The sequence below is a fragment of the Schistocerca americana genome, chromosome 8 (assembly GCF_021461395.2).
Source record: "Schistocerca americana isolate TAMUIC-IGC-003095 chromosome 8, iqSchAmer2.1, whole genome shotgun sequence".
Lineage (NCBI taxonomy): Eukaryota > Metazoa > Arthropoda > Insecta > Orthoptera > Acrididae > Schistocerca > Schistocerca americana.
In genome coordinates, this window is record NC_060126.1 from 373,377,418 (window position 1) to 373,521,596 (window position 144,179).

The following is a 144,179-nucleotide window of genomic DNA, read 5'->3' on the forward strand; positions in this document are numbered from 1 at the left end:
GAGTATTGTTCGTCTGTGTGGGACCCTTACCAGTTGGGTCTGATTCAAGAGATTGAGAAGGTCCAAAGAAGAGCGGCAACATTCGTGACTGGTACATTTAGCCATCGCGAGAGCGTTACAAAACTCGTAGAAAGTTTGAAGTGGGACACTCTTGCAGATAGACGGCGCGCTAAGCGGAAGGGGCTCCTCACGAAATTCCGAAATCCGATCTTCGCCAAGGATGTAGAGCATATATTAATACCACTAACTTTAAAATCGCGCAATGATCACGATTCAAAGATAAGGGAAATAGGAGCTCGTACTGAGGCCTTCAGACGTTTTTCTCTCGCGTGATTCGCGAGTGGAACAGAGGGCGGGAAATATGACTTTGGCGCGAATTGTGCCCTCCGCCACAAACCGCTCGGTGGCTAGCGGAGTATATATATAGATGTAGATGTCGATTGATGTTGCACTAGATCTGTCTACATGTACTCACTGCATTCGTTTACAAGTCTTAATTTTGGGATCAAGTGACTGTGTCATCTGTATCATTATGTCTAATAAATTTCATTTCCATCGGTGCTCCCCTCTTGGTGCGCTAGTTTCAATGTTCTTGAATGTATACAGGAGACGATGACATCTAATATTCGTAATCGAAAACAGAAAAAAAGTATTAGGCATGCAATGAATGTAACACACACTGTCTTAAAGATCTCCCTTTAGTGCGGTTTGTCGTCATAAAGCGTCGAAAAATAAGACTTCGGCATCTAATCATGCTACTTTTATATTTTAGCTTGGAATTAGCTTTTGGTATTATTTAATGGCTAGTTATGGAAAGGAAAGGATTTACAATGTGTAAACTTTTTAGAGGACCTCGGCACCATACCTATTGTCGATAAATGACAGCCTTCGAAAGTTTACAAACCACGAACCACACCTGTTGACTGTATGTGATGTATCTGGGCTGAAACTGATGATAGGATTAAAATAAAAGAATGTTTATGTATAAAATCACCCTGTTATTACTTAACATCACAATACATTAATTAGTTTTAAATTATTAATTTGTGTACAACTTAAAATGATGAACTATGACGACACAGAATTTTACCGATACGATGTACTTGATTATATGAGAAGGTAATTAAGTATTTTGTTGCATTTCAACAGATAAGCACCAATTTTATGTATGTCTACAATGCTTTCCTTGCCCTCCTCAGAGGAAGCACAGCAGGAATAGTTCACACTTAGCCGAGTGATGCCAACACCATATACCTTACTACAGGAGAATTAGGACTGTTACGTAACTGACAGTTCAACAAATCGGGCAGAGGTGAATAAAGCCTATCGCTCACGGAGTCAGATTCTCTGGAGGGTTACTCGCTGTCTTGCGCGAGAGCTACTAAGCAGGGTCAATCGACAGCTACGCTGCTTCCTTGCAGGAAGTTTCACCCGTGATTGCTCCGGTGCTATTTCTCTTGCAGGGTTGTCTGAATGCTACCTGCAACGGCCGAACAGGAGTCCTGTGGGCGCCTGACGACACAGCCTGGAAGGCGCTGCCTCACCGCAAGAGTGTGACCACGTTAGGGAGAAGCTCGACGGGAACATTACCTGAAAGTGCCTTTTAGTTACCGCAGGTACCTCCACTGTGGAGCAAAGAAAGAATTAGTCCTTTAATTGATGTATCGAGTTCTCTTGTGGGAACTTCCACGGACGGTTTTCTTGGCTTGGTAAGCTTTCGTTTTCAATGTTAGAATCACTCTATCCAACGTGCTTCATGTGAATATTCCTAGAAGAGTTACTTTGTTCTTAGGCAGCTGTTTAGTGGAACTTGATGTCGAATAGAGTGACGAAAAAGTACTGATAAAAACATGACAAGTCATGTTGTATCGTGGTGCTTCCGTTATTAGCCAAACGATAAGTCCTCAAACTTGAAGTGCTGTATATCACAGATCATTTTACTGAGCTACAGTTTGAGTCTAGTTTACCCATTTGGGAGGTTAACGTGGTGTTGCATGAACCACCTAGCAAACTTGGGCGGATCATACAACGTGTCAGACGGATTTAACGATTGATGTCACCACTGTTTCCTATCTGCAAATGTCCACAGCGTTGCCTTTTAGCGACATAGGGTAAATTACAGATTTTGTGCAATGTGGGCGCTTTGGTGACGCTTCTTTCACCGCCTATATAGCTGTCAGTCACAGTATCATAGCAACAGCAGTCACTCTCCAAAAAAATTCAAAACCGATACAATGTAAAAACACATACAGCTTTGTGATTGTTGAGGTTTTCCAGGCGTGATGCACATTCCTTACGATTTCGGGCTTGCAGCCGGATGACTTCGACAACTTGCCACTATATTTCGGCTCACAAACGTTCTGCCATCTTCAGGTGAATTTTGCACTGGAGACTGCTGGTGCGCGTCGCTGAATTTATGCTAAAGAGTGGTATACGAGCGTAGGTTTTCTCTGCTTAACAGCCTTTTGCCGAATTTAGCGCCCTCTCTCGAATATTGCTCCATATGGAGAGCGGAAACACCTGCGGAATGGTGGTCAATGTCACTCCCTCTGTCGAATTTCTGGTCTCCAGAGTTGAAATTCAGTTGCCAAAATAATAAAATTAACTCTCGCTTGACGTGTCATTAGGCGTGAAATTTTGTCTTTCTGATCGGAGGAATCACCGGGTCCCAAGTCTTACCACGTTAAAGCAGCCATCACGATTGATAAGGTCTTCCAGCAAACGTATTTCTACAGATTCCTTGATAACTGAATCTCTGAACGATCTCGTGGACAAGATTTATAGTACGTTCTATAAATTATTCTGTTACAAAAGTCTTGGCCACGACGAAATACTTCTGGGTTTAAGTTATTAAGGAGTCGGTATGGAAATACGGTTGGTGGAAGATCTTAATAATATTGCTGGCGAATTTCAACTTGCTAAGGCTTCGGATATTTTCAGAAAGACAAAGATTCACTCTGACGCGTCGAGCGACTGTTAGTTTTAGAATTTTGATAACTGAACCTTAACTCTACATGCCAGCAGTTCGTGCGTGCGGTATTGCGTCGATTTTCGTCATAGAGTCAGCGACATGCACCATCAGTCTCTACTGTAAAATTCACTTGAAGATGGCTGAATGGTTGTCAACCGAAATATCGTGGCAAGTTGACGTCACCAGGCTGCAAGCGCGAAGCCCCATGGAATAAATAGACCTGTGTTCGTGACGTATTTCAGACGAGTATGAGGGCAGAGCACAGTGTCCAGGTACAGAGGGGGCGTATCGAACGCGTTCTAGGTCGGTTCGTCGCAGCAGCGGCCGTCGCTGAGGAAGCGGAATCCCGGCGAGCAGGCGGCGTCCAGCTGCTCCCTGTAGCAGGATCCGCGGGTCTCCTGGTTGGGCACGAACCAGCAGGTGGCTGTGCGCCCGCTGGGGCCCGTCACTGAGAACTCGTACCGTTCCGGAGGCAGCTCTTCTCTGGAATCGCAGCCCACGTACGGAAAGGACACATCGGGAGGGCTCCAGCCGGACGGGTCCTGTGGACACAGAAAGGTTCCAGCTCTAACATCGCCCTCAATCAGCTCACACACAGGATCTCTCAGACCTTTTGGTCCAATAGAAACAGATGATAATGGGTCCACCACCGAATGCACTGAGATGAAAAAACTCAGGGGACATCAATGTCCACATACACAGATGGTAGAAAATGGCACTGCATTGACGAAACTGTCGTTTATACTCAGTGTTTCGTGTGAGAAGGTTTCCGACGTGGATAAGGCTGCACGATGGGAATTAACACACTTTGAACGCGGAATGGTTGTTGGAACTAGACGCATCGGACATTCCGTTTCGGAAATCCTTAGGGAATTCAGTATTCCTAGATCTACAGTGTCAAGTGTGTGTCGAGAATACCAAATTTCAGACATCGCCTATCTCCTCGGACAACGCAGTGACAAACTACAAAACTGGCTATTAAAATTGCTACACCAAGAAGAAATGCAGATGATAAACGGGTATTCATTGGACAAATATATTATACTAGAACTTACATGTGATTACATTTTCACGCAATTTGGGTGCATAGATCCTGAGAAATCAGTACCCAGAACAACCACCTCTGGCCATAATAACGGCCTTGATACGCCTGGGCATTGAGTCGGACAGAGCTTGGATGGCGTGTACAGGTACAGCTGCCCATGCAGCTTCATCACGATACCACAGTTCATCAAGAGTAGTTACTGGCGTATTGTGACGAGCCAGTTGCTCGGCCACCATTGACCAGACGTTTTCAATTGGTGAGAGATCTGGAGAATGTGCTGGCGATGGCGGCAGTCGAACATTTTCTGTATCCAGAAAGGCCCGTACAGGACCTGCAACATGCGGTCGTGCATTATCCTGCTCAAATGTAGGGTTTCGCAGGGATCGAATGAAGGGTAGAGCCACGGGTCGTAACACATCTGAAATGTAACGTCCACTGTTCAAAGTGCCGTCAATGCGAGCAAGAGGTGACCGAGACGTGTAACCAATGGCACCCCATACCATCACGCCGGGTGATACGCCAGTATGGCGATAGCAAATATACGCTTCCAATGTGCGTTCACCGCAATGTCGTCAAACACGGATGCGACCATCATGGTGCTGTGAACAGAACCTGGATTCATCCGAAAAAATGACGTTTTGCCATCCGTGCACCCAAGTTCGTCGTTGAGTACACCATCGCAGGGGCTCGTGTCTGTGATGCAGCGTCAAGGGTAACCGCAGCCATTGTCTCCGAGCTGATAGTCCATGCTGCTTCAAACGTCGTCGAGCTGTTCGTGCAGGTGTTTGTTGTCTTGCAAACGTCCCCATCTGTTGACTCAGGGATCGAGACGTGGCTGCACGATCCGTTACAGCTATGAGGATAAGATGCCTATCATATCGACTGCTAGTAATACGAGGACGTTGCGATCCAGCACGGCGTTCCGTATTACCTTCCTGAACCCATCGATTCCATATTCTGCTAACAGTCATTGTATCTCGACCAACGCGAGCAGCAATGTCGCGATACGATAAACCACAATCGCGATTGGCTACAATCCGACCTTTATCAAAGTCGGAAACGTGATAGTACACATTTCTCCTCCTTACACGAGGCATCACCACAACGTTTCAACGGGCAACGCCGGTCAACTGCTGTTTGTGTATGAGAAATCGGTTGGAAACTTTCCTCATGTCAGCACGTTGTAGGTGTCGGCACCGGCGCCAACCTTGTGTGAATGCTCTGAAAAGCTAATCATTTGCATATCACAGCATCTTCTTCCTGTCGGTTAAATTTCGCATCTGTAGCACGTCATCTTCGTAGAGTAGCAATTTTAACGGCGAGTAGTGTATCTTCACCCTACGACCGAGAACAGCGGCATTTGCGTAGAGATTTAAATACTAACAGACAAGCAACACTTCGTGAAAGAATCACAAAAATCAGTGCTGCAGTGTCGTGATACGATAAACCCCAATCGTGATGGGCTACAGTCCTACCTTTATCAAAGTCGGAAACGTGATGGTACGCATTTCTCCTCCTTACACGAGGCATCACAACAACGTTTCAACAGGCAACGCCGGTCAGCTGCTGTTTGTGTATGAGAAATCGGTTGGAAACTTTCCTCATGTCAGCACGTTGTAGGTGTCGGAACCGGCGCCAACATTGTGTGAATGCTCTGAAAAGCTAATCATTTGCACATCACAGCAACTTCTTCCTGTCGGTTAAATTTCGCATCTGTAGCACGTCATCTTCGTAGAGTAGCAATTTTAATGGCCAGTAGTGTATCTTCACCCTACGACCGAGAACAGCGGCATTTGCGTAGAGATTTAAATGCTAACAGAGAAGCAACACTTCGTGAAAGAATCACAAAAATCAGTGTGGAGTGTACGACGAACGTATCTGTCAGAAGAGTGCGGCGATATTTAACGTCAGTTGGCTATAGCAGCAGACTACCGACAAGAGTGTTTTTGCAAAGAGCACGATATCGCCTGCTGGTGACCATATCGGCTGGACGCTAGACGACTGGAAAACAGTGGCCTATCAGACGAATCCCGATTCCGGTTGGTAATAGCTGATGATAGGATTCGTGTGTAGTGCAGACCCCACGAATCCATGGACCCAAGTTGTCACAAGGCACAGTAAGCCGGTGGTGCCTCCACAATTATGTGGTCTGTGTTTACGTGGAATGGAGTGTGTCCTCTGGTCCAGCTGAATACATCATTGACTGGAAATGGCTACGTTCGGCTACTTGCAGACCATCTGCAGCCGTTCATGGAGTGTACGTTTCCAAACAAGGACGGAACTTTAATGGATGACAATTAACCATGTCACCGGATCTCTGTTGTTCCCAAGTGGTTTGAGGAATATCCTGGACAATTCGAGCAAATGATTTGGCCACACAGATCTCCCGGCATGAATCCATTCGAGTACTTATGGAACGTAACCGATAGGAAAGTTCGTGCACAAAATCCTGCATTGGTAACACTTCCGAAATTATGAACGGCTATAGAGGCGGCGTAGCTCAATATTTCTGGAGGGCGCTTCCAACGAGTTGTTGAATCCATGTCACGTTGAGTTCCCGCACTACCTCGGCCATAACAGGTCCGACACGATATTAGGACGTATCCCATGATGTGTCACTTCAGTCTATAATGAGATAGGTAACCAATAGTCCGAAATGCATATTTACTGTGTTATGGACATACAGAGCACACATAGCATAACAACAACGAAGCTCATAGGAACTGTTCAAAGCGTCGTTCGCCAGTCTCAGTTCATGCATGGCAACGGCGCATGAAGTTCTGCTGCATTCTCTCGAAGATCCCTGGCGTCTGTCGTATCAGGAGGCAGGAAACTTGGGCCCAGCAAGCAGGTCTTCATCCGTTTCCATCGTCTTGACCTAACCCCAGAGGAAAAGGTCTATAGATGTGAGATCCACCGGTGGCGCTGGCTGTGGGACAGGAGCTCCTCTTCCAGTTCAACGATGATGGTACTTGTTGTTCAGGTGCCTGCGGACATTAACATCAAAGTGGGCTGGTGCACCGTCGTGCTGAAACCACATCCTTTCGCGGAAAACGAGGGGTACAGTCGGCGATAACTGTGGGAACACATCTCATGGACAATTCGAACGGGGAGGCAGCACATAAGGTCCTATTTACACAGAGAATCGTTGCTGGTGGTCACCGATGTGGGTGGTGGGGATTGTCCTCACTCTAGACATGGCTGTTGGGCTGTTGAAAAAACCATCACGGGTGAGTGAGGTCTCGTCCGTGAACAACACAAACTCTACGAAGTTGGGCACTGCAGTACGGCGGTAGGTAATCCATTGACAGAAGTGAATGCGGGGCTCAGAATCCTTTGGTCCCAGAGCTTGCACACGTTCTTTATGATGGGGGTGTAGTACCTGTTCCACCAGTACTCTACGCGGTATCCTTCGAAGTGAGCGTTTCACCGATAAGTTCAAGGGTACTTATTGTTGGGTGGTCGATCACACTATCCAACATCATCCCCTTAAAGTCTAATGTTCGGACATGTCTTTGGCGGAACCTTTGGCCTGCTCTCTATGACGTGAACGATCCCGTCTCTCCTAAGTTGGTATCCAGGGGAGGTAAACTTCTTCCTGTTAGGATGACGCCTGTTGGGAAAGCGTTCTCTATACATTCGAGCTGCTTTAACAGCACTACCCCTGCCACACCGCACATTAAATGCATGTCTGCAAACTGTCGCCACAAGTAACGTTCCATCTTTGACTACGTGCATTGTACACAGTAAAACACCTCTTCAAGGACATATCACAAGCTGGCACCAGGAATGTGTGCTACCGGTGCGATGCGTTCGGTCGTCACGTGATACGCCGGCATTAGCTGAGTTGTATATGGTACGTCTGTGTGGTGGTCGGGTGTGTGCGCTGTTTGTCACCCGCTGCCTGCTTCAGAACACGGCAGACAGCCGGGACCTTTGCGAGAATGCAGAAGAACTGCGTGCGCAGTTGCAATACATGCGCTGGGACTGGCGGTGCTCACTTTGAACAATTATATGAACTGCGTTGTCAAAAATGTTCAAATGTGTGTGAATTCCTAAGGGACCAAACTGCTGAGGTCATCGGTTCCTAGACATATACACTATTTAAACTAACTTATGCTAGGAGCAACACAAACACCCATTCCCAAGGGAGGACTCCAAACTCCGGCGGGAGCGGCCGCGAAATCCGTGACATGGCGCCTCAAACCGGGCGGCCACTCCTCGCGGCAGCTGCGTTGCCGTTGTACTGTGTACGCTGTGTATGTTCGTAACACAATGAATATGTAGTTCGACCCTTTTTTCCGTATCTTAATATAATCGGTTGTGGACCCACTATCACCTGTTTCAGTTTGACCCAAAAGGTTTGAGACACCCTGTATGGAGGGTGCACCTTGACTACTCCAAATGCGTATCATTTCTAGTTTTCCTTCATTGGTATACTTTGTACTCACACAAAAACTCAATTGAAGGTGTCTGACTGAACAATCTGTGTGAATTTTCCTTGTATTCCCATTTGTTTATCGAAAACTGCGGAAAGTGGACGAGTTATGCTAGTTCGCATATCTGCACTGTCTTCTACTACCGGACATTCAATGTCAGTTTTCTGTTACATATTTAATTACGTCGTGTTTTGTTGAAAAGTGCAGGGAGTGGACCAAAACACCTTCCAGCAGTCTCCGAGCAGATAAATACAAGTCCTGTATGGTTTTCAAGGGAATCTTATACTATTCGTCGTACAAAATAGTGTCAAGTCAGGTAATGATAATGGAGGCGGATAGCGATCACCGAGGTGGCTCTCCAAAGAAGACCACAAAAGCTCAACAATATTTAACTCCAGTAATTGGGGTGACTAAGGAAGATGCGATACTTCACCCCGTTGCTCAAAAAACCAGTCCACGACGAAATGAACTCTGTAAACAGGGTCCCGTGCGTCTTGGAACACAGTATCAAAATATGAAAAAAAGAAATTGTAACATGAGAAGGGCCTGATCCACCAAAATCGTCACATAATCCCTGGCAATAATGTGACCTTGCAGAATACCACTGGGGAACGTGGAATACCACGATATGACTGCCCAAATCTTCACCGAACCCCCGCCATGTTTCAGTCAGTTTGCATTGTGTGTCTGAGATGGTATACGCCAGACGTAAACTCGGCCACAAGTTCAAAACAGTTTGAAACAAGACGCATCCGCCCAGATGAATTTCTCTCACTGCTCGGAAGATCTCTGTGACTTCAGCACCAGGTTTTAATGTTAAAGGTATTTGAATCACTGATGAGCTGTCGCAGAATTCTTGCTGTCCCTGCAATTCCATATTAACGGTGCTGAGAGTGTTTGCGAGTGCGACATTCAGCTGTCGTTCTCATATTTCTCCACACAATCCCCTTCAATGACTGTCCGTCACGATCACCCAGCGGAAGATGTTTTTTCGTTTCACTGCGGGTGGTATAAATTTAGATACGGTGCTTCTTGAAACACCAAACCCTTCTGCTACATTGCTAACGGAAGCACGTAACAGTGGGCGCTACCAATTTGCCCACTTTGGAATGCACGTAGCTCCGACATAATACAATATCTTCGTAATGAAGAAAGTTACAAAAAAGGCAACCTTGCTGGTTACTGACCCCTTGGTAGCTGCAATACATTTGCTTGCCACATGTTTTGTTTTGCTTCTGGATGAAAAGTTATATGAGGTGGTCCCGATGAATGTTGTTGTTGTTGTCTTCAGTCCTGAGACTGGTTTGATGCAGCTCTCCATGCTACTCTATCCTGTGCAAGCTTCTTCATCTTCCAGTACTTACTGCAACCTACATCCTTCTGAATCTGCTTAGTGTATTCATCTCTTGGTCTCACTCTACGATTTTTACCCTCCACGCTGCCCTCCAATGCTAAATTTGTGATCCCTTGATGCCTCATAACATGTCCTACCAACCGCTCGCTTCTTCTTGTCAAGTTGTGCCACAAACTCCTCTTCTCCCCAATTCTACTCAATACCTCCTTATTAGTTATGTGATCAACCCATCTAATCTTCAGCATTCTTCTGTAGCACCACATTTCGAAAGCTTCTATTCTCTTCTTGTCCAAACTATTTATCGTCCATGTTTCACTTCCATACATTGCTACACTCCATACAAATACTTTCAGAAACGACTTCCTGACACTTAAATCTATACTCGATGTTTACAAATATCTCTTCTTCAGATACGCTTTCCTTGCCATTGCCAGTCTACATTTTATATCCTCTCTACTTCGACCATCATCAGTTATTTTGCTCCCCAAATAGCAAAACTCATTTACTACTTTAAGTGTCTCATTTCCTAATCTAATTCCCTCAGCACCACCCGACTTAATTCGACTACATTCATTATCCTCGTTTTGCTTTTCTTGATGTTCATCTTATATCCTCCTTTCAAGACGCTGTCCATTCCGTTCAACTGCTCTTCCAAGTCCTTTGCTGTCTGTGACAGAATTACAATGTCATTGGCAAAACTCAACGTTTTTATTTCTTCTCCATGGACTTTAATACCTACTCCGAATTTTTCTTTTGTTTACTTTACTGTTTGCTCAATATACAGATTGAATGACATCGGGGACAGGCTACAACCCTGTCTCACTCCCTTCCCAACCGCTGCTTCCCTTTCATGCGCCTCGACTCTTATAACTGCCATCTGGTTTCTGTACAAATTGTAAATAGCCTTTCGCTCCCTGTATTTTACCCCTGCCACCTTTAGAATTTGAAAGAGAGTATTCCAGTCAACATTGTCAAAATCTTTCTCTGAGTCTACGAATGCTAGAAATGTAGGTTTGCCTTTCCTTAATCTATTTTCTAAGATAAGTCGTAGGGTCAGTACTGCCTCACGTGTTCCAACATTTCTGCGGAATCCAAACTGATCTTCGCCGAGGTCGGCTTCTACCAGTTTATTCGTCTGTAAAGGATTCGCGTTAGTATTTTGCAGCTGTGACTTATTAAACTGATAGTTCGGTAATTTTCACATCTGTCAACACCTGCTTTCTTTGGGATTGGAATTATTATATTCTTCTTGAAGTCTGAGGGAATTTCGGCTGTCTCATACATCTTGCTCACCAGATGGTAGAGTTTTGTTAGGCCTGGCTCTCCCAAGGCTGTCAGTTGTTCTAATGGAATGTTGTCTACTCCCAGGGCCTCATTTCGACTTAGGTCTTTCAGTGCTCTGTCAAACTCTTCACGCAGTATCGTATCTCCCATTTCATCTTCATCTACATCCTCTTCCATTTCCATAATATTGTCCTCAAGTACATCGCCCTTGTATAGACCCTCTATATACTCCTTCCACCTTTCTGCTTTCCCTTCTTTGCTTAGAGCTGGGTTTCCATCTGAGTTCTTAATATTCATACAAGTGGCTCTCTTTTCTCCAAATGTCTCTTTAATTTTCCTGTAGGCAGTATTTATGTTACCCCTAGTCCGATAAGCCTCTACATCCTTACATTTGTCCTCTAGCCATCCCTGCTTAGCCATTTTGCACTTCCTGTCGATCTCATTTTTGGACGTTTGTATCCCTTTTTGCCTGCTTCATTTAATGCATTTTTGTATTTTCTCCTTTTATCAATTAAATTCAATATTTCTTCTGTTACCCAAGGATTTCTACTAGCCCTCGTCTTTTTACCTACTTGATCCTCTGCTGCCTTCACTACTTCATCCCTCAGAGCTACCCATTCTTCTTCTACTGTATCTCTTTCCCCCATTCCTGTCATTGTTCCCTTATGCTCTCCCTGAAACTCTGTACAATCTCTAGTTCTTTCAGTTTATCCAGGTCCCATCTCCTTAGATTCCCACCTTTTGCAATTTCTTCAGTTTTAATCTACAGTTCATAACCAATAGATTGTGGTCAGAGTCCACATCTGCCCCTGGAAATGTCTTACAATTTAAAACCAGGTTCCTAAATCTCTGTGTTACCATTATATAATCTATCTGATACCTTCTAGTATCTCCAGGATTCTTCCATGTATACGACCTTCTTTTATGATTCTTGAACCAAGTGTTAGCTATACGACACACTAAAATATTTCTACTAAAATCTAGTCACGCATACACACACACACACACACACACACACACACACACACACACACACACACATACATACATACATACACGCACACACACAAAACATCTACATCTACATCTACATGGTTACTCTGCAATTCACACGTAAGTGCCTGGCTGAGGGTTCATAGTACCATTTGCATACTACTTCGCTACCATTCCACTCTCGAATGGCGCGTGGGAAAAAGGAACACCTAAATCTTTTCGTTCGAGTTCTGATTTCTCGTATTTTATTATGATGATCATTTCTCCCTACGTAGGTGGGTGTCAACAAAATATTTTCGCATTCGGAAGAGAAAGTTGGTGATTGAAATTTCGTAAATAGATCTCACCGCAAAGAAAACCGCCTTTGTTTCAGTGACTGCTACCAGAACTCGCGTATCATATCAGTGACACTCTCGCCCCTATTCCGCGATAACACGAAACGAGCTGCCCTTCTCTGCACTTTTTCGATATCCTCCGTCAATCATACCTGGTCCCACACCGCGCAGCAGTATTCCAGCAGAGGACGGACAAGTGTGATGTGCATCTACATCTACATCTACATTTATACTCCGCAAGCCACCCAACGGTGTGTGGCGGAGGGCACTTTACGTGCCACTGTCATTACCTCCCTTTCCTGTTCCAGTCGCGTATGGTTCGCGGGAAGAACGACTGTCTGAAAGCCTCCGTGCGCGCTCTAATCTCTCTAATTTTACATTCGTGATCTCCTCGGGAGGTATAAGTAGGGGGAAGCAATATATTCGATACCTCATCCAGAAACGCACCCTCTCGAAACCTGGACAGCAAGCTACACCGCGATGCAGAGCGCCTCTCTTGCAGAGTCTGCCACTTGAGTTTGAGCTGTCTCTGTAGTGGGTTTGTCGCATCTCCTAAGTGTTCTGCCAACAAAGCGCAATCTTTGTTTCGCCTTCCCCACAATATTATCTATGTGGTCTTTCCAATTAAGTTGCTCGTAATTGTAATTCCAAGGTATTTAGTCGAATTGACAGCCCTTAGATTTGTGCGATTTATCGTATACACAAAATTTATCGGATTTCTTTTAGTACACATGTGGATGACCTCGCACTTCTCTTTGTTTAGCGTCAATTACCACTTTTCGCACCATACAGAAATTCTCTCTAGATCATTTTGTAATTGGAATTAATCGTCTGATATTTTACTAGACGGTAAATTACCGCGTCATCTGCAAACAATCTAAGGGGGCTGCTCAGATTATCACCTAAATCATTTATGTAAATCAGGAGCAGCAGAAGGCCTATGACACTACCTTGCGTAACGACAGATATCACTTATGTTCTACTCCTACTCCTTGATTTACCGTCTATCACTACGAACTGTGACCTCTCTGAGAGGAAATCACGAATCCAGTCACACAACTGACACGATACTCCATATGCACGCAATTTGATTAATAGTCGCTTGTGAGGATCGGTATCAAAAGCCTTCTGGAATTCCAGGAATATGGAATCGATCTGAGATCCCTTGTCGATAGCACTCGTCTGCGCGCTACTTAATGCGTTCAGAAACGTCGCCTGCGGAATATACAGATAATGGGCAAACTAATATATGCCGTAATTTTTTTATTTGGCCAACAGATAAATTAATCTAAATTTTTTTGTATGAACAATATAATACACACTCTACGATAAAAGTATGCACCCTCACGTAATGCAGAACTGAGTGTCAATGTAAAAGAAGACGTGGAGTATTGCGTTGGTAGTAAAGAAACAGTAACAGCAGAGTGAAAATGTCAGGAGAGATCAGTAACTTCGAACGTGGACTACTCACTGGATATCACATGAGTAACGAATTTATCAGGGACATTTTAACCCTTCTAAAGCTGCCCTGCCCCAATCCACTGTTGATGATGTGATTGGAAGTGGAAACAAAAAGCTACCACAGCTAAATCAAGACCAGGGAGACATTATGTACTGATGGATAACGACGATCCAGCATTGCGGATGTTTTTTGGAAAAAATTGCATTAAATTAATAAAAGGAATCACTTGTCAGTTCCAGAATGCCAAAAACCATATAGGTTGGTTAGGCTGTTGTCCGTTATTGCGTTTTTTTTTTTTTTTTTTTCATCAGCTTCTGATTGGTTTGAAGCGGCCCGCCACGAATTCGTCTCCCTTTCCAACCTCTTCATCCTAGGGTAATACATGCAACCTAAGTCCTCAATTATTTCCTGGATGTATTCCAATCTCGGCCTTCCTCTACAGTTTTGGCCCTCTACGGCTCCCTCTACTACCATGGAAGTCATTCACTGGTATTTTAACAGGTATCCTATCATCCTGCCCCTTCTCCTTGTCAGTGTTTCCCACATATTCATTTCCTCTCCGATTCTGCCCTGAACCTCCTCATTTTTTATCTTATCAGTTCACCTAATTTTCAACATTCGTCTATTGCAACACATCTCAAATGCTCCGATTCTCTTCCGTTCCGGTTTTCCCACAGTCCATGTTTCACTCCCGTACAATGCTGTGCACCAAGCGTATATTCTCAGGAATTTCTTCCTTAAATTAAGGCCTATGTTTAATACTAGTACACTTCTATTAGCCAGGAATGCCCTTTCTGCCAGTGCTAGTCTGCTTTTGATGTGCTCCGTCCGTCACTGGTTATTTCGCTGCCTAGGTGGTAGAATTCCTTGACTTCATCTACTTCGTGATCAGCAATCCTGATGTTAAGTTTCTCGCTGTTCTCATTTCTGCTGCTTTTCATTACTTTCGTCTTTCTTCGATTTACTCATTACATATTCTGTACTCATTACATTGTTAATTCTATTCAACTGATCACGTAATTCTTCTTCACTTTCACGCAGGATAGTAATGTCATCAGCGAATCGTATCATTAATATCCTTTGGCCTTGAATTTTAATCCTACTCCTGAACGTTTCTTTTATTTCCATCATTGCTTCTTCGATGTACAGATTGAACTGTGGGGCCAAAAGACACTACTACCCGTCTTTCCCTGTACCTTACCCTATTTATCTCAGAATCTCGAACATCTTGCACAATTTTACATTGTCGAACGCTTTTCCCAGGTCGGCAAATCCTATGAACGTGTCTTGATTTTTCTTTAGTCTTGGTCCCATTATTAACCGCAACATCAGAATTGCCTCTCTGGTGTCTTTACCTTTCCAACAGCCAAACTGATCGTCATCTAGCGCATCCTCAATTTTCTTTTCCATTCTTCTGTATATAATTCTTGTAAGCAACTTGGATGCATGAGCTGTTAAGCTGATTGTGTGGTAATTCTCGCACTTGTCAGTTCTTGTCGTCTTCGGAATTGTGTGGATGATGCTTTTCCGAAAGTCCGATGGTATGTCGCCAGACCCAAACATTCTACACACCAACGGGAATAGTCGTTTTGTTGCCACTTCTCCCAACGATTTCAGAAATTCTGATTAGATGTTATTTATCGCTTCTGTCTTATTTGATCTTAAGGCCTCCAAAGCTCTCGTAAATTCTGATCCTAATACTGGATCCCCTATCTCTTCAAAATGGACTCCTGCTTCTTCTTCTATCACATTAGACAAATCTTCCCTCCTCAAAGAGACTTTCAATGTACTCTTTCCACCTATCCGCTGTCTCCTCTGCATTTAACTGTGGAATTCCCGTTGCACTCTTGATGCTATTTTCACTTTCCTACATGCTGAGTCAGTCCTTCGACAATAATTTCATTTTCGATTTCATCGCACTTTTTCTGCCGCCATTCCGTCTTAGCTTTGCTGCATTTTCTGTTGATTTCATTCATCAGTGACTTGTATTTAAGTACTCCTGAATTTTCTGGAACATTTTTGTGCTTCCCTTGCTGCGCTTAAGAAAACGCTAAATGCGGATGGTTATTTGAACACCTCTTACGGCATTGTGTAAATTGTGTAGAAGAGGAACAATTCGGAGACGGTAATTGTATCAACATGAAAATACTCCCTGTTGTAAAGCAGCATCTGTGACGCAATAGCCTGTGGGCAATAACGTTCCTGAAGTGGGCTGGCGTGCCCAGAGTGCTGACCTGAGCCCGATGGAACGCCTTTGGGGTGATTTAGAACGTCGGCTTCATTACAAACCGCAGCGTCCAGTGTCCCGATACGTTCTCTAGTTTCTAATATTGAGAAAGAACTGGTTGCTATTTCTCCACAGACATTCCGACACCTCATTGCAAGTGTTCTCAAAAGAGTTCAAGACGTCGTAAGGGTTAGGGTGGGCACGTCTCACATTAATGTGCACTAAGAGGTGTCGGGACACTTTTGATCAGACAGTATACACCTGGATGGGAAACTTAATGGCCCGTGTTGACAATAAGCATTGGATACATATCAGGAAAAGTGTGCCACATTCGGTCGACGACATTCGGGAAGCAGATCTTTTGGTGAAGTCTAGAGGAAGTACGATGTTTCCAAAGCTACAACCTTGTTCCTCTTAGTTCACAAGTGGAATCATTCCATTTCACATTCATTATCACGATGGAAATGCGTGCTTGTTTAGATTGAGTTGATCCGTGAAATCTTTATAATGTGGTCAATTTTGTGCCAGTTAGTTTTATTTTCTACTGATTTGTGCTTCTAAAAATACTTCCATTAGCTTATGTTCCCTACAACTGATCATGAGTGAGTGAATATGAGTGTGTCTGGAATTCCAGTGTTCCGATGGGCAACCACAGTTAGTGTGTGTGTAGTGTGCAGTTACTGGCAATCTAACCCGGTTGGGTAGTTTAGCACTGAGCGAAAATTGAGAGTAGAGCCAAGGTCAAACTTTAGGTTCAAACTTTGTCGTGTGGTAATGGGTCAGACTACGGATCTCACTCCCCCTCCACTAGGTTTGAAAGCCATCCGTTTTTCAGTTAGGCGCCATTCTCGCCACTCGGACGACACCTGCGTAAGTGAATGGTGACGCTCTTCTGCGCTCGCTCTTTCAACTGTGGATACAGGTATTTCAGTGCGTTAATTTGACTTGTAGGAGTTTTTAATCTGTTCTGTTTAATAATGAGTTATATTAGGCTGCAGTGTCTACGTTCAGTATTATAGTACTCTTATTTCATTTCGTGCATGAGATAACTTGATGGTCATCGCTTTGATCGGACTTCAGCTATCACACCGCGTAGCCAGAGTCCGGTGCTTTAAGCACTGTGGGCTCTATCTTTTATTAAATGTGTTTGCTTAGTAATCTATGTATCGTGTGGAGGATTTTGTGTGGAGTAAAACTATTTTTAATTGGTCACTCTTTGTGTTTAACATCGATTCGGTTGTCCATCAGGACTCCACGTGTTCGCGATTTCCCAGATTATGAAGAACACTACTATGCACTTTTTAGTGTGTGAGATTCTGTCCCGAACGAACTCCTATATCCAGGGAGAAAAACTGTACGTTATTCGTTAGCGACTTTTCTGATGTTTAGTAAAATGCTTGACCTTATGTGTATTTGAGATAATGGCAGGTACTGATCTCTCTATTCGCTCTCTGGTTGCCTTAGTAGTGGTAGTAGGGGTAGAATAAATCGTTGCCTGCCTTTCCATTGTAAGAATTTAATTGAAAGGACGTGTTTTTTGTTTTTTTTTTTTGCATCCTAGTTTGGGACGTTGGTATTTCTGATGCGAATCTGAATCCAGCCTCAATGACCCTTGAAGCCATACCCCCCCCCCCCCCCCCCAATGTAATTTCGTATTAAATGACTCCTATGTAATCATCATTTACTTTTATCTGCTCTTATGTGTACCGTGAATTTTCTTTAGTTAATGTACTTCAGTATTGGTGACAATTCCGTATATTTACCTAAACGAATCCTCACCGCTCCTGACGAAAGGATCGCCCTGACTCCGTAAAGAATTTGCCACCACCGATTCCGCTGTCCAATTTCACACATGTACTTACTTCTGAATGATCAATATGCAGGTTATATTAGAACAGATCAAAAGACAGAAATCAGCGGAATGAGAACCCCCTTATTCAGCAACTAGGTTCGTGTGTTTATTAATAATAGAGGACGTACTAAAATAGATGTCATACCTGTCACGTGCCGACCCTGGTCGGGAACTGTCGTGAACAGTGGTCGCTAATATTCACAATTGCTTGCTCCGCTATTTCAAGGTTACTTCTCAACCACGATATTATTGCACTTGGCTCCTCTCGGGAACACGTGGTGACATTGCAGTGAACAAGTACGCCTCAAACTGTCAAAGCTTTCAGATTAGTTGTGCATATACTATCAATCCCGATTACACGCTGACTCATTGTAAGCCGACCGAAACGCCCTTACTCCCCTATGCAATAATATTGTGGTGCACTAATGCTGTTCTCACAACTCATACGAATATCGGTGCGTGCAAACAAGCCTAACGAGGATAAGTGTAACTACTTCTCTGGCCACAAGGAGGGTTGGTTTCGTCTTGCGTTTAGCGCCGATGGCAGTAGTGGTGTTGATCGGCAGTATCGTTGGGGTGCCGTCGTAATTAGCGATTGTACGGATCGGTTGCAAGGATTTGACCTTGAGATGATTCGGCTGTGGATGAAAACGAAGTTGGTTGAGCGAAATGGCAAATGGTTCAGTTTCACAAGCTGTAAACACGACATTGTGTTACGTGTTAATGCTAGAATTGAAAAAAAATGTAATTATTGGTAACTTATGTAATCAGTATTACAGTAATTATGTGATATTCATAACAGTAATGATATTTTAAAAATGATCAAAACACAATCGAACCCTACTGTTTTTACTCCTCAGAAAATTTAATTTTACCTCCCAGGTGTGATTATCCCAGGCTGGAAACACCTACAATAAAGATAAGGTGAACGGCCGAATTTACTGTGGCGGGCCTCGGCCCCTGGAACCTTTCTGTATTGTTTGGTCGTTTACCGATCGGTTCGGTAGTTGAGCGCACCGAGTGGTAGAGTTAACGCAACCCAGCCTCCGTACACTTCCATAAGCCATTCAGTGTACTCATGCGGTGTTGTCTCCCCTAGCAAATCAAAGACACGTGAACACAACTACGGGGGTGCTTGCCCCAAGACTGCACTCCTGGCATGGCGCACCACAGCGCATGCAGTGCCCCAAACGCGAAGCCGCCAGCCTACACAACTATCAGGCACGTAATCCCGTTATTGCTTCCGAAAAATGTTTTCACAGTTGAAGTGGTGGAAGAAAATGAGAAGGTTGGTACCTTCACTTCCCAGTATCACCTAAATGGCTGTTGTTGTTTATGTGTGCTACGTCTGCCTGCTTATGCCAGCACAGTAGCTCAGTGTGTTCGGTCAGAGGGTTATCTGCCCTCTGTACTAAAGAAACTGAGTCAACGGCTCACCACTGAACTTGAACGGCTGTCATGGGACATCCGCACCGAACAAATGCAGCGAACAAAAAGAAAAAAAGAAAAAGAAAAGCTGAGTGGTTACGTGCTTGCTTCCCATGCAGTGGGGCCAGTTTCGATTCCTGGCTGGGTTGGAGATTTTCTCCGCTCGTGGAGTGGGTGCTGTGTTGTCCTCATTATCATTTCATACTCATCAACGGCACGCAAGTCGCCCCACCCAATGTTGCATCGACTGAAATAAGACTTGCACTCGGCGGCCGATCTTCCCCGGACGGGGACTCCCGAGTAAACATGCTATACGCTCATTTCTCAATTCCATGTGTGTTATATTTGAAATGAAGCCGGGATGCAGTATGATACTTTACTACTGACAGAATTCGACTAGTGTGTCTGGCCTTCCTTGGAATAACTACGCAAAATTTGATGCCCGATAAGGATTGTTCGACTGAGTTAGTCATTTCAGGACTTGCTAAACAAATGTACCTTCAGGTGAAAAGGTTTGGCTGTAGCTCTTTGATGGACTCTCACGCCGCAGTTCCACAACCACATTGGTGGATTCTCACGTACGACCGCAGTTCCACAACCAAATTAAGGGCTACCTTCCTGATTACGCAGTACCTCGCCACAAAGTTGCTCTTGCGCATTTCAAAAGAGTTCGCCTCGTCCTGCAGATTATTTTGACAAGTCGCATGGTCCTTAACAGTACCATGCACACCGTTCCATTTCCATGATTCTCGGCTGAAATGCATTCATAATAACATTTACGAACTCACTTTCCACTTGGGTACCTCTCGGTAATTCATCAATAAAACATAATCATTACATCCAAAACTAAAAGTCGCTCATTATTTCTATTACTACAAATTGCCTTCATACTCAAGGCACACTGAAACGACCGAATGATCTTACCGACACCTCATCACCTTTTGTCACAGTAGACGAAAAATCAGCAAGCAGACGAATTAGTAACAGACCGCAGTAGCACACAGAATTGCAACTTCGGCTACTGAACCCAGAATGACGTCACTACCGAGGCTAACCTACGGAATTGAACGGTGTGGACGATACAGAGTAGGGCTACAGCTACTGGAGTGGCCGATCGGGTGTATTCTCCGACTGATACATTAGAAGTACATTAGAAACTAAATACGAGGGGACTTCAAAAAGTAAGTTACAAATTATTACGGCAGGGCAGGTGACTTTTACTGACTGCTGCAATACGCTTCACAGTGACACAAATACATGATATTTTCTTTCCAGCATAGTCACCAAGTTTCTGTCATCAGTAGTCAGAACAATTTACCAACCGTTCAATTCCTCCTCGGTCCCGGAGCCATTCGAGAACTGCTGTGTGAACGTCCTCATCACTGGAAAATCTTTCTCCTCGGACGTTGTTTCAGCTTCCCGACAAGCTGGGAATCGTACATTGGAAGATCTGGACGCTATGGAGGATCAGCATCACCATCGTCTTTGGGGCCTTGGTGAAACTGTTGGCACCATTTCATGACAGATGGACGCGACATTGCTTTTGGTCCATATATCGCCAGTATTTCACGGTAAATCCGTGTGCAGTTTAGAAGTTTTGCCCACAATAACCGCACTGATACGCGTGAAATACGTCTCAATTTCCAGCATAATTGCAGTCCTTCACTGTGAGGCATGTGTTATGGATTCAGGAGTAGAAGTGTCTCGTCAGGGAACCTGGAACATGTACACATGTACTCTCTTTTGACAATACGCCACTCTCGTTGTACAGCGGTCTTAGCTAGGACCAACATGAGCAACTTAGTCTGAAGCCCCTGCATACCTCGTTATTGACTGCCAATTTTCTTTTTTGTTTAAGCTGTATAAAGTTATGATTGTTTTGTCAGTTGCGCTCGACTCCTTCCACGAAGTCGAGAGTTGTCTTTGGACCTTGTTGTTTAACATACCGCTCTCACGTTAACATGGATCAGTGAGATGAATATCACAAATTTTACTTTGCGACGATTCTGTCTTACATACCGAGGACTGGGGCCGTGGCGCATCCTGCAGAAACTGGTAGTTCTCAGGGTTGCAACCAGTCTGTGTCCACGGGTGGCGAGTTTTCTGTGTGAGTGATAACTAATCGACCTTAGGCCGCAGTTCGTTACTGGAGACCGGCAGCTGGTTACAGACAATGCGCGTTCCTTTCGTCAGTAACTTTCTAGTTACGCCCGTGAAAGCGTTATCTTGTTGAATATGGGCCAATATAATACCCAAAACGGATCCCGACTGCCGAACTATTGGCTTGGGGCCCCTTTGTTCAATAGAATCGAGACACTGAAGCACATTCGCTTTCTCGCGAACGTCTATGAAACTGCGTACATGCGCGCCATGCTTGACATGTCACCTCAAAGACTATCCGACTCTGGACGACTGTCTGTTGGAGCGGTGCATCTTTGCCAAGGAGTTGGCTAGTATCTCTTAGTGGTACGCGTAACCCTTAACTGCTACCAGTCAGAGCAGTGGCCGCGTATATTTCGGTTGGGAAGCTTCATGGAGCTACACAGAATGCACTCTTGTTGCTGGCAGTACATCGAGCGGACTTGATGTAGACACATTTCATGTCTTGCAGAGATAAGCGCATTCAACAGACAACTTTCACCAGTATGGTGAAATTGCAGGAAGAGACAAGTACTCCAGCTGCATACACGTGGTAGAAATTCTACACGTGCTTTAATACTGTTCGGAATTGTGTTGCTTTCCGTATTGCATTTTTCATTCTAACTTTCTATGGGGAGCGTAGTGCCTTAGTTCTGTCTTTTAATACCATCAGACCACTTGGTGTTCAGTTCCCATTTCTACTATAACAATCCATGCATTCAAGTGTCATAAAAACAGATTCTGTCACTCGAAAGAATATATTCAAAAAAACTTGGAAACTTATGTTGAATTTTCTTTGTGGTATGGCGGCTGGTGGGGATGTTAAATGTTTTGATCTGATACTTGTATTTGTCCATTACGAATAAATTTGTAGATGTTGCTTTTTTGAAAGATTTATTGTATATCTGATATGTTTGATCTTTCTGAATTTATTATCTTGGGCCTCTTCTTTTGTTGAAAAGTTTTACTAGGTGTCCCAAACCTCTAGATGCGGACACTTAAAATTTGGCTCAGGAAAACGTGTCCCATTGACTTTCCGTGGATAAAAGGCGGCAAAAATACACAGCGCTTGACGTCCGTGGAAGTATTACAGCACTACAAGTAAGACTACCTAATGCAGTACTTCGAGACACTCGGCAGCAGAGACAGCGCCATCAGGATTTGTTTCTTGCAACACACCACTTCGTAGATTTACACGTTCTTCGACATCATAGGTCACAAATGACAAAGATGTTTGTCCTGCAGACACTGAACTTAATACACGTGAAGCACTCTATTACCATATTTACAGCCGATGTTTTAATTTAAATTTTGTCTGCGTTACTTCCGAGTATCCTACCCCTTTCGTTGCACTTTGCGAACTTTTGTCAGCTTCGGAACTTCATCACAACAGTCAAATCGTGTTATTAATGGGTGATGTTCAGTATTTGGAAATATATACAGGGCGTTCCTTTTAACTGGTGACATTGAAATATCTCGAAAACTACACTTCGTATCAATAAAAGGTTATACTGTAATTTCTTTGTCTGCGAGGGGACATCCGTTGGTAGCACACTAAACCCTCCACCCCACCCCGTGCTTGGGTGGTGGGGGTCAACTTTGAAATCTTCAATGGGAACCCCCATTTTTTACTGCAGATTACGATTCCAAAGCAAAATCAACATACATTTTGCCTGAAGCATTTTCTTCATTTCGCCACAGATGGCTCTGTAATCGGAGGAATAGAAATCGGTAGACAATCGTAATTTGCGACATGCTACTGAATGGTCTTTGAATATACAACGGCACTTGGGACCCCAGTTCCATTCTGCGAGGATAAGACAGGGCAGCATTTCATCACTTCTAATTATGGAACCCATTTGCAATGTTGCATTCCTCCGACATAGCGAACAGGGGTCTACTCGACTTGCCACCGGTGGCCATGTAGCGAACTACGATGTATCATGACAGGCGCTACACTGTGGCCAGAGCTCATGTATCGTGCAGACGTAGAACAGATAGCGGCTCTAAATATTACAGTATTTGCGCAGTGGTTACTGCTTGCACACCTACCTGCCATTTGGAGAACAGATGATAAATGTTGGAAACACAGGAGAAAAACTGAAATGATCCTGATTTACGGAGAATATAGGAGAAATGTGGAGGCTGCTGTTGCCTTATATGCCGAGCGTTTTCCACAAAAAGGTCACTCTCGTTTGTTCTTTTGCTAGGCTGTGAACGCCTCTATGCCTCATGGCAGATTGTAGACCGGCGAAAGGAAACGAAGCAAACCCCTTACAGAAGAAACTAATGAAATATCTGTACTAGCGGCAGTGCGCCACAAGAAGGCTCAAATGGCTCTGAGCACTATGGGACTTCACTTCTGAGGTCATCAGTCCCCTAGAACTTAGAACTACTTAAGCCTAACAAACCTAAGGACATCACACACATCCATGCCCGAGGCAGGATTCGAACCTGCGACCGTATCGGTTGTGCGGTTCCAGACTGTAGCGCCTAGAACCGCTCGGTCACCCCGGCTGGTGCAGTGCGCCACAACCCACAGATAAGCGCCCGACAGTTATACCGCAGTTCCGGTATGTCCGTAGGTGGTATTACCACAGTACGGCATAGTCATAAGTATCATCCATACCACGTGTCACTGTACCACAAACTTCATGACACCCATTTCCATAACCGGGTAGTACTTTGTGAACGGGCACGTAAGACAGCGCAAACGACCCCCGCGTTCTTTGGCGAGGTTCTAATTTCCGATGAGTCTGCATTCACGAACCATGGTAACGTTAAGTGGCATAACATGCATTAATGGGGAGTAGACAATTCCCACTGGTTACGGAAAGTTGAACATCAAGATCCTTGGTCGGTAAATGTATGGCTTGGCGTTATGGGGAAAAACTCGGTGATCCGTATTTTATCGACAGCACGTTGAAGTGATGCAAATATCTAACGTTTTTGGACCAGAAAATGCCGGTACTACTGCAGGATGTTGACCTGGATGTTCGACAACGAATGTGGTTTTAGCATGACGGTTGCTCAGCTTGAAGCACGGGAGGCATTAGATTGTGTTTTCAGTGGTCGGTGTATTTGCAAAGGTAGCCCTATTAATTGGCCTGCTAGGTCCAAGGATTTGACGTCATCGCATTTGTATCTGTGGGGATATTTAAAAAATAAGGTGTACCAGCAAGTGCCAATAGGACGTGAATACATGGTCGACGGCATCACAAACGCCTGTGCTGAAATTCCCGCAGATATGCTTCTTCCTTTATACAGTCATTTGAGAAGCGGACCACTAAGTGTATTAAAGTTGGCGGTACTACGTTTGAATACTTATTTTAACTGTAAAAGCAGAACAGCGTTCGCCTCGAGCCGTGGCCACAGTGGTGCGACGAGTAGTCCACTGTTCGATCTGTCGGAGGAATACAACGTTGCGAATGGGGTTTCCAGTTACAAGTTATGAACTACAGGCCTGTCCTACTCTCGCAGCATGGAGGTGGAATCCCACGAGCCATTGGATACTCAACGGCCACTGAGTAGCATATCGTAAATTACGATTGTTTACCCAGTTCTATTCCTCCGAATACGCCGCCATCTGTGGCGAAACGAAGAAAATTCTTCAGACAAAAGGTATGTAGATTTTGTCGTAGAATCGTAATATGCAAGAAGAAACTGAGGTTCTCGCTGAAGATTTCAAAGTTGACCCCCGCCACCCACGCGCGGGGTGGGGTGGCGGGTTTAGTGTGGCATCCTTGGATGTCCCCTTTCGAGACAAACAAATTGAATTACAACTTTGTTTGATACGATGTGTAGTTTTCGAGATATTTCAACGTCTCCAGTTAAAATGTACACCCTGTATTTAAGGGCGGAAACCAGGTTCAAAATCTGACATGAAGTTACAGGTTCACTTTTAAAAGGAGTGGCAGGCTTAAGTCATTAACATACCAAAATTGTAGTGTTACAAGACGATGGGTCGAATTGTGACAGGAGCAGGTTACATTAATTTTTGAAGTGCAGTAGAGGTGAAGGAAGAAGAAAGTGATGGTGATTACAGAAAGCTTCATACTGTAAGTGTCATCGAGTTTAGATGATATGCTCCGAGGGTGAGTCAAATGAAAACCCTAAATACTTTTTAAATATTATTTATTGTGCAGAAGTGGTACAAAGCTGTATCACTTTTCAACATAATCTCCCCCAGCACTTACAAAGTGCATCAATTTTCTTCAGAAATTGGTTGCAGGCCGCAGATGGTTTTTAAGGAGATCTGTTTATGATGCACTGGTGACAGTGGTCCCTGTAGGTATGTAATGCTCCAAAATGACGTCTTTTCCGTCTCAAGAGAGAGTCAGCATAACCTTCCCTGCTGATGGTTCTGTTAGAAACTCCCTTGATTTTGGTGATGAGGAACGGCGCCATTCCTTGCTCGCTCTCTTCGTTTCCGGTTGGTGGAAGTGAACCCAGGTTTCGTCCCCAGTAACGATTCCTGCAAGGAAGCCATCACTTTCTCGTTCAAGGCGCCGAAGAAGTTCTTCACAAGCAACAACACGTCGTTCTCTCATTTCAGGAGTCAGCTGCCGTGGCACCCATCTTGCAGACACTTCGTGAAACTGGAGCACATGATGCACAATGTGGTGTGCTGACCCGTGACTAATCTGTAAACGTACTGCAGTGTCATTCAGTGTCACTCGGCGGTTTTCCTTCAGTATGGCTTCAACTGCTGCAATGTTCTGTGGAGTCACAACTCGTTGTGCCTGACCTGGACGAGGAGCATCTTCCACTGAAGTCACACCATTCGCGAAATTCCTACTCCATTCGTAGACTTGCTGCTGTGACAATCATGCATCACCGTACTGAATCTTCGATCGTCGATGAATTTCAACAGGTTTCACACCTTCACTACGCAAAAATGGAATAACAGAACGCTGTTCTTCCCTGGTGCAAGTCGCAAGTGGGGCGGCCATCTTTATACTGATACTGCGACGGTATGTGCGCATCTGCACTAAGCTGCCTCCTACAGGCCATTCTGCACGCTGTTTGTAGCACGCTTACCAACTTACAGGATAACGGCGCGAAATTTCGATTTGTTATTAGAAATTTAAGGTTTTCATTTGACTCACCCTCGTACTTAGGGACAAGCACGAATAATTTTGCCCTCTGAGCGCGTAGATTAGGGGTGGGCACGCATTCGCTAGCGACGACTTACGTAGTCGCTGACGGTGACGTCGACGTGGCGGGCGAGTGCGTCGAGCAGGGCGTGCGTGGAGACGCCGCGCAGCCACGCGTCCCAGTCGAGGCGGAACTGGCAGACGAGCGGCACGTCTGCGAGGCGGTGGGCGCGGAACGCGGGCTCGAAGAAGTCGGCGTCGCCCTGCTGGGGGGCCGGCTCCTCCAGGGGGCGGCACACCGCGTCCGGCAGGCCGCGCAGCCCCACCACCAGCGCCCCCGTGTGCGGGGGGCGGCCGGGCGAGGGGGGCGGCGGGGGCGACGCCGGCGCCGGCGCCTCGCCAGAGTCCTCCTCCCTCTCCCCCTCCTCCTGAGGTATTCGAGGACACTGACTTCAGTCAAACGATTCTAAAATACACCGCTCGTTAAAAAAATTTGAAACGTGCAGGTCGACACGAATTCTAAATTATTAACAGAATGATTTTATTTTATTTTTATATTTATTTATTTTGCTAAAATATTGTCTACATAGCTTAATATACTACGTTTGCTATGTCATCCCCACGACGTTATTGTGAAAATTTACGAAACTAGCGCGGCGATATAAAAAACAATCGTTGTTGTTGTTGTTGATGTGGTCTTCAGTCCAGAGACTGGTTTGATGCAGCTGTCCACACTACTCTATCCTGTGCAAACTTCTTCATCTCCCAGTACCTACTGCAACCTACATCCCTCTGAATCTGTTTAGTGTATTCATCTCTTGGTCTCCCTCTACGATTTTTACTCTCCACGCTGCCCTCCAATTCTAAACTGGTGATCACTTGATGCCTCAGAATATGCCCTACCAAGCGATCCATAAATTCCTCTTCATTAGTTATGTGATCTATCCATCTAATCTTCAGCATTCTTCTGTAGCACCACATTTCGAAAGCTTGCATTCTCTTCTTGTCTAAACTATTTATCGTCCACGTGTCACTCTCATACATGGCTATACTCCATACAAATACTTTCAGAAACGACTTCCTGACACACAAATCTATACTCGATGTTAACAAATTTCTCTTCTTCAGAAACGCTTGCCTTGTCATTGCCAGTCTACATTTTATATCCTCTCTACTTCGACCATCATCACTTATTTTGCTCCCCAAATAGCAAAACTCCTTTACTACTTAAAGCGTCTCATTTCCTAATCTAATTCCCTCAGCATCATCCGATTTAATTCGACTACATTCCATTATTCTCGTTTTGCATTTGTTGATGATCATCTTATAGCCTCCTTTCAAGACACTGTCCATTCCTTTCAGCTGCTCTTTCAGGTCCTTTGCTATCTCTGACAGAATTACAATGTCATCGGCGAACCTCAAAGTTTTTATTTCTCCTCCATGGATTTTAATTCCAACTCCGAATTTTTTTGTTTCCTTTACTGCTTGCTCAATATACAGATTGAATAACAACGCGGATAGGCTACAACCCTGTCTCACTCCCTTCACAACCACTGCTTCCCTTTCATGCCCATCGACTATAACTGCCATCTGGTTCCTGTACAAATTGTAAATAGCCTTTCGCTCCCTGTATTTTACCCCTGCCACCTTCAGAATTTGAAAGAGAGTATTCCAGTCAATATTGTCAAAAGCTTTCTCTAAGTCTACAAATGCTAGAAACGTAGGTTGGACTTTCGTTAATCTATTTTCTAATATAAGTCGTAGGGTCAGTATTGTCTGACGTGTTCCATCATTTCTACAGAATCCAAACTTATCTTCCGGAAAGTCTTTATACTTACTTCAGCAAAAGCAATTATTGTATGACATTACTATTTTCTGATGATCATGTCGTAATTGGCGATAACAAAAACGCATTTCAAAGTGCTGCTCACATTTCTTCCACAACAGCTAAATTATATAATCTATTAGTATTTTCAAAGAAAACAAAAGTTACGGTTTCAGTTGGCAGGACCCAATTCGCAGCAAAATACGAGGGTTGCCCAGAAAATAATGCACGGCATTTTTTTCCTCAGCTAATACACAATGCTACGAATGTGAAACGTCACGTATGTCTTATCTGAAGTCTCCTGAGTGAGCGCGCAAAGTTTCCGCCACTTCCAATAGATTGCGTAGCTGCAGGACACTCTCAAAATGGCGTCTGTAGGTGATGCACATTACAAGCAATGTGCCGTCATTGAATTTCTCAAAAAAATGTGCAAATGTGTGTGAAATCTTATGGGACTTAACTGCTAAGGTCATCAGTCCCTAAGCTTACACACTACTTAACCTAAATTAACGCAGAACAGGGAATCAGCGATCATAAAGCGGTTACGGCATCGATGATTTCAGCCGTAAATAGAAATATTAAAAAAGGTAGGAAGATTTTTCTGTTTAGCCAAAAGTGACAAAAAGCAGATTACAGAGTACCTGACGGCTCAACATAAAAGTTTTAAGTACAGATAGTGTTGAGGATCAGTGGAAAATTTCAAAACCATCGTACAATATGCGTTAGATGAGTGTATGCCAAGCAAGATCGTAAGAGATGGAAAAGAGCCACCGTGGTACAACAACCGAGTTAGAAAGCTGCTGCGGAAGCAGAGGGAACTTCACAGCAGACATAAACATAGCCAAAGCCTTGCAGTCAAACAAAAATTACGCGAAGCGAAATGTAGTGTGAGGAGGGCTATGCGAGAGGCGTTCAATGAATTCGAAAGTAAAGTTCTATGTAAGAAATTTTGGTCTTATGTCAAAGCGGTAGGTGGATCAAAACAAAATGTCCAGACACTCTGTGACCAAAATGGTACTGAAACAGAGAATGACAGACTAAAGGCCGAAATACTAAATGTCTTTTTCCAAAGCTGTTTCACAGAGGAAGACTGCACTGTAGTTCCTTCTCTAGATTGTCGCACAGATGACAAAATGGTAGATATCGAAATAGACGACAGAGGGATAGAAAAACAAAATCGCTCAAAAGAGGAAAGGCCGCTGGACCTTATGGGATACCAGTTCGATTTTACACAGAGTACATGAAGGAACTTGCCCCCCTCCTTGCAGCGGTGTACCGTAGGTCTCTAGAAGAGCGTAGCGTTCCAAAGGATTGGAAAAGGGCACAGGTCATCCCCGTTTTCAAGAAGGGACGTCGAACAGATGTGGAGAACTATAGACCTATATCTTTAACGTCGATCAGTTGTAGAATTTTGGAACACGTATTATGTTCGAGTATAATGACTTTTCTGGAGACTAGAAATCTACTCTGTAGGAATCAGCATGGGTTTCGAAAAAGACGGTCGTGTGAAACCCAGCTCGCGCCATTCGTCCACGAGACTCAGAGGGCCATAGACACGGGTTCACAGGTAGATGCCGTGTTTCTTGACTTCCGCAAGGCATTCGATACAGTTTCCCACAGTCGTTTAATGAACAAAGTAAGAGCATATGGACTATGAGACCCTATTGTGTGATTGGATTGAGGAGTTCCTAGATAACAGAACGCAGCATGTCATTCTCAACGGAGAGAAGTCTTCCGGAGTAAGAGTGATTTCAGGTGTGCTGCAGGGGAGTGTCATAGGACCGTTGCTATTCACAATATACATAAATGACCTGGTGGATGACATCGGAAGTTCACTGAGGCTTTTTGCAGATGATGCTGTGGTGTATCGAGAGGTTGTAACAATGGAAAATTGTACTGAAATTCAGGAGGATCTGCAGCGAATTGACGCATGGTCCAGGGAATGGAAATTGACTCTCAATGTAGACAAGTGTAATGTGCTGCGAGTACATAGAACGATAGATCCCTTATCATTTAGCTACAAAATAGCAGGTCAGCAACTGGAAGCAGTTAATTCCATAAATTATCTGGGAGTACGCATTAGGAGTGATTTAAAATGGAATGATCATATAAAGTTGATCGTCGGTAAAGCAGATGCCAGACTGAGGTTCATTGGAAGAATCCTAAGGAAATGCGATCCGAAAACAAAGGAAGTAGGTTACAGTACGCTTGTTCGCCCACTGCTTGAATACTGCTCAGCAGTGTGGGATCCGTACCAGATAGGGTTGATAGAAGAGATAGAGAAGATCCATCGGAGAGCAGCGAGCTTCGTTACAGGATCATTTGGTAATCGCGAAAGCGTTACGGAGATGATGGATAAACTCCAGTGGAAGACTCTGCAGGAGAGACGCTCAGTAGCTCGGTACGGGCTTTTGTTAAAGTTTCGAGAACATACCTTCTCCGAAGAGTCAAGCAGTATATTGCTCCCTCCTACGTATATCTCGCGAAGAGACAATGAGGATAAAATCAGAGAGATTAGAGCCCACACAGAGGCATACCGACAACCCTCCTTTCCGCGAACAAGACGATACTGGAATAGTCTCCGCACTCTTGGATATTCAAATGTGTGTGGAAGATGGGTCCCACGGTGTCTAACGGTGGATCACAAATAGCACAGTAAAAAACATTTGTCTTGATTTGTTCCAACGTTTTGAAACTGGAGGCTTTCTTGTCCTGGATTGTGGCAGGTGATGAAACCTGGGTTCACCATTTTGAGCCCGAAACAAAACGACAGTCGATGGAAAGGCGCCATTCCAACTCCTAAGAGAAAAAAAAAATTCAAAGCAACTGTTCCAGCCTGTAATGTCATGATCACCGTGTCCTGGGACTGTGAAGGTGTGAGTCTCATTGATCTGATGCCAAGAGGCGGTACCATTAATTCAGAAGCATAGGTCAACACATTAACAAACTAAAGACTCATTTCCGGCGAATTCGGCGCCACAGCAGCCCAGGAGACGTTTTGCTGCAACACTATAAAGCTCGGTTCAAGACAAGTCTGTGGACTACTGAACACATTGCAAAGGAGGGTTGGACTGGGTCACCCCATTCATCCTGACCTAGTGCCCTCAGACTTCCACTTGTTTGGGCCATTAAAGGATGCCATTCGTGGAATACATTTTGAGGACGATGAGGAGGTGATTCACACAGTGAAGCACTGGCTCCGCCATCAGGGCAAGCGTTGGTACCGACAGGGCAAACACGCCCTTGTTTCGCGCTGGAGGAAGGCCATAGAACTGGATGGAGATTACGTGGAAATGTAGGGTGTGTAGATAAAACACAGTTCTTTCGTGTGTATAATTGTCATTATGTACAATACAGAATTGTTGAAGAAAAATAAAATGAGATGCAATACTTTATAGCAACCCACGTCGTAATAAATAACAAGAAGACGGAAAGAGTAAACAAGATCATGTTCTTGGCAAATACTACACGGTGTGCCCACGTGCCGATAATCCTTGAAGTTCCACAATCAACTGTGTAGAAACTCAGTGCTGTAACAGGCACCGTCGGCCATGGTGGCCGAGCGGTTCTAGGCGCTTCAGTCTGGAACCGCGTGACCGCTACGATCGTAGGTTCGAATCCTGCCTCGGGCATGGATGTGTATGATGTCCTTAGGTTAGTTAGGTTTAAGTAGTTGTAAGTTCTAGGTGACTGATGACCTCAGATATCAAGTCCCACAGTGATCAGAGCCATTTAAACCATTTGTAACAGGCACCCTTGCCGCTATGTAAACATTCGTCCGAAAATGGCACTGGAGCAATAAGACAATATCAAGTTTTTTGAGACTTCCAGCGTTTTTAGGCATGAGTTACTAGAATTCGAGTCGAATACTGAGAGGGAGGTACCTGGTTGCTTCTCCATGATGACACCGCAGCCTAGAAGGCGAAGATTTTGCACGTGTTTTTGGCCGGCAGATGGATCACAGTCCTGAATCACCCACAATTTCCGAAAGATTTGGCCCCAGCCGATTTCTGGTTGTTCGACAAATCGAAATTGGCAATGAAAGGACATAGTCACCATGCAATGAAGACCATCCAAAGAAAATTTTACTGCAGCACTGTACGCAGCTTCAAAAAAAGTGTACAATGACTGTTTCAAAACACTTTTAAAACGAGTTTAGCTGTATTTTGATTAGGGGAGACTATTTTAAATAAACACAGTGAATTTGTGAACATAATCCATCAATTATTTTTCATAGTCACAGTACTAACGGAACTGGGACACACTGTGTATTTCATTTATGTCAGGTATGGACATGCAAAAGAAAATAGATGTTCAAATGTGTGTGAGGTTCTAAGGGACCAAACTGCTAAGGTCATAGGTCCCTAGACTTACACACTACTTAAACTAACGTAAACTAACTTATGCTAAAGACTGCACACACACCCATGCTCGACGGAGGACTCGAACCTCCGGCGGGAGGGGCCGCACAATTAATGGCGCCTCTAACCGCGCGGGAACCGCGCGTGGCTAAGAAAATAGAAAGGTTTACTTACATTAATAGAGCAATCTACAGAACCATCAGAACAAAAGTAAGAAAGTAAACTCCACTTAAGTTATACACAACCATCTCGGTACCAACCGTGCCATATGGAAACGAGTCGTCGACCCTCACAAAAAGAAATAAACGAAGAATACTGGCATCGCAGATGCAATCCCCAAGAAGAGTACCTGGGTACACACTATTCCACAGGAAAAGGTTTGCTGACATCGGAGAAGACTGGGAGTAATTAAATTAAATGAGATGATTAACGTATATAGGGACCATCTCACAAGAATTGAAGATGACAGAATACTAAAATTAATGAGAACTAATACCCAGTGGGCAGAAGATCTTTACGAAGATCGAGCAAAAGGTGGAAAGACCAAAAGACCAATAATTTCAATCAAAACGACGTAACAGGTAAATGCGGCTATACTCTGCAAACCACAGTGATGTACATGGCAGAAGGTACGTCCCATTGTACTAGTTATTATGGTTTGTACCCAATTCTGTTCACGTGGAAAGAATGGTTGTTTAAACGTCTCCGTGTGTGTTGTAATTAATCTAATCTTGTCCTCAAGATACCTACTGGAGCGATACGCTGACTGTTGTAGTAGATTCCTAGAGTCATCATTTAAATCCAGTTCTTCGAACTATCTTACTAGACTTTCTTAGGATGCTTTCCGCCTATCTTCTAGAATCCGCCAGTTCAACTCTTCCAACATCTCTGCGACACTTTCCCGTGGATTAAACAAACTTCTGACCATTAAATGTCCTCTGTTTGTGCTGTTTACTGGAGGTCCCATCCTCTTAAGTAGTACTAGAATGGGCCCCCCAAGTGATCTGCTTCTTAGTCTGCCATCTGCTGTACCCACGTCTGAGACGATGTGACGGTTCCATTTCATATCCTTATATATCTACAAATGCTACGCTCAGATATTTGTATGAATTGTTTCCAATTGTAACTCGTTGATATTATAGTCGTAGTATGCTACGTTCTTACGTTATGTGAAGTGCACAATATTACATATCTGAATGTTTAATGCAAGTTGCTAATCCTTGCACCCCTTTGAAATCTTATCAAGATCTAATTGAATATTTGTGCAGCTTCTCTCAGACATTTCCTTCAGGTGTTCGACATAGTCACTCCCCATTTGAGCAACCCACGGAACCTTCACAAAATCTTATGAAACCTTCAGAAAAGTATCTCTTTCGGACGTTGTTCAACTCGCCCTCACATTGGCGTCAATGACAGTTATGTTGCCACAGCGTTGAACCTTCAAGAGAGTTCCTGCCGTTTGTCGGTTTGTGGTAGGTCCGTATTAATAACACCAAGTCTCGTTACCTCTGGTGACGGTTTCCAGAAAACTATTGTCCACATGTCGAATTTTACTCAAGTCCGGACGCATCGTTGATTTTTTTCGGGACCAAGGTGTGCACCAAGAACTTTGGACACGTTTTCCCTTTTTCGAAAGATTCTAGGGAACGTCTTGAACATGTGATTTGGAGACGTTACTCCACTGCGAATTGTAATACAACAATGTTGACACATTATGGCCGCACGTCCACTATGTAACACTGCCTGCTTACAGCTGACTAGTAGAACAATGTTCACGCTGTCACAGTAGTTACTTCGCTGGCGTTGCTAATACACCAGAAATAAAATATGCCTCGGAACTTTTTGTGTATGTCTTTATCTATAACATCGTTTCGGCTACTGCCATCATAAGATGTATAATTAAGATTAAATGAGCTTGAAGATCAAGAAGCGTTTGTTATATATTACCAAGCTACAAAAGATGATAAATTGAAAAGTTAAATTTTTAAGTTCACTTAACAATACTTGTTAAATACCTCTAAAACAAGGTATGTGCCAGTATCAATAAAACCTATGCTAAACAGGCAAACAACTGCCAACTTGCCTCAAAAATTGTACAGAGATGTAACTTTCAGCTGACGGATGATGCTAGTTGTGTGTGTGTGTGGGGGGGGGGGGGGGGGAGGGGGCGGGGGAGAAGGCGAAGGCATTGCCTTCAGTTTCTTTCCTTTCATACTTATGAAGCTACAGACTGTCTTTAAATTACAAATATTTAAAGCCAAATTGTAAAATATTCGTGCTAATCGCGTTTTATAACATGACTTCGAATGTTTGTAATTTGAAGACTGCTTGTCACTTGATAAGTATAAACGAAAAATAAAGTCAACACCCCTAGTACTACATGTAGGCTGGAATTTACATCTTCGTGAAATGTTTTGGCAGTTGATGCTCCAATAGGCGTAGGTTTTATTGTTGATTTGATTTTAACAGGAGAGCTAAAACAGCTTAGGTCTAACCCGCCACTGCCCGCACTGAAACAAGGTTTAGTGTGCGGTATAGCTCCCTGTATATCTAGTAAAGCCAACCAGTGCCCTTGAACAGTGCAAGGAGTCCCTCTACCAGTTTTTTGTTCGACACAATTTCTTCAGGTCTAGTTGTCCCGAAGATTCTGTATCTTTTACTCTCCAATGCCATGCATTCAAAGACTAGGTGTGATGCAGTTTCTTCACTCTCATCACAGATCCTACATTTAGGGTTCTCTTCCATTATACCCATTGTGTGTAGGTGTTTTGAAGTTCCCATGGCCAGTCATCAGTCCAGTCATGAGTTTTATCTCTTTCCTCTTCAATCCCAGGATTACAGAGCTTCTTTTAAAACATGGCTTGGGCATCATTACCTTACCATGTTTTTTTTTATGGACCTTGGTCCAATATCCTACGTGCTGTTTCCTAAGCCAGTTCCGTAGTTCTAATTTGATCATAGCCTTGGTGATTGTCAAGACAGGTTCCGGTCCAATAAATGGAGTTGTTGCCCCCATCCTAGCCAATCTATCGGCTTGTTCATTGCCTCAGATCCCTGAGTGGCTAGGGACCCACACTAGGTACTCCCTATTGCTTCCCCCTAGCTCCACCAGAGCCATGTGGCAATTTGCAACAATCTTACATCTTGTTGCAGGAGCTGCCAATGATTTCAGGGCTGCCTGTCTGTCTGAAGAGATGTAGATGCCATGGTTATTATAGCACCTACTCATATTCTCCTCCACACATGCCCTGACTGCAGTAATTTCGGCTTGGAATACAGAGGCCAGTTCCCTAGAGAGATGCTGCTCTCCAGTCTTGGCTGAACCCCGTGCAACATTGTCCCAACGCCTTGATCTGTTTTCGACCCATCGGGGAACCAAACGATGTCCCCTGTACGGTGTCGAACTGTTTTCTCCCACTGCTCCCTACTTCCAATTATTATGTTGTAAGGCTTTTCGAAGCACGAGTTATTATATAGTCAGCGGGCATTTCCCCAGCCATAACTATATTTACCTCACTCACTATGTTGGTGTGTGATTCTGGATATCCAAATGAGACCCAGTTTTGGCCAGTTTTAAGTCTGTATGCCCCAGCTGCTGCCTCCATCTTAACCCAAAGGTGAAGTGGAGGCATGTCCAGCATGGCTTCCATTTTCCAGCGGTTGGTGTGTTGCTAATTCCGCCCGTTATGGCTAAGCAGGCCAATATCTGCACCTTAGGAAGCTCTTTAGCAGCAACCCACTGTTATACCTTCTTCCACCACACTACGGCCCCATAGGAAATCTTAGGTCTAACCACTGTGGTGTATATCTAGTGCATACCCCTGGGGCTTAGGCCCCAGTTTTTGACACAAACCCTCCTAGTACTCACTAAAGTGCTTTTTGCCTTGGAGCAGATACTCTTAATATGAGGGGTCCAAGTTAGCTTCTCATCCAAAGTTACCCCTAGATATTTCACTGTCCCCTTCACAGGTAGAGTTTCATCGAAGAGCTTTAGATTCCAACTTGCATGCTGAATATGTCTCTTCGTAAATGGCACCACAACAGTTTTCTTAGGATTAACTCTCAGATCCTGTTTAATGCACCATTTTTGCACAATGTCCAACCCTCCTTGTGCCATATTCCTGACTGTGTCAGTGAATTTGCCAAGTATTACTATGACAAGATCATCTGCGTATCCTTGACAGAAGCATTGTCTGGAATTTAGTTCTCCAATGAGTTCGAGGTTTTATTGTTACTGACACTGAACTTGTTTTAGAAGTTCTAACTACTGTTGAATGAACTTTAGAAAAAATTTACCTTTTAATTTTTCATATTTTGTTGCTTGATAATGTGTAGCAAACGCGTCGTACTCTTCTTTATGCTCCTTTAACCTTAGTTATGGGTCTAATGACGATAGTGGCCGAAACGACGTTATAAATAAAGACATGTCATAAGCAATCTAGACAGTATTAATCACAATGATCTCCGAGTTACATAGGAGATTACTTTTGTTTCCATGGTTTCCATTGGTGCTTTTAAAGGTGAATAATGTCACAGTTATGTTTGAAGTTATTAAAAATAACACTGCAGTGCAATGAATAGGAAATACGTTGGCAGGAAAAATATAAATTTATTAATGGAAAGATTGATTATTTTATAGAATCTTAGGAAGTTAGGATATGGGGGAACTGATGGATCAGGTGAACTGGAACACAAGAATAGGTGTAATGGGATAGAAAGACGCTCAATTTGATGTAGGAATAAACTTGGTGGCAATGTGCGACCCCCATCTTCTGTTGACTAGTCATTTTGCTAGTTGGTCATGCCTATTTTGTCTTAATTGTTATATCATACCCTCGTCCCATAGGGATAAGCGTGGGTGTCAGTGGAAGAATACTCTGCTCTTCCAGAAGAGCTTCAAAAACAAGAAGATTGAATAAAACTACATACAGATATTTTAAAATACATTCGTGATAGGCAAAAGTTGTCTGCTGTTTAAAAGCTGTGAGCTACAGTACGTTAAAACACACACTGTACCGTATTCTACTTCAGTAGCACTTGGCGGGAGGGACTGTGGGTTCAAATGGCTCTGAGCACTATGGGACTTAAAATCTGAGGTGATCAATCCCCTTAGACTGTGGGGATAAGTATGATGTGGGAGGATGGTTAGTAGGAAAAGGTGAGACTCGGGCTCCAGATAGCTAAGTTGCAGCTGGGTCAAGGTGGAGAGAAGGAACGAAGGGAGGGGTAGAGGATATACCTGAACTCGGAAAGTGGTAGGAGGAAGGAACATTGGGTTTAATGTCCTGTAGAGATCGAGGTCATTAGAGATGGAGCACCAGCTCGGATTAAGTCAAGGTTGGGAAAGGAAATCGGCAGCTCCCTTTCAAAGGAATCATCCCAACATTTACCGGAAGCGATTGTGGGAAATCACGCAAAACCTAAATCTGGACGGTCGGACGCTTGTTTGAACCGTCGTCCTCCAGAATGTGACTCCAGTGTGCTAAACACTGTGCCCCCTCGCTCGGTGGTAGGAGATACGAAGGACCAGTTTAAATCTATATGAGGGTTAGATTTCAGAGTGGCTTTTGTTGTCAGGGAGAGGCAGTTTGTTAAAACTGCAATGGGACAGGACATTGAAAGTGAGTAAGTTTAGAGTGGGTGGGATGTATTTTTATAAGCGTAAGCACAGCAGGATTTGTGATTAGCGAGGAAACAATGGAGTTTTTGCGGTCGAGTGTACAGATAGTACAGGATATTCAGAGGTGTTTACTATAGGCAAGGAAGTGGAGAAAAGAGATGAGCTAGTAAATGTAATGGTATCGGCAGTGCAGACACCACGAGTTAGCCAGGAAGGCCACTTCTGAGCCGGAATGGTGTGTGTAAAGAACTGTGCTTTCTGTTCTACCAGTACCAAGGGAGCGACGAGTCAGGAGAGCTTAGACTACAGTGCAAGAGGTTGTTGTCAGTGTCTCGGTGGAGCGCTAGCTCAGCAGAACTCTTGACACCGTTCGCGTGTGTCTTAGGCAGCCCGGTACTGCCTCAGTGAAAGAGCAGCCGTCGCCGAGGCATACTTGTTGATGTTAGGAAAGCAAACCTGGCAACAGGCGAGCTTACACTGTAAACAGCAGGTTAGGTGTGCAGATATCCTGCGCCAAACCCAGTAACACTCGGAGTCATCCAAAGCGCCGGACGAAGACACCCTAGAGGTCATCTTCACCTGATGGCACTAACTGGAGACCCGTTACCATCAGGTAAAGCGGATGGTTCTAGACCAGTGGCTAGGCGAGGATACAACTGCCCGGCCTCACACTGGGCCAGCAGCTAGCATGGAGATCGTCACAATGTTGGCTGTAGATAGAAGTACCAGAACCAATAGAAGGGCAAATACACGTGCTGTGAAGAACTGAGCTGCAAGTATTTATAGTCATTCTGGCCAGCTATGATGTGGTAGGAGCCCACCCCAAATCACGTTTCTACAGCTAGAAACGTAGGTTGTTACGTAGGAAGTGGGGCGTTGTGTGACAACATGTGGAAGCCCCGCTCTCTGACACGGCAAACTGCGGTACTGTAGCCAGCGGTATTCTAGGAACCACTAAAGGAATTCGTAAGCGGCTCTCGTGCACGCTTCTCGAAGGGGTACGAAGTCTGGTCTGCACTTGTTGCCGTAATAAAGGACGCGTGTGAGGGAGGGCAAGCGAAGGTCTTATGCTCTTAAGACGACCATATCGGTTTTTGGTTTGTACGGAGGGTTCCCTGTCTTCTAGTTCTTTTATGTGTTTTTATATTGGTTTGGATTGGAACTTTTCCATTGCTTGTGTTTGCGGTCTCTGGCTCTGTATGCAGGTTTCTCTGGTTCCGCGCATGCTCTGCTGTGCGTTCTTCCAAAGATGGAAGCCGCTTATTCAGCGTATGTTGCACTAGTGGGCTGGTCGCTGTTCCTAGAAGACTTACGGAAGATGGCCTTTTGGTTGGGACTTCTGTTGCATATTTATGACGCCGGTTTTCATTCAAAAATTTTAATTTCCATGGTAACGCTCTGTCCTTGTTTCTGGTCACTGACAACAAAAGTCACTCTTACATCTAACCCTCATATAGATTTAAACTGGTCCTTCCTTTCTCCTACCACGGAGCGAGGGGGCACAGTGGTTAGCACACTGGATTCACATTCTGGAGGACGACGGTTCAAACTAGCGTCCGACCATCCACGTTTAGGTTTTGCGTGATTTCCCAAAATCGCTCCCGGTAAATGTTGGGATGATTCCTTTGAAAGGGTACTGCCGATTTCCTTTCCCAACCTTGACTTAATCCGAGCTGGTGCTCCATCTCTAATGACCTCGATATCTACAGGACATTAAACCCAATGTTCCTTCCTCCTACCCCTTTCCGAGTATATTTTATGGCGCTAATTTTGTGCAGGAAAAGAGGGACCTTTTGTTATTTACCTTTACGAAGATTTTAAGGACATCATGTATATATAAAGGTCGGTATTCCTCACTTGTTTGGTATCAACTCGGTACACGCTGGTTTCAGATAGTTCTAATTACGGTTTTAGTATCTTCTTTTGGTTAACAGCTTGCCATCTGACGATATGACAACAGTGTTATGAAAGTAGTCGTTATTAATAAATCATTGTGACGTAGAAGCTGCTTTAGCTGCTGTTCTTAATGTATTTCGGGAACATTTGGTGAGAATCTTCTCTTATTAATTACCTCGACTTCCAACTTCCAAACTTCACAGAAGCTCTCCTGCAGACCTTACAGAACTAGCACTCCTGAAAGAAAGCTGGAAGAATGGATATTGTGGGGACATGGCTTAGCCAAAGCCTGGGGGATGTTTCCAGAATGAAATTTTCACTCTGCAGAGGAATGTGCGCTCATATCAAACTTCCTGGCAGATTAAAACTTGTGTGCCAGACCGAGACTCGAACTCGGGAAAGGCAAAGGTCCCGATTTCGAGTCTCGATACGGCACACAGTTTTAATCTGCCAGGAAGTTTCATATGAGCGCACACTCCGCTCCTGAGTGAAAATTTCATTCTGGGCTAGTCTTACAGTCGGTACATAGGCGGATGGACTAGGGTGGTATACGTACCTCTTCTCCCTCACTCTCAGCTGACTCCTCGAGCAGAGGGAGCGGTCGGAACAGCGGGAGGACGAAGTTGCACCGGGAACGCGTTCCTCCGGCCTCCTCGACGATGACGAAGTCGAAGACGGTCTCTGAGATGTTGGTGCGGTCGACGCAGTCGAAGTCGGGCCAGTCCATGCGGTAGACGAGGCCCCCATCCTCGCCGTCATACTTGACCGGCGACGGAAGTCCGTGTCGCAGCGACAGCTCTCGCAGCAGGCGGCCCACGGGCGTCCTCTGCAGGCGGCCACGCGGCAGCGACACCTGCCGGGCATGCGGCCGTACAGTACCTGCCGTCGCACCTCCGTGCCGATACCTTTTGACGTGACACTTGTCAGCTGATAGCTGAACTCATATCGGTACTTTACAGCAAGGACCGTATCGAATCTACATCTACATCTACATACATACTCCCCTAGCCACCAAGCGGTGTGTGGCGGAAGGCACCATTCGCGCCGAAATATTTCCCCCTGTCTGTTCCAATCGCAGATCGCTTGAGGTAAAAACGACTGTCTGAACGCCTCAGTAAGAGCTCTAATTTCCCTTATCATTGAATGGTGATCATTACGCGATTTGAAAGTTGGTGGTAATAATATATGCTCTACTCTTGAGTTTCTCTCGGCGTATTTGATACTCAAAATATCCACAGGTGTACTGCCGGTCTACAGTGTCCAACGGGCACAATATTTCGGCGATTGTACATGTCGCTATCATCAGGTGAACTGACGGGCTGAGCTCCTGTGAACGTGCCGGCACGGAGATCCGTACGCTATGGCTGCTCAGAGAGAAATGGGTTCGATCGCGGCGGCGGCCGATTTAAATATCCTCCGCCAGCGGCGCGCTCCCTCTGCTGTCCGCGCCCCGCGCCACAGTCGCGCGGTGGAACAAATTGCCCGCATTTTGAAGAAATACCGGGTCGGAATTGTGTTTTGTCCTCCGAATAAAACTCGTGCACTGGTGGGGAGCGCCAGAGATGACCTCGGTTTGAGGAAGGCCGGCGTGTACCAGATTCCGTGTCAATGTGGCAAGTCGTATATTGGTCAGACGATGCGTACCGTCGAGGATCGATGCAGTGAACACCAGAGGCACACTCGAATGATGTACCCGAGAAAGTCGGAAAATCACGCTATGGAGTATGAACGCACAAGGATTCTGGTACAGACGTTGAAATACTGGGACAGCGTTGTTAGAGAGGCCATCGAAATTCGCACCAATGACGAACGCATAAACTGTGACTGTGGCCATAATTTTAGCAAGGCTTGGGAACTAGCGATTGGCTTAATCAAGAGTAAATCGAGCAAACGTATAGTTGTGACGACCACGGTGGACAGAGCCATCACACCGACGTCATCTCAGACGCCATCGCAATCTGTTCCACCGCGCTACCGTGCCGCGGGGCGCGGACAGCGGAGGGAGCGCGCCGTGGGCGGAGGGTATTTAAATCGTCCGCCGCCGCGACCGAACCCAGTTCCTTCTGAGCAGCCATAGCGTACGGATCTCCGTGCCGGCACGTTCACAAGAGCTCAGTCCGTCAGTTCACCTGATGATGGCGACATGTATGATCGCCGAAATATTGTGCCCGTTGGACACTGTAGATCGGCAGTACACCCGTGGATATTTTGAATATATGCTCTACATTCTTGGCGAAGATCGGATTTCGGAATTTAGTGAGAAGCCCCTTCCGATTAGCGCGCCGTCTATCTGCAAGTGTGCCCACTTCAAACTTTCTATGAGATTTGTAACGTTCTCGCTAAATGTACCAGTCACGAATCTTGCCGCTCTTGTTTAGACCTTCTCAATCTCTTGAATGAGACCCAACTGGTAAGGGTCCCATACAGATGAACAATACTCTAACACTGGACAAACTAACGTATTGTAAGCAATTTCCTTTGTTGAAGGACTGCATCGCTTCAAGATTCTACCAATAAACCGCAATGTAGAGTTCGCCTTGCCTGTTACTTACGTAATCTGATCATTCCATTTGAGATAATTTCGAATAGTCACACCCAGATACTTGACGGATCTTACCGCTTCCAAAGACTGGGCATTTATTTTTTACTCGAACATTAATGGGGATTTTCACCTTGTTATACGCAGTAGGTTACACTCACTAATATTGAGAAATAACTGCCAGTCATTACACCACGCGTTTATTTTCTGCAAATCCTCATTGATTTGTTCACAACTTTCGTGTGATACTACTTTCCTGTAGACTACAGCATCACCGGCAAACAGTCTAATACCGCTGTCAATACCATCAACCAGATCTTTTAAGTAAAAAGCAGCGGTCCTATTACACTGCTCTGGGGCACACCTGAAGTTTCTGTTGGAGTCACCCCGTTCAGCACGACATACGGCTCCCTGTCTGTTGGAAAACTATCTATCCAACTGCATATGCCATCGGATAGGCCGTGAGCGCGAACTTTTTGTAGCAAGCGACAGTGCGAAACTGAGCCGAACGCCTTTCGAAAGTCGAGAAATATGGCATCAACCTGGTAGCCGGTATCTAGAGCTTGTTGTATATCATGCACAAAGAGGGGCAGGTGTATCTCGCATAACCGCTGTTTCCTAAAACCGTGCTGGTATCTGCAGGTGAGCTTCTCAGAGTCTAGAAAGGTCATTATGTATGAACACAAAATGTGTTCCATGATTCTACAACAAATCGATGTCAGTGAAATTGGCCGGTAATTATGTGCATCCGATTTTCTATCCTTTTTATAGATTGCTATGGCCTGGGCCTTCTTCCAGTCCCGTGGAAGTTTCCGCTGTTCCAATGATCAATGATAGACGATGGATAAGAATGGTGCTATTTTGTAGCATAATCAACATAAAATCTTACGCGGATACCGTCTGGGCCAGATGCCTTCCTGGCGTCTAAGGATCTTATTTTACAATGGTCCTATATCGGTACTTTGCAACAAGGACAGTCTCGAATGATCCTAGTGCTTATTAAATTTTTATTATGCTGCTGCCCATCCAAAAAGCAACACCAAGAAGGATTTGAGGGATAACACTTTATACAAAGCTCACATGATTGAAAATACAGCCCCATGTGAAGTGAGGAAGATGATAAAATCAGTATTGAGTGTTTCCACTATTGCTCGTTATAACCGCTGCTACACGCCTCGACGTTGAATCAAAGAGGCGCTGGATGTGTTTTAGGGGTACAGCAGTCCATACTGCCGTCACATATTGCCAAAGTAATCTAGTGTAGCAGCGGGTGGTATATCCCGAACTGGTCGTTCAGCAGTCATCGACCAGACGTTTTCGATAGGTGAGAGGTGGGGAGAATAGGGAGGCCAAGGCGACAGTGTAATCTTATGGACGACGAAGAAGTCGTGAACACTGCATGCCACGTGTGGTTGCGTATTATGCTGTTGCAATGTGGAAGTCGGCAAGCTTCGAAGGTACGGGAGGACAATAGGATCCAACAGTCCAGCGATGTAACACTGGCTGGTTAGTGTATTGGCAGTGTGTACTAGGGGATGCGGGAGTGGAAAATAATACCACCCCAAACCATATGTCGGGTACAGGACCAGTATAGAGATACATAAGGTAACAGTTCTACAATGTCTTACGAAAGTGTCTCCAGACTTCAATCCGACCGTCGTGGTGATGCAAACAGAACTGGGATTCGTCGGTAAAAACGGCGTCGTTCCATTCGGTTGTCCATGTCCGTCGTACATCACACCGCTGCCGGCGCAAACGCTATCCATTGTCTCAGTGGTAAACGCAGCAATGGACGCCTTGCGAACAGTCCACTCTGCTCCAAACGACGTCGAACGGTATGGCATGGACACTGCTTTTGCGCAACCGGCCGGATTTGTTGCGATATAGTTTTTGATGTGGCAAAGCGATCCATCACTGCTACTCACTGCTACGCACACACAGTGCCTGTCATCACGTGTAAAGGTGCAAGGTGGGTGCAATCGAACCCGTCGGTCCGCCGTTCCGTCCTGCATCCAGCGATTACAGATCTTTATCGCAGTTGCTTGGTTCCGTCCGACACGATCACCGAATTCTCTGAAGGGTTTCCCACAATCCCTATTGGCAACTATTCTTCCTCAGTCGAACACCGAAACGTGCTCGAAAGACGCTCGCAGTCTTTTACGGGGCATACCGAAGCTGCTTACAAAGAGCAATAGCACGAGCGAACAGCGCCAGTACGTCCACAAGGCCATCTGTTCCCCGTTGCAGATGGCGCTACTGGCTCCTGTGATGTGCGCATGCGCTGAAATGCTAATCATGTGCATCTCTCAAACGCATGCTGCAGATTTCACCTGATTTGGATGCTTCGCTCAGGGTGTTGCATTTTGTGTGGTCAGCAGTGTATTTACCCAAAAGTTTGGCCGATTACTCAGTTCAAGCACAACAACTGAACGGGCGAGGAGCAAGAGGTCGACAGCTAAACGATCTGTGTGTACGGGGGTGACAGGGATAGTGTAGGACAACATTTGCAACATTTCGTTTGCAGTTAGTTCACTTAGTGTTCCCTTGTTTTACCGGTTCGACTGACTTCATTTTTTTATTGTTGTTTAAAACAATTAGGTGCAAGAATGACGATTGCCAGAAGTGAAACTTGGCAAAATTTTGATAAATGGGTGATAATGTACTGAGGTTCAAGAAATATTTAAAAAATTTGACATCTTCGCGAAATACTTCAGACATGAAAAAACAATTAAGAAAACACTACCGCCACCGCAAGGAAAATTTATTTATTTAACACAATAATAAGACTGAATAATTATCCGTAGAATGTTATCTGTTGTGACATCATCGTACAACTGTACCACGATATCAGTGCAGAGTAAGACGCATCTGTCATGCAAATGTGTAATTTATTTCAGAAAACTTGTTTCGGGACGACATGATCCCATTATCATATTCTTATTATTAATATGCCACTAGGCACAGCCAAAAATGATAACTGAGCAACAAACATGCCTTGTTACACATACAGGGTGTCCAGAAGCAGTGATCATCCTTTAGCGACAGGAACGATCAATCGAAGCAAAAAGTCAAGTAAACGTTGGCTCTAAAATGCATACCTGAAGAGTTGTGAGCACTTCTTCATCTTCGATACTGTGTAACAAATGTATCCTACAGCAATCTCTTTGCTTTCCATATTTTCAGTTTCGCAGCGGAAGCAAAACACTCTGAGGAAATTCATTCCCCACAGTGGCCAAACCGATGGACATATTGACAACACAAAAAAATTCTCTATTAAACGTGGGCTCTAAAATGTATACTTTAAGAGCTATGAGCACTTGTTCAGAGGATGAAATGTGTTTGGCAGTAGCGAAGAGGAATTAAGCATTAAGCTCTATAACGCACTCCCTCAGTACATTAAAGATTTAAAGGACAATACAAATTTTAAATTGGAGCTTAGAAAATTTTTAGTTGATAAATGTTGTTACTCAATAAATGAATATCTTGAAGACCAAGAAAATGACTTTACAAAGTAACCTCCAAAATTTTCTATATTCGTTTGTTTCAGCTTTTATTATTCTTTGCCACCTATAGTACTAGTTATATATTGTTACTGAGAAACAAATTACTATAAACCACTTGCCTGGTTGCTGTAATTTATTATAGACAATTTCATTTTGTACATTCTATATTTTAACTTCTGTGTATGATAAATTCAATTTTAGACAATTTCATTTCGTAGTTTCTATATTTTTAATTTCTATGTATGACAAGTTCAATATCGTTTGTACGATGACACGGATGCTAAATAAATCAATAAAATAAATAAATAAAAGTGCTCATAGATCTTGAGGTATGCATTTTAGAATCCATGTTTACTAGAGTTTATGCTTCGAATGATCGTTCTCCTCATATCTTTGAATATTGACCATTCCTCCTGGAACACATTGTACAAGAATCTACGTTATACATATCATGGTATAACCTTTGCAATTCCCAGTGGCGCTTAATTTGTACATTTGGAAAACTAGTGCACCTTAGCCCGTACTGACAGAGTGTTATATTTTTGGCAGAATAAATAAATGACGAGATGGATGGAAGAAGAACGCAGCAGCAAAGCAAAGAAAAGATTTTTTCCGCCTCTCGTTGTCTGTACATGTGTTATGCTTCTGAAAGCTTTCAGGTGTTTTGCAGAGTTTTATTAGTTTCATTCGAGGAAACTTAATATCATCCAGCTGTCGAGCTTAGCCCCAATCAGCTTGTCAGTTCTCTCAACAGTGGACTCAACACTAACATCGTTCTTTTCTAATAACTTTTTACATGTCACTCGTTTCTTCCTCCACCACAACTGGGGATGTCTGGTAGACCATTCGCTTTCAGTAATCTTTTGTGGGGAGTAAGAGATAATGTTTACCAAACATTGTTGACACTGCACCAGAATCCCCTGAGCGATGTTTATATTTGCGTTACACTGTACTCCAACCTCTATTCCCACATTTCCGCTTCTGGGAGTGCTAACGATGATTTACCGTCATACAATTTTCTCCCGATATTAGGTGACATTGTTGAAATTATTCTAAGATTTTCGGAGCTATACACGTTTTTATGTGTCACCGTCTAATCATATTAGTTCCCTTACCAAGATTCCTAAGAGTACTAGAGTATCTGACACACATAATTTTTGTTCCATGCATCGAGTAGTCTGCAATTCAACATGGGTTGGAATTGCTCCAGGTATGTTTTTCAAATTCTTAGAAATGAAAGTGAAACCTACGGATTATGGCCACCATTGCTTAAAACTACTCGTAAATAGAAAGAATGCCCTTCTTTTTGACAGGTATGGATATAACTTACATTTTGCTTCTCCCATCGTTACATGCAAATGTTGAGAGGTCCCACGCCAGCGGGAAAAGCTGCGTTGTTGAGGTGCAAATGAAATGGAAATGAGCGTTTGGCGTCATTGGCCGGGAGGCCCCTCGCGGGGCAGGTCCGGCCGCCATATCGCAGGTCTTATTACATTCGGCGCCACATTGGGCGACCTGCACGCCGGATGGGGATGAAATGATGATGAACACAACACAACACCCAGTCCCTGAGCGGAGAAAATCTCCGACACAGCCGGGAATCGAACCCGGGCCCAGAGGACGGCAATCCGTCACGCTGACCACTCAGCTACTGGGGCGGACGTTGTTGAGGTAAGGCAATGGTCTGTGTGTGGATTTGCCATTGCAATAGCAATGTCCTTCCAGCCTAGCCTTAACTCTGGACATTTACAAGGCCGCTTTCCTGGTCCTTGGGATACAGCTAGGCACAGCCGCCGATTACTTAACTTCATCTGTTTGGAGCACAGCGAGACGACATATACTTCGTGCGGATGCACGACCACGGTTTACAAGTGCAGTGGCTTTTAAGCGTAAAGTGCGACTTTAATGTGGTGTTGATAATGCAAATTCGAGTAATTTTGGAAAAGCGTATTCTGGCAATATCTGGTTAGTAGAAAGTATCACTGAATTTCTCCTCACGCGATACCGCTAGGCCAACAATAGCACGAACCCTAAAACATTTTCGTAACTTGATCAGAAAAGAAAAAAAAAATGTAAATTCAAGAGCGTTGGGACTGAAAGACAGTTGTTGTTGTTGTTGTGGTCTTCAGTCCTGAGACTGGTTTGATGCAGCTCTCCATGCTACTCTATCCTGTGCAAGCTTCTTCATCTCCCAGTACCTACTGCAACCTACATCTTTCTGAATCTGCTTAGTGTATTCATCTCTTGGTCTCCCTCTACGATTTTTACCCTCCACGCTGCCCTCCAATGCTAAATTTGTGATCCCTTGATGTCTCAAAACATGTCCTACCAACCGATCCCTTCTTCTAGTCAAGTTGTGCCACAAACTTCTCTTCTCCCCAATCCTATTCAACACCTCCTCATTAGTTATGTGATCTACCCACCTTATCTTCAGCATTCTTCTGTAGCACCACATTTCGAAAGCTTCTATTCTCTTCTTGTCCAAACTAGTTATCGTCCATGTTTCACTTCCATACATGGCTACACTCCATACAAATACTTTCAGAAACGACTTCCTGACACTTAAGTCTATACTCGACGTTAACAAATTTCTCTTCTTCAGAAACGATTTCCTTGTCATTGCCAGTCTACATTTTATATCCTCTCTACTTCGACCATCATCAGTTATTTTACTCCCTAAATAGCAAAACTTCTTTACTACTTTAAGTGTCTCATTTCCTAATCTAATTCCCTCAGCGTCACCCGATTTAATTTGACTACATTCCATTATCCTCGTTTTGCTTTTGTTGATGTTCATCTTATATCCTCCTTTCAAGACACTGTCCATTCCGTTCAACTGCTCTTCCAATTCCTTTGCTGTCTCTGACTGTCTCTGACAGTACGAAGTCGTTTATCAGAAACGCACCCTCCAATAACGATGGATGGCAACTTGCTATGAATGTAGAAAAATATAAATTCATGCTGCTGAACTTAAAGTACAATCGTCATGTTCCAATACAGTATTAATGCGTTTCTTGTAGTGGCCATTTTCGCAGCAGTTGTATATAAATAGAAGTTGTTTCAAAGAAAATGCCTTTTTGCATGCTGCACATCGAAATTTTTATTTTTATTTATGCACCCAGACGCGTTTCGCCTTTTTTGCAAGGCCTCTTCCGTGGGTGTCCTGAAATATTACATGATTTGTCCTTTTTTACACATAGGTTTTGGTTTCGCATCTAGGTTATAGATTTAAAAACGGTTCCTTAACGTTTTTTATGAAATGGAAAAGTACTTACAGGTAACTTCTAATTCATTGCATCTAAGCAAACTGCTTTTTATTATCTGGCATAAAGGTGGATACATTACAGTTCCCTTTCAGTTCACTGTTTACGTTACTCATCATTGTAACTGCCATCTTTTTAATACAGAGTTTCATTTGTTTTTCTAAGTGTTACCAACATTCTCAGTTTTCTGCATTCAACTCTTTTGTGAAAGTGTGTGTGTGTGTGTGTGTGTGTGTTTATTAGAGAGGGAGAGAGATTTTTTAATAAAATAAAAATTAATATTATTTATTTTATTCTTATTACTTTTTTTATTAATGGTGTGCTGCTTGACACAGTAACGTCAATTAAATGTGGTTCAAATGGCTCTGAGCACTATGGGACTCAACTGCTGTGGTCATAAGTCCCCTAGAACTTAGAACGACTTAAACCTAACTAACCTAAGGACATCACACACATCCATGCCCGAGGCAGGATTCGAACCTGCGACCGTAGTGGTCGTGCGGTTCCAGACTGTAGCGCCTTTAGCCGCTTGGCCACTCCGGCCGGCTAATTAAATATCTAGGGGTAACGTTGCAAAGCGTTGTGAAATGGAAGGAGCACATAAGGTCCATGGTAGGGGTAACGAACGGTCGACAACGGTTTTTTGAAAGAAATTTAGCAAAGTGTAGTTCATTATGAAAGACACAGCGTATAGCTAAGTATTGCGATCCGTTCTCGAACGTTCCTCCAGTGTTTGGCATCCCAACCAGGTCGGATTAAACGAAGATATTGAAGCAATTCAGAGCGGAACTGCTAGATTTGTTACCGGTAGATTCGATCAGTACTTGAATATTACTGAGATGCTTTGTGATCTCCAATGAGAATACCTGGAACGAAGACGACGTTATTTCCGCGGAACACTATTGGCAGAAAGAGAGAACGGGCATTTGCGGCTGACTGCAGAACGATTCTACTGCCGCCGACGGCCAGTTCGTGTAAGTACCACGAAGGTAAGAGAAATTAGGGTTTGTACGGAAGCGTATAGGGCGTAACGATTCTACTGCCGCCGACGGCCAGTTCGTGTAAGTACCACGAAGGTAAGAGAAATTAGGGTTTGTACGGAAGCGTATAGGGCGTATAGACAGTCGTTTTTCTATCACTTCATATGCGAGTGGAACAGTAAAGGGAACGACTATTTGTGGTAGGATACGGTGGCTTGCGTGGTATACAGGGTGTCCCATTTATCTTGACCACCCTAAATAACTGTTTGTCCAGATGCAAATTACAAAATGTTTCAACTAAATGTTCTCTAGCCGTCAGGGGGCATCAATCAGCATGATTTCCTTCCTTGTAGCTTTGTTTTTTTGCAAAGATATGAACAGCAGTTCTACTTTTTTAAATGACACCCTGTATTTTTTATTCGGTAATTCATTTCCTCTCCTAATGACCTATTCAAAAATGTATGACAGTGTACCATTCACTGAAACACAACGCTATTAATTACATAACACAACATTGACGTTGACGCTCTCAACGCTTTGTTGAGGTACTCGGGGTAATGGAACACATCCACGTGCTGAAGTTAACAGAGGGCAAATGCAAACATAAGCAGAATGCACATCCGTGATTCTGTCAACCATCGTCAGTTGAAGAGTTGTGTGAGTAGAACGTGCACCAACGAAGAGAAGGTAGAAATGCTACTCATCTATGGGGGATGTAACTTATCAGCGCAGTAATTGCAATACTGTTTTCTTATGTACTGGTACATTTAGTACAGTAGTTTAGTCCTTTTAAATAGTATTGTCTAGAGTAGGCATACAGTAAAGGCTGTCCTTTCTATGAAATGCATCGACATATCGTTTCTTTCATTGTTGTTGTTGTTGTTGTTGTTGAAGGTAGGCGAAGTGCTACGCAGGCAACGGAACTGTACAGAGAGCGATATCCTGACAAGAACCCACCTTCCCGACGGATGTTTTCTCGTCTTGTTGCCACGTTTCAGGAAACGGGAAGTTTCAGCCCTCGACAACGCAATTGTCGTAGCACACGCACAGACGAAGCTGCTGAAGTTACTGTTCTCGTTTCCGTTGCTATGAATCCACATGTGAGCACACGACAACTAGAACACAAGATTGGCATTCCTAAAACCAGTGTAGGTCGTATTCTTACACGTCACCGGTTCCAACCTTACAATGTACACCTACATCAAGAACTGCATGGGAATGATTTCCAGAATCGTATACAGTTCTGTCAGTGGGCACAGCAGGAAATACTCGCCAACCTGAACTTCATCTCCAATGTTCCATTTACCGATGAACGTTCCTTCTCAAACAAAGGAGAGGTAAGTACAAGGAACATGCGTTATTGATACAGCGACAACCCACGATGGCTTATACAGCTGGAACATCAGTGTCAATGGAGAGTTAACGTCTGGTGTGGGATGCTTGGTACTCCAACTATTGGCCCTTATTTCATTTATGGTAGTCTAAACGGCACAGCGTATGCCAACTTCCTCAGAAGAATTTTTCCTGCTATTCTGGATGAAGTGCCACTAAGAACCAGAATGTTTATGTGGTATCAAAACGATGGATGTCCAGCACATAATGCCTTGCGTGCACGTCGTGTTCTGAACTGAAGGTATACTGCTAGATGGATTGGTCGAGGAGGAACAATTACTTGGCCTGCTAGGTCTTCTGATGTAAATCCTCTGGACTTTTTTCTTTGGGGATGCATTAAAGACGTCGTCTATCGCGATATTCCAACAACTCCAGAGGACATGCAGGAACGTATCTTGCTTCCTTGTAATTCTCTTCAGCAGGCAACACTGGAAAGCAGTAAATAATTCTTTCATCCAACGAGTGCACCAGTGTAGCGGTGTCCAGGGTCACCACTTTGAGCACCTTTGAATGTTCTACTCCTAGCCAATTGTACAGGAGAGTCAAAGTCAATTTTTTTATGTTTCTACTTGGTTTTCATTTATTTTCTGACAACTCCAGAAAGTGGACGAGTTTGTGATTCCGGGCTGGAAGTCAGTGTTGTGTTATGTAGTTAATAACATTGTGTTTCAGTGAATGCTACACTGTGATACATTTTTAAATAGGTCTTTAGGAGAGGAAATGAATTACCGAATAAAAAATACAGGGTACCATTTGCAAAAAAGTCATACTGCTGTTCACATCTTTGTAAAAAACAAAGCTACAACGAAGACAATCATAATAAATGATGTCCCCCTTACGACTAAAGAAAATTTGCTTCAAATATTTTATAATTTGCATCTGGACAAAGTGTTATTTAGGGTGGTCAAGATGAATGGGACACCCTATATCGTTATGTCAATAGTCTGTCCTACCCAGTAGTAAATCATTACATATACAGAGTGGTCAGAATAGTCTGAACAGCTTGTAAAGGCGATATGTGAGTCTCATAGAGTGTCGCTGTTCAAGCTACATGAACAGACATCGAATGATACAGCCACCTATACTGAAAGTGTTCTCATTTATTCATTAAAAGCCGAAAGCAATTTATCGCGCTAACTGGTATATTAATTATGGGAATAATCAAAGTAGGTCACTGAGCAAAACAGTAACCGACAAATATACAGACAGAAACACCACCTGCGTAGCGTACATCAGTAATCAGCTGTCAAAGACTGGAAGCTGTCAAATAAAGTAGTAGTGTAGATATGGAATAGTTATTCCCTGGACTTCTTGTAAGCAGCTGCAGACAACACACAATATCTCTCTTGAAATAATGGAAGAGATTATGAAGGTATTACCCGTTATAAGGTGAGTTATGGAGTACAGATATAGTTGTGGAAGGAGTAAGGCCGATTTCTTACCCCATTCTTGTCCAGTCGGAGCTTGTGGTTCCACTTTAATGTCGACGTGAACGGGAAGTTGTTCCCCAACTTTCTTTAATTTTCCTGGTTAACACTGAACTGCTTGATGCAGGGCTGACTGGTATGCAAGGACCTGCGATTTTAAAAATAAATCTGTAATTGTAAAAAAAGCTTCCAAAATAGACATTTTGTTGTCCAGATCGCAGTTGATACATATCCTGATTGCTAGTTTCAGTAAAGTTATATTGGCATCTTCAGATCATCGCATACGTGAATTATAAGGCCCCTACAGGTTGCATTGGAGTGACTTTTCTGTGCGATTACCTCCATCATTCCAATGGCCAGACGGTAATGTGCCGCATTGAGGCGCTTTATAATTCACGTATCTGATGATCTGAAAAGACACGTAGGGGCTTTCTAACTATCAGAAGATCTTAAGGTAGCTGAAACTAGTACTTAGGATATATATCAACTGTGATCTAGACAATAACACTTTCATTTTGGGAGCTTTTTACAATGATATAGATATCACTCTCCTTATGACCATGTCAGGTAATTACAAGATAAATAATTGTGAAAATAAGTCTGCAAATGTTTTCGATGTCGGAAACGCTGATGCTATTTGATTTACGAAGAAAATCAATTAGTGTCTTCCTAGACTCGGCTGATGGGGGTGACATTACCTTATCTTTATCATTGCACGGAATGGCGCGTATGAGCCCTTCTTCAATTACGGTGGGGGTATTAATGCACTAAATTTGTACTTGTTCCGCATATTCGTGCTGCAGCTGCTATTGATACGGTAAAGTTATGTTCATCGAAAGTAATCACGTGATAGTTAGAATCATGTGGAGTGTTCGGGTACATGCAGTAATACCATGAAACTACACTCCTGGAAATTGAAATAAGAACACCGTGAATTCATTGTCCCAGGAAGGGGAAACTTTATTGACACATTCCTGAGGTCAGATACATCACATGATCACACTGACAGAACCACAGGCACATAGACACAGGCAACAGAGCATGCACAATGTCGGCACTAGTACAGTGTATATCCACCTTTCGCAGCAATGCAGGCTGCTATTCTCCCATGGAGACGATCGTAGAGATGCTGGATGTAGTCCTGTGGAACGGCTTGCCATGCCATTTCCACCTGGCGCCTCAGTTGGACCAGCGTTCGTGCTGGACGTGCAGACCGCGTGAGACGACGCTTCATCCAGTCCCAAACATGCTCAATGGGGGACAGATCCGGAGACTTTGCTGGCCAGGGTGGTTGACTTACACCTTCTAGAGCACGTTGGGTGGCACGGATACATGCGGACGTGCATTGTCCTGTTGGAACAGCAAGTTCCCTTGCCGGTCTAGGAATGGTAGAACGATGGGTTCGATGACGGTTTGGATGTACCGTGCACTATTCAGTGTCCCCTCGACGATCACCAGTGGTGTACGGCCAGTGTAGGAGATCGCTCCCCACACCATGATGCCGGCTGTTGGCCCTGTGTGCCTCGGTCGTATGCAGTCCTGATTGTGGCGCTCACCTGCACGGCGCCAAACACGCATACGACCATCATTGGCACCAAGGCAGAAGCGACTCTCATCGCTGAAGACGACACGTCTCCATTCGTCCCTCCATTCACGCCTGTCGCGACATCACTGGAGGCGGGCTGCACGATGTTGGGGCGTGAGCGGAAGACGGCCTAACGGTGTGCGGGACCGTAGCCCAGCTTCATGGAGACGGTTGCGAATGGTCCTCGCCGATACCCCAGGAGCAACAGTGTCCCTAATTTGCTGGGAAGTGGCGGTGCGGTCCCCTACGGCACTGCGTAGGATCCTACGGTCTTGGCGTGCATCCGCGCGTCGCTGCGGTCCGGTCCCAGGTCGACGGGCACGTGCACCTTCCGCCGACCACTGGCGACAACATCGATGTACTGTGGAGACCTCACGCCCCACGTGTTGAGCAATTCGGCGGTACGTCCACCCGGCCTCCCGCATGCCCACTATACGCCCTCGCTCAAAGTCCGTCAACTGCACATACGGTTCACGTCCACGCTGTCGCGGCATGCTACCAGTGTTAAAGACTGCGATGGAGCTCCGTATGCCACGGCAAACTGGCTGACACTGACGGCGGCGGTGCACAAATGCTGCGCAGCTAGCGCCATTCGACGGCCAACACTGCGGTTCCTGGTGTGTCCGCTGTGCCGTGCATGTGATCATTGCTTGTACAGCCCTCTCGCAGTGTCCGGAGCAAGTATGGTGGGTCTGACACACCGGTGTCAATGCGTTCTTTTTTCCATTTCCAGGAGTGTATTTCTAAATGTGCCAAAACACTTATCAAGTTTCCGTATCATGGTACTGTTTTCATATGTGCTAATATACTCTGTACGGTCAGGCAATGGTACCTGATGTCAACACAATGAGTAGTAAGAAATTAAGTTTCTTTCCCTTTTTAAACAATAATTGGGGTGATGAGTTTCATATAGCTTAAAGGTCTTGAATGTGCTGTGTGCTCTAGATTCTTAGTTAGCAGTGTAATATAAATACGATCGTATGTGTGCTGCATGTCTGCCAATGAAAGTATCAGATAATATCGGTGATAGTATCAGATTACGAAATTAATGGTGAACTTCTTGAGCGTGTCACAGTATTCCGGGTGGCCGAAATGTTTCATGCAACTTAAGGTCGGCAACCCAACTCACTTCACCCACACCTGAAATGGAAGTTATAAGCTAGGTTGCCTTCCAGTTTTGCCCACGCAGTAAAAGTATGAATGGGTAATACTAATAAACGACGTGAAACAGGATATCACGTAAAATAAATATTAAAGAAGGGAAGTGGAGGGCTTAGAGTTGCTGAAAGGGCTCTGGAAGAATGCAATGCATCTCTAATGGAAATCACATACAGGACGTTAGTCTGACAAATTCTACTGTTCCAGTGTTAGGACTCCTTGTCGTGCAGGCACGACAGATATCGACGAATTTACAGACGCTCTTCAGGAACCTTAACAGGTCTGTAGAAACGATCTCCGCGTCCAAACAGTGAAGGCTCAAGAGGTATCTACCGGCCGCCGTGTCATCCTCTGTCTGGTGGTGTCATACGGATCCGGTATGGAGGGACATGTGGTCAGCTCACCGCTCTTCCGGCCGTTTAACAGACTTCCCAGACAGTGGAAGCTCTACTACGTGGTCAAGAAGCTCCTCAATTGACATCACGAGGCTGAGCACACCCTTTACTTGTCCTCCCACCAAGAAAAATTCTTTGACAATACCGGGAATCGCAGTTTCCCCCGCATGGCAGCCATCTACTCTAACCACTCGGCTGCAGAGACGGAAGTCAGGTCTATAATTCCATACGAAAATGTACCAGAAATGCTCGGAAAACTTAAATGGGAATCATTGGAAGATAGACGACGTAGTTCTCGGGAAAGCCTGTTGGATAAACTTAGGGATCCTGTACTGCAAGAAGACGGTGTGACAATAATGTCGCCACTACAGTGTAATTTCCATGACGATGAGCATCAGTGATTTTTTTTAGCGCTTGGAGCTCTGGTACTTTCCCAACACAGCTACGACAATTTACAACTGTTATACCAATGGTTCCTGTATCTACGTTCTTCCTCTGTTCAGCCTGCCCCCTTTGTGACTGAAGCCCTTCTTGTGTTTTCCCGAGACCCTCTGACCTAAAAAACCGCCCAGTCCACGCCTCACAGCCCCTGCTACCCGTGTAGCCGCCTCCAGCGTGTAGTGGACACCTGACCTATTCAGCGGAGCCCGAAACCCAACCACCCTTTGGCGCAAGTCGAGGAATCTGCAGCCTACACGGTCGCAGAACCGTCTGAGCCTCTGATTCAGACCCTCCACTTGGCTTCTGTACCAGAGGTCCGCAATCGGCCCTGTCGACTATGCTGCAAATGGTCAGTTCTGCTTTCATCTTGCAGGCAAGACTCGGGCAGCCTTTAGCACTTCTGTTAGCCGCTCGAATCGAGAGAATCTCTCCTGATCCAAAGTGACACACATCATTGGTACCGACGTGAGCCACCACCTGCAGTTGGCTGAACCCTGTGCTCTTCATGGCATCCGGGAGGACCCTTTCCACATCTGGAATGACTCCACGCGGTATGCACACGGAGAGCACATTGGATTTCTTACATTTCTTGGCAGCCGTCCCTAAGGGATCCCATAACGCGCCTAACGTTGGAGCTCCCAACTACCAATAATCTTTCTCTGCCTCGTGATGACTGGGTGTTGTGTGATGTCTTTAGGTTAGTTAGGTTTAAGTAGTTCTAAGTTCTGGGGGACTGATGACCATAGATGTTAAGTCCCATAGTGCTCAGAGCCATTTGAACCATTTTGAACCAATAATCGCACCCTCTGCGATTGCCCGGATCTTGCAGGCTGAGTGGTTTCCTCTGAAACAGGACAGGCGACAGCATCCGGCTCAGCGACAGCGTCAGCCACAGACAGCACCTGGAACCTGCTTGTCAGACAAATCGGAGAGGCCTTACGTGCGGCCGCCTGCGAAGTCTTTCACCGCCTGCTTCGCTCCGGAGCGACCTCCCACTCGAAATAAGTCAGTGCTCAGCGATAGTTTCGGCGATGTAAAGAGCAATGCCAGTGGACAGTAGGTGACTAAACACGTGTGATTTTGAGTGACGTATCACGCTGTATCATGTGGCAGTTCCATGAAAGGGTTTGGGTTTGTCGAATGATTGGAGTCTGTTGCCTGCCATTATGAGTAGTGCCAAGAGTGAAGTACGGAGGAGGTGGTGTTACGGCATGGCTGTATTTTTCTTAGTTAGAGTGTGATAATCTTATTAAGCACAAGAAAATAGTAAATGCGGGAGGATATGAACGCATTTCGTAGTACTGTGTACTGCGTACAGTGGAGGAGCAGTTCGGAGACGATGATTGTTTGCATCACCATGACAGTGCATTCTGTCATGAGGCAGCCACTGTAAGGCAATCGTTCGTGGACAACAACATTCCTGAAATAGACTGACCTGCCCAGATAAATAAATAAATTAAAAAACACTCCCTTCTTTGGATTCGGCTGCCATTCGTCCGTAGACATGTAGAAGCCACTATTGGTTAAAAACAGTCTTGGTTGCAATTTTAGTTTTTTTATTTTTCAACGACGCGTTTCGCCTTATTTCGGTATCTTCAGGTGCATCTGCGACTGTTTTTAACCAATACTGTTAAGCACTGGACCACGTTTGTAGTGTCCCCAGCGGAGTCAAGGCGTCATAATGGGGAGGGTGGGCACTCCCCTGAATAATAACCACTAATAGATGTCCGACTGCTTTTGATCAGATAGCTCTAGAGAAATTAAAACGTTACCGACAGGGTGTCCCGTATTCGAATCTCGCGCTACACAACTTGCTGTATGGACGGACCTCTGACAGCCAAGATGCAAATAAAACATAAAATAGGAACGAGTATCGTACCTTGCAGTACTCCTCGTGGACGCTGGGCAGCCGTACTCGGACCTCTGCCGGCCCACTCCACGGCGACGTCCAGAAGGCGTCCTCGCCGCCGCACAGTATGGGCGGGAACCCGTGGAACAGAAACTTGCGATCGTAGCGGCCGCTGTCGGCGAAGCTTCGCCATACCCAGGCGCCGGTCGGCTGCGCGGTGACGACCGCTGCGGCCATGGCGAGCAGCGTGCGGACTGCCAGTGCGGTGGCCGCCATATCGCTCGACTGCCGATCGCTCACCGCCCGAGTGGCGAGTGGACGCCCCGCTTATGTACTCCGGCCGGAGTGTCGGAGCCGTCGTAATTGGGAGCGGCGTGTCGCCGTAGGTGGGCGACAGCGCGGGCAACGAGGTGCCGCCCACGCCCACGCCGCGGCCCGCGGGTCGCGACCCCTGGAGGTCAGCGCGGCGGCCGCTAACTGCCGCTTCCGGCGGCGCCACGGCGCGACGTAGCCCAGCGTGAGCCGGCAGCGCCGGACACAGCTTCCCGGTTCACCAGGTCACCGCTGCTCGGCGCTGTACTGCATACAAGGCGGGAGCCCAGGCACGGTGGCGGAGATTCTCGGCTATGAAGTTCTACCTGAGAATCGCGAGTTATATGGGGACGTTGTTCTCCATTTATTTCGAACGACTCATTCCACAGGACCAAATTAAGAAGCAAATGGCTCTGAGCACTATGGGACTAAACTTCTGAGGTCATGAGTCCCCTAGAACTTAGAACTACTTAAACCTAACTAACCTAAGGACATCACACACATCCATGCCCGAGGCAGGATTCGAAGCTGCGACCGTAGCGATCGTACAGCTCCAGACTGCAGCGTCTGGAACCGCTCGGCCAATCCAGCAGGCTAAGAAGCAAATCTCCAGCGTCATGGAGCGCATCAAGAAATTAAAATGTAGACCAAACCATTGCAGACGACAACCTGACAATATGCACTGAGGTGATAAAAATCATGGCATACCGATGAGCAGATATACCGATGCAGGTAGTATCGCGTACACAAGGTACACTACTGGCCATTAAAATTGCTACACCACGAAGATGACGTGCTACAGGCGCGAAATTTAACCAACAGGAAGGAGATACTGTGATATGCAAATGATTAGCTTTTCAGAACATTCACACAAGGTTGGCGCCGGTGGCGACACCTACAACGTGCTGACATAAAGAAAGTTTCCAACCGATTTCTCATACACAAACAGCAGTTGACCGGCGTTGCCTGCTGAAACGTTGTGGTGATGCCTCGTGTAAGGAGGAGAAATGCGTGCTATCACGTTTCCGACTTTGATAAAGGTCGGATTGTAGCCAATCGCGATTGTGGTTTATCGTATCGCTGCTCGTGTTGGTCGAGATACAATGACTGTTAGCAGTACATGGAATCGGTGGGTTCAGAAGGGTAATACGGAACGCCGTGCTGGATCCCAACGGCCTCCTATCACTAGCAGTCGAGATGACAGGCATCTTATCCGCATGGCTGTAACGAATCGTGCAGCCACGTCTCGATCCCTGAGTGAATAGATGGGGACGTTTGCAACAACCACCTGCACGAACAGTTCGACGACGTTTGCAGTAGCATGGAGTATCGGCTCGGAGACCATGGCTGCGGTTACCCTTGATGCTGCATCACAGACAGGAGCGCCTGCGGTGGTGTACTCAACGACGAACCTGGGTGCACGAATGGCAAAACGTCATTTTTTCGGATGAATCCAGGTTCTGTTTACAGCATCAAGATGGTCGTATCCATGTTTGGCGACATCGCGGTGAACGCACATTAGAAGCGTGTATTCGTCATCGCCATTCTGGCGTATCACACGGCGTGATAGTATGGGGTGCCATTGGTTACACGTCTTGGTCACCTCTAGTTCGCATTGACGGCACTTTGAACAGTGGACGTTACATTTCAGATGTGTTACGACCCGTGGCTCTACCCTTCCTTCGATCCCTGCGAAACCCTACATTTCAGCATAATAATGCACGACCGCATGTTGCAGGTCCTGTACGGGCCTTTCTGGGTATAGAAAATGTTCGACTGCTGCCCTGGCCAGCACATTCTCCAGATCTCTCACCAATTGAAAACGTCTGGTCAATGGTGGCCGAGCAACCGGCTCGTCACAATACGCCAGTCACTACTTTTGATGAACTGTGGTATCGTGTTGAAGCTACATGGGCAGCTATAATTGTATACGCCATCCAAGCTCTGTTTGGCTCATGCCTAGGCGTATCAAGGCCGTTATTACGGGCAGAGGTGGTTGTTTTGGGTACTGATTTCTCAGGATCTGTGCACCCAAACTGCGTGAAAATGCAATCACATGTCAGTTCTAGTATAATATATTTGTCCAATGAATACCCGTTTATCATCTGCATTTCTTCTTGGTGTAGCAATTTTAATGGCCAGTGGTGTATAAAGGGCAGTTCATTGGTGGAGCTGTCATTTGGACTCAGGTGATTCATGTTTCCGACGTGATTACGGCCGCACGACGGGAATTGACAGACTTTGAACTCGAAATGGTACCTGGATCTAGGCACGACGGAAATTCCATTTTAAATAGCTAAGAAATTCAGAATTCTGAGATCCACGTGCCGAGAATACCATATTTCAGGCATTGTCATTCACCACGGACGACGCAGTGGCCGACGGCCTTCACTCAGCGATTGAGAGCAGTGACGTTTACGTAGAGTCGTCATTGCCAACACGAGTGCAACACTGCGAAAAATAACCACATAAATCAATGTGGGGCATGCGATGAACGTATCTGTGAAATTTGGCGTTAATATAGCATGGCAGCAGACGACCCAAGCGAATGCCTTTGCTAATAAGATGACATCGCCTGCAGCTCCTCTCCTGCGCTGTTGACGATGTCGTTTTGACCCTAGACGACTGGAAGACAACGGCGTGGTCAGATGAATCCCGATTTCAGTTGATAAGAACTGATTTAGGGTTCGAGAGTTGCGCAGAACCCAAGAAACCATGGATCCAATTTGTCATCAGCACACCGTGCAAGCTGGTGGTGGCTCCATAATGTTGTGGGCTGTGCTTACACGGAATGGACAGGGTCTTGTGGTCCAGTTGAACCGAAAGTGGCTATGTTCGGATACTTGGACACCATTTGTAGCTATTCATGAGCTCTATGTTCCCAAACAACAGTTTCATGTACATGGGCCATAATTTTTCTCGACTGGTTCGAGGAACGTTCTGGACAATTAGAGGGAATGGTTTGATCGCCCAGATCGCCCGACATGAATATTATCGGACACTCATGAGACATAATCGAAATGTCTGTTCGTGCACAACATCCTGCGCCGTCAACACTTTCCCAATTATGGCAGAATATCTCTATTTCTGCACAGATTTCCAACGACTTGTTGAGTCCATACTGCGTCGAGTTGCTGTCCTTCGCCGGGCAAAAAGACGTCCGACACGATAGTAGAAGGTATCTCATGATTTTTGTCACCTCATCGTGTATAACCAGCTTAATTTCTTCCCAGGAACTACCCGACAGAATAGAAGGAGTGATTCATGAGGTAGTTCTTCAGTTTAGACTTGAATGTGTTGCTAAAATAATTTAATTCTTGTGATAACTTAAGGAATATGGATGCAGCAGAGTATAGCACACCTGGTGAGAAGAAAATGTTGATTGGACTTCTGCCTAGTATTAACTGAGTGAAAGCTGCTAGTTCTTGGGAGTAAGGTCATATTGTTAACAACAAATGATATTAAAGAAAATAAACATTGAGAGTCCAGTGTCAGAATTCCCGGCTCCCTGAAGGGGGTCGACAAGAGGTTCGTGAACTTATATCACATGTTGCTGTAACTGCCCGTTCCTGAGCCAAAAACATCCCTTGTGAATGGGAAGAGTTACCCCAGCATATAATGCCGTATGTTATAAGCGGATGAAAATAAGCGAAGTGGATTAAATTTCGTATTGGACCTTTACTTATTGTAGATACTCTTCTAATACCTAGAAATCTAAACAGTTCACATGCCCATTCTGTTTAATTAAAATGCCAGTTTTAGTTGAATTGATTGCCAAAGACTGTAAAAACTGAGTATTACTGTGTAATAGCATAAATTTATTTTCTGCAGGCAATGAACTTATGTCCTGAACCGCATTATTTGACACAGTGCCTATGTTGCCACCAACATTCTGTACTTCCAAGATACTGTCATCAGAAAACAAAAATATTTTGGAACCACCTGTCACATTAGAAGGAATACAATTTATTTATATAAGAAATAGTACTGATCCGAGCTCTGACCACGGATGCCTCCCCCTCCCCGCCCTTAACCGTGCCCCATTCAGACGCCACACCTTTTGCTGTCTATTCTTATAGTATGAGAGCAATCTATTTATTTATTTATTTACACGTCAAGTTCTGTAGAACAAAATTGAAGATCAAATCTCCAAGGTCATGGAACGTGTCAGTGCAGGAAATTACAACATAAAAGTAATAACAGGTTAAAATAAAATGTTTATGAACCCGAAAAAGTCATTCCATAAGTTTGAGTAAACGCAATCAACAATACAATAAGAATCAGCTTAATTTTTTAATGAACTCCTCGACAGAATAGAAGGAGTGACCAATGAGGAAACTCTTCAGTTTCGATCTGAAATCGCGTGGATTACTGCTAAGATTTTTGAATTCGAGTGGTAGTTTATTGAAAATGGATGCAGCAGTACACTGCACACCTTTCTGCACCAGAGTTAAGGAAGTCTGATTCAAATGCTCGTCTTATTTTTGCCCAATATTAACTGAGTGAATACTGCTTATTCTTGGGAGTAAGCTAATACTGTTAACTAGAAATGACAGTAAGGAATATGATTATTGAGAGGCCAATGTCAAAATACCCAGACTCATGAACAGGTTTCGATAAGAGGTTCGTGAACTTACACCACTCATTGCCCGAACCACCCGTTTGTGAGCCAAAAGTATTCTTTGAGAGTGGGAAGAGGTACCCCAAAGTATAATACCATACGACTTAAGGGAATGAAAATAAGCAAAGTAGACTAATTTTCGTGTCGAACGATCACTCACTTCAGATACCCTTCCAATAGTAAAAATGGCATTATTAAGACTTTGAACAAGATCCTGAACGTGGGCTTTCCACAACAGTTTACTAGCTATCTGAACACTTAGAAATTTGAACTGTTCAGTTTCACTAATCATATGCACATTCTGTGAAATTAAAACGTCAGGTTTCGCTGAATTGTGTGTTAGAAACTGTAAAAACTGAGTCTTACTGTGATTTAGCATTAGTTTATTTTCTACAAACCATGAACTTAGGTCATGAACTGCACTATTTGAAACCGAGCCAATGTTGCACACAACATCCTTTACCACCAAGATAGTGTCATCAGCAAACAGAAACATTTTAGAGTTACCTGTAATACTAGAGGGCATATCACTTATATAAATAAGGAACAGGAGTGGCCCCAATACTGAACCCTGCGGCACCCCCCACTTGATCGTACCCCACTCAGACGGCACATCACAACCATTCTCAACATTGTGAATAATGGCCTTTTGCTCTCTGTTGCTAAAGCAAGAGGCGAACCAGTTGTGAGATACTCCCCGTATTCTGTAATGGTCCAACCTCTGGAGCAGTATTTTGTGTCCAACGAAATCAAACATCTTAGTTAAATCAAAAAATATGCCTAGTGTTCGGAACCTTTTGTTTAACCCATCCAGTACCTCACAGAGAGTACAGCATTTTCAGTTGTAGAAAGGACTTGTCAAGCCGAACTGTACATTTGATAGCATATCGTGTGATGTAAAATGATCAATTATCCTTACATACACAGCCTTTTCAATAACTTTAGCAAACACGGATGGCATAGAAATAGGTCTAAAATAATCTACATTATCCGTTTCTCCCTTTTTATAAAACGTATTCACTATTGAGTACTTTAATCGTTCAGGAAACTGACCATTCCTAAAGGCAAAATTATAAATATGGCTAAATACAGGGCTATCATTCGCAGCACATTACGTTAATATTCTGCTAGGCACCACATCATAACCGTGAGAGTCCTTAGTCCTCAGTGATTTAATTATTGACTCAATCTCCCCCTTGTCTGTATCACAGAGGAGTATTCCAGACATCAATTTCGGAAAGGCATTTTCCAAGACAGTTATATAATTCCCTGTAGAAACTAAATTTTTGTTTAATTCACCAGCAATGCTCAGAAAATCATTGTTATATACTGTACATATATCTGATTTATCAGTAACAGACATATATTTACTGCAAACTGACTTTATATCGTCGACCTCGTGCTGCTAACCAGACATTTCCTTCACAACTGCCCATATGGTTTTAATTTTATCCTGTGAATTAGCTATCTTCTTTGCATACCACATACTCTTGCCTTCCTAATAACGTTTTTAAGCACCTTACAATACTGTTTGTAATGGGCTACTTTATGCTTGATTGTGACTAATTCTAAAATTTTGAGATAAATCCCACTTTGTTCTACACGATATCCTTATCCCAGTAGTCAGCCACCATGGCTGCCTATTACTGCTAGTATCCGATTTAGAACGTTCTAATGGAAAGCAAATCTCAAAGAGCATGATAAACGTATTATGGAAAGTATTATAATTATCATCTACGTTATCGACACTATAAACATCCTGACACTCTTGTTCCCTGACAAGGTTTAAAAACCTGTTGGATTAAGTTTCCTACATAGTTTGTAATTATATGTGACATTTGTTTGATTTCAAAAGCCTTTTACTGTTAAAATTTGTGCATAATGATCTGAAAGACCATTCACTCCTTTGCTAACGGAATGCCCTTCTAGTAATGAAGAACGAATAAAAATATTGTCTATGTCTGTGCTTCTGTTCCCCTGCATCCTAGTAGGAAAGAAAGTCTGCATCAGATCATATGAATTTATGAGATCTACCAACATTCTTTTTCTTGCACCATCACATACAAAATTTACATTGAAGCCACCACATATACCTAATTTCTGGTACTTTCTTCAACGTGAATCAAGAACCGTCTTTGGCTTGAGCAGAAATGCTGTGAAGTCAGAGTTAGGGGACCAATAAACAATAACAATCAGAAGTTTAGTTTCACTAAATTCAACTGCTCCTGCACAACATTCAAATATCTGTTCAGTGCAGTGCTGTGATGCATCTATGGACTCAAATGGAATACTGTTTTTTATGTACATAGCCACTCCCCCAACCCGCAAGGAGCTCCTTGAAAAACAGCCAGCTAATCTGTATCCTGGTAAAGGGAGCCTTTGAATTTTCAAATTATTTAAGTGGTGCCCCGACATACCAATAATTTCAGAGCCAACATCTATTAGCAGTTCACTAACTTTATATCTAATATGTCTTATACTTTGATGAAATATGTTAATTCCTTCTCTACTTGGAAACATGACGTCCTCTGAAGGTGAGCCATTAGAGGGACTTCTCTTAAGCAGGTATACCTATCATCTGACTTCAATTTAAAAACGGTGCCCCTCTAACACCGACTACTGCTGGAATTTTTCCGTGAGTGATCTGACCACCACCCACTACACTGTCAACTATAAGCTTTGCCAGCCTCCCCTTCCCATACCTATTGAGATGCAGGCCATGTCTAGTGAAAAACGATCTACTGATAGACCCAACTGGCACCAGTGAAATGTGACCCATTCCCTCTGCCATCAGCGCCCTCCCCGGTCCCATGTTAACGCGCCTAACAACCGCATTAAGATGAGGCCGATCATGACGCTGAAACACATTAGTGCCACCAGTTTAAGTAGCTATCTTTACCAGGTCACTACCTACATCATATTTCCCGTCCCTATCAAGACTTTTCGCTGCTCCACCCGCTAGTACTACCTGATCCTCCTTCGTGAAGTTCCTACATAACTCCACTATGCTGTCAGTCACCTGAGCCAACCCTGCACCAGGCTTCACAATGCTGGTGACCAACTGTGATCAACTTCTCTTATTCCAATGGGACAACTTTTGCAGTAATATTTTTTGTTATACACACAATCAAACACCTCAGTTAAATCTAAGAAATTTTCTAGTTTTCACAACTTTTATTGTAATCCGTCCAGTGCCTAATTGGGAAAGGAGAATACAGCTGTACGTTTGACAGCAAATTATGTGAACTGAAATGATCGTTTACCCTTATATATAGACATATTTCAATAAATTTTGCAAACACCCGTGGCATAGAGATGAGTCTGAAACTGTCTACATTAAACGTTTCTCCTTTCTTATAAAGCGGATTTACTAATGAGCACTTCATTCAAGCAAGAAACTGACGATTTCTAAAGGGAAAATTAGAGATGTGGCAAGTACTGGGCTAACATATGCAGCACAGTGCTTTAGTATCCCGCAAGATATCCCATCATATGACGGCTAGCTTACTGGGACAGTGTAAAACCAGTAACACACCAACCCAGGTTCTTTAAAAAATGGAACTCACCTGTATCACACAGCTTCAAACACACAATGAGTAAGTCAAGACGCAAAACCCTAATTATGTTGGCTTTATTAATTTTTGATTATGTACCCACAGATTAATGAGAAGTTCAAAACCAAAACTATGTCGGACAGTTATTTAATTTAGTACGTATCTTCGAAGATATATGTGGATACATTGAGCAACATGGGTAGCAAATAGGGTTTTTAGTAAATAAATAATAATTTAAAACGAAATGCTTTATCCTGAAGAATTATCGCGTGAAAAGTGAAACTTTGTGGGGCCCTAAGCCAGAAAAAAATTATAAAACGTTTGAAATTATGTTTAAAGTTTTTTTTCGTAAGTCGCTAAGCCTTCTTATTATCAAACACTGGATGAGTATAGTCTGGATAATATGTGCTCCATTTAAAGCAGAAACTAGTTTTTCACGCATCTTATTGTCTTCTAAATGTCTTCAGAACTAGGTGTCCTACAGTAATATAATTTTGCAGGTACATTCAGTGGTATACGTGGGCACTGTGTGGAAGATGTATTGTGAACAAAGTTGGTAGTTAAGAAGCAAGAAATCAAAATGTCTTGCACGATCCTGAAGCGTTACTGCATGAACACCGACAAAGTAGCAAGTGGCAACCTTTTTTCCTTTCATTACTTTGTGGAGAAGGTTTCCATCACAGAAAATTTCGTAAAAGTTTGAAATTGTAATTAAAATTTGATGGAAGTCGCTAAGTTCAAATGGTTCAAATGGCTCTAAGCACTATGGGACTTAACATCTGAGGTCATCAGTCCCCTGGATCTAACTAACCTAATGATATCACATACATCCATGCGACCATAGCAGCAGCGCAGTTCCAGACTGAAGCGCCTAGAACCGCTTGAGTTACACTGCCTCACGATGTATACATATTTTCTAACTTTAATGTGTGACATTTTATTTTAAACTTTTGGCTTAAGGTTATACCTCTTAATGAATAGTTTATGGTAGTACTTTTAATTTTTAAGTTCGGTCAGTAATTATACAAAACACTGAAAATCAAAGTCATGCTGATCCAGGATTCTGTTAGAAAGGCACCATGCTGCTGGAATCAGGTGACAGGTTTATCCATTTAACAATATACACTGCGCAACACACCTAAAGATTTGCTTTTTCGATAGCCACAATTGCTTGCAGTTGCGACGCATTAGGGTGGCAATGTTAGGCATACCGCACGCAAGAGATGTCAAATGGGTTGCCTAACACTCAGGCGCTAGAGCTGCCATAAGGCTGAATTGGTACTGAAATTTCTGAATGTACGAGGGTCGTTCAATGGGTAATGCGCCACATTGTTTTTCTCAGAATATATTTATTGTTGACTGTCAGAATTTGGTGACAATATACATCAACATGTCTTGTGTCTTGTCCATGTCTTATTTTTCTACGTTGTTTCCATCACGTGCTTTGGCCGTATGCCAACGTTGTGGAAGAGCATGTACTCCCTGCTGGTAAAAGCTCTTGTCCTGTAGCCATGTTTGCGCTGCATGACTGCCACTCTCGTCACGATCCGTGGCAGAAAGGCCTCTCCGTCGGCCGCAAAACGCTCCCCACAATTCAGATGAAATGGTCTTCCTTTGAATCTTGTGAGCATTCGTGGAACCTACCGTGAGAACCTCTTTGAATAACCGAGAGTCTCGATCATTGCAGACGCACTTCCAGTGCCGACCGACAACTGTAGATCCAATTGTAGAGTTGTGACGCGCGTGTCGGGACGAATAATGGCACCCGCACGATTTAGCATGTCTGGAGCACTGGCTGCGACAAGACGTCCCGAACGTAGCTGATCATGGAGCTCTGTTTCTGCATTTCCTGAGGCTGTAAGTTTCTTTACCCACCGCCCAACTGTACTCCTAACAACTGCAACATCGCCATACACTGAACACAACCGTTTATGGATGTTCACAACGGTTTCTTTTGCTGCACACAAGAATTAAATAACAGCACGCTGGTTGTAACGTGAGTAGTATGTAGACGCCATTTTGACGCTGTATTACGGCTTTTCCATCTGCCAGAACGGTTTGAAACTTCACTGGCGCACAGAACAAACATAAAATGTGAAATATCAACAAGGACGTCTGTCTATGTATGTTAAAGGCTCTTTAAAAAATGTGGGTATTACTTTTTGAGCGACTCTCGTGCATTTCTAACGTGCTGAACAAAGGTGTGTCGGTGGCGACAAGGATGATACCGAAATGCGATATCTTAGAGGGACCTTTTGGACTTGTCGACGTAGCCCTCCACCATGATCATCCCACAGGAGGGTGTAAAACAGGAGGATTGAAAAGGCATAAGTACCCTTTGCTTCTTAGGATCACGTTCACATTTTGGCGAGTAACTATCAATGGCACCTAGTCGTTCCAATCTGTAAGCAAGAGAAATAATTGCTGTTGCGCTAAACTTTTCAGGGCTACGCTCATGTTCAACGAGAATACAATCCACAATGTCTTTAGAGAACTGCTGAAACGTCCAAGGGTGTCAGCAGTGTCAAAGATTGTCAAGAACGTCTTCGTGTTGCTCCTCGCACTGCGGATTGTCATTTTCGATCGCAAAATGTGCAGGAATCAACGCCTGTGAAAGGCGTGGTTTCACTGACATCCCTTATGCCACTTCCTGAGGCCTTTCGGTGTCGATTCTGAGCGGCGATGTGTCTAAAATGTCTTCCCCGGTCCCCCGTAAGAAAACTGCCTGATTTCAATGCTGGGCGTCGAGGTACTGACCTTCTCCGCTGAGACGTCAGAAGAAGGGATGAAATTTGGTAAGTGGGGCTTGGACGTTCTTTCCATCGTATGACAGTCCGCGGTGGTGTTAGGCCGGAAGTGACATATTAATCCAACTTACAGCTCACACGAACTTCCGAGCTGCGGTATGTGTCGACACCTTGCTATTTGAAACGTGGGCGAGCCTGAGGGTGACGTCGCAGCGCGTGGCGCTTTTTCTCCGTTACAGGGGAAGGCTTTAGGCACATTTGAGACATAATTTCAAAATTGTGCGTTGCGATGGGAAGTAATTAGGGGGTTTCGAAAATGTGATCCTTTAATTCTGTTGAGATGTATGGATACTTGAGTGTCTTAATAATTGCTGCATCCTCCAGGATATAAACAGCTCGAAAAAATATGATCGTAACTTCTGATGCCAGTCAGTTGTCATAAAAGATTTCTGGGTGTAGAATAAAGTCACGTAGAAAAAAAATCTCTCGTCGACATTCCGGACATAATTCCGTTGGCATTCCTGTGGGTCTGTGAGTTCCATTTATATTTCGTCATGACCCCTCTTGTCAGTCACAATTCAGATTTGAGCAGCACACCAAATGAGCAGTGACTGGGCAGTGGAAAGGTTGTACCAGGAACATTGTAGCAAGAACACAATATTCATCGAACTTGCGTAACTGGCAAATAGCCAAAGATGGTAAACTGCAGTGAAGAGGGGTCATTGGCTTCAAGGGGTGATCAAAAATATTCCGCTGAAGGCCATGCTAACCCCTTGTCTACGTATCGGTGCTTATATACCCGCATCGGAGTCGCATATACACTGCTGCAACGCCCTCAAACGGAAACTTTTTGATTGCCGCCTTTAACAAAAACGTATAATAAAACGAAACTACACTATTGTTGTAGGCTTGCACCATAAGCAGCCAGTCGGAAGGGTCCAACAGGCTGTTCTAACAACTTAAGACCCGAGAGTTACTAGCGAGAAGCTCCAGTTGCGTGACTGACGTATCACATATCGAAAAGACTAATCTACAACCCATCACTTGATGACTACAATCATGTCTGATGTTAAGTGGGGAAAAAGCAGATCTCTTCTCATTGCGTCACAGGAAAACAATCTAATAAGGTTTACCCACTCCTTCCACCATAGGACGAATCGTATCACCAGTTTTTTTTCTTTTCTTTTTGAAATCATGACCTGTTATGTCTAATAAAGTGTCATTAAGAAGTATAAGTGGTTCTTGAACGACACAGTACACCATGCGATTGAGGAGAATGCCACCGTGGCCGCGGTCGAAATATATGTGGCAGTTACTTTTTACATATTACGCGGCTTCTTAACTTCCAAAGCGTCTGTTCGGTTTCTGAACACGGGCGACCTGGTAGAGTTAGTCCGCATTTGCCCTGAATTGAAAGATAAGCTGTCTCAATAAAATATTTAGACTTATGAATCAAATTAGTATCGTGATTTAACTGCAAAGAATCTGTAGAAAATCACCTAGACCTTGAACACTTACTTGTTTGGGCAACGAAATATAATGGGCAAACGAAAAGTAAACTGTATTTATGTGAACCAGAGTAATTGTAGCAAGCATCTCACCAAGTCTGAAAAATGTGTAAAGTAGTGTCGCTTATAACCACATGCAGTACTATGGGCATGTGGGCCCAGTCCCGTGTCGTTGCACACAAATATATCAGGTAATCACACGTTACATATAATGAAGAACTGCGGCTCTCCCGGCTGCGTTAGCACCAACATCTGCCTTTTCAGCTGAGAGATCATGCAAAAAATGTGGAAGATAATAATCTCAATAACTGATGCTAGTTTTGACACCGATGGCAGTAAGAAATAGAAAACACTCTGACAGCAAGTAGTAAATTTCGTATCGAATGATCATAATCTGTCTAGTAAGAGCAAATCGTCACATATTCGTCTGAATAGGACTGTGACTGGCAAGGGAAAACTCATGTAAACCAGTATAGATGAATCTTAAAAACAATCAAATCACAATAGTTTGCGTAATATTAATGGCCCAAAACATATGGCACAGGTAAGAAAAGAAATTTGTGGTAAGTCCTATGGGACCAAACTGCTGAGGTCATCTGTCCCTAAGCTTACACACTATGAAACGTCCCCTTAGAAAAATTATGCATGACTGTGCTTATACTGACACACAATATTTTTGGCGCAACGCAATCTGACTTTCAGTAATCCCTACAAAAGAATGGCCCTGACTAACATTAACCTATGCGTTTCACAAATCACTTACCTCACAAAAATCTTCGTTACTCGAACTACTGCAATACAGCGAGCGCCACTACTGCCAGCTAAATAAAAGATTCAAACTACTGAAGGCACTAACTACTGATAGGCATAGTTAGCAAATGAAAGATTTTGATAGAGAACAAACAATGTATTTACCTTAATAGTGTTCAAAAATGATAATATATATACAGCAGTTCATGACATCGGTTCTTACAAATGTAGCGTTTCTGATGGACACACGTCCAAATCATCCGCTCTCAAAAATGCGCCATCCCACTTCCCCACATCGACCACTGCTGGCGGCTCACCTCCAACTGCGCAACGCTACGCGCTGTTAACAGCCAACAGCCCAACACTACAATAGCCAACAACAACGCAAACCAGCCACAGACTGCACACAGCACAGCCAGTGATTTTCATACGGAGCGCTACGTGGCGTTACCAATATAAAAACCTAAATAGCCTACTTACATAGCCCCCATGCTCCCCACAAAAAAATTTGCAAATTGTTTTGGGCACTGACCAATGCATATTTGTTAAAATTTTTCACAAATACAATAACAAAGAAATCAAATGCACACACTTATTGATACAATGTTGGTCAAAAGCTAATATTTTCTCACAGTCCATAAAGACAGTCCTGATCGTTCATCACAGTAAAACAGCAGTGTTTTCTCAAAGTCTGAGCAGTAAAAGAAAATGCACACGGAAGTAGTGGATTTCCATGCAGTCTTGAAGAAGTAGTGTTGTCCTTCCAACGGAAAGACAGTGCTGACTCTTGACATGCAGACAGGTAATGGACCACAACAGAGCAAACCCATCGCAGAGTCAGTCGATGTTTTGAAGAATATTGGTAGGTAGGTCATCACAGAGCAAACCCACTATAGTCCTGGTAGAGATTACGGTATTGGTGGGTCACCAGAGGTGCAGACCCAGTGCAATCCTTGTAGAAATAAAGATGCAGACCCACTGTAGTCCTTGTAGAGACGGCCAGCATCCATCTGTTGCGACTGTGCAGGTGCACATTCACCATCGAAGAGTCTTGCGGAGAATATAGGAAGTCCATAAACCACCACCTGTGCACGCACAAAGTTTTTGGAATTATCCTTAGAACCAGCAGTGCTGTTAATCAGTCCCTTGCTGAGTTACTAACACATGTCCAAACACTAACAGTCATCTTTTTTTCACATATTGTCCATATACTATGACCAACAGAAATATGTGCAGTGAAATGAATGCTTACAAGTTACTTAATTTGATGAACTGGTGTCAATTACAAATTTATAACATGAGATACAATAACAAAGGTACAAAATACATCATTAAAGAACATAACAATACAGATAACATTTATAGTAATATGGGCTTGACAAAGAATAGAAATAAACAGATACATCAGTGTTACAGGAATTATGACATAAGTAAATACATAAAATAATGAGAATAGTTTTCAAAACATTAATTTCACACATGAGAATTGAAACAGAACAAAATTAATAATGTGTAAACATCTTTGCAAAGAAAATGACATATTATTAATGCAAATTATATTTGAGGATAACAGTATTACTCATCATAGTGAATGTAACTGAGTATTAGAAAAATTCTACAACATATGTCTTATCAGATAAACACATAAAGACAGGAAGAACACACATACACAAGGGTACACAAACACATAGCGGAATAATACGAAAGGACAGGATAGGGTTTGTTTTCAGTGTAACATTTGGTACTGCGGTCCAACCCAAAACTTCGTTCCATAGATCTTTCGTCTTATTTCAACATTTCTTTCCATAAAAAAAATCCTATCCAAGCACGCTTTCTGTATTTATATGTTCACATATTTCTTACCTCATTGTTTATTTTCCATTATCTTACCTCATCATTTATTTCCAAGAAAATCCTACCTAAACCTGTTGTCCCTAAACCCTACTTTTTTGTTCATATCCTCTTTCAAAATACTTTTTCTTATAGCTTCTCAATGTATTTCTTCCAATTCATCACAACTCGTTCTCTCATATAGCCTACCCCATCTTAAGCTAACTTAAATCTACTGAGCTCAGATGCTAAACTAACGAACGAGGCAATGCAGCAGCACAAAACAATTAACACAAACAGCAATGACAAAAAATGTAGATTTGCAAAGCAAGCAGCATTATAGAAATTAGCAAAGCAATTGCAATATTACAACTAATATAAGGCAATGTGCAGAAAACAAGAAAAATAAATCAGTAGTAAACTGGCTTAGCAGTGTAACACAAATTAAAATTCAGTAGCACTATGCCTGGCAACTTATATCTAAACATGACAAAGCTCAAGCAGGAAAAATATTACAGTAAAAATGGCCATGTTTAATAGCTGTCACATCTTAACACTAGAGTGATGCATCACGATAACTTACTCTACCAAAAAAATTACCAAGTAGTTGAAAAGAAAATTATGTATGCAGTTACTGTTATTAATCCCTTCTTATTGTTCTTTCCATTCCAAATGCTCCTTTTTCGAAGAATGTGGATCATAAAATTATTATTTAATAGATCTGTTGGCAGAAAGTGTTCACATTACGACATCAGTTTCTGCTACAGTGACAGTTTGATACAAATAAAATTTCACTGGTCGAAATATTTGCGTTACAAATCTGTAGAAACAAAATCCTATAAATATAACAGTGTCCACAAAATTTTCGCCGGCATTGTGATACAATCACGCGTTTACACACATTTCATAACTCTTAAAGTACGATTCTTGGTTTCCAACATCCTTTTTCACAAGTCAGAGTCCCTAACCACTACTCATTACCCCTTACCTTATTACACATATACATATTCGTCGACACTTCTTCAATATTTCATCATAATAAATACATAGCATAATCAAATTCCTCATATAGCATCAGCTTATTGATCATAAACATACCTCAACAGCATAATACACATCATCATCGTAATAATATCATAACGACTCAGTCAAATCTCAAAATCGTTGTAGCTTCCTCCAATAATTTCAAAACCTAAAAAAAATTCTCTGCTCATGTCAATAGTGTCATCTACCTCAAACGTACTTTAAAATCATGATCCCATACCAAATACATCATTCAGAGCTCTCATAGTATCACAATGGTTCCGAAAAAATATGAACAGTTCACAAAGTACAGACGAAATACAATTTCATAAGTGTGAAGTTATCCAACTGTGTAATTGCGTAAACATCTGTCACTGACGTAGTAAAAAAAATGTTTGTCTCTCTCAGTTAAATAATCAGATAGCTGTGTAATTCTGTGTTAGAGAAACATGGTACCGATGTGTAAAGTGGTATAAGCAAATACCATATTAGCTAGGGCTCCTTGTGCTTGACAGACACATGGTACACAAAGTAAGCGTGTACTCCCCTGAGGATTAATGTAATTATACCCTCAGGTGTTACAGATAACAGCAAAGGAATGAAATGTATCACAGAAAACCTTTGTATGATTGTAATTCAAAAATCTTTAAACATAAATGTTTTAAGTACAAAATCAATCACTCAAATACGTGTACTGTAGCGCTAAACCGTGCGTCTTGTTGTAAGATAATTTCTGTCATTACTTAAGGGTAAAAATGTGCCAAGTGACGTAATTAGCGTCGTCCATAAGCAAAGTTCTGTAGAAGTCAATGTACTTACCTCGTAATAAACAAAGTGAATTGCTATGTGTATAGATATCGTAATTGTTACGCTTATTGCCGTGATGAAATAAGTACTGTACTGTAACGTATTGTTGTGCTACAGAAAAGGCTGTCTCATTGTAGCTATACCACAAAAGTTACTACTAAAACATGTTTTCCTTTCCAGAAGAATTTAGAAAAACTGTGCAGATGTAAAACAGATACACAGCAAATTTTGTTCCATTGTGTCTAACTTTTGAAGCTTTTGCTGTGTTTGTCTCTGATTTTGTTCCATTTGTTGCATAAATTGCAATAATAATGTATTAGTGTCTGTAATCTGTTTCTCTATACTTTTTGGCAGTGCATTTTCACCGGCAACATTCACATTTTGACAAGCAGAAAATGTGTCTTGACTCATCTGAGAAAACGGTGAGGACCCAAAACCTGAGTCTACAGTATTTGCAATATTGTGTTCTGTCATTTCGGTTTCCTGAGGCGAGCTGTTGCCGACTGATCGATCAATAATGCTTCTCTGTTCACTACTTGTTTCACTGTCTACACCATTATTTGCCGCCCGCTCCATTTCCCTCTGCACTATTACCAAATTACTACTTCAAATGTCTGTTAATTCATTACACAGTGGTGCTGATAAGCTACGCTCGTCGTCACTATTATTTCTCAGTTTACTTTGAAGCCTAGTGTTACGATTTTCACACGCCATTATTGTCACAATATTTCACACGATAACACAGAAAAGCACAATTTGAAGAGCAAAAATAAGAGAACACATTAACATAGCACTGAAAATAATTTCTAGTTAATTGCAAGCGCAGCTGCGAAATACTTGGTGCAAATCTACATGCATGCCACAAATGTTTTACTGTACAACAATGAAAGACTGCAACTACAAAGGAGATTCTCTCTACAGTTATGCACTAGCAATAAACAACAGCTACACTAATTACACAAACTACAAGAAAAAAATCAGAAGATTCCAGTGAGGTATCCTGGCAGGGTCGCCATATGAAACGTCCCCTTAGAAAAATTATACATGACTGTGCTTAAACTGACACACAATATTTTTGGTGCAACGCAATCTGACTTTCAGTAATTCCTACAAAAGAATGGCCCTGACTAACATTAACCTATACGTTTCACAAATCACTTACCTCACAAAAATCTTCGTTACTCGAACTACTGGAATACAGCGAGCACCACTACTGCCAGCTAAATAAAAGATTCAAACTACTGAAGGCATTAACTACTGATAGGCGTAGTTAGCAAATGAAAGATTTTGATAGAGAACAAACAATGTATTTACCTTAATAGTGTTCAAAAATGATAATATATATACAGCAGTTCATGACATCGATTCTTACAAATGTAGTGTTTCTGATGGACACACGTCCAGATCATCCGCTCTCAAAAATGCGCCGTCTCACTTCCCCACATCGACCACTGCTGGCGGCTCACCTCCAACTGCGCAACGCTACGCGCTGTTAACAGCCAACAGCCCAACACTACAATAGCCAACAACAACGCAAACCAGCCACAGACTGCACACAGCACAGCCAGTGATTTTCATACAGGGCGCTACATGGTGTTACCAATATAAAAACCTAAACAGCCTACTTACAACTACTTAATCGAACTTCAACTAACTTACGCTAAAGACAACACAAACACCCATGCCCGATGGAGGACTCGAACCTCCGACGGGGGCAGCCGCGCGAACCGTGACAAGGCGCCCTAGACCGCACGGCTACCCCGCGTGGCCACATATAAGAAAATCGAACAAGGTAAGATGTACACAAGTAGCAAACGTTCGCTGCCAGGGAATGTGACGAAATTAACTGTTCTACCAATCGGATGAATTAACATCACACAGATTCTGTACCGTGTTCAAATGGTTCAAATGGCTCTGAGAACTATGGGACTTAACATCTATGACCATCAGTCCCCTAGAACTACTTAAACATAACTAACCTAAGGACATCGCACAACACCCAGTCATCACGAGGCAGAGAAAATCCCTGACCCCGCCGGGAATCGAACCCGGGAAACCGGGCGTGGGAAGCGAGAACGCTACCGCACGAGCACGAGCTGCGGACCTGTACCGTGTCTTAAAACGTATTCTTGCAACAAAGATCGGATCTTCACGTGTGACATGCGCATCCAAATCACGAAAGTTTCAGTAACGTTACGATGCAAATTAAGAAAGTAATTATCCACGAACCATACGCTCGCTGTGGATGGTTAACAGAAACGCATTGCAACTGCGCTCTTCTTGAACATGACGAAAATGCGTCTGACTATCATACCGTACAGCAAACATCAATCGCATGTCACCACGCTAAGAAAAGTCACTCTCCACGCACGCCACAACACAAAGCACTTATCAAACTCACGACTTAATATTTACAGAGAGGACGAGGTCTAACGTCAGTGGTCGCCTCAGCAGGAACTGGAATGTCACTTTCAGAACAGCTTACAGACTAACGCGAAGATAACTAAGTTGTTCCGCAAGTGATATCTGCACTGCTGTGCAAACCTTAAGGATGAAAACAACTTTCGCGTGATATATTACTGCGAAGTAACATAGCCCGAGGAAACTTGCCCCACGCATAGAAAGAACAACTATCATGGTCCCGTGGATACTATAAAAAGCGGAATATAGTTATTAATAGGCTGTGTGAGCAGTGCCGCCGGCAAGGCATACTCTGCTAAGTGCTTCTATGTTGCCCATAATATTGGTGAGGAGGTCTTGCGTGCAGAAATGATCCATTCCTCCAACGAGGATGGTTGGGAACTGCTGGATGATTGTTGGTGCATGTGGATGTGCTCCAACCTCTCGCTATATATCGTCCAGGTAATGTACAGGGTGATTATAATCAAAGTCAAACTTTCAAAACGCTGCAGAAGTAGCCCCACTGGTCAGAATGACGTCAAGTTGCAACGGAATATTATCGGAGAAGGAGGAAAACGTATGGCAGAAGAAAAAAAAGTAGTCTGAAAATTGGTAAATAACTGTGCGTGTCAGAATACGTAAATGGAAACGCCTGTCATGCGCACGACCCATTGAAGTTGGTATAAACACACCGGCTACACTGCTTTTCTTCTTTTCGCGTCTGCGGCTTTCGCCATGACTGTCTCAATGCAGGATCACGCTCTGCTTGTAAAGCTGTATTACACGAATGATGACTGTGCACATGTCGCTCTGCAGAAGTTCCGGACACTGAAGGGTTCGAAAAATGCATTGGTCCGATGACTGCCTTGGGTCTGGAGAAAATGATTGGGAAATTCGAAAAGACGCGTTCTTTTGGTGTGCAACCTGGTAGAGGAAGGAAACGAATTGATTCGAGGTGTGTGGAAGCAGTTGCCACAGCAGTGCAGGAGGAGATGAGTGGCAGTGTACAAACGTGTAGTGCACGGAAAATCGCCCGAGCATTGGCCATAGCCGTGAGGACGGTGCGTAAAATCCTACGAAACATCCTTCTTTGCTATTCAATCAAAATTACCCCTGTGCACGAGTTGCTTCCTGTTGACCTGCCAGCAAGAAAGATGTTTGCTTTAGAATTTATTGCTCGCATGGAAGTGGACAATGACTGGCCATGGATGATTTTGTGGACGGACGAAGCTCACTTCCATCTGACATGTATTGTCGAATATAGGCAACGGAAAATCCAAACGCAAATCAGACAGTACTACTTCATCCTGGAAAGGACACTGTATGGTGCGGATTTAGGTTCAAATGTTTGAAATGGCTCTGAGCACTATGAGACGTAACATCCGAGGTCATCAGTCCCCTAGAACTTAGAACTACTTAAACCTAACTAACCTAAGGACATCACACACATCCATGCCCGAGTCAGGATTCGAACCTGCGACCGTAGCAATCGCGCGGTTCCGGTCTGAGCGCCTAGAACCGCACGGCTACCGCAGCCGGCGCTGCGGATTTACGGCATCATTTATCATAGGGCCATATTTTTTCGAAGAGACAAGTGCTTCCGGTCCTGCTACATTCACTGTCACTGGTAAGCGCTATGAGTGTCTTTTGCGCAACCAGGTCATTCTATCTCTCAAACAGCGTGAATGTGTGGATGGGATTATTTCTATGCAAGATGGCGCACCTCCGCACATTGCAAATTCAGTTAAGCTGCTGATGAAGCGCCATTTCTGAAATGCTAGAAGTATCAGCCGCCATTTCCCTACAGCCTGGATGTCCCGATCACCTGGTCTTAATCCGTGGGGCTGTGTGAAAGATGTTGTGTTCAGTGTTCCGATTGCAAACTTAGCTGCATTGGAGGCACGCATTGAGCAACACATTCTGAACGTGACCCTTGAAACACTTCCGTCAGTTGTGGAACATGCTGTTTCCCGATTTCAACTTGTTGCAGAAAACGATGGACAGCATATTGAACATGTTTTGCGTCAGTCACACGGAAATAAATAATCCGATTTGATTTTAAGTAACGCTTTTTATGCGGTTTTTGGCCTAAGGACAATTAGTAGCCGATGTGATTGATTCTTTTAATGCGGTTTTGGCCTCAGGGCAATTAGAAACAGTTTTTCCCAACCGATGTGATATGAAATTGTCGTGGTGGATAGACTTACGTAACTAACAGTATAACACCTGTACACCCATGCACACTGAATAGTACAGTTTGTTTAACGTCAAACGTACATCTTAGGCATTGTTGTATGATTCATTTGTCATTTTTAGTTCACTACTATTAAATTATGATGCTTACAGCGCCATCTATTGCTACATTTTGCAACTATTTGTTTTTCTTCTGCCATACCTTTTCCCCCTTTTCCTACAATATTTCGTTGCAATTTGACGCCATTCTGACCAGTTGTGTTATTTCTACAGTGGTTTGAAAGTTAAATTATAATCACACTGTAGTGCGAGCAAGCATAACGTTTCATGGGCGTACTGACCTCAAAATCTTTGGACTCGGCAGACTTCGGGGTCAACGTTATTGTGACACTGTGCTCCTTCCACATGTGACACTTTTCTCGAGTGCATTCGGTTCTTACTTCATTTTTATGGATAACATTGGGCGATCGCATGCATTTAGTGGTGCACAGTCAACATGTGTTTAGAAAACATCGTTCCTGTGAAACACAACTAGCTCTTTATTCACATGAAGTGCTGAGTGCTGTTGACAAGGGATTTCAGATCGATTCCGTATTTCTGGATTTCCAGAAGGCTTTCGACACTACCGCACAAGCGGCTCGTAGTGAAATTGCATGCTTATGGAATATCGTCTCAGTTATGTGACTGGATTTGTGATTTCCTGTCAGAGAGGTCACAGTTCGTAGTAATTGACGGAAAGTCATCGAGTAAAACAGAAATGATTTCAGGCGTTCCCCAAGGTAGCGTTATAGGCCCTTTGCTGTTCCTTATATATATAAACGATTTTGGAGACAATCTGAGCAGCCGTCTGCGTTTGTTTGCAGATGACACTGTCGTTTATCGACTAATAAAGTCATTAGAAGATCAAAACAAACTGAAAAACGATTTAGAAGAACTATCGGAATGGTACGAAAAGTGGCAGTTGACCCTAAATAACGAAAAGTATGAGGTCATCCACATGAGTGCGAAAAGGAACTCGTTAAACTTCGGTGACACGATAAATCAGTCTAATCTAAAGCCGTAAATTCAACTAAGTACTAGGTATTACAGTTACGAACTATTTAAATTGGAAGGAACACATAGAAAATGTTGTGAAGAAGACTAACAAAAGACTGCATTTTATTGGCAGGACACTTAGAAAATGTAACAGACCTACTAAGGAGACTCGCTACACTACGCTTGTCTGTCGTCTTTTAGAATACTGCTGAGCGGTGTGGGATCCTTACCAGATAGGACTCACGGAGTACATCGAAAAAGTTCAAAGAAAGGCAGCACTTTTTGTCCTATTCCGAAATATGGGAGAGAGTGTCACAGAAATGATACACGATTTGGTCTGGAAATCGTTAAAAGAAAGGTGTTTTACGTTGCGACGGAATCTTCTCACGAAATTGCAATCACCAACTTTCTCCTCCTGATGCGAAAATATTTTGTTGACACCGACCTAAATAGGGAGGAACGATCACCAAGATAAAATAAGGGAAATCAGAGCTCGTACGGAAAGATACAGGTGTTCATTCTTTCCGCGTGCTATACGAGATTGGAATAATAGAGAATTGTGAAGGTCGATCGATGAATCCTCTGTCAGGCACTTAAATGTGATTTGTAGAGTATCCATGTAGATGTAGATGTGTAGATGCTTTTGGAACGAGAGGCTGTTCGGCGAATGGACTGCCCTGCCCGTCCCTCCGACATAAATCCTATCGAGTTCGTGTTAGATACGTTGGGGAGACGTATTGCAGCCCGTCCACAAGAAACAACGACCATCCAGCAGCTATGAACCGCACTGGTGGACGACTGGCGTGCCCTGCCTCAAGGACCCTTACTAACCTAGAGGCCAGCAAGGGAGCCCGTAGCAAAGCATGCATGTCCGTCAGTACTGCTCACACATCCCACTGAGAACTACGTCCCGCCTTTCGCAATGTTCAGGGCACCATCATGAATGGCGGTGACTTCACTGTAATTATTGTCTTCGAATAACAGTGTCCGTCTCGCTGTGTGTTTCTTTGAGGTATCTTCCGCACTATATTGTAACAGTTGTTTCTACGTACGCTGAAAGTTGTATCGCACAATATTTTTTGATAGTGACACATCATGCGGAAGTTACTTTCGTTCTTCAGTTTTGCACACTCGTGTGTTTTGAACAACTGGTGAACGAATTCCAGCTCACTAAACCAAAAGAGACTAAAGAGTACTTTCTTGCAAATTTAGCAAACTTCGCATACGATACAATAATTTATATGAAAACGATTGACTATTTCTTTTATCAACTTTTAGAATCCAAAAGCACGCTTTTGGAATTAGCTTTAGAAAGTCTTTGGATCTTGGCTTTAAATGAAAATCGGAATCTGATTTAATAGTAATGAGGTTTACTTTGTTTCTCATCCTACTGAGAGCAAACTATCAAAGCAGCCATAACAACTTCAATGTTATTCGTAACACCAAAATCAAAACCAGTATTTGCAACACCAGATGTGGTTATTTTCATGTCACAGCCTCGCTCAACGGCAAATCCAAGAATTAGGAATTTAGCTAAGTTATTAGTGAAGACAGTCATCTTGAAGGAACATTGGGAAATATTCGTCTTCAGAGCACATGAAATCGAAGAATTGTATGGGAGAATTTTTCCCTCTTCATCGTATTCAAGTGATAGAGTGTAATGCACAAAGCGCTTTTCAGTGATATACTCAGAGAAATTCCACATAGTGTAATAGTTTCAATTGCAGTGAAGTGAAAAAATTTTGAAAACCCAAGCTGTGCAGGGAAAATGACAAAACTGGAAGTAGAAAAAAAAAATTAGTAGTCTCATAGGGGACAACAACACGGTACATAGTGGTTCAAATGGCTCTAAGCACTTTGGGACTTAACATTTAAGGTCTTCAGTTCCCTAGACTTAGAACTACTTAAAACTAAGTAACGTAAGGACATCACACACATCCATGCCCGAGGCAGGGTTCGAACCTGCAACCGTAGCAGCAGCGCGGTGCCAGACTGAAGCGCCTAGAACCGCTCGGTCACAGCGGCCGGCGGTACATAGTGGGTTGCGACCAACTGACCATGGTACATTTCCGAATACCCTTGTTACCTAACACTGCCACGTGGGAGATACTGTAAATGTTACTGCATTACAGTTGGAAAGAGAGTTTCTTTCTGATTCACAGGTGTCGTTCATTCTGACTGCAAGTCAGCTATGGAAGGCACTCCAAAGCTTCTAATAAATAGTTAAAAAAAGTCTTTAGAGCACTTACCTGCGAAAGCCAAAAGGCCCAGGTTCGAGTTCCGGGCCATCAAACGGTTTTAATCAGTCAGGAAATTTCAAATTACTACTGCATTTAAGCGATTATCGCTTAACAGTGACATAATTTCCGACCACACTTGCAACTGAGACGTTAATAACTAACGACTGTGGCAGAAATTAATCTAGTGTAAGAAGAACCATGAAATGTTCGTTCGGACATGCATTCGGTCATACATGCATGTCCGAAGGAACACTGCATTGTTCTTAACAACACAGGCAATGCAATATCGTTTTAACCGCCTATACTGGACAGTGACTTCAATTAGAATCTCCTCCCCTATACGGAAATTACATAATGTATGTACAAGTACAGGTTGTGTCACATATGTCCGAAAGAATGGACTCCATTGATGAGATGTCCGAAAGAACAGACACCATATCCATATAAGTATATAGTTCTGGCAACACCGGCCATGACCTTCTTCTTCTGTGCGGATGCACACATATTCCCCGAACTCTTACGGGACTTGGCAAGAATGTCTTCCGTGAGTAAAGAGTGTGTTAGGGTGGGACACTACGAATGTAGTGTGTGGACATACAAGGTGAGAATGTGGATCTCGCGGGAGACGTGTGCAAGATAGTCCCTGCAGTCGCACTATTCTCTGTGCCGTAGGTGGCTCGGATGGATAGAGCGTCTGCCATGTAAGCAGGAGATCACGGGTTCGAGTCCCGATGGGGGCACATATTTTCACCTCTCCTCCTTGATATATGCTAACGCCCGTTAGCAGCTGAAGGTATTAATATAATTCTAATTTCGTTCTAGACGGCTGCAGGTCATCAACATCCATATCCATATAAGTATATTATTTTTTCCCGCCTGGCAGTTCAGTACAAACTGTTTATGGACACAGCCCAGACAGTAGTGGTCACAGAATAACTAGGCTGTCGTAAAACTGAACAAAAATTCTGAAAGTGGAGGCAGCTCTCCCCGCCTCCGTAGCTGGGTGACATGAGGCAGCAGAGAGGTAATCCTTGTCAGAGTCCACATAAACATAAGCGTGGCTGCATAGTCTCAAATAGATAAAAAAAAATGTTGCCACTCGACTTCTACCTTCGACGTTACAGTAATCTACTTTGTTATTACGGTCCACTAAGGTCCACAACAATAAATATCTTTAACCATTCGTTGACCGCAAACATTTTCATTCAGGAATGGAAAAAGACACTTTTCAAACTATAATCAAGAAAGACGCTGTCACAGTATCCTCTGATTACCACCACGTCTGTATTATTTCTGTACTTTTCAAGTCCACGAGAAGCTTACCAACCACATAACTAAAAACAGCCCACATGGCGTATACCAATCAGACTTCCACAACAATCGTAGTACAACATCGATTTTAATAGTAGTAACACACTTATGAGCCTAAATTTCTCTCCAAGTGCTGTTCAGTGTTTTCTCTCGTCCCTGACGTCTCGGAACATCAATTATTTCTCATTAATTCTGTCCCACTGCGAATACCAATGTATGCTGATGACTTCTAGTTATAACGAAGTACAAAATTAATTAAACAAAAGACAAGTCTTTAGAAAGTCATGTGTACATTACCAAAATGTCCAAAAGTATAGGGTTAACGCTCAATCCATACAAAATCCAAGCGAACCTCTACGTCATTCTAGACTCTTTACAACAAAAGTTTGGGGATCGTTACCATTTTTAATTATAAATGCAAGCAAAAACGTTTTCTTCGACAAAGAGGATGCACGAAAATTAATTTGTCTAAGCGCATAGCCAAAATTTGTAGGAAGGCATCATCAACATCTCTCCATGTCCTGCAACAATTTAAAACGCTCTTTCCATTTTACATGAAAAATAAACTTACACAAAAGCTTGTACTTCCAGTTGCTAACTATCGTGATGTTATCCTACAAGGTTTCTCTCAGCTCACACACCTTTGGGTAGTAACGAAACCCTTAGCACACAATGCAAGACTTTCGACTTTTTGATCACATTTCTCTGACTTAGGAACTGCTATCATGGCATGCAAGGGCAGGGATTTCCACACATTCTGTCTCCCCTACCGTCTTATCAACGTATGCAGTAAGTTTCATCGACTGTTTATCCAGTGAGTGTCAAACGATTGAACTTGTTTCGGAATTGAGGATTGCTTTTGTTATAAGCCTAAGGAAAGATCGTTAATGACTTTAAAAATTTGAGAATATTAATGTACAGAACTAATAGTAAATACGCACAAAATAAGACTTCTGTTCCCTTCTTCGTGCCTAAATTTACCTCCCTTATGTCTCTCTGACGTACAACTACTTTAGGGTACGTGTATTATTTAAATATTCCCGGTGTCCTTGGCGCAATATGTCTTTCAGGCACTTCGACAGGTTACAGAATTCAGTATTTATTATTTGAAGCTCACTCACGTTTATCTGACCCTACCATATACACTTAAAGTCAACGCTGTTTCGGAAATAGTTATGTGTCGACTTTGATCATATTGGAATAGCTTTCCTTGTAGTATTTCAAGGCTATTTTATATCATATTACTTGTTATTTGGTTACCCAACAATAAATCTTCTAGAATGAAAGTTTTCAATAAATCTTCTATCTTTATTTTTACACAAAAGCAGTCCTTTACTAGAATCTCAATGATCTGCAAAGAGACAAATATGGTGAAGAGTCACTGACGAAGCATGCATAGTAGTAGAGACTTTTAAGACAAATAATACATAATCCATAGGGAAGGTAACGAAAGAAACCGTTATAGCGTTTTAGATAGTGTTATATGTTTAAAAGATTTCAAGACTAAAAAAAAATAAATAGATGAAAAATGTGGTCTATACCCATATCGGTGTTATTTCTCTGAAAGATGTTCCACAAAAACGCAATATTGTTCGTGGCAACATTAACAACACATTATTCAGAATTCGAAATCTACTTCAATGTTTGACCAATATGTAGCAATTTTAAACTCGACGAATGTGAGACTGAAAATCCTTTACTATGTTACAAACGTTTTACAGTATGCTATACATAGAAATAATTAATTAATTAATTTAGCGATAAGTGTGAGACTAAAAATCTTTTCGCATGTAAATATGTTACCGAAATTTATTAGTCATTTGTAATTTCAGGTTTTGATGGATTATGGTGTTTGTTATACCTTGCTTCAGGATGCTACAAAATGATTTAGCGTTTTTTGACTTTGTTCCAGTCTTTCTTTTATTGTGTAACAATACCAACAGTCTAGCATTTACGGATTCTATTATACCAAGCACCAAGAAACAAGTGCACAACATATGCAGGGCTGTGAATGATGATGGTAACTGACATCTCTTGATGTGAGTTGTATAGTTGTTTAGTTGAGTAACTGAAGTAGGAGAAAGAGAAGAACAAAAACAATAGGCAATACTTATTTTTTAGTGAAACAGAAATTCGAAATTTAAGAATTGATCAGCACTCATCTACGTGCTATTCTGTAAAGTACTGCAACAGAGTATGGCGATTGTGTTCTTCTTTGTTGCTTTAAGTAAAAACGCAGATGATTTGCCATGAAAAAGGTTTGCTCATCAGTAAGTAAAGCTCCATTTATTTGAGGTCTCTATGAAGGGAAATGACACGGAGATATGAAAGATGGTTAGTTTTCAGTTTTAATATTGTTTATATTTATTATATAATAACTCGTGGTCTAGGGGTAGCCGGCACGGTAGCTCAGCGTGTCCGGTGAGAGAGCTGGTTGGGCTCTGTAATAAAAAAACTGAGTGAAACGATCAACAAACGAACTTGACCGGATGTCGTGTGACGTCCGCAACGAACAATCACAACAACAACAAAAAAGGAGTAGCATTTTTGATTCATAACCAAAACGTCTTCGGTCCTGGGTTCGATCCTCGCCACTGCCTAAATTTTGATAAATAATCAGCATTGGCGGCCGAAGACTTCCGGCATAAGAAGTCAGCCTCATTCTGCCAACGGCCTTGTCAAATAGGGCGGAGGAGCGGATAGAGGTTCAGGGCACTCTCTTGTCCTAGGGGTGGGAAATTGCCCCTAATGGCGGAAGAATCGGCAATGATCAACGACATGAGGATGCAGAAGGCAATGGAAACCACTGCATTAAAGACACGTAACGTGTATCCACAGGACATGTGGCCTGTAACTGAAGAAGTGTCATGATGATCTCTCCATTGGCAAAAGATTTCGGAATAGTCCCCCATTCGGATCTCCGGGAGGGGACTGTCAAGGGGGAGGTTAACATAAGAAAAAGATTGAATAATCAACGAAAGGATAACGTTCTACGAGTCGGGACGTGGAATGTCAGAAGCTTGAACGTGGTAGGGAAAGTAGAAAATCTGAAAAGGAAAATGCAAAGGCTCAATCTAGATATAGTAGGGGTCAGTGAAGTGAAGTGGAAGGAAGACAAGGATTTCTGGTCAGATGAGTATCGGGTAATATCAACAGCAGCAGAAAATGGTATAACAGGTGTAGGATTCGTTATGAATAGGAAGGTAGGGCAGAGGGTGTGTTACTGTGAACAGTTCAGTGACCGGGTTGTTCTAATCAGAATCGATAGCAGACCAACACCGACAACGATAGTTCAGGTATACATGCCGACGTCGCAAGCTGAAGATGAACAGATAGAGAAAGTGTAAGAGGATATTGGAAGGGTAATGCAGTGTATAAAGGGGGACGAAAATCTAATAGTCATGGGCGACTGGAATGCAGTTGTAGGGGAAGGAGTAGAAGAAAAGGTTACAGGAGAATATGGGCTTGGGACAAGGAATGAAAGAGGAGAAAGACTAATTGAGTTCTGTAACAAGTTTCAGCTAGTAACAGCGAATACCCTGTTCAAGAATCACAAGAGAAGGAGGTATACTTGGAAAAGGCCGGGAGATACGGGAAGATTTCAATTAGATTACATCATGGTCAGACAGATTTCGAAATCAGATACTGGGTTGTAAGGCGTACCGAGGAGCAGATACAGACTCAGATCACAATATAGTAGTGATGAAGAGTAGGCTGAAGTTCAAGACATTAGTCAGGAAGAATCAGTACCCAAAAAAGTGGGATACGGAAGTACTAAGGAATGACGAGATACGTTTGAAGTTCTCTAACGCTATAGATACAGCAATTAGGAATAGCGCAGTAGGCAGTACAGTTGAAGAGGAATGGGCATCTCTAAAAAGGGCCATCACAGAAGTTGGGAAGGAAGACATAGGTACAAAGAAGGTAACTGCGAAGAAACCATGGGTAACAGAAGGAATACTTCAGTTGACTGATGAAAGGAGGAAGTACAAACACGTTCCGGGAAAATCAGGAATACAAAAATACAAGTCGCTGAGGAATGAAATAAATACGAAGTGCAGGGAAGCTAAGACGAAATGGCTGCAGGAAAAATGTGAAGACATCGAAAAATATATGATTGTCGGAAGGACAGACTCAGCATACAGGAAAGTCAAAACAACCTTTGGTGACATTAAAAGCAACGGTGGTAACATTAAGAGTGCAACGGGAATTCCACTGTTAAATGCAGAGGAGAGAGCAGATAGGTGGAAAGAATACATTCAAAGCCTCTATGAGGGTGAAGATTTGTCTGATGTGATAGAAGAAGAAACAGGAGTCGATTTAGAAGAGATAGGGGATCCAGTATCAGAATCGGAATTTAAAAGAGCTTTGGAGGACTTACGGTCAAATAAGGCAGAAGGGATAGATAACATTCCATCAGAATTTCTAAAATCATTGGGGGAACTGGTAACAAAACGACTATTCACGTTGGTGTGTAGAATATATGAGTCTGGCGACATACAATCTGACTTTCGGAAAAGCATCATCCACACAATTCCGAAGACGGCAAGAGCTGACAAGCGCGAGAATTATCGCACAATCAGCTTAACAGCTCATGCATCGAAGCTGCTTACAAGAATAATATACATAAGAATGGAAAAGAAAATAGAGAATGCGCTAGGTGAACATCAGTTTGGCTTTAGGAAAAGTAAAGGGACGAGAGAGGCAATTCTGACGTTACGGCTAATAAAGGAAGCAAGGCTAAAGAAAAATCAAGACACTCTCGTAGGATTTGTCGACCTGGAAAAAGCGTTCGACAATATAAAATGGTGCAAGCTGTTCGAGATTCTGAAAAAAGTATGGGTAAGCTATAGGGAGAGACGGGTCATATACAATATGTACAACAAGCAAGAGGGAATAATAAGAGTGGACGATCAAGAACGAAGTGCTCGTATTAAGAAGGGTGTAAGACAAGGCTGTAGCCTTTCGCTCCTACTCTTCGATCTGTAGATCGAGGAAGCAATGATGGAAATAAAAGAAAGGTTCAGGAGTGGAATTAAAATACAAGGTGAAAGGATATCAATGATACGATTCGCTGATGACATTGCTATCCTGAGTGAAAGTGAAGAAGAATTAAATGATCTGCTGAACGGAATGAACAGTCTATTGAGTACACAGTATGGTTTGAGAGTAAATCGGAGAATGACGAAGGTAATGAGAAGTAGTAGAAATGAGAACAGCGAGAAACTGAACATCAGTATTGATGGTCACGAAGTCAGTGAAGTTAAGGAATTCTGCTACCTAGGCAGTAAAATAACCAATGACGGACGGAGCAAGGAGGACATCAAAAGCAGACTCGCTGGCCAAGAGAAGTCTACTAATATCAAAAACCGGTCTTAATTTGAGGAAGAAATTCCTGAGGATGTACGTCTGGAGTACAGCATTGTATGGTAGTGAAACATGGACTGTGGGAAAACCGGAACAGAAGAGAATCGAAGCATTTGAGATGTGGTGCTATAGACGAATATTGAAAATTAGGTGGAGTGATAAGGTAAGGAATGAGGAGGTTCTATGCAGAATCGGAGAGGAAAGGAATATGTGGAAAACACTGATAAGGAGAAGGGACAGGATGATAGGACATTTGCTAAGACATGAGGGAATGCCTTCCATGGTACTAGAGGGAGCTGTAGAGGGCAAAAACTGTAGAGTAAGACAGAGATTGGAATATGTCAAGCAAATAATTGAGGATGTAGGTTGCAAGTGCTACTCTGAGATGAAGAGGTTAGCACAGGAAAGGAATTCGTGGCGGGTCGCATCAAACCAGTCAGTAGACTGATGACCAAAAAAAAAAAATTAATGATCTCTCGAATATATTAACTAAAAAACAAATAATACTATTTATTACTGCCTTTTTAAGAGTGTATAGAAATGTAGCTTACTTGAAATTTCTATAGAGTTTTTCTTAGTTAGTAAGGAATATTAAATCAGTAAAATGGTAATTCATATCTGTGTTAGAATGAAAACTGCAATGACCATTTATTTCCCAAAAAATAATAATACGTTTTGTAGTAGTAAACACATTACGACAAGCAACAGAGAAGCGTACAGACACGAAAGAAAAAACTTTATTAGTAATTTGCTTACACTCAGAGCATGCAAAAAAATACGACAGTAAACGATTTACAATTTTCAGAATGTTATTTAGTGAGTACAATCTATTGTTGAAGTCCATCATTGTAAGTTTAAATGAGCATTCCTTAATCGAAACGAATTACATGCAACAGTAGAAATTTTGTCAGTGGTGTTTGTCTGTTGACAGTTTACAGTTTTTTCAGACAACAGGACTGACTCTCGAAATCACTGTCAAATTCGACTTCATCACTAAACTTTCTGGTTGAGGCTTAATAGAGTGGGCTGCAGACGCCGACGTATTTGAAAATGTGAACGTTTATACACATAAGGGCACGTTTTTGCATTGAGACTAGCTTTGAAGCACAGCGTCCTTGAAATATACGTTATTATTACAGCACTCAAAAAGGAAGGTCGTTTCCAATTAACATGAAGAAATGAATATTTATAATATGATATTGAAGAATTACTGGAGAAGAAAACTTAATTAAAACACAGCGTCTATTAAAGTATAATCAACTTTCATTGTGTTACTTGAAATCAATACAGGTTATCTACAGCAAAGCTCATACTCCAGCGAATCTTGCAGGTGGTCAGATGCTAACATTATAAGCTGTAACAATGACTATTTGCAAATACGTACAACACTCACTGTTGTTCTATTGGTAAGGGTTGATTCTACTGTAAGATATTAATAATGCATAAACTGTGGCTTTGAGGTTTGTAAAAGTATTACTTCAGGTGACCAACGCAGGGAACGACGAGGGCTCTCGGAAACTACCCGACTGAGACATAAATGTCTGTCATTTTATTAGTTTGGTATTTAACTGGCTTTCAGTTTTCACTGACTTATTTGAAACACAAATACGCTTCACGCTGTACGACCAACCTCCATTTTTGTGTATAAAAGTAACCTTAATAACTTTCCCATGAGTAGTGTAACAAATTTAGAACTCAGATATGCAAAGAAAATGATGCTATACGACAGTGTTTAATATAAAATTGCGGGTATTTTAGCGATGGGAACAAAGTCGTAAGAAACTTAACATTTACTTTCTTCGTTTTGGATTTCCATCACACTGTATCAAGATAAATCTTGACAAATAATGAGTTAAGTGTTTTTTATTAGATTTGTAATGATGTAATGAGCCAATAACATTCCATAATAGTTAATATTAGACAGAGAGTGGGCTGACAAAGTTTATAAATGCAATTAAGTTCACGAAACAGCACTAACAGCAAAGCATCACACTTATTCTCACAGTGCGTGTACCACACAAAAGGAGATAAATGATTCCGTGAAGTATTTCCTATTCAACCCAAACACCTCCGAAGATATCCCTGACTCGGAGATTTCCATGGCCGCATAGTGATACCGCCCGCTCTGGCCTGGAATGGATCCTCCTGTAACATTCAAGAGAAGCAGGAGTTTAAATTCATAGAATAACATATTTTAAGACGTTGCACAAGAGCAGAAAGATCCAAATAATGGGTCACAATTCTGTCAGAAACCACAACTACCTATCGGGAAAGGGAGGTAGCCACGCTCAATCTCCGCCAAAAAACCTGTTGGAAAATACTTAACTTAAAGTAGTTTAGGAAGTTACAGGAGATATCGTCAAAGATATGAATTATTGAATTTTTAATACTTGAGTACGTGCTTGGGACTTTCACAAGATTAAACTATTAATATCCGGCTTATAGCGTCGGAAGAAATTAAGTAGAGTAAATAACAAAGGACTTCGAGAACAATAGATTTGTGACTCAGATGGATTATCAACAAAATATTGAAAGTGGGCTCTGCATCAATACTACACTATTTAAAAGTGCTCAAGAAAAGAGTGTTGGAACAAACCACTACCTTCCCAATATAAGCTGTCGCTGACAATCTCACAACAAAAGAGAAGTAAAGGTAATGGTAGTAATTCATTCCAGATCAATTTGATCTTGCAAAGTTATAAACTGGTTATCAAAACAACACCTAACGAAACCACGGGAGCTATAGGTGCAAACTTATCAGTAATCGATAACACACACACACTCAATGAAATTACATCACTATTATATTTTTATAATGTGACTGTCTACTCAAAGCTTCCACGTTCCTCTGTCACACAAAAAATAGATATGAGTCTTGAAGGCAATGGAAGATGCCATAGTGCTACATCCGTGAAATGGAGTATCTATACAATATCTCAGCTTAAGTAAAAATGAAAATTCAGATTAGATATTAAATTTGGAAAGAAGAGTCAAAAGAGGTATGGGTCTTGAAAGCAGAGGAAAATGCCATAGTACTACATCCGTGAAACTGAGTATCTATACAATATCTCAGCTTAAGTAAAAATGAAAATTCAGATTAGATATTAAATTTGGAAAGAAGATTCAAGAAGAAATTCAGTCTAAAGAAACTACTTATACCAATTTCAGAAAATTTCTAATATCAAAAGGTATATATTTTATAGATGTCCTGCAATTATTATTTATTTAATTCGACTCCTTAGGCCACTGTCAAATGGCAACAGCTATTGTCATTCGACTAGGGTGCAAAAAGACGAAAATCTGTTCCATATTAAATAAGCAATTCAAGTAATAGGAAAAGTGTTTCCACATTGATGTAATTCTTATGCTTCGTCGAGCACCGACTGAGAATTCAATTAATGTTAGGACATATACCTAGGACACTGAACAGGAAAACCGAAAGTTTCTAGCAGCGGAGAATTAAAGCACCTGATATGTACCGATAAACAAACGAACTACAGATTGTCAGAGAAACACAACGAAATAAACTAGCACTTTGACTTTCACATTATTTTCATAGAAATGTAACTAATTACAAGCTATCTAGAAGGTTCATGGTAAGTAAAAAAAGTTCCACTTGATTACATACAAAATACCTGATTTGAACAGATTTTAGTATTTACTGGCAGGCACATCTGAAACTTACGTGACTGCCATGGAAATGGTGACATATGTGTTGATTTCCTCAATAACAGCAGTGTAGTGTGAAAAAATTATGATTTGGTTTCAGTGTGCTCGTCGAACATAAGCGCAATATCGACAAAGCAGATTGCGACATCGATGTTGGATTAAGAAAAATTTTGGGTGCAGGAGCCCAGTGATTAGGTCTTTCGACCTTTAAATATGCAGTTTTATTTATTTGATATCTCATTACAACACTGTCTGACAAGACTTCTTTGTGGGAACTGAGAAGGCCATAATCCAGTGTAAGGAAACGGGGGAGTTACCCTTTCCCTTCCACAAGCAATTAAATGCCATGGAGATTCATTCATTACGTTAGCGGTAGTTCCAGAAAATGTCTTATTTTTGTATATTACGTGCGTGATAATGAGTGGATACCGCTCGAAAAGCTTTGTATTTTAAGGTATTCCTAGGATAAAAGTATTGTAAACAACAAGAGCATGATAAATAATTGTTAATCTGACACACCTCTGAGACAGTGCTCATTCTCAACCTGTATGGCTAACCATTGTTTCCTATGGAAACTGAAGAGCACTAATACACAAACATAGTTTCCTCTGTTGCACTTTGATAATCATAAATCATTTTAGAAAAGACGAGGTAACCCAGATCTCAAACGCAAGTGTTTTCAAGGCCGGGCGGACTCAGAACCGTTAATGCGTCTTTCGGCTAAGTAATGTGGAAAAGAAAGGTTAAATTCCAATTTAGTGAACGCGATGCACTCTAGACAGGCGGAAAATTGCTTGAGAAGAACTCTAGTAGTTTATCCATTAAACTTTAGCCAAGGTCAAATATTTTTGAAAAGCAATTACAGAAATAAACAAAGACTCAATGAAATACATCAAGTAAATATGAATAACCACGAAATACTAGCAAGGGAGAACATAGAGAGCAGAAATTTAAAAAAGTTTTCTTTCATTAGATGAAAGACCTCGTTCATCGAGGTTGTACTTTAAAACTGTATTTTATTAAGTACTAGTTTCCAGTGTATCTCATTTTCAGGCTTATCACCCTCATCAAATAAAAATTGTTTGTTTGTTTTGTTTTAGGGCGCAAAAAACAAAACTGCTACGCGTTATTGATTCTCTTTTACAGCTATTTCCACAAAAATATTTTTTAGGATATACAAGACCCATTTTCTCAAAGATATCACCTGATAAAAAAATATTAATCACCCAGAAGACGTACCGGATATCAATGTAACTTCACACACATACACGCCATTGGCGATTATGTAAATCGTTAGCGTTGCAATTCTCTGTGACAAGTAAGAAAGTCACCAGAGGGCATTAGTCTTGTTCCTGTTTAGTGTTTTTACGAGACATGTGGTTTATATAAGGGGTGAGAACAGCGTCAGATGTTGAGATACAACTGTATAGGACACGGAGATGGTGCTTACTGGTGTGAGACAGCTTTATGAGCACCTGACAGAGATTCAATCGAGGCACATTGTGGGTCTCCATTTGGCTAACTGGTCGAGTTGTCCAGTATCCAATTTTTTGGGGTCTTTCGTTTGTGACAATGGCCCGATGTTGGAATGCATGGTAACCTAAGGGTAAGCAAGTTCGTCGTGTTTCTGGTCGACCAAGTCTATCCACGACAAGGGAAGGCTTGCTGTTTTGTGCATCAAGCACATCATATCCCTTCACATCTGCGTCTGACATCCGAGAACAACTAATGGATTCCTTGCAGCATTCTGTGTCATCGTGTGCCATTGCTCGGAGACTAGCAGCAGCCGTACTAGGGAATTACTGTACCTTGCGGAACTGCAGTTAATACCACAACACAAACGGCTGTGTATGGAGAGGTGCCGTGACGGGGAAGCATCGACTGCTGTTGTATGGCGTCACGTTGTGTTCAGTGACGAATCGTGATTCTGCACTTCTCTGCATAACCATCATCGGCGGATATGGTGGCGACATGGGGAGAGGTCCCTTTCTCCCAGTGTTTTGGAGAGAAACAGCGATGTTATTTCTTGCATCATGTTGTGGGAAACACCGAGTATGACTTCAGGTCATGGCTGGTAGTGATTGAGAGAATTATGATGCCATAACAGCAAGTCACACCATCTTCATGTGTTACCTCTCGTGCGATACTATCGTGGTGCCATTTTTCAACAGAACAATTCTCGTCCATACATGGCACGTGTTTCTATGAACTCTGCGCGAAATGTTCAAGCAGTCCCGTGGGCAGCAACGTTCTCTGCTATGTCTTCGGTGGGACACGTGTCTGACGATGTCGGAAGGAAAATTCCGTCCCAGAAAGAAAGATTGGCTTTGACATCCCGTCGACATCGAGGTCAATAGAGAAAGCAAGAGTCGAAGCGTTTGAGATGTGACATTACAGAATGGCGCTGAAAATTAATCAGACTAGTAGGTTAAGAAATGAAAAGGTCCCCCGCGGGGTCGGCAAGGAAATGTATATATGGAAAACGAGAAGAAGTACATACGTTAAGATTTCACAAAATGATTTCCACGGTAATAGAGGGAGACGCAGATGATAGAAACTGCAAGGTGTGGAGCATTGTGTATGTTACTCTGAGCGGAATCGTTTGACACTGGAGAGGAAGTCGCGGTCGACCGCTTGAAACCAGTCCAAGGTCTGACAAAAAATTAAAATATTTTACTATGTGGAATATTACAGATTGCTTTAGGTTGAAATATATTCGTACTGATCATTCACGCAACGTACATGGTCGATATTTGAATACACAATGCATAATAAGACGTATCGGGAAACCTAGTCACCTCTTTATCGATTCAATCAAATATGTCCATGCATGTATAAGCGATAACCGTGGGTATCTTGACATATCAGTTTTCCAGGCAGCTAAAATCACGTAACACATACGAAAAACAAACTGGTAATGGAGCCTATCAACTGAAAGATCCAAGTGGTAGGCTCTATGGTCAGTTTGTGTTTAGTAGGTGTTGTCAAAAACTTTTTTGCATAACTTTACGTGATCTAAGATACTGGCAACTTTCTCTCGCAGGATACCGGTGGTCATCCACTTATGTACCAATTTCAGTAAGTCACTATAGATGAATTTCCTACATCCATCTAATGATGGAATGCTTATCCCTAAACCGATCCTGTACGTTTTATTGATAATCAAAATGAGTAAAGCGCTACCTGAGGAAGTCGGTAATCTTTTACATAATGCATTTCTGCGGCGTGTCTCTGAGATGTCGCTGTTAACAACGTTGGAAGTTGAAGATTTTGAGGCTCAAGTGTTGCAGCGGCAGGCAGTTCTTCAGCAGCAGTAGGAGAAGATCGGATTGTACCGGGCAGCGGATTGTAGCGGAAAAGAGTTGTTACTAGACCGCAGAGCCAGTGACAGCACCTATCGCGCCACTGCGTTGTGAACCTTGGGAGAACAACAACAATCATCCTGTTTTGAATCGAAAGAACAGTGCGTTGGGAGTGGAAAGAAGTTACTTGATTCTAGCGAGTTTTTCGGACGAACTTAGCTTTGGACTGTCATATTCTGCTTACAAATAAATAACGTTACGTAATTGATATTCGATATTGCAGGCTGTGACAATGTACAGCCCAAGTAATAACAATATGAATGTTAGGCTACCATCGGGTTGTATCAGACAAAACAGTTTCGGATTATACTGGACGAAAGAGCCCAGAAACTTAAATTTCTCTGCTTCTTTTTCTTCAACAGACAAAAATGGAAAGGTCAGGACATAAATGACTTGAAACTATAATGAAGGAAGCAGTAGAATAAGCCAGATTCCTTGAAATGATAATAGGAAAGCGTGTGAGAGATATTCATTCCAAGAAGTATATTAGGTAACAGATTTAAAGCTGCGCGGGAGAAGGAAGCAGAGGTCATGAAACATGTTTTAAGAGATAAAACATTTTTCCCCAGAACATTCAGTGATAAACAGGAAACAGCATTGCAGAATCATGTAATGAATTTTAAATAGACTTCTTTTGCCTTTGAATAAAGAAGAGTTGTTACATCTAATGTACAAATATGCAGAGGATCAGGAAACAATGAAACCATTCAAATAGAAAACTATAACTTAGTAAAAATACATTAAGATTAAAGGCTGACGGCAGCTGAATCCACGAGCCTGCAGCGAGCAGTGTGTTTCAGCGAGGAACAAACTGACAGATTCTTCACAGACTAAATGAAATGACGCACAAACAAAAACTTTTTTGAAACGAAAACAGCAAAATTCCATGTCCGATACAACCCTCGAAAAAGTTACAAGGACTAAAATGCAAAGGGTGGGAAATAATTAAAAAAAACAAACGTATTCTACAGACATCGAGTTTTGTAATTCTATTCAGTGATGGACAAGTTCAAGTATATAGCCATATCAGGCATAATTACAACTTTTTTGCAAACGAAATTGATCTTTTTACCCATTACAGTTCCATAGTCGGTACAACCGTACAAAAATTTAAGCCGCCAAGATATAAAGGGAGGGAAAAACAAAAACATCAGCGGATGTTGAACCCTCAAAAATTCGTAAAAATGTTAGTATGCGACGTTATAAAGTACTCTCGAATGCTCAGAAATATTCTCCAGTACTCTTAAATCCACTGATTTGTTCAACATCAACCTAACGTGAAGTAAAGTACTCTGTAAAACTCTACTTTATAGAATACTGAGAACATTCCAAAAAATTCGGGAACTTTAAAAAATGTTTAGGAACTTCCAAAACATTTTAAAACCTAGTACATTCGAGAATAGTTTAGAATAATCGAAACATACGTTAACATTCAAAAATGTTCATAGAAGCTCGATAATATTGATAAACCTCGAACTTTTTCCCTTAAAATGTACAGCAATGCGAAATAGGAGGACTATGTCCCAGTGGCCACCATGATGTGATAGCGACCGCTTCAGACACTCATATCGCCAGAAACACAACAGCAGCCACAGAACAACCACTATAGCATACTACAAGGTAACCAAGACCAATACCTGACAGAGAAACAAAAAAATTTTGTTGTTTTCACTATATCTCACACTTAATTAACTTATTCTATCAAAATACTTGCTATGGAACTACATTTGTCATCTCGTTATTCGGCGAGAAGATACATAAATTCTTTGGGTTTCCCATACGCAGAGGAAGTTAGATATAAATGACCTTGCGAAAAGCATGATTGTTTCAAATTAATACAACAATACCTTAACGTTCGTTTTTGTGACTTATTTATAGTGATAATAATTGGTAATCTTACTCGAAATTGCAGTTTTTTGATTTGAAGTGGGAGTTCGGGAGATATGAGGGGGACCTTCGCAATAAATGCTGTTTTTTCTTTATCTTTCCCTAATATTACTTTTTGTTGAACTATATTGTTTGATAACTGTTAACGACAATTTATCGTCAGCTACTTCATATCTTACTGCTACAACGGCGCTTTGAAATAACCGACTTGAATAACTTTGACAATGTTCGGAGAAACTTTATCTATTAATTCCTATGGGCTGTCGACAATCTTACACAAATCATTTGTAAGTTAAATTTGGGCAGTTAAACAGACAACTGAGTGAGTGCCTTTACTAATTTGTGAGAGTTTTCTGACAAAATGTTTTGCGTTTTTATCATTGGAAATTTGAAGTCTAGTATTTGTTCTTAATTGTACTTTCCTCGTTCTAGATCAAAGAAATTAATTCTTCAAGCATGCATTGATTTCACCTGCTGGAGATGACCTTAAAATACACTCCTGGAAATTGAAATAAGAACGCCGTGAATTCATTGTCCCAGGAAGGGGAAACTTTATTGACACATTCCTGGGGTCAGATACATCACATGATCACACTGACAGAACCACAGGCACATAGACACAGGCAACAGAGCATGCACAATGTCGGCACTAGTACAGTGTATATCCACCTTTCACAGCAATGCAGGCTGCTATTCTCCCATGGAGACGATCGTAGAGATGCTGGATGTAGTCCTGTGGAACGGCTTGCCATGCCATTTCCACCTGGCGCTTCAGTTGGACCAGCGTTCGTGCTGGACGTGCAGACCGCGTGAGACGACGCCTCATCCAGTCCCAAACATGCTCAATGGGGGACAAATCCGGAGATCTTGCTGGCCAGGGTAGTTGACTTACACCTTCTAGAGCACGTTGGGTGGCACGGGATACATGCGGACGTGCATTGTCCTGTTGGAACAGCAAGTTCCCTTGCCGGTCTAGGAATGGTAGAACGATGGGTTCGATGACGGTTTGGATGTACCGTGCACTATTCACTGTCCCCTCGACGATCACCAGTGGTGTACGGCCAGTGTAGGAGATCGCTCCCCACACCATGATGCCGGGTGTTGGCCCTGTGTGCCTCGGTCGTATGCAGTCCTGATTGTGGCGCTCACCTGCACGGCGCCAGACACGCATACGACCATCATTGGCACCAAGGCAGAAGCGACTCTCATCGCTGAAGACGACACGTCTCCATTCGTCCCTCCATTCACGCCTGTCGCGACACCACTGGAGGCGGGCTGCACGATGTTGGGGCGTGAGCGGAAGACGGCCTAACGGTGTGCGGGACCGTAGCCCAGCTTCATGGAGACGGTTGCGAATGGTCCTCGCCGATACCCCAGGAGCAACAGTGTCCCTAATTTGCTGGGAAGTGGCGGTGCGGTCCCCTACGGCACTGCGTAGGATCCTACGGTCTTGGCGTGCATCCGTGCGTCGCTGCGGTCCGGTCCCAGGTCGACGGGCACGTGCACCTTCCACCGACCACTGGCGACAACATCGATGTACTGTGGAGACCTCACGCCCCACGTGTTGAGCAATTCGGCGGTACGTCCACCCGGCCTCCCGCATACCCACTATACGCCCTCGCTCAAAGTCCGTCAACTGCACATACGGTTCACGTCCACGCTGTCGCGGTATGCTACCAGTGTTCAAGACTGCGATGGAGCTCCGTATGCCACGGCAAACTGGCTGACACTGACGGCGGCGGTGCACAAATGCTGCGCAGCTAGCGCCATTCGACGGCCAACACCGCGGTTCCTGGTGTGTCAGCTGTGCCGTGCGTGTGATCATTGCTTGTACAGCCCTCTCGCAGTGTCCGGAGCAAGTATGGTGGGTCTGACACACCGGTGTCAATGTGTTCTTTTTTCCATTTCCAGGAGTGGAGTTGATAGAGCTTGCGAAAAATTTCCAAAATTTGTAAGTAATGGACCACCCTTTAATTCCGGATTACTTGTGAGATCTAGAGCATTTTCGCAATTTCTGGAAGACACTATAACATTTTGGAACATTCTCCAACATTATAGAACATTCAGAATGTTTACGAGGAACATTCTGACTAGTCTCGACCATTGCGGCTCTTCAAGCTGCTATACCGTCTGCCAATAAGAATTCTATTGGTACGATCCCCTTCTTTTCACAACCATGTAAAAATATATGTAATAATTAAGGGAAAATTTGTGTAAGAATGGAAATGTTCGTTTGTTCAAGGTCTTAAATCAGCGAAAGTTTTTCACCGGCTACTTCGAAATTTTGACACAACATTGCATTCGAATACAAGCGTGTATTTAAGTACGTAATATATAAAACAAAAACGTTATTACAAAATATCACGAAACGTTGTCGCCCGACTTACTTCAGATGTTTCACAATACTCTAATGAACATTTCAGCAGACACAGGCCACGTATTTGAAATATATACTGTAATTTTTGACACATTTAGGCTACATATTTTTAACATATATGATATATAAACACAAATACAATAGCGATTCGTTGTTAGTACACAGGAATGATACGTTTATGGCTTGTCAAATGGTTCAAACGGCTCTGAGCACTATGGGACTTAACTTCTGAGGTCATCAGTCCCCTACAACTTAGAACTACTTATACCTAACTAACCTAAGGACATCACACACATCCATGCCCGAGGCAGGATTCGAACCAGCGGCCGTAGCGGTCGTGCGGTTCCAGACTGCAGCGCCTAGAACCGCTCGGCCACCCCGGCCGGCTTATGGCTTGTCGGTATATGATTAGAATACTCCTAGAAAATCTGAATTTGCAGTAACAATAAACAACGCTCAAAGTCAGAGACAAGGGGAAAGTCGAAATGGATAGAGTGGCTGGAGGAAAAGGACAGATAATGCGGAAAAGAGGAGAGGGTCGGGGAGAGGAGGCAGGAGGAGACAGAGGGAGAGGCGGAAAAAATGTTAATATGTGTGTGAATTCCTAAGGGACAGAAATGCTGAGGTCATCGGTCCCTAGACTTAGACACTACTTAAACTAACTTACGCTAAGAACAACAAACACACTCACACGCTCGAGGGAGGACTGGAAGCCCCGGTGGGAGGGGCCGCGCAATCCGTGACATGGCGCCTCAAACCACGCGGCCACTCCGCTCGGTGAGAGTGGAAAAGAAAAGATCGACATACAAAGGAAGCGGGGGGTGGACAAAAACAGTGCTGGAGGAGACAGAGAGGAGGTAGAAGAAGATGAACGAGAATAGGGTTAGGAAGTGATGGACAGAGAGAGAGGAAGAAAGAGAAGATGGGCAAAGACAGGGGGAGGAAGAAACCCAGAGAGACAAAAGTAGGAGATTAGGATGTATATCCAGTTCTGGTACAAATTAGAAACGCGTGCTTTCTCTTTTATTTCTTTTCTATTCGGACTGAGCCACAAAATCGCGTGGCCAGGAATATATATATATATATATATATATATATATATATATATATATATATATATATATATATAGTAGAAATAACGTATATTAGTATCGCTTAGTGTGAAGATTATTCCAATAAAACATCGTTTAGGTTGAGATTTTCACTCTGCAGCGGAGTGTGCGCTGATATGAAACTCTCTGGCAGATTAAAACTGTGTACTGGACAGAGACTCGAAGTCGGTACCTTTGCCTTTCGCAGGCAAGTGCTCTATCAACTGAGCTACCCAAGCACGACTCACGCCCCGTCCTCACAGCCTTACTCCTGCCAGTACCTCTTCTTCTACCTTCCCAACTTTACAGAAGCTCTACTGCGAACCTTGCAGAACTAGTACTCCTGAAAGAAAGGATATTGCGGAGACATGGCTTAGCCACAGACTGGGGGATGTTTCCAGAATGAGGTTTTCACTCTGCAGCGTACTGTGCGCTGATATGAAACTTGCTGGCAGATTAAAACTGTGTGCCGGACCGAGACTCGAACTCGGGATCTTTGCCTTTCGCAGGCAAGTCCTCGACCATCTGAGGTACCCAAGCACGACTCACGCCCCGTCCTCACAGCTTTGCTTCTGCCAGTACCTCTTCAAACTTTACAGAAGCTCTCCTGCGAACCTTTCAGAAGTGCTGGTTCTGCATATCAGTAGCGTAGGAGTAGGAAGATACTGACCTTAGAGGAGGAAAGTGCACTTGTAGAGGACTCCCGAGGGAGACTGCGCCCGGAAGTGCGGGCTGCCGGACGCGGCCGCTCCGCTGGGGTCGCCCTCGCCGGCGCCGTCGCCTTCGGCGCCGCCGCCCTCGGTGCAGTTGTAGCGCGGGAACTTGGTGGCCCCCCGCGGCACGTAGCGCTCGGTCAGCGAGCGGTGCAGCCGCTCCTGCGACGCGAGCTCCTCGGCCATGGGCACCGCCGTGTAGGGCGCGAACGCGCACCGGAACGGCTCGCCCGCGATGCCGGGCAGCGTGAAGGCGTAGGCGCCGCGCAGCTCCAGCTCGGCGTCCATGGTGCAGAGCACGGTGGGGAAGCCGCGGAACCACAGCAGCGCCGTCTCGCCCGCCGGGTTGCCGTAGCAGCGCAGCGTGTCCTGCTGGTGCGGCCGCAGCGCCAGGAAGTCGAAGAAGCCGGCCGGCATCTGCGAGTCGAGCGTGCACGCCGCCGAGTTGAGGTCGCGCTTCGGCTGGTAGTTGCCGAAGTGGCCGTCGTCGTCGCTCCAGCCGAACACCTTGTCCAGCTTGATCTCGTTGACGCGCACCAGGCGCGAGGTGTCCGCCTCGTCGGCCAGGAAGTTGCAGTACATGATGAAGCCGACCCTGGCGAGCGCGTAGAAGTCGGCCGGGTGGCTGAGGCGCTCGCTGCTGTCCTTGGTCATCTCGCAGAGCAGTGGCGGCAGGTCGCCTCCCGGGAACAGCAGCAGGCTGTTGTCCGTCATGTTCCTGCGCAGGTTGGCCACCTCCTCGTCGGTGGGCCGGTCTTCCTTCCTGCCGCGCGCCGCCGACGCCCCCAGCATCAGCAACAGCAGCAGCAGCCACTGTGCCGCCGCCTGTGCCGCTCGCTTCTTTCCCAGCATCGCACTCTCCCGAGTAGGACCTGTTCCCTCTGACCGGTCAGTCGCGGCTCTGGCACAACGTCCTGCTCCGCGGGGCTAGGCGGTCGCGGCAGCGAGGTCAGGTCCTTAAAACCCCCGCCGCTCAGCCATTACCCAATTGACGTCGTTCGGTCTCCGTGTCGCCAATTGGCACAACTCAATTGCACTAACGGATCTGTCCTATGACGTCTAGACAGGCGGACGTCCATGTGCCCACAATCATGACTGTCGGGCAGTAGAGTGGTTGGAGCTCGGAGACTACTCGAAAATGAGAACTTTTAACATTGCAGCGCGTCAGCAATCGTGAATAATTTAATGATCATAAAGAATCCGCCTCGAATGCAAATTGAAACCGGATGCCGACTTTGGTTTCGGTACGGATAACCACTATCAGTTTAATAAGTCACGGCTGCAAGATACTAAAGGGAATTCTTTACAGACGAATAGAAAAACTAGTAGAAACCGACCTTGCGGAAGATCAGTTTGGATTCCGTAGAAATATTGGAACACGTGAGGCAATACTGACCTTACGACTTATCTTAGAAAGTAGATTAAGGAAAGACAAACCCACGTTTCTAGCATTTGTAGACTTAGAGAAAGCTTTTGACAATGTTGAATGGAATAATCTCTTTCAAATTCTAAAGATGGCAGAGGTAAAATACAGGGAGCGAAAGGCTATTTACAAATTGTACAGAAACCAGATGGCAGTTATAAGAGTCGAGGGGCACGAAAGGAAAGCAGTGGTTGGGAAGGGAGTGAGACAGGGTTGTAGCCTATCCCCGATGTTATTCAATCAGCATATTGAGCAAGCAGTAAAGGAAACAAAAGAAAAATTTGGAGTAGGTATTAAAATCTATGGAGAAGAAATAAAAACTTTGAGGTTCGCCGATGACATTGTAATTCTGTCAGAGACAGCAAAGGACTTGGAAGAGCAGTTGAACGGAATGGACAGTGTCTTGAAAGGAGGATATAAGATATTGAGCAAGCAGTAAAGGAAACAAAAGAAAAATTCGGAGTAGGTATTAAAATCCATGGAGAAGAAATAAAAACTTTGAGGTTAGCCGATGACATTGTAATTCTGTCAGAGACAGCAAAGGACTTGGAAGAGCAGCTGAACGGAATGGACAGTGTCTTGAAAGGAGGATATAAGATGAACATCAACAAACGCAAAACGAGGATAATGGAATGTAGTCGAATTAAGTCAGGGGCGCTGAGGGAATTAGATTAGGAAATGAAACACTTAAAGTAGTAAAGGAGTTTTGCTATTTCGGGAGCAAAATAACTGATTATGGTCGAAGTAGAGAGGATATAAGATGTAGACTGGCAATGGGAAGGAAAAACGTTTCTGAAGAAGAAAAATTTGTTAACATCGAGTACAGATTTAAGTGTCAGGAAGTGAAACATGGACGATAAATAATTTGGACAAGAAGAGAATAGAAGCTTTTGAAATGTTGTGCTACAGAAGAATGCTGAACATTAGATGGGTAGATCGCATAATGGGGAGGTATTGAATAGGATTGGGGAGATGAGAAGTTTGTGGCACAACTTGACTAGAAGAAGGGATCGGTTGGTAGTATATGTTCTTAGGCATCAAGGGATCACAAATTTAGTATTGGAAGGCAGCGTGGAGGGGAAAAATCGTAGAGGGAGACCAAGAGATGAATACACTAAGCAGATTCAGAGGAATGTAGGTTGCAGTAAGTACTGGGGGATGAAGAAGCTTGCACAGGATAGAGTAGCATGGAGAGCTGCATCAAACCAGTCTCAGGACTGAAGACCACAACAGCAACAACAACAACCACGCCTTCTTCGGAACCCACTGAAACTACAAACTGCCTGAAGAGGCATGGTTCAACATTAATACGGGACTCGCATAAAATGTAACATACGCATGTATATTAAGCCCGTTACAGTATTGGACCTTTCACGTCAACAGCTATTGGAACATACAGGCAGTTTCTCTGTTCCACTCTATATGCATTCACGGACCTCACTTGATTAAGCTTCATGGGTCAGTACCTCAAGTACCAGATTTTAAGAAACTAGCTTTAGGTTCGTTTTACACCATTTTGGTACATATCCGATAGCACTATTCAAAATGACCTCTGTCGGTAATTAGATATTAAGGGCGATGAAGGCGACGTTGTACGTCCTTTCACGCATTTACATTACGCCTGTCATACTAATTTGACCCTTTTCTGGTCAATAGCGCACAGCCGGCCAGGGTGGCCGAGCGGTTCTAGGCGCTACAGTCTGGAACCGCGAGACCGCTACAGTCACAGGTTCGAATCCTGACTCGGGCATGGATGTGTATGATGTCCTTAGGTTGGTTAGGTTTAAATAGTTCTAAGTTCTAGGGAACTGATTACCTCAAAAGTTAAGTTCCATAGTGCTCAGAGCCATTTGAACCATTTGAACCAATAGCGCTCAGAATTTAATATAGTAACTTTACGCGCTTATCCAAGCGTAGTCGTCAAATACCATCACCGACTCCAAGTAATTGAAAAATGGGTTATTCATCCCCCATATTTTTAGCCTGTTTCTAGCTGATGGTATTTTGTCTGTCCTGCGTGCATGCGTTTTGACCATCCGTGGAATTTGCTATCCCACATACATAGTTTCAGCGTATCGACTTTCTATAGTTCTATAAAATCATCCTCGAGCTAGGACATTATACATACAGACGCATTAAATTCCTGTGCCTTTGACCCGGTCATCGGGTCACTTTCGTAACAAATTTTGTGCCAATCACATGGAAGAAGACGATTTCTCAATTTGCACATGCGCGTTCCTTTCTGACTTTCCCACAGCCTAACTCTCGGCGCCAACTCAGTTTACCTGAGAGCCTGTAGCCTACCGAACGTTGGCTAGGGTGAGGGAGCACGCTTCTGACGTTCAAGCTAAGTACAACTATTGACACGGTACACACGTACCGTTTATTTTACATTTTATGCGAGTCTTTTGCCCTTTTGGGCGTTCTGTATTAAAGTTGGCCCATGCCTCTGTAGGCAGTTTGTAGTTTTAGTGTGTTCCGAAGAAGGCGTGGTTATTTGCGCCGAAACCTAGGTCAACATCCGGTTTCAATTTCCAATCGAGGTGGTTTCTTCTCGAAAATGAAAAGTAAGCTTTCTCGAATCGGTCAGCGGGTACCACTAATCAAACTTTGCAAGGGTCGGTTTACAGTGGTACAGGATTCGACACAATCACTCTAATTTCAATCGAAATGACCGGTTTCGACCAGCATCGAGCATGCTAATATTATTAAACACACACTATGGTTCAATCCCACCGCCTATAGAAACCATATTCATAATTCAGTAAAATAGTTTCGGTCATAGTCATGTAATACTTTCTGAATGTAACTTCCGCCATTTGATTGTATACATCGTGTACTCCACTGTAGAATCATGATTTCGGTCTTTGGCATTTTCGACTATTACAATGTTGGGCATAATCAGACTTCTATAAACGAAGTCATCGTCGAAATAAAGTTGGTTACATACTGCAGGTGTCACAATACAAATAATCAGAAAGTGTCTGGCAGAAATAAAACTAACATATCTGAACACACACTGAATAACTGCGAGTAACTGTGATATAAAATGGCCAAAAAAAGCAGTCGTTACATGTGCACGCACCAGTATCGAAAGCAACGCCGGTTACTATGTTGTAGCACAGTTATTCAGTGTGCGTAACATAATTTTGTTTTATTTCTACCAGAAACTTCGTGAATAAGTTCTCGTTTTTATGCAGTGATACCAGCAGTTTATAACCAACTATAGTATTTCAAAATATTTTTCATGGCTGGAGCAGCAACCGTAGGATGAATTAATATACAGCCAGTTGGTTGCAAAATGGAAGGTTTATTTAAACCCCTTTACCATGGTTTCAACGCTTATAAAAACGTCTTCTTCAGAAGGAAAAGTGGCGAACTGTTTTGAGAATTTTCAACTGAATGTCCGTACATGTAGAAACAGCCTTTCAGACCTGGAAAGGTAAAAATTTTAAAATTTTGAACATGGATGGAGCAGGAACCGTAGGATGAAATCTTGTGGTATTAATAAACAGTTAATCAGTTGCAAAATGTAAAACTATGCTAATGGTGTTTAAACATACCTTCCATTTTGCAACTTATTGGATTTTTATTTATTCTGAAAGAAGCTGAAAATTTTAATATTCGACGATTATTTCGTTTATGGAAGTCTGATCATGCCCAACGTTATGGTATTTGAATGTCGCTGACGTTGTTATGGGTTCCCGTACGGTTAGGATTAAAGAACAGCATGTATTTTATAATCTGAAGATGGCCTCTGCCGGTCATTTCGTTTGAAATTTGCGTCACTGTGCCGGACAATTAACTATTTTCAAAACAATTATTCACTTTAGTCTCCATCTCGAATAAATGTAGCTCTTTCGAGAATATAGGATTTTCTCTATCTTGAATAAAATGTAACTCTTTCCACGATATAAGATTTTTTATCGTATCCGTCATCCGTACATGTGTGTAATGAGAAAAGGACCGGACAGGTGGGGTCATCCGCGACATATTCAAAGAAACCATCCCGTCATTTGCATGAAGTGATCTAGGAAAACAACGGAAGACAACAAAACAATGGAAACACTGTGAGAAATGCATCCCTGAGCACAAATGCAGATGCTAGGGAAGCCTGGAAGTTACGCTGTTGTAACTGATCACCATCAGCACCTGCACAGTGTTCTCCATACGGTTCAAGTGGTTAGAACAGTGTTCGGTGTAGTGAGTGTGTTATGTCGGAGGTAATTGCCTTCGAACGTGAGAAAGTTGTTCGTGGTCGCATGGCACGTGCTTCCGTAACCAAAGGATTCGAAGTGTCTGGTGTTTCAAGAGGCATAATATCTGAGATTTACGTAGAATACAGCGAAAGCGCAGAAACATCATCGGCTAAGTCACAACGCGGGTGTAAGTGTGTGTCGAGTAACAGTGACAGACGGACAGTGAGATTGTGACAGGAAATAAGAGTTCGACAGCTGCAAAAGTCACTTCGGGAACTGGAGGTCACAATCGCGAACCTCGTGAGCACCCAAACAACACGAAGGAAGCTTCTTAAACAGGGAATTACCAGGGAAGCTGGGGGTTGGGTTGGGTTGTTTGGGGAAGGAGACCAGACAGCGAGGTCATCGGTCTCATCGGATTAGGGAAGGATGGGGAAGAAATTCGGCCGTGCCCTTTCAAAGGGACCATCCCGGCATTTGCCTGGAGCGATTTAGGGAAGCTGGAATTCCAAAACCACTCACTAGTGGCAAAGTGCCCTTAACAGAAGTACATGGTGTCGAAGCCATGAAACCTCGACTATGGAGAAATGGAAGAAAGTCACTTTGTTGGATGAGTCTTGTTTCACAGTGCTTCCAACTTCTGGCCGATTTCACGTCCCACGACTGAAACATGGCAGGGGTTCTTTCGACACACATATCCGCGGGGCCCACGGTTACTCTAGAAGGACGCCTTACTGCCAATGATTATGTGACCATCCTCACTGATCAGATCCATTGCATGGTAGAATATTTGTCCGCCAGTGTTGGTGATGCGTCCCAGCTCGGCAAAGCCTCATAGCTCCCATCGTCCAGGATTGGTTTTATGCGCAGGAGGACGAATTGTCCCCTCTCTTTTGCTCACCTCTGTCAACCTAATATCATTGCGCGTTGGAGGTCTGCTTTCGAGAGAAGGGTGGGTGATCGCTATCCACCTCCACCAACGTTATCTGAAATTGCCACTATTTTGAAGGAAGAATTTTATAAGACTCCCTTGAAAACCGTGTAAAGCCTGTTTTTATCCATTCCGAGAGGACGGGAAGCTGTCTTCACTGCCAATGGGTTTCATGAGCCGTGTTGGGCATGGTAGTGTGTTCTGGTTTTTCGTGTTCCATTATTTCTGTCCAACACCTGTAAATGACGTTGGCTATAGAGAGCATGAGGCTCCGTACTCTCAAATTTCCGGCCGGTGTCTCAACAAAAGCATTGCCTCAGTGTGTTATAGCCAACGTATGGTCCTATCATGTTTGTAAATACTTGGAAATAACTGGCCTAGTTAGCCCGAAAAGACCTCGGAAAGCCCAGTGCTACCGACCGTTCATGGAAAATATAAGTAAGTATAGAACCATTTCTGATAAACTTCGTTTGGTGCAGTGAGGTTACCAACCTTTTAAATATTTCCTTACAATGAGCCCGACCTCTGCTAAATACGTACTTTCTTTACAGCCATTTCCTACAGTTTAAAATGCATATCCATGTTTTCATTCCTAGAATAGAACATCATACGTAAGAATTGTATGTCAGCACAAGACATTGGTTGTTACAAATTGCTGATTGTACCCTATGGACATGACATGCTGATGACATTCTCTTTGCTAATATCTTTTCGTATTCGTTCTACATCAAATGATAATCAGACTTATTCACAAAAATTTTGTGTTTGCTGCATCGTCTATAGTTTTATCATTTATCCTGAAACCGGTATTTCACTTGTGTCTTAAAGCTGAAGTTGATGCTGTTTGTTTTCTTTACGTTCAATGTCAATTTATTACATTCTGCTGAATTTCCAAAACGAAATTCTGTCTCGAAATCTGGCAGAAAACCCAAAGAGATTCTGGTCATACATAAAGCACACCAGTGGCAAGACGCAATCAATACTTTCACTGCGCGATAACAACTGTGAAGTCACTGATGACAGTGCCACTAGAGCAGAGTTATTAAACAGGGTTTTCCAAAACTCCTTCACCAAATAAGACGAAGTAAATATTCCTGAATTCAAGTCAAGAACAACTGCCAGAATGAGAGACGTAGAAGTAGATGTCCTCGGAGTAACGAAGCAGCTTAAATTACTTAATAAAGGCAAGGCTTCCGGTCCAGAATGTATACCAGGCAGGTTCCTCCCAGATTATGCTGATAAAATAGCTTCATATTTAGCAATTATATACAACCACTCGCTCACAGAAAGATCCGTAGCTAAAATTTCTCAAGTCACACCAATACCCAAAAAGGGAAGTAGGAGTAATCCGCTGAATTACATGCCTATATCAATAACGTCGATTTGCCGTAGGGTTTTGGAACATATACTGTAGTCCAACATTATGAAGTACCTCGAAGAAAATGATTTATTGACTCATAGTCAGCACGGCTTATGAAAATATCGTTCTTGTGAAACACAACTAGCTCTTTATACTCATGAAGTAATAAGTAATATCGGAAGGGGATATCAAATTGATTCCATAACTTTAGATTTCCAGAAGGCTTTCGACACCATTCCTCACAAGCGTCTTCTAACCAAACTGCGTGCCTACGGAGTATCGCCTCAGTTGTGCAACTGGATTCGTGATTTCTTGTCACAGTGCGTAGTAATAGACCGAAAGTCATCGGGTAAAACAGAACTAATATCCGGCGTTCCCCAAGGAAGTGTTACAGGCCCTCTATTGTTACTGATCTATATTAACGACATAGGAGACGATCTGAGTAGTCCTCTTAGATTGTTTGCAAATGATGCTGTCATTTACCGTCTTGTAAAGTAATCAGATGACCAAAACGACTTACAATATGATTTAGATAAGATATCTGTATGGTGCGAAAAGTGGCAGTTGACCCTGAATAAGGAAAAGTGTGAAGTTATTCACATGAGTATTAAAAGAAATCAGCCAAATTTCGATTACGCGATAAGTCACACAAATCTGAAGGCTGTAAATTCAACTAAATACTTAGGGATAACAAATACAAATAACCTAAATTGGAACGATCACATAGATAATGTTGTGGGTAGAGCAAACCAAAGACTGCGATTCATTGGCAGAACACTTGGAAGGTGCAACAGGTCTTCTAAAGAGATTGCTTACACCACCCTTGTCCGCCCTATTCTGGAGTACTGCTGTACGGTGTGGGATCCGCATTAGGTGGGACTGACGGATGACATTGAAAAAGTACAAATAAGGGCAGCTCGTTTAGTATTATCGCGAAATAGGGGAGATAGTGTCACAGACATGATACGTTTATTGGAGTGGCAATCATTAAATAAAGGAGTTTCTCGTTGCGACGGGATCTTCTCATGAAATTTCAATCACCAGCTTTCTCCTCCGATTGCGGAAACATTCTGTTGGCACCCGCCTACATAGGAAGAAATGATAATCACGATAAAATAAGAGAAATCAGGGCTCGCACAGAAAACTGTAAGTGCTCGTTTTTCCCGCGTGCCGTTCGAGAGTGGAACGGTAGAGAGACAGCTTGAAGGTGGTTCACTGAACCCTCTGCCAGGCACTTTATTGTGAATAACAGAGTAATCACGTAGATGTAGATGAAATGGAAACGTCCTTCAGTGCTTCATTTGCCTTCTGAACTAGGAATTCTGATGTTGTATTAGTGATTACAACATTGCTGCCCTCAGCATAGGGAATTATCCGAATGGGACGGAAATCAGTAGATGTTATGTACATAAACAGACAAACAAATCATTATAATTTCAAAAAAATTGTATTATTTATACAAGAGAACGAGCTCCACAAACTGAGCAAGTTAGTAACGCTTTGGTCCACCCCTGTCCATTATCCAAGCAGTTATTCGACTTGGCATTGACTGAGAGAGTTGTTGCACGTCCTCCTGAGGGATATCGTGCCAGATTCTGTCCAACCGACGCGTTAGGTGGCCAGAATCCCTATCTGGTTGGAGAGCCCTGCCTTTCAAAGGTGGGCACGCATCGGGAGATCATGCCGGCAACCAAGAAGACAAGCCGTAGAAACTCTCGACGTATACGGGCTGGCATTATCTGGCTGGAGGCCAACAAAACGAGGCCTGGAGTGTCGTCGAAGAACGTCTGCGCTTCAAGGGCGCCGCGGATGACAACAAAGGGGAACCCGTTATGAAATGAAATGTCACCCCAGACCATCACTGCTGAATGCTGGGCCGCAAGGCGGGTGACAGTTTGGTTGATACCCCACCGCTGTCAGAGGCGTCTCCAGATACATCTTTGCTGGTCATCGGGGCTCGTTTCTAAGCGGAACTCATCACTGAAGACAATTCTACTCCAGTCAATGAGATACCAGCCCGAAAACTGGCAAGTGGCTATTTAAAGAAAAGAGTGAGGTCATGAACATGAGTACTAAAAGGAATCCGCTAACTTCCTGTTACACGACAAATCACACATATGTATAGGCTGCACATTCCGCTAAATACTCAGAGATTACAAATACCTGAAACTCGAACGCAGACAATTTTTTGCCGAAAGTAAATCAAAGACTGAGATTTATTGGCAGAGCACTTAGAAAATGCAACAGGTCTACTAAAGAGACTGCTTATACTACGCTTGTCTACCCTCTTCTGGAGTACTGCTGTGCGATGTGGGATCCACATCATATATGATTGACAGAGGACATCGAAAAAGGTCAGAGAAGGGCAGTTGGTTCTGTATTATCGCGTAGTAGAGAAGAGAGTGCCTCAGATATTATACCCAAATTGAGGTGGCAATCATTAAATCACAGGCGTTTTTCATTGCGGCAGGATCTTCTGACGAATCACTTACTTTCTCCACAGAGTGTGAAAATATTTTTTTATCTCGCATGGAAAGATTTAAGTTTCTTTTCGTTCTGCGCACTGTTAGAGACTGTAAAGGTAAAGAAATAGCTTGAAGGTGGTTTTAGAAACCCTCATCCAGGCACTTAACTGAAAATTGCACAGTAGGCCTAATCATGCAGAGGTTATCATTAGATGTAAATGTAATTAGTCTGCAGTTCGATAATTTTCACTCAAAATCGATGTTTTAAACATGTTTTATGTCAGCTAAAATTTGAAGATACAAAATTGAACTTTTAATACCCTACGTGGCTTGGTATGAAATCGTCTTGTAGAAGTTTCTGCAAAACTATGTTCAATTCATTGCAAGTTATCGATGGTTTTCACAAAGCTACATCCACAGAAATTTGAGTCTTAGTGTTGAAATTTTAGAGGAGTGTTTTAGTAGAAAGAGAGCTCTGTATAACTTTACATACAATATTCTAGAAGCTTTTCAAACAATTGCAATCTTTGGCTTAGAACATAGTAAAATTAACAAGTTACTTTAAGACCTATATATTATTAGCACCATATTCTGCAGTGAAATGATAAAGCTGAACCCAATGTCAAGAGGAATTATGTACTATTAAAGTCAAAGATAAAATACGCTGCAGCTGTAAAAATTATTTATTTCTGCAATGAAGTGCACTACCTGGTTTGAGGACATATGTCTCGTCTTCAGGTGCATATTAAAATGTGATGCATCCTTTGTGGACGCACATTTTAGTATGCACCTGAAGATGAGACATTTGTCTTGAAACCAGCTAGTGTCTTCCTATTTAGAAACAACAAATTTTTACTGCCGTAGTGAATTTATCGTTGACAATGAATAATAGTTGTTGATGTCCAGTATTATTAAGGGTACAGCGACAACCGAAAGCATACCACCTGAGCTACCGAAGCACGACTCACGCCCGGTACTCACAGCTTTACTTCTGCCAGTACCTCGTCTCCTACCTTCCAAACTTTACAGAAGCTCTCCTGCGAACCTTGCAGAACTAGCACTCCTGAAAGAAAGGATATTGCGGAGACATGGCTTAGCCACAGCCTGGGGGATGTTTCCAGAATGAGATTTTCACTCTGCAGCGGAGTGTGCGCTGATATGAAACTTCCTGGCAGATTAAAACTGTGTGCCCGACCGAGACTCGAACTCGGGACCTTTGCCTTTCGCGGGCAAGTGCTCTACCAACTGAGCTACCGAAGCACGACTCACGCCCGGTACTCACAGCTTTACTTCTGCCAGTACCTCGTCTCCTACCTTCCAAACTTTACAGAAGCTCTCCTGCGAACCTTGCAGAACTAGCACTCCTGAAAGAAAGGATATTGCGGAGACATGGCTTAGCCACAGCCTGGGGGATGTTTCCAGAATGAGATTTTCACTCTGCAGCGGAGTGTGCGCTGATATGAAACTTCCTGGCAGATTAAAACTGTGTGCCCGACCGAGACTCGAACTCGGGACCGAGTTCGAGTCTCGGTCGGGCACACAGTTTTAATCTGCCAGGAAGTTTCATATCAGCGCACACTCCGCTGCAGAGTGAAAATCTCATTCTGGAACCGAAAGCATAGTTCAGAAGAGAAGTATTACTTGAAGTTTTATTCAGAAAATCGTATAAGCTTTAATTATTGGAAGACAGAATCGAAACTTAAACAGCATGTTCTTTGAACTTTCGTCTACTTCTGAAAAAATCAGGGAGTAAACACGAGGCGTATTCGGAAAGTAAGGTCAGATTTGGCGCGAAATGGAAACCACAGTGAAAATTCAATGGAGCTTTGCACAGAAGTGGCGGACCGTGTCTCTAGAATGCCCGTCGACCGCGTCACATTTCTCTTCTTAGTCCCGAGGGCACAGTGAGCACGTAAAGAGGCATAGCACAGTAGTATCTCCCACCAAGTATGAGGGCTTGGTGAGAGATTTCGCCTGAAGCTATGCAGCCAACATAGCACAACGGTCATACGGCTCCTTCTTCATGACGGTCCCTGTTCGCATTTGGCAGGGACAATGAAGATACTCCTGCAGCGTTTTCGATGTGGAGTGTTTGATCCCCCACAATACAGGTAGGCTTGGCTCCCTTAGACGTTCATCTCTGCTGACATGAACCGCTGGCTACGATGACAACATTTTGGCACAAACAACGAAAGGCAGTCCAGCGTAGAGGATTGACAGAAAGCACAAGCGACAGCCTTCTGTGACGAGGGTACCGGAAAATTTGTACAACGCTACGACAAATGTATAAGTCGGAGCGGCAGCTATCTAGAGAGGTAGCTGGAATGTGTGGCTAACTGTTGTGAATAAAAAATTTTTAATTTTCACAGTGGTTTCCATTGCTTGATCGATCGGACCTTATTTTCCGAACAGCCCTCGTATACTTTCACTTGGGAGAGTTGATACAACTCTATTGTGACAAAAAGGTGCCTTCCTAGCACATAGCTGGGAGCACTAGCGAGTCGAAAAGCGGGTGATCCGTTGGCAGTTTTCACCAAGGGTATTTAGGCAGCCCCGACAGAGCATTGAGGAACAGTCTGTTGCAATCGGTCAGCGATTGGGTATTAAATCTAATGGGGCCTCGCGCTATGTATAAGAAAAACTTTTAAGTTATCGTGAGAGACATCACAACAATACTTGATTCACATAGTATACAACTGAACTTAATGTTAACAATAGACAATTATTTGCCTTATCCGTTCCGGTTAAGTGATTGTTTGTGTGGCATTAGTGTTCAAAAGCCACGTGGCTAGTGGGACGTTAAATTTCCCATTTTTCATGTGAGCTAAACTACACTGCCGGAAAAAAGTTAGTACACCTAGAAAGACGACGTAGATTTTGCCACCTGTGAGACACTCATGTATTGATAATGGTTTCCAGGTAGTACGCCAATAGATAGCATAGTGCATAGCTACCAGAGGACCATCTGTGTCTACCCTTTAATAGGGAATGCTGACAGCCACAAGTCTCGGAATGGTGCAATTGTATGAAGCAAGCAAGCAACCATTCCGCGGAGACGAACTCCTGCTTCCTACAGCCAAACGAAAGCCTTTGAAGGCGGTCAAATTGTGGCCTTCCGAGAGCTGGGGCAGTCCTTGAGCAGAATTACCACACAAGTTGGACGTGCTGCATCAGTTGTGTAACGGTGTTGGTATCAGTGGTCATGTGAAGATTCTCGCACTCGTAGACGAAGTTCTGGACGTCTAGGCAGCGCATATTCCCGCCAGGATGGTCGTGTTGTGAGGACAGCAACGGCAAATCGTACAGCTACCACAGCACAGATAAGAGAGATTGTGAGCCCAGACGTGTAAACACAAACTATTGCAAACTGCTTATTAGCAGTGGGACTACGTGCACACACACCCGTCTTCCAATCACGCCACATCATCTATGCGCACGGCACGACTGTTACCGTCAGGGGATCACTTAGAACGGCGCGACGTGGTCTTCAGCGACGAAAGGAGATTCTGCCTGCACGAAAGTGATGGTAGTTTGCGCGTATGACGTAGACCTGGTGAGTGCTGTCTCGTAGAGTACATTTGTCGAAGATACATTGGTTCCACCCCAGGTCTTATGGTGTCGCGTGCGATAAGCTACAACTTAGGTGCTTTTGGAGGGCACACCAATCAGTGGTCGGTGCGTGCAGGAACATTTTTAGACTTAAACGAATTGTGGTTAAATGAGGCAAAATAAGTGAAATAGACAGTGACAATTAGTAGCAATCTGTTTAGTGACTTGACTGGATGCCATTTTTAATGAACTTGAACACTGCGAGCGGAGGCAAGACATCCACTCGCTGCAGTTGCCGCCGCCGCTGAGTGCTGTGGGAACCGGAGATGTGTGTCAGCGCGGGGCTGCGTGGAATTGCGAGAGCCAGCGGGCCGTCAACTGCTTCAGCGCCCCCCCCCCCCCCCTCACCCAACCGTGTGCCCCAACCGAACTTACTTCAGTAGGTGATACCAACGAACGCTCCCACAGTGGCATAAATTAAGTTCTGACCAACTGCGCAGAACAGAGTTTAGGGGAAAGGGTAATTTAAAGATAAAGCTAAAGCCGAAAATATCAGGTCACGGAAGTGAACAGTTTGATGATTTAGGATTACCGTCAAGACAAATAATGCAGGAAACTCCGCTGCAAATGGTTGGAATTCAAAGTTTAGATGCGGGAGTGCCAGACTGGCACCCAACTACTATACTCTAAAATCCAGACTGGAATACAGTAATAACGAATTAAAATTTAAAATGGCTGCCAATAATGATGAATTAAAATCAGAAATGAATAAATGGAACGTTAAAATGGTCTCCAATAATTAAAGAAGGAATTAAAATCTGAAATGATTACGTGGAGTCTAGATACGAAGAAAAGACTGATTTAATTGCAAGCTGCATCGCTGAGTTAGAAACAGAAGTAGGGAACAACTTAAAGGCAGAGATAAGTGGAGTTTGTAAAGAACGTATAGAGGATAATATTTGTTATACAGAGAATAACAGAAAGAATGGACCAAATGTCCGAACCTCGCTATTAGAGACAGACAGAAGTCGATAATGAAGTCATTATTTGTCACAAAGAGTTTTCGAAGATAGAAACTGATTCTACACATAAATTGAAACAATAAGATAAAAAGATTTCTCCTGAAAGAGGGAGTAGATAAATGCTAGCTGAAAAAATAGATGTGTGATTTGATAAAAGTGAGAGTAAAGTAGAATTAATAGAAAATTAGATGGAAGATTTTAGCAGTAATATAACTACATGAAAGAGAAAGTAGCTTTTAGTAGTTTGCCTAACACTCTGTGCATTCATCGTGAAGTTTCTGTACCTTTTGCACTAGACAAGCTTAATGACGAGGTGAATTTAATGAAAACTACTGCAGTTAATATCGCTTATGATCCCTCGTTAGCTGACAACATCTTCAAAAGTAATACTAATGTTAAAATGACTACTTTAGGTATGAGTGCTGTTTCTGACATTAAAGATTTTTCGGTTCCATTTATAGGCTCTATTTCTTATAGAATTGGTCGTCTTTCGTTAAAAAATATGGATGAAAAGTTCCCTTTTCTGCTAAAAATAACTTACAGAAAGACCTTACTCACACTCCCAAGTCCACAGTTGACCTACAAATAGTTCAAGAATTTATAAAATCACTTGTGATAAGTGCCCTGTTTCTTAAACAGGACAAGCAGAAAGATCTTTCAGTGTCAGACATAAGGAACATTTGTGGGGAAAAAGAGGCACCAATGTACATAATTCCACTTTTGCTGATAATCTGTTAATTTACGGTCACAAACCGAAAAGTCTTGAAGAAATTTCTATCTTACATAGGGAAACGAAAGATCAAAGGGCCTACGCATTCGAAGAGCTAGAGATTTTCAAACATATTTCTAAGAACGATGGCCCCATTCTCAACGAACAGTTACGATATCATAACCAAAATTTTTTCGCTGGCTATAATCCACTAGTCCCGGGTTTTTGATTCCTTAATTTTTTAGTATATTTTCGTGCCTTTGGATCCGAAACATGTATTTCTTCAAATCTATATAGATGTGTCCTACTAACGTTTCCATCCTGCAGATGTTTTTGGACTGTGCAGCTGTTTGTGTTAAGACACTACTGGCCATTAAAATTGCTACACCGCGAAGATGACGTGCTACTGACGTGAAATTTAACCGACAGGAAGAAGATGCTGTGATATGCAAATGATTAGCTTTTCAGAGCATTCACACAAGGTTGGTGCCGGTGACGACACCTACAGCGTGCTGACATGAGGAAAGTTTCCAACCGATTTCTCAAACAGCAGTTGAGCGGTGTTGCCTCGTGAAACGCTGTTGTGATGCCTCATTTAAGGAGGAGAAATGCGTACCATCACTTTCCCGACTTTGATAAAGTCGGATTGTAGCCTATCGCGATTGCGGTTTAACGTATAGCGACATTGCTGCTCGCATTGGTCGAGATCCAATGACTGTTAGCAGAATATGGAATCGGTGGGTTCAGGAGGGTAATACGGAACGACGTGCTGGATCCCAACGGCCTCGTATCACTAGCAGTCGAGATGACAGGCATCTTATCCGCATGACTGCAACGGATCGTGCAGCCACGTCTCGATTCCTGAGTCAACAGATGGGGAAGTTTGCAAGACAACAACCATCTTCACGAACAGTTCGACGACGTTTGCAGCAACATGGACTATCAGCTCGTAGACCATGGCCCCGGTTACCCTTGACGCTGCATCACAGACAGGAGCGCCTGCGATGGTGTACTCAACGACGAACCTGGGTGCACGAATGGCAAAACGTCATTTTTTCGGATGAATCCAGGTTCTGTTTACAGCACCACGATGGTCGCACCCGTGTGGCGATATCGCGGTGAACGCACATTGGAAGCGTGTATTCGTCATCGCCATACTGGCGTATCACCCGGCGTGATGGTATGGGGTGCCATTGGTTACACGTCTCGGTCACCTCTTGTTCGCATTGACGGCACTTTGAACAGTGGACGTTACATTTCAGATGTGTTACGACCCGTGGCTCTACCCTTCATTCGATCCCTGCGAAACCATACATTTCAGTAGGATAACGCACGACTGCATGTTGCAGGTCCTGTACGGGCCTTTATGGATACAGAAAATGTTCGACTGCTGCCCTGTCCAGCACATGCTCCAGATCTCTCACCAATTCAAAACGTCTGGTCAATGGTGGCCGAGCAACTGGCTCGTCACAATACGGCAGTCACTACTCTTGATGAACTGTGGTATCGCGTTGAAGCTGCATGGGCAGTTGTACCTGTACACGCCATCCAAGCTCTGTTTGACTCAATGCCCAGGCGTAGCAAGGCCGTTATTACGGTCAGAGGTGGTTGTTCTGGTTACTGATTTCTCAGGATCTATGCACCCAAATTGCGTGAAAATGTAATCACATGTCAGTTCTATTATAATATATTTGTCCAATGAATGCCCGTTTATCATCTGCATTTCTTCTTATTGTAGCAATTTTAATGGCCAGTAGTGTAAAATAGTACTTATCGGATGAGTAGTTTAGAAAGTCCTTACGAGTGGTGTCACTAAGTAAAAGTCGCTATAATTTAGTATTCAACAGCTACGATATACGGAAACGAGCTCTGTTATCGAGATAAGAAAGTGATTAGCTTCGACATTAAACGATGTACTGATAGTAGCTATAAACGTAACTGGAATAATCGTTTGCGTCAGAGCGATTATTTTACGCTCAAGGCCGTGCTTGTGTGGGCAGCGTATCGGCAGTATAAAAGGAAGCCTCTTCACGAGTAGGACACTCTCGATGGACACTATGTTGCGAGGACTTTTCATCGTGGCATGCCTGATGGCAGCATGCTCCGCGCCCCCCAGAGCCAGGGTAGCCTGGAGTAGAAGGGGCCACGGCCGCATCGTGAACGGCGAACCTGCCGTCATAACAGATTACCCCTGCGTACTCGCCACAGAGTTCCTGGTCAGACAGGAGTGCGGCGGCTCCATAATCAGCACGACGTGGGCGATGTCTGCCGGCCACTGCTTCTATGACGACGTCAACAAGATGTCGCTGCGGGCCGGATCGACAGTAGGCGAGAGTGGCGGTGACGTCTCCGGAATATCAACAGTCATTTACCATGAGAATTACGACAGCATCACTCTCGACAACGACATCGTTGTCGTGCAGATAAGCTGACGTTTCGTCTATACATGGAGCATCAAATCTAGTGCACTAGTCCTTTTATCGAAAATGATGCGGATTGACACTGTCGATTAAGGGGAGCCCGAATGATCCATCTCCTCCATGTTAATTTTAGCAAATAGAAGGAAATTTTTTTCTAAAACCATTAAACATATTGCTCTGAATTTTGGACTACATGTTCAGTGAATATTTCTCTACAAGGTTGTAATGATATGTTAAGAAATATTTTTTGGTTTTTGTTTTGCAATTTTTTTAAACAGATGCTTCCTTTTTCTCTAAAATTTTGCACTTTTTCTTCTATAACTCTTGAATTATACAATATTTTTTTTACAATTTGTTATAAAAATGAAGGAAAAGAAGTAAAAAACATTGTGTATAAATTTCATTGACACACTGTTAGCAGTTTTTGAGAAAATATTCTTCAAAGATGAAAATTTTAAAGTTACGGGAAATGGCTTCCAAAGTGTTTTTATTCATTCCTGTCCAATATGATGGATTATCAGCATCCTCTTCTTTTTCCACTGTTAGTTTCCTTTTCACAGGTCTTTCTTCCCTTTTGCTGCATGTTGTAGGCTCTTGTCTCTTCTTCCTGCACCTCTTAGTCTTTCTTCATCAATTAGGCTCATTGTGGAAATGGTGTTGTGTCCTGATTGGAAACCTAAACGTTTCAGCACATCGCATTTGATAATGTTTCCTTCATTGTATGTTATCACTGCATCATATACTCCGAAATGCAATGTTTTTATTTGTACAAACAGTCTTTTGGGAATCCTAATCCAAATTAAATTATTTACACTTTCATTTGAATTTTATGTTTTCCCATGTAAACACTTTTCCAATAAACTTGGCTGTGATAAATCTCTGAATATGGGCTTAATTACATCAATTACAGTTTTTGGCAAACTGTTTTTATGGGCATATTCCTTTCCTGATTGGTACATACACCATGAGTCATCACCTGTAGGGCACAGTGCATGTTGTGGGTGCTCATTTGTTGATGCAGTATGATAAAATAATGCCCATACTCCTCTCCTCATATCCTCAATTCTTCTAATATTTTACCTAATTGCACACCCATAATACCTCTGCAGTCTATCAGTTGCTTCATCTGTCAATCTTCCTCTTCCTCGAATCCTGCCTCGGGCATGGGTGTTGTGTGATGTCCTTAGGTTAGTTAGGTTTAAGTAGTTCTAAGTTCTAGGGGACTGATGACCTCTGATGTTAAGTCCCGTAGTCTTCAGATCCATTTGAACCTTCCTCTTCCTCCAAAGGTCTTACGATCACTAAGCTTCTGGGATCCTAATATCTGCTTTAGTTTGCGCAAGCTAGCCCCCATGCGCTTCTGCACGTGTCAAATGCACTCCTGTTTTTTAATGTGAATTTCATTTCCATATGGTTTGAGTTCCTCTACGACTTTATATCCTTTAAAATCATCATCTCCTAGATAGTTAGTGTGTCTGGAAAAAATTGCTTTGACTCCCTCTACTTCCATCGCTCCATTCGTGCCGTGAAAATTGCTTCACACCTTTTACTATGTTCGTCCGTGGTATTGCCCTTACATCTGAAATGTTTTGAGAGAATAGCAACATCAATTACTTTGCAACTGCCTCCACTGGTAGCTGTCACAACTCCACCCAGTTTCTCTGTCCATCTTCTTCACTAACCCACTCCCTGTACATCTCCTCTTCTTCCTTCTCTCCCTATTCCTCTCCTCCTTATCCTTTCTCTGTCCATCTCCTCCTCTACCCTCTCTCTCTGTCCGCCTCCTTCTCCTCCCTTTCTATTTCCTCCTCCCCCTCCATCTTTAAATCTCCTACTCCCACCTGTCTGCCTGTCTCTTCCTCCCCTCTCTCTGTCCATCTCCTACTTCTTCCTTTCTCTGTCCATCTCCTCTCCATTTTCTCTGTCCATTTCCCTCTTCCCTATCTCTGTCCATCCTACACCTCCTCCTCCTGTCTGTACCTATCACTTCCTTCTCTCTCACTGTCTCAGTCTCTTCATCCACCCTTATCTCTCTCCATATCATCAGACTCATCTCATTAGGAGACTGGTGGTTCTTATCCCTTTATTCCCAGATTTTAACTTATAAATCTACCAAATTTCACTGAAATAGTTCCATGGATTTAGGATGACCTTTTTGCCAGTGGCTTTACTCGCATATGCACATGTCAAATATATTTCATACATATGAGGTGTGCGAGAAAGTGATGAGACTGATATTTTATCTATCAAATTTTTTATTTATTTCAGACAACATTGCTGTTCACACGTATACACTGGTGGGGTTCTTTTTTTCACTCTTGGTAGCAGCAGTGAAAGGCTTCAACTGAAAGGACCTTTAACAAACGTTATGCCACCAATCTTCGTGTTAAAATTGCGGTATCCACTCGTGTGACCTTTGAAAAGTTGTAATAGGCCTATGGGGAGCGTTCCTTGTCAATAGCACACCTTTGAATGAACTCCAGAGCACTAAAATGACGTCCTATTAACACATTTTTTAATTTCAGGGAAAGAAAATAGTTGCAAGCGCACAGACTGAGCGAGATGGCGCAGTGGTTCAGTGGTTAGCACAATGGACTCACATGGGGGGAGGGGGGGGCAACGATTTAGACGTGCGTCCAGCCATCCAGATTTTGGTTTTCCGTGATTTCCCTAAATCGCTCCAGTACAATTCTGGGATGGCTCCTATGAAAGGGCACGCCCGATTTCCTTTCCCATCCTGCACAATTTCAAATGACCTCGATGCCGACGGAACGTTAAACTCAATCTTTCTTCCTTCCTCAACGCCTCAGATCAGGAAAGTAGAGAGGGGGGGGGGGGTGTAGAAAAAAAGCAAAGCATTTTGAGATCTTAAGTTTCGTGATGGAAGTGGTCGTGTGAGATGGGGAGTTGTCATGATGCACAATCAAAAAATTGATTCAAATGGCTCTGAGCACTATGGGACTTAACATCTGTGGTCATCAGTCCTCTAGAACTTAGAACTACTTAAACCTAACTAACCTAAGGACATCACACACATCCATGCCCGAGGCAGGATTCGAACCTGCGACCGTAGCGGTCACGCCGTTCCAGACTGAAGCGCCTAGAACCGGATGCACAATGCACTTGCCTGCAATGTCCAAATTTCACTTAATTCACCCTTTATCCAAGGCTTTCATGGACAACTGTGTAAAACACTTGGTTGACAGTTTATCCTGGAGGAGCAAATTGCTTTTGGACGATACCCCTACATTCAAAAATCCATATCACCTTTGTTTTGATCCTTTATTTGCTCATTCGAGCATTTTTCAATCGAAGATACGTCTCAGTATGCCACTCCACACTTTGCTGCTTTGTCTCATGATCATAGGCAGAAATCCACGATTAATCACCTGTGATTACACGCCTGAATCATTCGTGGTCACTGACAGTCCTCTCAAGAAGATCAACTCACACATTTCTTCGATTGTCCATCTGCTCAGTTGTTAGGTTTTTCTGCAGTATTTTCCCACAAATCTCTCGCATGTGCAAAATGTCGGTCAAAATTTGATGTAGCGTTAAAGAGTTTAAGTTTAACAGGTCACCCACCATTATTGTTAAACGTCGTTCTGGTCTCATAAGAGGATGCACACATTCGATGTTAACATCGGCTTGTGAAACTGATGGTCTCCCTGAACGAGGTTCATCTTCACCGTGTACTCGGCCTTCCAAAAATGATCTGTGCAGGCTAAAAGGTGTGCTATTGATAAGGAACGCTCCCCATAGGCCTATTACAACTTTTCAGAGGTCACAGCGTGGATACCGCAATTTTAACACGAAGCTTGGTGGCATAACGTTGCTCTAAATTCCGCTGTTCCATTTTGTAACACACAACAGAAACTCGCGTGATGGATGTAAGGAACTGAAACGCGGACTGAGCGTCAGGAAGGGATGAACACACAGGTCCCCAAAATAATGCTCACAGTGTTGCAAAACCACTTTCCTTACTTTTCTCAAAATCTCGTATTTAACACTTTTCATACGTACTTGTACACAAATTTTACCTGTATATCTAGCGAATTTCGCCCTGCACAAAGAGAGGGGGAAGGGGAAAGTGGACTAACAGGACTGGAATAAATACATACTAGGGCAACGGTGGGTACTAAGTTAGTACTGTATAAAACTCTGGCTCCACTGGAATTATAAGTATTACAGAAGGGCATGGATAAGTATACAAAATAATAAAGCATTAACCAAATATACCGCGTATATTGAATCAGGGACCTAGAAACGACGGAGAGGCTTCGTCCCGCCGTAGCCCTCAGTGGCTCACAAGCTCACAATAGGCCACAGTAGTCCACCCGCCACCGCCGCCCCATCCCGAACCCAGGTTCACTGTGCAGTTCGGCCCCCAGTCGACCCCCCCCCCCCCCTCCCCCCAGGCCCTGCTCCCGGGAGCTCTCATACGAGATGAGTGTAGCCCCAGATGTTTGCGTGGTAGAGTAATGATGGTGTACGCGTATGTGGAGATAATGTTTGCGCAGCAATCGCCGGCACAGTGTAACTGAGGCGAAATAAGGGGAACCAGCCCGCATTCACCGAAGCAGATGGAAAATCGACTTAAAAACCATCCGCAGGGCCGGCCGAAGTGGCCGTGCGGTTAAAGGCGCTGCAGTCTGGAACCGCAAGACCGCTACGGTCGCAGGTTCGAATCCTGCCTCGGGCATGGATGTTTGTGATGTCCTTAGGTTAGTTAGGTTTAACTAGTTCTAAGTTCTAGGGGACTAATGACCTCAGCAGTTGAGTCCCATAGTGCTCAGAGCCATTTTCTTTAACGCACTTGTGAGGAGAGCCCTGAACCAACCATCCGCAGGCTGGCCGGCACACAGGACCTCGACACTAATCCTTCGTGCCGAGGACCAGCACGCCTTCCCGCTCCGGAAGCAGCGCGTTAGACCACGTGGCTAGCCGGGCGGGCAAATACACAGTACTTAATACCATTATTAAAACCCACTCAGATCAGAACTTTACAGTAAAGGGGGCACGAACTGACATACGGAAATAAAAACACTCTTACCAACGGAAGAACAAAAGGATATCCAATCATACAATACTCTCAACCAGGGCCAACACCTTAAGCCAACAGTAGACAGACACATTAATCATATGTACACCATGTAGTAAGAAGAGCAAAGAAAGCAACAGCACTAACAGGCAATATCCTGCCTAGAACCTAATCAAACTGAGCGCTATTCTACAATTCCAGTCCTAACCACCTTGTTGTGCTTCAGCAACGTGAAACTTTGGGTACTTAGGTTGGCCAGCACTGGCACGACCGTTTACGTGATGAGACAGCACTAGCCATTACAATAAACTGTCTTCCAACTGGCGTAGCAGAAAGCAGTCCTTAGCTAGCACTTCCCCACTCCCCATTACACTGGATCCCCTGGATGCTGCTCCAGCTGGAATGATGCTCCATAATGGCAGCAACCACATCCAGCCTCAGACATCCCTCGGCCCATCTGCCTAGCTGCTCCACGACACTCCCAGTTTATCTCCAGCCAGTCGCTCTAGAGATCCAACTTGCTAACTGTTTTCACTTTTTCTGGCCGATTCTAAACGCCTCTGCCTCACGCCAGCAAGTTTAAGTGCTCACTACAATTGCTGGTTCTGCTTGCGATCTCTCGCGTGTTCCGCTACAAATCGAGTAGAATATGTTTGGCCAGTGACGAGAAAAATAAATGTGCCGCAAATCACGGCACAAGAGCAGTACAGTATTTGACATAATCTTTTTATAATTTACTACAGAAAATCATTTATGAATAAATGTCTGCATGTATGTTTTGTGTTTGTATGCTCAGGTACTTTTGATATATAACTATTACAAATGTGGAAATACTGTTTCTATAAACAATTTCGGTCTTGCAGATCATTTTCAACAAAGTGCTAATTTATGCAATTCAAGTAAAGCTTACATTTTCTTGATAAGTAACAAGGACGTTATAGATATACTAATAATGTATTACAAATTTACGTTTGCTCTGATATACAATCACGCTCATAAATTTAGATAATGCTGATACACGATGCAACAACGCTCTGGTGGGTGATTTGTGAGATTAAATCATCTCGGGGTATGACCATGCGGTGCATTTGACCTGTGGTCGTCGCATGGTGGCGCTAGCAGCGGTCCACATTCGCATTGTGTTGGCGCAGAGAGAACGGTGCAGCGAATAATTGTGCAGACATTTTCAGACGTGCTACTGGTGACCATGTGTTGAAAATGGCTCAAAGAACACATACTGATGACGTTATGAGGGGTAGAATACTAGTGCGACTGGAGGCTGGTCAAACACAGCAGGTCGTATCACGGGCCCTCCGTGTGCCACAAAATGTGATCTCAAGGTTATGGCAACGATTCCAGCAGACTGGAAACGTGTCCAGGCGCTACAGTACGGGACGTTCACAGTGTACAACACCACAAGAAAACCGATAACGCACCATCAGTGCCCGTAGACGGCCACGGAGTACTACAGGTAGCCTTGCTTGGGACCTTACCGCAGCCACTGGAACAATTGTCTCCAGACACACAGTCTACAGATGACTGAACAGACTTGGTTTATTCACCCGGAGACCTGCAAGGTGCATTCCAGTGTCCCCTGGTCACAGGAGAGCCCGTAAAGCCTGGTGCCAAGAACACAGTACATGGTCATTCCCACAGTGGTCCCAGGTTATGTTCACGGACGAGTCCAGGTATAGTCTGAACAGTGATTCTCGTCGGGTTTTCATCTGGTATGAACGGGGAACCAGATACCAGCCCCTTAATGTCCTTGAAAGGGAGCTGTATGGAGGTCGTGGTTTGATGGTGTGGGGTGCACATACACCCATGCATGTCTTTGGGAGAGGAGCCGTAACAGGTCAGGTGTATTGGGACGTCATTTTGCATCAGTATTTCCGCCTTTTCAGGGGTGCAGTGGGTCCCATCTTCCTCCTGATGGATAGTAACGCACGGCCCCACTGAGCTGCCGTCGTGGAGGAGTACCTTGAAACATAAGATATCAGGTGAACGGAGTGTCCTGCCTGTTCTCCAGAACTAAACCCCATCGAGCACGTCTGGGATGCTCTTGGTCGACGTATCGCTGCACGTCTTCAAAGCCCTAGGACACTTCAGGAGCTCCTACAGGCCCTGGTGCAAGAATGGGAGGCTATGCCCCAACAGCTGCTCGACCACCTGATCCGGAGTATGCCAACCTGTTGTGCGGCCTGTGTACGTGTACACGGTGATCATATCACAATTGATGTCGGGGTACATGCGCAGGAAACAGTGACGTTTTGTAGCACATGTGTTTCGGGACGGTTTTCTCAACTTATCACCAATACCATGGACTTAGAGATCTGTGTCGTGTGTGTTCCCTGTGTGCCTATACTATTTGCACCAGTATTGTGTAGTGCCACGTAGTGTGGCACCACATTCTGCAATTATCCTTAATTTACGAGCATGAGCGTATTTTACAGCTGCTGCGGAACCAAAATCGATCTTTCCGAGTTTATTCTCAGCCCAACAATACTAAGGTATTGTAGTGTAGTTCTTCTAGAAGGACAGGGCATTTCCTTGTTACCTCCATCTCGTCATCATCATTATGTTAGCAGCGATTCTATTAAAGTCAATTTTGTGTGCAGTCTCTCGGCAGAACGCTCCTATGCTACTCATGCCAATGATTCAACTTTTCTCAAATTCCGAAGCATGTCAATAAGCTTCACGTTCATGGTCTCTGGACATGATTTGGTGCCATTTCCAATTGAAAAGTTTCAGTTGCACATACTCTTTAGCCATTATGTAACCACACCATTGTTCATAAGTAGGAAAGGCATTTTTCTTCTCTAAAAGTACTGAAAATAAGTTCGTGTAAGAATGGAATTTTAATAACATATCCCACATGCATGTAATACAGAAATATTACTTTCGTAGCATTTGTCAGTGAGTTCATAGTGTAGCACTTCCCATTTCAGTCAGTGAATTTTAGATAGTTCCTAATCCTTGTGAGTAACGTATCATGTTGTTCACAGCCTTCTGAACAGTTCCCGGTGGGATCGAACATCCAGATCGTCAACCTGCCTTCTAAAATCGGATACGAGGCCCCTGCAGGCCTCCCTGTTACTGTCGTCGGCTGGGGCTTGGACGACGACGGCAACCGACCTGAACAGTTGCAGAAAGTGGACCTCTCCGTTGGCAAAACATCGATCTGCAAGGACATATTTGCCGATTACAATCCAGTCACCGAGAGTATGATGTGTGCAAGTGCCATCAACAAGAGCCCCTGCAACGGTGACTCCGGGAGTCCGCTAGTGTTCGGGAGCGTGCAGGTCGGCATCGCGTCCGAGTGGGACGAGAACTGCGAGTACCCGCAGGTGGTGTACACCAGCGTAGGCTTTTGCGTCTCTGGATCCAAAATCAAATTAGAGACTAATAGATATTGCTGCCATGTTTGCTCTTCTCTGACTGGTACAGCTACACGTTGATAAATGCGGAAATGAAAAAAAATGGTCAAATGGCTCTGAGCACTATGGGACTCAACTGCTGTGGTCATAAGTCCCCTAGAACTTAGAACTACTTAAACCTAACTAACCTAAGGACATCACACACATCCATGCCCGAGGCAGGATTCGAACCTGCGACCGTAGCGGTGGTGCGGCTCCAGACTGTAGCGCCTTTAACCGCTCGGCCACTCTGGCCGGCCTGCGGAAATGAGATTCATGCGAGTACATTCTGTTGTAAGCACTTTCAGGTAAGTATTTTGAGCTATACACTCAGAATTTTGGTTTATTATTTTCTGGTCCCCGTCTGAGGAGGGTCGGCAGCAGCAAAGTCTGCTTCTGTTTGGTGTCATGGATTGTAAACACAACAAAGTTGAAAATAAAAACATACGTTTGTGTAACGAAAAAGGAGCTATTATCATAAAGGTCTGATATCGTAACGGAATTAGAAGAATCATAGCTTCATTTTCAATGTATAATACACTCCTGGAAATTGAAATAAGAACACCGTGAATTCATTGCCCCAGAAGGGGAAACTTTATTGACACATTCCTGGGGTCAGATACATCACATGATCACACTGATAGAACCACAGGCACATAGACACAGGCAACAGAGCATGCACAATGTCGGCACTAGTACAGTGTATATCCACCTTTCGCAGCAATGCAGGCTGCTATTCTCCCATGGAGACGATCGTAGAGATGCTGGATGTAGTCCTGTGGAACGGCTTGCCATGCCATTTCCACCTGGCGCCTCAGTTGGACCAGCGTTCGTGCTGGACGTGCAGACCGCGTGAGACGACGCTTCATCCAGTCCTAAACATGCTCAATGGGGGACAGGTCCGGAGATCTTGCTGGCCAGGGTAGCTGACTTACACCTTCTAGAGCACGTTGGGTGGCACGGGATACATGCGGACGTGCATTGTCCTGTTGGAACAGCAAGTTCCCTTGCCGGTCTAGGAATGGTAGAACGGTGGGTTCGATGACGGTTTGTATGTACCGTGCACTATTCAGTGTCCCCTCGACGATCACCAGTGGTGTACGGCCAGTGTAGGAGATCGCTCCCCACACCATGATGCCGGGTGTTGGCCCTGTGTGCCTCGGTCGTATGCAGTCCTGATTGTGGCGCTCACCTGCACGGCGCCGAACACGCATACGACCATCATTGGCACCAAGGCAGAAGCGACTCTCATCGCTGAAGACGTCTCCATTCGTCCCTCCATTCACGCCTGTCGCGACACCACTGGAGGCGGGCTGCACGATGTTGGGGCGTGAGCGGAAGACGGCCTAACGGTGTGCGGGACCGTAGCCCAGCTTCATGGAGACCGTTGCGAATGGTCCTCGCCGATACCCCAGGAGCAACAGTGTCCCTAATTTGCTGGGAAGTGGCGGTGCGGTCCCCTACGGCACTGCGTAGGATCCTACGGTCTTGTCGTGCATCCGTGCGTCGCTGCGCTCCGGTCCCAGGTCGACGGGCACGTGCACCTTCCGCCGACCACTGGCGACAACATCGATGTACTGTGGAGACCTCACGCCCCACGTGTTGAGCAATTCGGCGGTACGTCCACCCGGCCTCCCGCATGCCCACTATACGCCCTCGCTCAAAGTCCGTCAACTGCACATACGGTTCACGTCCACGCTGTCGCGGCATGCTACCAGTGTTAAAGACTGCGATGGAGCTCCGTATGCCACGGCAAACTGGCTGACACTGACGGCGGCGGTGCACAAATGCTGCGCAGCTAGCGCCATTCGACGGCCAACACCGCGGTTCCTGGTGTGTCCGCTGTGCCGTGCGTGTGATCATTGCTTGTACAGCCCTCTCGCAGTGTCCGGAGCAAGTATGGTGGGTCTGACACACCGGTGTCAATGTGTTCTTTTTTCCATTTCCAGGAGTGTATTAATCGTATGGCAATTACACTTCAGTGTAAAAATTCGTCTAAAATTCCACAAGCATCGGTCGCATGCCACGTCAGGCTGATGTTTCAACGGCAAGAATGAACGCAGTGGTGAGTACAGTACATCGAATTTATTTGTTTCATACGACGGAAAATATGACCTGCGGGCGTAGGACGTTCCTACACAATGTGAAAAAGCCTGAAGAAAAATATTGAAAAGAATAAAACTGGCTATGGATTTGAGATGCTTATGCTGCAGAATATGTTGGATCCGCTGTCATTCCATAGTTGTTCGTCTGCTGGAGCTTGACATGCAGCTCTGGATATATTGTTGGATGGAGAACTGAGTAAGGAGACCAGAAATGACATGTAAGTGAGAAGATGAGGAGAGTGTGAAGGTTTGGGTAGAGAACTCTCTAGACCACACTGCAAAGGTTTTGGTAGTAGAGCTTGTGATAAAGAATCTCCAGTGGTATTGCCGATTCTGCAGAGTGGGTTTCCGATTCGGTCCAAGCAAAGACGTCGAACCTGTAGAAAGTGTAATGGAAGTTGTTCTGGTGTTCTGTAATGGAAGTTGTAGTTCTGCTGACAAGATGATTCTTGCATATGCTGTTATTTATAAATATTTGACGATGCTGGTGCTGATTTTGTGTTTAACATTTCACGTTGCCACTATGCCTGCAGTACATTAGGACATGTTTTTATAAAACAGATCTGAAGATGGTTATTATACACGGAAACCGGTAGTCTGATGACAAAAAAATTTATTCTATGTTCGGGTCACTGTTTCATTCGCGATCATGTCGCAGCTTGTAAAGTCGTTTTTTAAGTACAATGCGGAGGAATTCAGGCGAAATGTGGAATACGCCCCCACTGTGGTTTGTTGAAATATATGGGTTCCTAAAAGGTGAATAATCTGAAGGTCTTACAACTAAAGTTGTAGGTGGTATTGCAGAAGTCAAGAAATTTGGAAATTTGTGGTAAGGTCTTCTGGGACCAAGCTGCTGAGGTCATCGGTCCCTAAGCTTACACACTACTTAATCTAACTTAAACTAACTTACGCTAAGGACAACACACACACAAATGTCCGAGGAAGAACTCGATCCTCCGATGGGGGCAGCCGCCCGGACAGTGACAAGGTGCCTACACCACGCGGCTACCCCGCTCAGAAGTCAGGGATTGTAAGTTGTGGCATCCGTCATGAGGTGATTAGGGGATTATATGTAGTGGTATCTTTTCAGAAGGTGATTAGCATTGCAATAGGGAAAAGAGAGGGGACTGTTACAATTTAGCTAACATAGTCATTGCAGGCTAGGCATTTCATTCTATTGCATGACTGAGTCGGGGAAGATTCGACACGGTCTCTACATAACAAAACGACGGCACAGTTAATAATGAGTTTGAGGAAACGTTTTCGAATATGGTGAAAGGAATATGGGAGGGCTGCTATTTAAAATGGGTAGGAATTTCCGAGTTTGTATGTAAACGTAAGTATTGCCGCCCATCTGCGTCTGCTGTGATCTCCTGATCAGTTCCCAAAATACGTGGAGACCGAAGGCTACAGCAAGGAATTAATTCAGAATGAGAAAAATGAGGATCTGAGGATTCTGTTATCACAAGTCTTCACGAAACATCAGCTCGGGTATCTGTAGTTTTGGAAGCTACAGATTAATTTCTAAGGTAGCGCTCATGTAGGGTGATGTCAGGTTATAAAAAAAGGAAGCGGAGACAATATTTGGAACTTGTGAATGGAGACCACAGGTTACAATAAGGATTTAATCCAGCATCAGAAAACCATGATTTGAGAATTCTGCTGTCACAGAGTCTTTACTGGAAATTAGCAGGATTTTGTGTAGTTCGGAAAGACACATTTTCTTTCTAAGACTGTATTCATGTCGAGTGAAGTCCGGTCATAACAAAAGGAAATGGAGACAATACTTGGAAGGAGATGCAAGTGAAGCCTATATGCTCAGTGTAGAGAGTTTTTTGAGTTTCTTATTTGTGTGAAAGATTGCATTTGATGTGTCGTTTTACCAGAAGTGTGGTCAGTCATCTCGAGCTGACGCTGATGTGGTTGTAGCAGACGAAAGAGGTGAAACTGTGACAGATGTCTAAAAGGCTGGTGAACGCGTCACAGTTAAGTATGCTGGTATGATGAGTGTGACTGCTGCCTGTGGTGCTGAAGTGGTTACGAGTACCGTCTATAAGTCGGTGCCGTTGACGGTGCTGTAGATGCAGCCTTCATAGGTATCTCAACAGTTACAGAAGAGCTTTCTGGTGAATGAGATTATTACGGGAGAGGCACTAGATGTACGGCTGGTGGCGGGATAATAGAATAGTGGGGTAATTTCGAAGTACGTATGGAGTGAATACAACATGTAATTGTTCATATGGAATACATTTGGCTATAGATAGGGCTTTACATGGTTGTAAGAGTAATATCCAACACTTATTAAAATGGGAGCTATGTGTTACTGACTCTGCATATGTGGCATAAGGTATTTGTGTGTGGAAGTTTTGGGAGATAGCATCTGGCTTAGCGTTGCCCAGGGAGGGGCCTTAAATGCGTGTTTCAGCGTGTCTCCCACCCAATGGCGAGCACTACGTCTCTCTAGGCCTTTTCATTACGACGAACAATGGAAGAACGTCGAACCAGGGCTCGTTAGTCCTACGTTGTATGAACAAGGAATTTACTAGGAGCACATACTCCTTAAAACGGTAATGTTCTAGCCCCAGACAAATCCCAGTGTACGCATTTTTACACATTCTGCAAATCTGGAGTACACTATCAGTTAAATTCCATAGCCAGTATCACAATATTTGTATTGTTTACTAAAAATGTGTACTTGTGAAAATAGCAAAGAAAATTTTGCCTGCAGCGTCATGAGGTCGAAGAACGACACTTTTTTGACACAAGTTTCTGATGCTCTATAAATTTATTTAATCGTAGTGATTACAAACCTACATGGCCAGCTCCTTTTGGCGTTTTAGACTATCATGATGCGTACCTGCACAGATTTGCGTAATAGCTATAATATTGTTCCATACATCTACGTTAGTTTCTATGTCTATGTACAGTACGTTATTCATACGTCTTAGGGTGGTATGATGCGGTCCACATTGCATCTCGGAGGGTAAATATCAGTGTCTTTTTGTTGCATTACGATTACGTTATTTCTAAGTACCTTTACTCGGTGCGATCTCAGTAAATTACTCTTAGTATTCCTATTTGTGATATTCTCTTCTCTTTTTAATGTTATTTCTTTATGTAACTCATCGGGTTTTTTGTTTTTTGTCTTTCATGTATTTGAGCACTGTTTTGTGGTTGAAGTCATCTTGTCGTGCTATATGTTGCAGAGTTTTTGTTACATTTTATATCGCATTATTATCGAGAGGCAATTTTAAAATTCTGTTAATCATTGATTTTAAATTTGCATATATATGTGAAATTGTGTGACAAGAGTTTTGCCGCACGGGATTAGCCGAGCGGTCTAGGGCGCTGCAGTCATGGACTGTGCGGCTAGTCCCGGAGGAGGTTCGAGTCCTCCCTCGGGCATGGGTGTGTGTGTTTGTCCTTAGGATAATTTAGGTTAAGTAGTGTGTAAGCTTAGGGACTGATGACCTTAGCAGTTAAGTCCCATAAGGTTTTTTTTGACAAGAGTTTTTATTTATGATGATGTCAAATAGTAGTCGGTTATCTATATATTTGGTGGTGGCTGTTGTTGTCGTTTATTTTTAGGGTTGGGTTGGGTTGTTTGGGGAAGGACACCAGACAGCGAAGTCATCGGTCTCATCTTATTAGGGAAGGACGGGGAAGAAAGTTGGCCGTGCCCTTTCAAAGGAACCATCTCGTCATTTGCCTGAAGTGATTTAGGGAAATCACGGAAAACCTAAATCAGGATGACCGGACGCGGGACTGAACCGTCGTCCTCCCGAATGCGAGTCCTGTGTGCTAGCCACTGCGCCACCTCTCTCGGTGTATTTTTAGGTCTGAAATGTTTATGGAATTGTTGTTTCCTATTTTCATTGTAAATTTTATGTTACGGTGCAAGTTATATGGCTTCTGATGGATCATTTGTATATCTTGGTCATCTCCATCTGTTAGTAGTATTGTATCGTCAACATTTCTGTTAAAGCGGTTAATTTGGTGTAGAACTGGCCACACTGAATTGAAGAATTTCTCTTCCGAAATGTCGATGAATGTGTCTGCTATGATATCTACATCTACATCTACATTTATACTCCCCAAGCCACCCCACGGTGTGTGGCGGAGGGCACTTTACGTGCCACTATCATTACCTCCCTTTCCGCTTCCAGTCGCGTACGTTCGCGGGAAGAACAACTGGCGGAAAGCCTCCGTGCGCGCTCGAATTTCCCTAATTTTACATTCGTGATCTCCTCGGGAGGTATAAATAGGGGGAAGCAATATATTCGATACCTCATCCCGAAACGCTCCCTCTCGAAACCTGGACAGCAAGCTACACCCCGATGCAGAGCCCCTCTCATGCAGAGTCCGCCACTGGAGTTTGCTAAACATCTCCGTAACGCTATCACGCTTACCAAATAACCCTGTGACGAAACGCGCCGCTCTTCTTTGGATCTTCTCTATCTCCTCCGTCAACCCCACCTGGTACGGATCCCACACTGATGAGCAATATTCAAGTATAGGTCGAACGAGTGTTTTGTAAGCCACCTCTTTTGCTGATGGTCTACATTTTCTAAGGACTCTCTCAATGAATCTCAACCTGGTACCCGCCTTACCAACAATTAATTTTATATGATCATTCCACTTCAAATCGTTCAGCACGCATACTCCCAGATATTTTACAGAAGTAACTGCTACCAGTGTTTGTTCCGCTATCATATAATCATACAGTAAAGGATCCTTCTTTCTATGTATTCGCAGTACATTACATTTGTCTATGTGAAGGGTCGGTTGCCACTCCCTGCACCAAGTGACTATCCGATGCAGATCTTCCTGCATTTCACTACAATTTTCTAATGCTGCAACTTCTCTGTATACTACAGCATCATCCACGAAAAGCCGTAACTGCAATACATTTTGCCGTTGATACTTCATTTGATTTTGTATAAATACTATTTTCAAATTAAAAATAGTTTTCAGATAAAGTAAGTTCTAAGAGGTTTATTATTTCACAAGTTTCGATGACTGGTATTCTCCTGTTGTGTATGACGTTTTTTTTATGATCTCTATTGTTTCTAATATTGGTATATTTGTATACTAATTTTTGTTGTTGTGGTCTTCAGTCCTGAGACTGGTTTGATGCAGCTCTCCATGCTACTCTATCCTGTGCAAGTTTCTTCATCTCCCAGTACTTACTGCAACCTACGTCCTTCTGAATCTGCTTAGTGTATTCATCTCTTGGTCTCCATCTATGATTTTTACCCTCCACACTGCCCTCCAATGCTAAATTTGTGATCCCTTGATGCCTTAGAACATGTCCTACCAACCGGTCCCTTCTTCTTGTCAAGTTGTTCCACAAACTCCTCTTCTCCCCAATTCTATTCAATACCTCCTCATTAGTAATGTGATCTACCCATCTAATCTTCAGCATTCTTCTGTAGCACCGCATTTCGAAAGCTTCAATTCTCTTCTTGTCCAAACTATTTATCGTCCATGTTTCACTTCCATACATAGCTACACTCCATACAAATACTTTCAGAAACGACTTCCTGACACTTAAATCTATACTCGATGTTAACAAAGTTCTCTTCTTCAGAAACGCTTTTCTTGCCATTGCCAGTCTACATTTTATATCCTCTCTACTTCGACCATCATCAGTTATTTTGCTCCCCAAATAGCAAAACTCCTTTACTACTTTAAGTGTCTCATTTCCTAATCTAATTCCCTCAGCATCACCCCACTTAATTCGACTACATTCCATTATCCTCGTTTCGCTTTTGTTGATGTTCATCTTATATCCTCCTTCCAAGACACTGTCCATTCCATTCAACTGCTCTTCCAAGTCCTTTGCTGTCTCTGACAGAATTACAATGTCATCGGCAAACCTCAAAGATTTTATTTCTTCTCCATGGATTTTAACACCTACTCCGAATTTTTTTTTGTTTCCTTTACTGCTTGCTCAATATACAGATTGAATACAGGCTACAACCCTGTCTCACTCCCTTCCCAACCGCTGCTTCCCTTTCGTGTCCCTCTACTCTTACAACTGCCATCTGGTTTCTGCACAACCTGTAAATAGCCTTCCGCTCCCTGTATTTTACCCCTGCCACCTTTAGAATTTGAAAGAGAGTATTCCAGTCAGCGTTGTCAAAAGCTTTCTCTAAGTCTACAAATTCCTTAATCTTTCTTCTAAGATAAGTCGTAAGGTCAGTATTGCCTCACGTGTTCCAATATTTCTATGGAATCCAAACTGATCTTCCCCATGGTTGGCTTCTACTAGTTTTTCCATTCGACTGTAAAGAATTCGCGTTAGTATTTTCCAGCTGTGGCTTATTAAACTGATTGTTCGGAAATTTTCACATCTGTCAACACCTGCTTTCTTTGGGATTGGAATTATTATATTCTTCTTGAAGTCTGAGGGTATTTCGCCTGTCTCATACATCTTGCTCACCAGATGGTAGAGTTTTGTCAGGACTGGCTCTCCCAAGGCCGTCAGTAGTTCTAATGGAATGTTGTCTACCCCCGGGGCTTTCTTTCGACTCAGGTCTTTCAGTGCTATGTCAAACTCTTCACGCAGTATTGTATCTCCCATTTCGTCTTCATGTATACTAATTAGTCATTTCAAATGGAGTGAATATTTCTGCGTGGGGGGTTTGTATGTCCTATATTATTGACTAATATTCTGGAGTTTTTATGGTCACTGCTGATTCTTCCACCTTTTACGGCATTCATTGTGGTGTACGGTTATTTTCTTGTTCTATGTAGTTATTTTCTTGACTTTCACACTGAATTTGTTGCTAAGGTAGTTCTGTATGTGCGTGATATTGTAATGCTGAGATAAATTTAGTACTTCTTCTGCATAAGCATAATGTTTCATAAGTATTGCACTATTTCCATTTTCTGACTTTACAACTATTGAGTTGTGTGTTAGTGTTACTATTTACACTTCTGAGAGTCTTTTGATCGACACATATACCGTAGTTATGGTTGAAAATGGTTCAGAGCTCTCTCTTGATCTTGCGGTGGAAAAATGTCCCTAAAAGGTGGAAGAATCAGCAATGACCAACGGCATGAGGCTGTAGAAGGCAATGGAAGCCACTGCAGTAAGGGCACATAATGTGTATCAACAGTACTTGTATCTGGAAAAGAGACATGATGATCTCCTCATTTGCAAAAAATTCCAGACTAATTCTCCCACTCAGATGTCCAGGAGGGGAAAGCAAAGTGAGAACTGACCATAAGAGAAAGACTACACAACCAATAAAAGGGTAATGGGTATGAGTTGGGGAGTACAATGTCAGAAATTTGACATGGTAGGCAAGCTAGAAAATCTGATTAGGGAAATTTAGAGGTTCATTCCAGATAATAGTGGGAGTCGGTAAATGAAATGGAAAGGAGACAAGGATTTGAGGTCAGACGAGTTTAGGCTAACATCACAGGAATAGAGTTGGGTTGGGTTGGGTTATTTGGGGAAGGAGACCAGACAGCGAGGTCATCGGTCTCATCGGATTAGGGAAGGATGGGGAAGGAAGTCGGCCGTGCCCTTTCAGAGGAACCATCCCGGCATTTGCCTGGAGTGATTTAGGGAAATCACGGAAAACCTAAATCAGGATGGCCGGACGCGGGATTGAACCGTCGTCCTCCCGAATGCGAATGGTATAATGGCAGTAGGGTTCGACATGAACAGGAAGATAGGGCAGAGAGTGAGTTGTTGTGAACTGATCAGTGATAGGGTGTTCTGATCATAATCGACAGCAAACGAAAACTACAACCGTAGTTCGGGTATACATGATGATGCTACAAGCTGAAGATGAAGAGATAGAGAAAGTATATGAGGATATTGAAAAGGTAATACTCTATGTAAAAGAAGATGAAAATCTAATAGTCATAGCGGACTGGAACGCAGTTGTAGGGGTAGGACTATAAGGAAAGGTTACAGGAGAACATGGGATTGGGACAAGGAATGAGAGAGAAGATATACTAATTTAATTCTGTGATAAATTTCAGTTAGTACTAGCGAATCTTTCAACAATCATAACAGGAGGCGGTATACTTAGAAAAGACCCGATGGTATGGGAAGATTTCAGTCAGATTACTTCATGGTCAGGCAGAATTTCCTAATGAGAAATTGGGTTGTAGAGCGTACCCAGGATCAGACACAGATTCAGGTCATAAATTAGTAATGATGAAGAGTGGGCTGAAGTTAAAAGGAGCAGACAGGAAGAACGAGTGTGCAAAGAAGTTTGATATGGAATTACTAAGGACTGAAGAGAGATGCTTTAAGTTCTGAAGTAGCTCAGTAAGCAGATGAGTTGAAGCTCTAAAAAATCGGTTGGAGAGAAAAACACAGGTAAAACGAAGGTAAATGCGAAGAAATATTTTAGTTGATCGACGAAACATATTCAGGTATAATTCAGGGATACAGAAATACAAAGCACTTAGGAATGAAATAGATAGGAAGTACATGGAAGCTAAGGCGAATTGGCTGTTTGAAAAATGTGAAAAAATTGAAAAAGAAATGTTTGTTGGATGAGTGGCTCAGCATATAGGAAAGTCGAAACAACCTTTTGTGAAATTAAAAGCAAGTGTGTTAACAGTATGGGACCAATGGGAGTTTCACTGCAAATGCAGAGAAGATAGCGGGTAAATGGAAAGATTACATAGAGAAGAAGAAACAGACTCCGTAGGGAAAACACAGAGAAAATTAGAATTTAAAAGAGCTTTGGAAGACTTTGGATCAAATCAGGCTGGGGGGGGGGGGGGGATAAATAACATTCCGTCGGGATTTCTAAAATTATTGGAGGAAATGGCAACAAAACACCTACTTACGTTGGTGTGCAGAATCCATGAGACTGGCGACATATCATTCGACTTTCGGAAAACATTATCCACACAGTTTTGGAGAGAGCAAGAGCCGACGAGTGCGTGGATTATAGCACAATCAACTTAACAGCTCACGCATCTAACCTGCTCACAGGTAAAGTATACAGAAATGGAAAGTAAAATTGAGAATCTGTTCGATAACGACCAATGTGGCTTTAGGAAAGGTAAGGACACCAGAGAGACAGTTCTGATGTTGCACTTGATAGCGGAAGCAAGACTGAAGAACTATCAAGACACGTTCATAGGATCTGTTGACCTGGAAAAAGCGTTCGACAATATAAAAGGGTGCAAGATGTTCGAAATTTTGAGAAGAATAGTGGTAAGCGATAGAGAAGAAATGGTAATGTTCAGTGTGTATAAGCCAAGACAGAACAATAAGACTTGATCTCCACGAAAAAAGTGTTCACATTAACAAGAGGGGTGAGACAGGGAGTAGTCCTTCATCCTTACTGTAGAATCTCTATGTCGAAGAAGAAACAGAGCTATTAGATAAGTTAATAGGAGTGTCACATAAAAATTGCAAACATGAACCTCAAACCAAATAACATTACCATTCAAACTTTTCACAAACGTAAAACTTCTCACTAACATGCTGTTTAGAGATGACGAAACAGAATTACTTGGTAAAGGTCTCAAATACAACTTAAAATCACAGCTATACAACACATCTATAAAACACCTCACAGCCAAAACGAAAGTCGCAACAGATACTGGAAAAATGTCTGGATGTGAACGAAACGTGCTTACAATTTATACAGTAAAACTTACAAAAATGGAAATAAAAAGCAGAAAATGGCACAACAGTAATATGTGTATCAGACTAAACTCTCTCAAAAGCATAAATAAGAAAGTAGTAACACACAACGGTACAGAAATGAAGGCAGACAAGGAAAAACTTAAGTAATTATGAAACATTACGATTATGTACACACATTCAGCACATCTCTCCAAACAAATTCAACAGTTAAAGATTGCAACACTAACTTTACAGAATATGAAAGAAATCATACACCATAATGAATCCCCATACCTTATCTTTATGTGCACTACCAAAATATATGAAAAAGCCGCTTGCCAATCGCTACCAAAAATACATAAAGAACTGATTGCCAGTCGCTCAGTAAATAACTGTGTAGATATCTCATCATATCGCTTAACCAGAATCCTAAACAAACTGATAACCACACTTTTCACAAATAAAAATACCCAGTCAAAAAACTCCAGACTATAAGCCAATAACATATAACACATACAAATCTTCCAAGCAGAAAAATTCATTCCACTGGATGTAACTAACTAGTATACAAATATATCACTATCAGAAACAATGGAGATCATAAAGAAAAACATCCTACGAAATCGAAAAGTATCTATCCTAAAAATTTATGATAAATCAATCAGAACTTACTTTATCTGAAAACTAGTTTATTTTGAAAATAATATTTACACATAATCAGATGAAGTAGTGATCGTAAAGTGATTTGCAGGCACCACAGCGGACATATTTATTAATATGTTAGTAGAGAAATTCTTCACTTCAAAGTGGCCAATTCTAAACCAAATTATCTACTACTACAGAAATGTTGACACACTACTACTAGCAGATAGAGATCACCAAGATATACAAAAAATCCTTCAGCAATTATATAACTTGCATCCTAACATGAAATTTACAATGAAAGTAGGAAGTAACAATTCCATAAACTTGCAGACCTAAAACTAAGCAACAACAAGAGACACCACCTGTTTCAAATTTACAGGTAATTTACTGCTACTGACATCATCATATATAAAAGTTCTTGTCAGCCAATTTCACAAATATGTGCATATTTAAAATCAATGATTAAGGAACAAATTACACCCATTATACTAACTGTGCAGGTATGCTTGATATGGCAAAAATTCCAAAATGAGATTACCATTTTAATATGGTCCACTACTAATAATGAATAAATAGTTCCCACCCTTCGTTAATGAAAAGTCATGATAGAATAGACAGACCATATTAAAGAAATATTAAATTAATATTTGTTTTCAGTACAAGCCTAAGTGCAAGATCTGTAGCAGATATTCTTTCTTTTAAGCGAAATCTTTACATATCAATGAGGTTAGCATTAAGCTTTTATGGAATGAGAAAATATCAGCTAGGCTCAAAATCTTTATCGAACTGTTCGTTTAATATCTACTCAATCTCATGATAACTAAACAGTATTCTTTGTATGAGTATCTCCCTTTGTGTAATATTTGGACTTAATCTCTTAATTCTGTGGATTGAATATTTAACATGTTAGTGAGTAAACTGGAGTCAAATTTCAGTCAAAATTATTGCATGAAACGAATAGATTCCATTTTAAAGACAGTCCCATTTAAAATTAGCTGATTAATGCTCTCATTAATTTTTATGAAAAATAATTTTGAATAAGTTTTCTGACACTATTAATCTTGAAATGACTTATTATTCATATATAAGAACAGTACATACAGCTTTCGTTTGACCTAGGAAATCTTCAACAAAGCAATAAGACGTGATAAAACAGACATTAAACCTTTTATCTACCGCAAAGACAAGGATACCCTTTATTTATTACAAGTTCAAAATCATTTTTCTTTGACCTCTCTGAATCTTCTGTTGCCTCTGCCTTTAATATTCATCATAGCAGGGATTTTCAATAAAAAAAATTATGAATTAACGTTACAAAATCCACATGAAATTTGGAAATAGACTGCATATGGTCACATCATTTTCAAACTTCAACTATAACACTAACGTTTTATTGGAAATCTTCAAAGCAGTTGTTAAGCAACTTTTGTTTTAAACGATTTTTGTTGTTATTCTGGTAGTACATAGAGTTAGCTTAAAGGCCCTACAAAGTATAATTACCTTTGCACTTTCAATGGAAGTGATCATTTGCATATGGCAGTTATAAAGGAAGTTTTTCTTTCTGGCTAAAGCCTGAATTCTAAGTTGTGCTGAGATTTGTTTAATTATTTCCCATTCGGGTGCAGTCC

The 144,179-nt window shown here is 43.1% G+C and overlaps 3 protein-coding genes across 3 annotated transcripts; 1 reads left to right on the forward strand and 2 right to left on the reverse strand.

The window, feature by feature from the left end:
• Window positions 1-977: 977 nt before the first annotated feature.
• LOC124544733 lies at window positions 978-59,173 on the reverse strand. The gene is made up of 4 exons (XM_047123385.1): window positions 58,890-59,173; window positions 40,884-41,180; window positions 26,724-27,053; window positions 978-3,513 (listed from the first exon to the last, which is right to left on the reverse strand). The coding sequence occupies exons 1-4, from the start codon at window positions 59,133-59,135 to the stop codon at window positions 3,271-3,273; spliced, it is 1,116 nt and encodes a 371-aa protein (XP_046979341.1). The 5' UTR covers window positions 59,136-59,173; the 3' UTR covers window positions 978-3,270.
• A 33,417-nt stretch (window positions 59,174-92,590) lies between these two features.
• LOC124544937 lies at window positions 92,591-104,583 on the reverse strand. The gene is made up of 2 exons (XM_047123685.1): window positions 103,614-104,583; window positions 92,591-92,702 (listed from the first exon to the last, which is right to left on the reverse strand). Exon 1 carries the CDS (start codon window positions 104,506-104,508, stop codon window positions 103,615-103,617), a length of 894 nt encoding a protein of 297 aa, XP_046979641.1. The 5' UTR covers window positions 104,509-104,583; the 3' UTR covers window positions 92,591-92,702; window position 103,614.
• A 16,788-nt stretch (window positions 104,584-121,371) lies between these two features.
• On the forward strand, window positions 121,372-134,257 carry LOC124545860 (trypsin beta-like). Its single transcript, XM_047124818.1, has 3 exons — window positions 121,372-121,638; window positions 129,778-130,134; window positions 134,153-134,257. Exons 1-3 carry the CDS (start codon window positions 121,372-121,374, stop codon window positions 134,255-134,257), a joined length of 729 nt encoding a protein of 242 aa, XP_046980774.1.
• The last annotated feature ends 9,922 nt before the right edge of the window (window positions 134,258-144,179 follow it).

Bases quoted from the DNA above. Each gene is read 5' to 3' on its own strand.
- LOC124544733 (XM_047123385.1), bottom strand. From the start codon at position 59,135: ATGGCGGCCACCGCACTGGCAGTCCGCACGCTGCTCGCCATGGCCGCA. The intron at 27,054-40,883 runs GTACGTATACCA...CGAATACCTCAG, and splicing joins CTGAGAGTGAGGGAGAAGAG to GAGGAGGGGGAGAGGGAGGA. The intron at 3,514-26,723 runs GTAAGTCGTCGC...CTGTGTCCACAG, and splicing joins ACGTCACCGTCAGCGACTAC to GACCCGTCCGGCTGGAGCCC.
- LOC124544937 (XM_047123685.1), bottom strand. From the start codon at position 104,508: ATGCTGGGAAAGAAGCGAGCGGCACAGGCGGCGGCACAGTGGCTGCTG.
- LOC124545860 (XM_047124818.1), top strand. From the start codon at position 121,372: ATGTTGCGAGGACTTTTCATCGTGGCATGCCTGATGGCAGCATGCTCC. The intron at 121,639-129,777 runs GTAGGCGAGAGT...TGTTGTTCACAG, and splicing joins CGCTGCGGGCCGGATCGACA to CCTTCTGAACAGTTCCCGGT. The intron at 130,135-134,152 runs GTAGGCTTTTGC...TTTGTGTGAAAG, and splicing joins CGCAGGTGGTGTACACCAGC to ATTGCATTTGATGTGTCGTT.